We start from the raw sequence: 110,972 nt of genomic DNA, 5'->3' as shown, positions 1-110,972 counted from the left end.
TATGCCTTAGCCTCCTGGTGTGGCCCCTCACAGTATGTGGTGTACTTCTTCCAGAACCTGTAACAAACTTCTCTCTCAATTCCTTCTGGTCTTTTGTTGATCAGAGATTCCTCACCCAACACCCTCAGGGCTCCACTTAACAAATGTTAATTTAACAACGTCACAACAGCATTTTTATAGTTTCAGCTCTTACATTTAGGTCTTTGGTCAATTTTGAGTTAATTTTTGTATGTCATGTGAGGTAGGGGTCCAACTTCATTTATTTATTTGCATGAGGATACCCTGTTGTTCCAGACTGTTCTTTGCCCCATTGAGTCATTTTGGCACTCTTGTCAAAAATCGACTGGCCATCAGGAGAATAAGAAGACAAGCCACAGACTAGGAGAAAATATTTGCAAAAGACATGTCTGATAAACGACTTACCCAAAATATACAAAGAACACTTAAAACTCAACAATAAGAAAACCAGGGCTTCCTTGGTGGCACAGTGGTTAAGAATCCGCCTGCCAATGCAGGGGAGATGGGTTCAAGCCCTGGTCTGGGAAGATCCCACATTCCACGGAGCAACTAAGCCCGTGCGCCGAGACTACTGAGCCTGCACCCTAGAGCCCATGTGCCACAACTACTGAAGCCCCCGCGCCTAGAGCCTGTGCTCCGCAACAAGAGAAGCCACCGCAATGAGAAGACTGTGCACCACAACGAAGAGTAGCCCCCGTTCGCCGCAACCAGAGAAAAGCCCATGCGCAGCAACGAAGACCCAACACAGCCAAAAATAAAATAAATAAGTGAAAAAAAAAAAGAAAACCAAAAACCCAATTAAAAATGGGCAAAAGATCTGAACAGATACCTCACCAAAGAAGATATACAAATGGCAAATAAGAATATCAAAAGATGTTCAACATCATATGCCCTTAGAGAATTGCAAATTAAAACAACAGTGAGATACCACAACACACCTATTAGAATGGCCAAAATCCAATACATTGACAACAACAAATGCTGGTGAGGATGTGGAGCAACAGGAACTCTCAGTCAGTGCTGTTGGGAACACAGAACATTCTGGTGGGCTACTTTGGAAGACAGTTTGGTGATTTTTCACAAAACTAAACATAGTCTTATCATATGATTCAGTAATCACACTCCTTGGTATTCACCCAAAAGAGTTGAAAACTTACTTCCACATGAAAACCTGCACATGGATGTTTATAGCAGCTTTATTCATACTTACCAAACTTGGAAGCAACCAAAATGTCCTTCAGGGGAATTCCCTGGTGGTCCAGTGGTTAGGACTCCACACTCTCACTGCCGAGGGCCTCAGTTCAATCCCTGGTTTGGGGAACTAAAATCCCACAAGCCACTCAGCACAGCCAAAAAAAAAAAATGTCCTTCAGTAGGTGAATGGGTAAATAAACTGTTGTACATCCAGATAAGGAATATTACTCAGCACTAAAAAGAAATGAGCTATCAAGCCATGAAAAGACATATGACCAAAAAAAAAAAAAAGGACATAAGACAACCTTAAACTCATAAACTCATATTACTAAGTGAAAAAAGCCAATCTGAAAAGGTTACATACTGTATGATTCCAACTTCATGACATTCTGGAAAAGGCAAAACTGTGGAGCCAATAAAAAGATCAGTGGTTGCCAGAGGTTAGTGGGGAAGGAGGGATGGATAGGTGATGCACAAAGGATTTTTACAGTGCTGAAACAATTCTGCACGATACTGTAATGGTGTATATGTGTCATTATACATTCTTAAAAACCCATAGCATGTATATGACCGAGAGTGAACCCTTATGTAAACTGTGGACTGGAGGTGATAATAATGTGTCAATGTAGGTTCATCAATTACACCCAGTTTACCAATCTGGCGGAGGATGTTGATAGTGGAGAAGGCTGTGCATGTGTAGGGGTGGGGGTATGTGGGAACTCCACCTTTTGTTTAATTTTCCTGCAAACTTAAAACTGCTCTAAAAAATAAAGTTTATTTTTTTAAATCAAAAGGCCATAAGCTGGCCATAAATTTAAATTGGCTATAAATTTTTAAAAGTTAACTGGACAGGGCTTCCCTGGTGGCTTAGTGGTTAAGAATCCACCTGCCAGGGCTTCCCTGGTGGCGCAGTGGTTGAGAGTCCACCTGCCGATGCAGGGGACACGGGTTCGTGCCCCGGTCTGGGAAGATCCCACATGCCGCGGAGCGGCTGGGCCCGTGAGCCATGGCCACTGAACCTGCGCGTCCAGAGCCTGTGCTCCGCAACGGGAGAGGCCACAACAGTGAGAGGCCCGCGTACTGCAAAAAAAAAAAATCCACCTGCCAATGCAGGGGACACGGGTTCGAGCCCTGGTCCGGGAAGATCCCACATGCCACAGAGCAACTAAGTCCGTGAGCCACAACTACTGAGCCTGCGCTCTAGAGCCCACAAGCCACAACTACTGAGCCCAGGAGCCAAAATTACTGAAGCCTGTGTGCCTAGAGCCTGTGCTCTGCAATGAGAAGCCCGTGCACCGCAATGAAGACCCAATGCAGCCAAAAATAAATAAATAAAATAAATAAATTTATTAAAAAAAGTTAACTGGACATATTTTTGGGCTCTCAATTCTATTTCACTGATCTATATGTCTATCCTTATTTCAATAACACACTTTTTTTTGTTTTAATATTTATTTATTTGGCTGCACTGGGTCTTAGTTGCTGCACCAGGTCTTAGTTGCAACACACAGGATCTCCATTGCCACGTGCAGGATCTTCGTTGTGGCATGCGGGATCTTTTGGTCCCGGCATGCAGAATCTTTAGTTGCGGCATGTGGGATCTAGTTCCGTGACCAGGGATCAAACCCAGGCCCCCTGCATTGGGAGTGCGGAGTCTTAGCCATTGGGCCACAAGGGGAGTCCCTGTAACACACTGTCCTGATGACTGTAGCTTTGTAGTCAGTTTAGAAATAAGGAAGTGTGAGTCCTCCAACTTTGTTCATTTTCAAAATTGTTTTGGCTATTCTGAGTCCCTTGCGTCTCCATATCATCTTTAGGATCAGCTTGATAATTTCTGCAAAATAGGCAGTTGGGATCTTGATAGGGATTGCACTGAATATGCAGACCAATCTGGGGAATATACTGCCATCTTGACCATATGAAGTCTTCTAGTCCACGAACATGGGTTGTGTTTCCACTTGTTTAGGTCTTAATTTTTTTCAATGATGTTTAGTACATTTCCATGTACAAGTCTTGCATTTCTTTTGTTAAATTTATTCTAAGTATGTTTAAAAATAAATTTATTCTTTTTGATGCTATGTAAGCAGAATTGTTTTCTTAATTTCATTTCTGAATAGTTCATTGCTAGTGTATAGAAATGTAATTGATTTTTATTTATTTATTTATGGCTGTGTTGGGTCTTTGTTGCTGCTCATGGGCTTTCTCTAGTTGAGGCAAGCAGGGGCTACTCTTCGTGTGGTGCGCGGGCTTCTCATTGTCATGGCTTCTCTTGTTGCAGAACATGGGCTCTAGAGCACACGCTCAGTAGTTACGGCGCACGGGCTTATCTGCTCCGCGGCATGTGGAATCTTCCCAGGCCAGGGATCAAACCCATGTCCCCTGCATTGGCAGGCGGATTCTTAACCACCGTGCCACCAGGGAAGTCCCCCATCTATATTCTTAAGGGATATTGATCTGTACTTTTCTTGTGATGTCTTTGTTGGGTTTGGTGTCAGGATAATCCTGGCCTTGTAGAATGAGTTGGGAAGTGTTCCCTCCTTCTTCTTCCTTTATTTTTTGGTGCTTTATGTTCACTGCATCCTCCTGGTGCTCCTCTGTGTAACTGCCTTGCTCACAGGGGTCCCAGCCATACCCTTGGAAGTTTACAGTTCACTGCGTCAATTGTGCTTGGCCTCAAATATCCATTGGGTGTTAGTGCCTATGGTAGGAGTGTTTCTCTGGGTAAATACAAAGTCAGTGCCATGAAGCACTGCACACCACCTCTCAAGGGGTCATCGGTAAGGCCTCTCAGGACCTCCTGTTACCAAACTGCCCAACCCTCTTGGTTTGAAATGCAGTTTTCTGGATTTTTGTGGAGGCATTTCAGAACAAGGAACACCTGCTCGGTTCTGTTGAGGCCACATGGGAGAAAAGCAAGGGGGACATCTTCTCTGCAGGAAGTGGGACCCCATCTGAGAAGCTCCTCAAGACATTATCAGCCAAGTAACAGAAGGAAGCAAGGGGGCTGGCTAAGGCAGAGTGCTCCAAGTGGCACCATCTTACCAGGGAGTCCACCATCCTGTCACAAGCCCACTGAACCAGACAGGTGGCAGGTGCCCTTAAAATCCTATTCCACAAACCACATATAAACCTGAAAACACGTACAAAGTTCTGGGAGAAAAGGCTATCCATTTTGGTTTCGGTTTGCTTGGATGGGTTGTCATCATTCTGCTGTGAACAAGTGAACACCCTGTCACACCCACCTTTTCATTTTCAAAGAAGTGGCAAGAGTAGGACAAAGACCCCTCAGTCCCAGGAATAAACATGCCTTGTCAAGTGATGGGACGCGGGGACTGTCCATGACGTAGGGCTAGGCATGGGGTAGGTGCTCGGTACACCGTGCCTCTCACTGACATCCGTGAGTGGGGGGCTACTGTGGGGTCCCCCAGGGTCCTCCTGGCCTGACGCAGGTGCTCCTTGGCTAGGAGGGGCCTGAGGGGCATCCTGGGCTAGAGGGCTGTGCATTGTCTCCAGGAGACTGCTTCCTCCTTTGGGGACATTGTAACAAGAAGCTCAGAACAGCCAGTGTGCATTCTGCCAATTCACAGGACATTCCTGAAGCCAGGCACTCCTTCGTCAATGTGTGAGGTGGCTTCCTGCCATCCCACTGTGCGGGGGAGGTCAGGACTGTCCAGGGCCACTCAGCCAGACCTCTACCCTCAGCTTACCAGGGCCTGCCTGACTTCTGCGCCCCCACACCCCCAGAGTTGGGGGTGGCTGGATGGTGCCCAGCGGGGTGGAGTGCACATGTGGGGAGGAGGGATCAAGGAGGGTGTCTGCCCCAGTGGAACGCGGGTGGGCTCCAGACCCCCACCCCCAGACCTGGACCTTAACCTGCACCTGGCTGCGAGGCCACTCTGGTGGCCTGGGCTTCCTTATCTGTGAAGCAGACACAATGATAGGGTATCCCTAGGACCTGGTGAGTTAAGAGGGGGTGGGCTACCTGGGTGTTTGTGACAGAGAGGTGGGGCCCGGTGCTGGGTCTGGCGCCCTGGGGGTTGGGGCGGGCTTTGCGCACGGACCTCACCCGCAGGCGGGGCAGGCTCAGCGTGCAGAGCGGCAGCGGAGGCGGCGACAGTAGGTGGGTTGCAGAGTCCTGCGGAAACAGATTCAGGCCCAGGAGGAGGCGAAGGCTCAGGTACCTGGGGACAGGGTGAGGCGAAACTGGCTCCAGGGGCGGCGGCGGCATGTTGGGGCCGGCAGTGCAGCGCCAAGCCCGGGGATCCGGCGCCACGCCCAGGGTGCCCCGGCTCGCGTCAGGTGCACTGTTCCTCCAGTCCGGCGAGGCGGGGAAGGGGGGAACCGCGATGTCTGGGGCCAGGTGGCCGCCTGGGCTACGCCCAGGGCTGCAGCTCCGCTCCTGTTCCACGTCCTGGAGGCCTGGCCCAGCTCCCGGGAAGCCTCGGGTTTCCACCTCACTCTGGGATCCCAGATCACAGAGGCTTGGTTCCCAGCCATGCTCCCTGGGGCTGCCCCCTTCTCACCCTCAGGGTCCACCCCCACCCCCACCAACAGGCCCAGATTCTGCTCCACCATGGAGCCCCTGAGGCAGAGAGGGCCTCCCACCCACCCCTGTCCCAGCCCTGCCCTCTGGCAGGCCAGTGTTAAAAGCGCTCACTACCCCTGGGTGGGATCAGAGGGAGGAAGGCTGGGCAGCCTGTCACTCCCCTCTGGCCCTGGTAGGTGCCAGCAGCTGGCTTGGTGCTCCTCTCAGCTGCCTGCAATGGCTTCAGGACTGCCCAGCACTGCCGGCCTGGCGCGCTTCTGCCAGAAGCTGAAACGGCTGAAGCCACTGGAGGAGGCCACCATGGAGACATCGCTGCAGCGCTGCCTGTCCGCGCTGGACCTGACCCTGCTGGGAGTGGGGTCCATGGTGGGCTCGGGCCTCTATGTGCTCACTGGTACCGTGGCCAAGGAGATAACCGGCCCGGCCGTGATCGTGTCCTTCATTGTGGCTGCCGTGGCCTCCCTGCTGGCGGCCCTGTGTTACGCAGAGTTTGGGGCACGCGTGCCCCGCACAGGCTCTGCCTACCTGTTCACCTACGTGTCCATGGGTGAGCTGTGGGCCTTCCTCATCGGCTGGAACCTGGTGCTTGAGTACGTCATAGCTGGTGCTGCTGTGTCCCGCGCCTGGAGTGGCTACCTGGACGCCATGTTCGACCACCACATCCGCAACTTCACCGAAGCCCATGTGGGCATCTGGCAGGTGCCCCTCCTGGCCAGATATCCTGACTTCCTGGCTGCTGGCATCCTACTTTTGGCCTCCACCTTCATCTCCTGCGGAGCCCGTGTCTCCTCCTGGCTCAACCACACCTTGTCTGCCATCAGCATGGTCGTCATCCTCTTCATCATCATCCTGGGGTTCGTCCTCGCCCGTTCACACAACTGGGGCGAGGAGGAGGGCGGCTTTGCACCCTTCGGCTTCTCCGGTATCATGGCTGGCACCGCGACCTGCTTCTACGCCTTCGTGGGTTTTGATGTCATTGCCGCCTCTAGTGAGGAGGCCCGGAACCCGAAGCGAGCCGTGCCCCTGGCCATTGCCATCTCGCTTGGCCTCGCAGCCAGCGCCTACATCCTGGTCTCCACTGTGCTCACCCTCATGGTGCCCTGGCACAGCCTGGACCCTAATTCAGCGCTCGCTGACGCCTTCTACCAGCGGGGCTACAGCTGGGCTGGTTACCTCGTGGCGACTGGCTCCATCTGTGGTAAGTGGGGTCCTGCCCTGGCCTCCCGGGGAACACATCTCCAGCTGGGCCTCAGTTTTACCAGTTTTATAATGGACCCGGGAAGGGGCTAATTATTAGACTCCACCCAGGCTTATTGGCAGAGACCTACTCAACCCGCTCCTCATTGTACATGGTATGTCGGTCTGGGCATGTGCTTCCGTGTCCTTTCCTGGACAGAGGTACTCAGCCTTCACCAGATTCCCCAGCGGCCTGTGACCTAAACTGAGGTGTCCCACTCCTGGGTTGGGGGAGTGACAATCCTGCACCCCACAGGCACTCAGGCTCACTCTGAGAACCCAGACAGACTCGTGCGCATGCTCCCGAGGTGCCCCAGCCGTGGCCCGTGGGGTGCCTATGTGCTGTGCTGACAAGCCCCCGCCCTCTGCTGCAGCCATGACCACTGTCCTGCTCAACGGTCTCTTCTGCCTTCCCCGCATCATCTACGCCATGGCCGCCGACGGGCTCTTCTTCCAGGCGTTTGCCTACGTGCACCCCCAGACACAGGTGCCTCTGGTAGGCATCGTGGTGTTCGGGGTTCTCACGGCTTTGGTGGCGCTGCTGCTGGACCTCGAGGCATTGGTCCAGTTCCTGTCCATTGGCACACTGCTGGCCTACACCTTCGTGGCCATCAGCATTATCGTGCTGCGATTCCAGAAGGCCCCTCTGTCCAGTTCCCCAAGCCCAGCCAGCCCCCGCCCTGCGGCCAAGGAGTACAACTCCTTCTCAGACCACATAGAGCTGGTGGGCACCGAGCAGGTCCCAGCCCCCGAGCCTGGGCAGCTGCGGCCAGCCCTGAGGCCCTACTTGGGCTTCCTGGATAGGTGCAGCCCTGGAGTGGCCGTGGCTTCAGCGACCTGCGTCCTGGTGGCCTCAGCCAGCATCCTGGGCTGCGTGCTGATCTTCGGGGACTCAGCCCTGCACCTCCCTCGCTGGGGCTACATCCTGCTGCTTCTGCTCTGCAGCATCATCTTTCTGCTCAGTCTCCTCGTCCTGGGGGCCCACCAGCAGCAACGCCAGCAGGACACCTTCCAGGTACCTCTCTCCACTCCCAACACCCACTTGCTGTCAGCCCACCAGCTCCCTCCTCCCCCGCATCCTCCGCTGCAGCAGGATGACCACGGCTCACAGGCTGGGGAGGCAGCATGCACATCCACCTGTGTCTGCGAGCGGGCCCTGGTCTCCAGAATCTCCAGAGGCAGAGAAAGGCTCTGAGGCCTCTAGAGCAGTTGGGCCCTGGGCCAGCAGCCTCCCCTGCAGCCCAGCCCAGCCCTACCCTTGCCCCTTCAGATCCCCATGGTGCCCCTGATTCCAGCCCTGAGCATTCTCCTCAACATCTGCCTCATGCTGAAGCTGAGCTACCTGACCTGGGTGCGCTTCTCCATCTGGCTGCTGATCGGTGAGTGGGGGGCCAGGCTGGTGTCCTGGGCCGGCTGCAGGAGGAGGGTGAGGAGGGCGAGCAGGGCTGGGACCTGCCATTCATGCTCGCGCCACCCCTGCAGGACTCTTGGTATATTTCGGCTACGGCATCTGGCACAGCAAGGAGAACCAGCGGGAGCTGCCGGGGGTGACCATCACACGCTATGTGGTTTTCCCTAGCGGCAGCCTGGAGGAGACAGTGCAGGTCGTGCAGCCCCCCAGCCAGGCGCCAGCACAGGAGCCCAGCAGTCCATGAGAGCTGCCTACCCTCCATCCAAGGCAGCTCTGGTTTGCGGGCCTGCCCACGCTAGGGGGTCCTTCGGACTGTAGTTCAGGAGCCGGTGTGGCCAGCGCTGGTGTGGTGGACTCTGCGCAGTGCCTTCCAGTTTATGACCAACTCCAGCAACCTGGGCAGGTGGGGTAGGGTGGGTGGGGAAGAAGCCCCAGCCTCAGGGATCCATGACAATAACTGCTTAGCCAGCCACGTGGCCTGTGTCGTGTCCATTGTTTTTTGTGGCACTGAGTCCTCACCTGCCCCCAGGAACCATGCGATTGTCCCGGTGCAAAGCAAAGGTGCAGAAGTTCTGCAAGGGGGAGATGCCAGCCCTCGGACAGCCCTGAGTCAAGGACACTCAGGCCAGTGCCCTCTGCCCTTCTCAGAAGGCACTATACATACACCCATATGCACCAGGTACAGAGGGGCAGTGTCAGGCTCCCCTCCTCTGGGGGATGGGTCCAGACAGAAGTGCCCGGGCCCCAAGGAGGCCACCTAGAAAGGTCAGCAGAGTTTGGGGTCCCCTTGGTTTCTCCAGAGCATGGCATGTGCCTGAGGCCTGCCTGCGGAGGCAGAGGCACACGCACACAGGCACACACACAGCTTCAAGCACATATCCACGTGCCCGCGCGGCTACGCTGGTGTGCGCGCTGTGTGCAGACTGAGGCAGCAGCTGTTTCCAAGCTCAGACCCTGGTGCTGCTCTCCGGCTGCCCCAGGGGGTGGGTGCGCAAGAGCCTGAACCTGCCCCAAGTGCCTTCCAGCCCCTCTGGTCCTTGGGGTGGGGTCCCCAGGCCCACCCTGCACTGCCCACTGGTCTCCCAGGTGGTGCTGTGCCCACCACAGGCACCACTAGCTCCCGTCTCTGCCTGTAAGGAGCACACAGGAAGCTGCTGTCGACAGGCTTTACTCCCGGACCCTGAAGCCATACATCAGCTTTCTTTGGGCCCCGTACATGGGACCCCGCCCCGGTAAAGACTTCAGGGCCATGTTCTCTCACCCTGACCTTTGTGGCCTGCCTCCCCAGGGACACTGCTCTGGGGATTGAGAGGCAGCAGGGACCCCAAGGCTTTGCTGAGGCTCCAGATGCCAGATGGTTCCAGATGCCAGCTCAGCCTGAACCCCAACCCTGCCCTCCCCAGCTGGCCCATGTCACTGCCCCGGCAAGCGGCCAGCATGCCTAGTCACCGGGCCCCGTGAGAAAGCAGCCCCTCGCCTCTCAGGTGGGCACTCCCAAACCCCTGCTGCTGCCCTGGGGCCAAGACAGGGTCAGACCCCTGCAGCCAGTCCCTCCCTCCCAGCTGTAGGCTCCCTGCCGCCTGGGGAGTTCTCCAGCGGGCAGGACTCACACCCTGTGAGGACGTCACAGCCAGATCCAGGCCAGCCTGCTGGGGGCCTCTGGAATTTGTTTGGGGCATTCCTTCTAGCCACTGGGCTCCACCCGAAGCGAAGGACAAGGCCTCCTTCGAGCAGTTGCCTCGGGCTGGTTCTTAGGTGTGTGACCTTGGGTAGCAGTGAATTCCAGATATACATTCTCCCCACCCCCACAAGTTCCAGGAGGTTGGGCTGGGTGTCACCAAGGAGCACACAGATGGTCCCAAAGGACCCAATGACCACCAACTCAGCTTCTCCATCCTCTTCTCCCAATCCCAGCCCTCCACAGTCTGAGGGCTGCCACTGGGAAGGGCTGGTGCATGTGCCATTGCCGGGTCCTAGTGGGTTGGGTCATCTGCCTGCCCCAGTCTGAATTCCATGGATGAGCCCCCCATACTGGGTGGGGACGAGCCCCAGGTACCCAGCACCAGAGCAGCAGAGACAGCCCTCTTGTCAGACCTCTTTCTACCCTGCCCTAGACTACGGCAGCACAGACCCTGGAACAGCGCTGAGAGGGTGGGGGCTCTACCTACAATGGGGGTGCTGCCGGGGAACAGGGCTAGAGTCTGCACAGCCAGTGGAGGGTCTGTGCTGACCACTGGTGAGTGAGCTGCTGCTGGAAGCCCTGGTGACAGAGCTGGGAGAGAGTTCTCCAGACACAGCTGGAGCCCTTGTGACCAGCGCCCTGGGACATGTTCTGCTGCAGGTCTCTGTGCAATAGCGGCTTCTGCTGCTCCCTGGGCAGTACCCTGCCGAGGCCAGAGTCAGGGTAGGGACAGTGTGCCTGGGAGTTGAAGGATGGAATTCTCCACTCCCTGCCCTGGTCCTGCTGGGGCTCCATCCATGAAGTTCCCAAGGCGAGGCCCCTCCCTTCCCAGCCCCGACCCCCGACAGCAGGGAACAGGCCTCAGGAATGGGCCAGCAAGCGGGCACCAGGGCCAAGGCTTTGGTGTCCAGCTCCTGGTAGCAGCCCTGGACGTTGGGACAGGCGCTGGGCCCCCTCTAAGGAGCCTGGGCAGCCAGGTGCAGGGGTGCAGATGCCGGTTTTGTCTCCTCAGGGCTGGTGGTCACCTTTGGAGCTTTTGCCTGCAGATGAGGACAGCAGGTCAGGGCTCAGGCCGACGTTCCCCAGAAGTGTAGCAGAGCCCAGGGCCCAGGCAGGCCAGCAGCTTACCTCCTCATACTTGGTCCTCCAGTAGAAATGAGCTTCTCCATCCACGTACAACAGCAGCATGTCACAGAGGAAGGTGATCTGGGAGAGGCAGGACTGACCTGTGTCCCGGCCCCCAACCCGCCCTCCCGCCACCTCCCCAGACCTCCCCCCAACTAGACCTAACATCAGGGGGCTCGGCTGTGCCATCGGATGGGCCTGGGCCCACATTCACCGAAGCCAGAGGGAGCTCACTTTAGCCAGACTCACCACGCCCAGCCAAGCTGCTCCTGTGCCCAGAGTGATGAGTGTGGGGATGAGCCCGAACTTCCCTGCCTGAGAGACCTGGGTGAGCCTCTAAGCCGTGCCTGTCACCCCCCACCCACCCGCCCCTGCCCACCTACCTGCCCAGTGACGAGGATGTCAAAACGGATCCCGTAGAGCTTTAGCAGACTCCGGGCCTCCACACCCGAGGACTCCCACCAATGAGTGGCCATCCTGGGGGCAGGAGAGAGTCCGGTGGCCTGTTCTGCCCGCTTCCCGGCCAGGCTGGCCCTCCCAGGCCTCCACCTTACTCACCCACTGACTCCACAAATCCCCAGCCCTACCCTGAGTACTGGGTTGTTTGTTGATGATACAGGGCAAGAGCAAGCAGGACCCGCCTCTCAGGAGCTCCCTGCCTGCTGAGGGGAAGGGGCAGAGGGGTCTCTAAATAGACACCTGCAGTGGGGGTGGGGGGAGCTGGGGGGCAGGCCCAGGGCTGTGAGGGTCCAGAGGGGCTAGCTCACTCTCCCCTAGGAACCAGGGAAGGTTTTCTGCAGTGGGGGACACACAGGTTGGTTTTCCAGGGATCAGGAAGGAGGTCTAGACAAATCAGCACCAGCGAGAGCACAGAGCTGAGGGGAGCAGAGCATGGGTGGGGGCCAGCTCCACACAGCTGCAAAGGGCAGGGGAGGTCAGTGAAACCAGTCCAGGCAAGGTCCGCTCGTGTGTGTTTGTGCGCGAGCGCACACGCGTGTGTGCTCGCGTGTGTGTGCACGCAAGTGACGAGTTGACATGAGGTGATAGAAAGATAGGATCCCACTGGGCAGCAGCAGGGGAAGGTCTGCTTGGGAGACTCAAAGGCATGAGAATAAATGCAATGCAAGTTCCTTGAGTACACCCTGGATTGGAAAATAAAAAGATTTTGGGGGCTTCCCTGGTGGCTCAGTGGTTGAGAGTCCACCTGTCGATGCAGGGGACATGGGTTCGTGCCCCGGTCCAGGAAGATGCCACATGTCGTGGAGCGGCTGGGCCCGTGAGCCATGGCTGCTGAGCCTGCGTGTCTGGAGCCTGTGCTCCGCAACGGGAGAGGCCCCAACAGTGAGAGGCCCGCGTACCGCAAAAAAAAAAAAAAGATTTTGGACTATTATTGGCACAATTGGGGAAATTTAAATATTAGATTCATTCTGCCAATGTTAAATTTCTTGAATGTGACAACAGGACAGCGGTCACTTGGGAAAGGTCCTTATTCTCAGGACAGCCTGGGGAGGGGTGAGTGTCTGCCGGACATCTGCTCGTTACTTTCAAACCGTTTGGTTTGAAATCTATCTAAATATATCCATCTCAGTCTAAAGAGGAGAGAGAAAGCAAACGGGTCAAAATGGTAAAAACAAAAAACAAAAAAAACCCTGGTGAACCCAGATGACAGCTATATGGGTGTTCACGGTACTAATCTTTGAACTTTTCTATAGATTTTTGTAAATTTTTTGATAAAACCTTAAGGGAAAAGTAAAAAAGAAAGACCCCTGTGCAGTGGAGGGAGGTGCTAGAGGCAGGATGGGGGAGGAGGGGCTGGGAGAGGGGTCCCAGCAGCAGCAGGGGTGTGGGGTGGAGGGGGTAGGGCTCAGGAGGGAGGCTGGATGGAGCCTGTGTTGGGGATCGTGGAGCTGAGACCACCTCCTCCTTCCCCTGGGCCCCCCTCCCACACACAGCGGGCATCCAGAGTTCTGGGAGGGGTGGTCTGTCCCAGCCGCCACAGGAGGACAGGCAGACGAGAACCTGGCTCGGAGCAGGTGGGCAGTGGGGGCCGCACCTGAAGTTGTAGCTCCTCTCCTGCAGCTGGAAGGAGTAGTGGGGCCAGCAGTCAGAGCCCCTGGCGTCCAGGTCGCAGTTCCAGTGGACGTGGACGCCCATGGCACCGCCCTGCACACAGAACAGCACTGCTCCACCGGCTTGGGGCCCGGGGCCCTCTCCCAGCCCTCCCGGAACCCTGCCCCCTCCACAGACCCACCAGCAACGCCAGGTCCTCAAAGACCCCTCCAGCTGCCGCCATAAGGTCCCCGATGCGGAACACAGGGCAGGAGGGGCTGGAGCGCGGGTCGTAGCGGCAGCGCTTGAAATATGTTGGGTCCTGGGTGTCCAAGGCATTGGACCTGAAAGGGGTGGGCGGGGGTCAGGCCAGGCAGGGGACACAGAGGGTCTTCGACCAGCCAGGACCCCCCCACCTTACTTGGAGAAGTTAAACTTGCTGAAGGTGATGGTGTTTTTGATGAACAGCGTGAAGTTCTCGGCCTGGACCAGCAGGGGCTTCCTGCGGGGCAGGGTGGGGCGGTGAGTGGCAGGCTCTGTGGTCCTGGGGCAGGGGTGGAGGATGTGGGGGAGACTTACACAGGCACAGCACCACTCTCCACTGGGCACCAGCCCCGGATCTCACAGGTCCTGTGGGTCCCGTTGAACACTACGCACTGGCCCGTTTTTACGCCTTGAAAACGCAAGACAAACTCCAGGCCCTCAAATCTCCATGGGGCCTGGGTAGGGGTGGGGAGGGGGCCGCTGACAGAGAGACGCAGAGGCACCATGTGCACTGGTGAGCCACCCAGGGTCCCACCAGGCCCCCCGGAGGCCCCACTCCAGTGGAAGCACTGCAAGGTGGGGGTTGGGGGGCCGCTTACCGTGGCTGTGGGTCCCTGTCTCCCCTTCAGGACAGTCCTGGTTGGCCCAGCAGCTAGCCAGCGGGATGGAGGGGTGCTAGGGGTGAGAGAGCAGACTTGCCAAGGGCCAAGGGATGCCTCCTCCTTGACCTGCCCTGCAGTCCACAGGGACACGCCCCTCCCTGCCTTAGCCCCTCAGGGATCCCTGAGTTTGGGGGCACAAGAGAAAGCTGGAGGGTGCAAATGAAAGGGGGTGGCGAACAGCCCTGGCTGGGTAGGGGTGCAATTGCTGTATTCCAAGGCCGAGCAAGACTCCTGCCCTGCTACTTCTGCAGGGGCAGAAGTGGTTCATCCAGGGGGACTTCCCTGGTGGCGCAGAGGATAAGACTTTGCGCTCCCAATGCAGGGGGCCCAGGTTCGATCCCTGGTCAGGGAACTAGATCCCACATGCCACAACTAAGAGTTGGAATGCCACAACTAAGGAGCTGGCGAGCCGCAACTAAGGAGACCGGCTGCAGCAACTAAGACCTCACACAACCAAATAAATAAATAAATATTTTTAAAAAAGAAGTGGTTCATCCAGGCCCAACTCCTCTGGTCCAATTCAGAGGACAGAACAGGGAAGATGGCAGGACCGTGGGGAAGGTGAGTTCATGCCGGGGCAGAGGTGCTGGGGGCCGACCAAGGGGGCGGCCCTGGTGGGAGGGGCCTGGGAAGTACACAGGCTCCTCCCTTCCCTGCTGGTTCTTCTGTAAAACAGGGACATAGGTGCCTGCACACAGTGACAGTTCTGGGGATCAGCCAAGAGGGGAAGGTGGTGGGCTTTCCGGGGGTCCCAGGCCCCAAAAGGAAGGCACAGCCTCATGGAGGCAGTTCTGTAGTTCTGTCCCGGGTGAGGCTTGACGCTGCTGCCCAGGGCACCCAGTTCAGGGGCAGCAGGGGGGACACAGCATCCGGTGGTAAGAAGGGCTCAGGGGCTCTGAGCCAAATGTGATTAGAGGGCAGAGGATGGTGTGGAGCCACCTGCTCTGCTTGCTGTCCCCACCTGTGTCCTGAATCTGCCCCTCTTCTCCACCCCGGCTGGGCCACCATCTCCTTTGTCCAGACCCCATGGTGACCAACATGGGTCCCCATCTCAGCCTCATCCTCCTCCATCCAGCAGCCCGAATCATCCCTCCCAAAGCACAGAAGATGAAGCGCCCCTCCTCTGAGCCCCTCTGTGCCCCCCATGCTCCTGTGATCAAGCTCAGCTCCACAGCAGGACTCTTGGGGCCCTGATATCCTGGGCTCCACCCTTCCCACTCCAGTCCAAATAGAGGCTCCAACCCCACTGAGCAGCAGGTGACCCCAGAGATGCCTCACCCCATACAGCAGGGGCCTTTGCCCACGCAGCCCCCTCTGCCTGGACAGCATCAAGATCCTGAGTCTCTGAGTCCAGTGGGAAACACTTCCTGAGGCCCTGGGCTGGCAGAGGAGGCACCTCCCTGGGGCTCCCAGCTGCAGCCTCTGCCCCTGTCGCAGGACCTGGCATCGTGGCTGGGCCGTCTGTGCAGAAGCTCCTTGGCGTATGCGGGCTGGACTTCTGCAGCCCCGGGGGAGGCTCAGCAGGTTTTCTGAAGCTCTAACACTACAGGGAACACAGTGGGTGTGCTGGGAGGGACCAGACGACCAGAACCCTCAGAGGAGCTGCTCTCAGGAAGCCAGGTGGTCAGATCTGGTGGTCAGTTTCATGGGACAAGCCGGAAGCCAGGACACAGGGCAAAGAGGAATCCCATGGATTCCAGAAAATGCAGAACCATGGCCCCAGAAAAATTTCAGGACAGTCCACACACTGAACAATAAATAGGCGTCGTCTGAGCATCTGGAAAGGGAAGAACATCGTGCGTTTGCCCAGTGCACACACATCACCTCCTCTGAGGATGGGGCTGAACAGGGACATGTGACATCCCCAGCAACTGTGGTGGGACCAACGACCAGGACTTAGGGGCAGGGACCACACAGTTACTCTCCAGTCCAGCAAGCGATTAACTTTTAGCCTCGATTAAAGAAAGATGTCACCAGGGAGGTAGGCTTCCAAGGCTATGTCGTGGTTCCTGACTGTTCAAACAAAATCCGCAGCTAGGAAACTGTACACTTAAAAATGATGAAGATGGTAAATTTTATGTTACATGTATGTTATCACAATTTTAAAAATTGGAAAAAAATCCACAGCTGGAGAGAAGAGTCAGTGGGCTCTGTGACAGAGGCTGGATCCCTGGGACATCCCTAGGCAAGGGGAAAAGGTGAGATTTCAGGGGGAGGATCTGCATTTCTGGATAAGAAATGGATCTGAAGATGGCAGGAGATGGACTTGACCACAGTTGTAGTGAAAAGTACCCAGAGACCATAAGGGACCCTGAGCACAGCATAAGCAGGAGTGTGCTGTTTGCGCACAAAAATGGAAGCTGCCCCAGCACACATTAATAGAGGCTGTGCGTAGAAAAGGGCTTGCCTGGTTTGTTTTGTTTTTTTTTTTTGGCTGCACTGGGTCTTCATTGCTGCGTGCAGGCTTTCTCTAGTTGTGTCGCGCGGGGGCTACTCTTCATTGTGGGGCACGGGCTTCCCATTGTGGTGGCTTCTCTTGTTGCAGAGCATGGGCTATAAGCATGTGGGCTTCAGCAGTTGTGGCGCGTGGGCTCAGTAGTTGTGGCGCAGGGACTTAGTTGCTCCGCAGCATGTGGGACCAGGGATCGAACCCGTGTCCGCTGCATTGGCAGGCGGATACTTAACCACTGCACCACCAGGGAGGTCCCCCAGCTTGCCTCTTGCTATTATAATAGCCCACCTGAGCACTGTGCCCCGTTCTGGGTGTTACCCTGACAACCTCCAGAGTGCCCAGAAGTGGGACCAGGATGCGGAGGGACCTGGACACCTCATGGGGGACAGCAGCAGGAGATTCTGGAACTAGGAACCTGCTGGGAAGCCCTCAGGCAGCCTTACCTCTGGGCATCTGCCCTGAACTTGTTCTGGCGTCACAAGGAAATTGGTCACCAAGAAGAACACGTTCTCTCCCTAGAAGACAAGTGTCAGGGTTGGTCTCTGCTCCCTGCTCCCATCGGGAGATGCCAGAAGCCGGCAGCTTGGCTTGTGGGGAAGGGGCCCTGGCCCCATCGGGTCATCAGTCCTGAGCCCCAGGAAAACGCTCTGCAGTGAGGCAAGGGAGGCAGAGACGGGAGGTTGGCTGGGCTGCTGGCCATTTCTGAGCCCATGTGTGCCTCTCACATTCATTTAGTTGCTCAACCAGAATTTTCCAAGAGCCTCCTGCTTCCAGGCACTGAAGATCCAGGCTCGTGCGGAGGTGTGCCCCTCACTGCAGGCATGGCCAGGGGCCAGGGGAGCCGGAGGTAAGTTCTGTCTGGACAAAAGATGACTGGTGCCTGTGTGCTGCACACGAGAGCTCAGCTGGTGTGGGGGATGCACGCCCAGGAAGGGGAGGCGAGGGCTGGGCAGGGGCAGAGGCAGCGGGCATGGTGGTGGTCAGGATCTAGAGGGGCTTGGTGGCCACCATCATGAAAGGAAGCTTCCTAAGGGTCAAAGGTAAGGGCTGGGAGGCTCAGCCTGGCTGCCGCATGGGAACCCACCAGAAGACCTCAGCCATCCAGGGATGGCGTGAGCAGTTGTGAAAGCTGTTAGGAAATGGAATGAACAGGAGGGAGGGGTGGTAAGGCATCCAGCAGGTCCAGCCTTGGCACTGGTGGATGTCATTGGATGACAAAAGGCCACACTGGGAGAGGGAGATGATTTCTCTTTGGATGCGGTGGGTGTGCACCCAGGAGGCAGCTGTGCTCAGGGCAGGTGGTCACTGGGGTTAGAATTTGGGCATCAGCAGGACAGAGGAGGAAACTAAGGTTGTGGACAATCGGGTGGAGGGAGAAGTTGCCGGAAATGCAGCATGGGAGGGGCAGACGAGGAGCACTCGACAGCAGTGTTCCAGGTCAGAGAGGAGGCGTCCAGGAAGCTCCAGGTCCTGGCACCCTGCACCCCTCTCACCCCACCCTCAAGCTCAAACCTTGAGCTCCTAGACACTCCTATCCTTTCCAGATGCAGACTTTTATTTTTCTTTTCCATTATGGTTTATTATAGGATACTGAATATAGTTCCCTGTGCTATACAGTAGGACCTTGTTGTTTATCCACCCTGTATATAATAGTTTGCATCTGCTAATTCCAAACTCCCAATCCATCCCTCCCCCACTACCCTCCCCTTGGCAACCACGTCTGTTCTCTATGTCGGTGAGTCTTGTTTCTGTTTCATAGATAAGTTCATCTGTGTCATATTTTAGATTCCATACATAAGTGGTATCCTATGGTATTTGTCTGTCTCTGCCTGACTTAGTTCACTTAGTATGATCCTCTTTAGGTCCATCCATGTACCTGCAAATGGCATTATTTCATTCTTTTTTATGGCTGAGAAATATCCCATTGTATACATGTACCACATCTTCTTTATCTACTCCAGACGCAGACTTTGTAAATGCATCCCTCTGGCCTGGCTTCCCAACACATTACCTCCTCCACACGGAAACCTCTTACACATCCCTGAAAGCCCTGTCCAGACACCACTCTTCTGTAAGGCCCTTTCCGAGCGTGGCCCTGTGACAGCACCAGCACCCCCTGTGGCATCACATCCCTCTCTTGCACACACTCGGTGCAGGGGTGGTATCAGAGGTGCCAGTACCTGGCAGTAGCACCAAGTCACCCACCTGTGGCGGCTTCACGAAGTCAGCCACATCCCACAGCCGGTTCCCCAGCTCCTTGATCTGGGTTACGGAAACCCCTTTGAGTTTGGTGATGACAGAAATCTGGGGGTCCAGGTCCTGCTCCTGGTAGCCTTTTTTGGCAAGGAGGGCCCACCTGAGGAGGAGGCAACAGGTGGTATGGTATGTCCCCGGCACACGGCAGATCTGGGACCATCTGCTCAGTCTCTCCCCCTATACTCTCCTGGCTCCCAGGCCAGCATTCAGGGGCCCCACCTCCTCCTGACCTCATTTCCCACACCAAACACCCTGCACAGGCCAGAGGCTCTGGCCATGCATAGGAGAGCCAGTACCCTCACCAGGCACCCATGGGCTTGGAGATGCCCACCACCACCTCCTTCACCAGCCAATCCCCTCCCCCTGCCCCGCCTAGATCCAGCTTCCTCTTTAAAGACTACCCCGACCCAGCTTAAACTGGTGGTCTCTACTGGGGGCCTTAGTGCTTCAGCTCTCACAAGTGTCAGGGACTACCTCCTGCCGGCCGGGGGCCTCCTGTGCAGGGATGGGGGCCCATCCTGCTCTGTGCCCAAGGCCAACATGGGGCTGGGAACAAGGCACAGGAAAGAATGCAGGTGGGCACCCAAGCACACAGCCTGCTCTTACACCCCACTGGCCTCTAGACAGACGGAGAGCCTTCCTTCTGCACACCTCCTGCCCTGCTCCACGACCACCAGCCCAGCCCCTGAAGAGTCAGACCCTCACCCCTCAGCCCAGCAGGATGAGCCGTGATCCCTCCGGCTAGCACGCCCAGGAGCCGTTCTCTTACCCCACCACGTAGACCATGACCCCCAGCTGCAGCAACCTCTGCAAGGCGCCCACCCGCCAGTTCCGGGTCCTCACATACTTTTCCGTTTTGTAATCCAGAAGCCCCCAGCCCACCACGGCCCCTGGGGAGCCCATGCTCCCAGATCCTGCCGGCGGCTGGGGCGCGTGAGTCAGCACAGCAGCTGCAGCCACAGCTGAACGGGAGGTAAAGCAGGCGCCAAGCCGGGCCAGGCCAGCAGCTTTTAAAGGGACACTCAGGATGGGATTCAGCCTCCACCTCCCAGGCCCAACCCCCAGTTGCCCTGGGCCTCCCATCCGCTTCAGGCTCCCTCTGCTGGGCCCCGGACACACAGAGAGGAGCAGTCTCTGTCCACTGCCCTCTGGCCTCACCTCCTTGGGGTGATGACAGGTGGGATAGGTATTGTGAGAGGGTGGCATGGGCCAGCAGGAGCCCAGAGGAGGACAAGGAAAGCTTGAGGAAGAAGCAGCCTCTGAACTGACACTTGCAGATCTTAAGTTCAACAAGCAGCATTGGGGAGGAATGTTCCCGGTGGAGGGAGCAACATATGCAACGCTAGAGCGTGTGAGAGCTGGGACCCACAGAATGGGAGCATGACCCTGGCTCCAGAGAGGAGGTGGCCAGGCCCTGCAAGGTCCCCCAGCCTCCTCTGCGACGCCCCCGAGGAGCTGCCCCACCCCCAGGCTCTGGAGTGGAAAGGGGGCGATGCTGGAGCCGCCTAGGGCGACGGGAAGACAAGCCCGCCACGCGCCAATCGGTCCTGGCTGCAAGCGGGTCAAGGTCAGCCCGGGCCCGCAGCGCTGTTCGCAGCAACCAACAACTCGGGGTCGCCTGGGCAACTGCCAGCCGGGAGGCTCTCTATTGGCTGCAGCAGGGGCATGTTCGCCATGCATCGCATTCGATAGGTCGATGCACCGGAGGGTCCACCCACATCCCCTGGCTGCGTTCCCGATGCAGCCCTCGCAGTCCCGGCCTCGGTGTCCGCGAGTGCAGAGTGGAAGTAACCATGAGGGGTCCCTGCGAGGGGCCTGGAGAGAAGGAAGAGATGGAGGAAGGGGCGGCGGCCGCCGCTGGGCGTCCTGCAGGGGTCCCGGAGGCCCAGAAGGGTTCGGACGCGGATTCGAACTCCGACCAGGAGAAAGAAGGTGCCTACGGGCCGAGGGGCAGGCTGGGGCCAAGTAGGCAGGGGACCCCGTTCAGCAGGAGCGCATCCCTCCGTGGACACCTTCGGGGCAGCTGGCGGCCGCTCCAGCCCTGTGCCATCTCCGTAATGTTCCTGGAGGCATCAGGAGTTCCACGATTAGAACAGGCTTCCAAAATGATGTTAAGATGCAAAAATCCTGCCAGTGTAAGAAGGGCTGTCCCACCCTGACATGGGATCAGGGCTGGGTTTTCCCAACCCTCAGGAGAAACTAAAGTAATGGATGTATAGAACTTAGAATTGCTTCAGCTTCCTTTCCCATAAAATGTTCATAAAGCGTATGTGGTCTGCAATCCAGCGGAAGAGACAGCATGCACTTTGGTGTCAGACAGGCAGGGTAGGACCAGGATCAGCTGCTACAAGCTGCATGACTTTGGGGAAAGGATTTGCATTCTCTGAGCCTCAATGTCCTCGTCTGTATGTGGGGGCAACAGCCCCTACTAGCAGGAGGAAATTCCTCTAGAAGGAAAACAAGGCTGCATAGTGATGGAGGCAGGGGAGGGGTCCACATCTATCCCTGTCTCCTATCAGGCACCCACAAGCTTGGAGAACTGGGCAAGGACACCCTCTACCTGAGGTCTTGCTGGGCCCACAGCGTCGTGCCTGCTTCCTGCTTTCTGCGCCAAGGGAGCACCCCAGAGCTCAACCTGCAGCACTGTGGCCTGGGGCCCCAGCTAGCCCTGGAGGGATCCTGGGGCCAGGCTTGGAGGGCAAGGACCTGGGAGCAGCAGCCATGGGAGTGGTCCCTTCCTGAGCCCATCCACACACTCCCCTGCCTTGCTCTGTACCAGGCATGTCCCATCCCCCACAATGGGTGACAGGTGGGATCGGGGCTATGACAAAGTTCAGTACAAGGGCTGGGGAGCCTGCAAGGGGCTCATAACTTGCTGGAGAGTCAGCAAAGCTCCTGGGTGGAGCCTATAAGGAGAAGCAGGTGTCCCTGGGTCTGTGGGAAAGGGAGGTCCTTCCAGCTGGAGGGCACTGAGTGGGCTGAGCCCTGCAAACAGAGCCTGGGTACTGGCTAGCTATCTGGGGCCCTCAGCTCTGGGAAGGGCCAGGCCCCTCAGGCCCCTCTCTGCCCCAGGATGCCCAGGCTCTGGCTTCTGTGTTGACCTCCAATCCCTACATCAAGCAGCTGGAACTTCGGGACAGCGGGCTCTGTGGGGCTGGCACGGAGGCCCTGGCAGGTGCTCTGAGCAAAAGCAGTATCTGTGGTAGGTGCCGTGCCTGGGACAGGGGGGCAGGCTACCCCCACACCGGGCCTTGTCACCCCCCGGCCTGCCGGTGTTGCTGGGGGCGGGGCCTCATCACAGGGTGGGGAGGGTGGGGTGGAGTTAGACCCTCTGTGGTGCACCCAGTGCTGGACCCCTCCTCTACCCTCTTCTGCTAGCCAGCACCCCTGCATATGTCGTCCTCCCAGTGCCTGAATGCAGGTGGGAGAGTGCGGCACAGAGGGTCAGGGGCTGGGCAGCGCGGGGGGCGGGGTGCTGGAGCTTGTCAGGGCTGGATTCAAATGCTGCCTCTGTGGCAGGGTGACCCTGGGCAAGAAGCCAACCTTGCTGAGCCTCAGTTTCCAATCTGTGAAGTGGGCCCAACAATGCCACTTAGACCTTGGGTATGTGGGAAACATATGCTCAGCGGAGCGTCTGCTCACATATGAGCTCCACGCACAGCCACCTGGGCTGTCACTGCCAGTCCCCAGAAATGTGGCAGTAGGGGCTTATGTGGGTGGGCTGTGTTATGCCAGGCACGAATCATCAGTGGGGTGGCTGCATCTACATCGCAGGAGTCCTCCACAGCCCCACAAAGTAGGTGGTTTTAGCCTCTTGACAAAACTCGTGGAGACATGGAGTGGGGGTTGAGGTCTGGGGAGCTGCCTGGGGCCGGAGGGGACCCAGCTGATGGGTGGCAGACTCACCATCCACCCCTGGACAGTCTGACTGCAAGGCCCCTCCTGCTGTGTCAGTCCTGGAAGGTGTGCGGGAGGGAGGAGGGTGATGCCTGGCTTTGGATCCCACCACTAAGGAGTGGTGCCGGCCCCCAGATGTGGACCTGTCGGAGAACCAGCTGGAAGCGGTGGGAGCCCGGGCTGTCTGTGCCACCCTGGCGGTGAACCCGGCTGTGCAGAAGGCACAGCTGGCAGGGAATGGCCTGGAGGAGCAGGTGGCCCAGTACCTTGCTGAACTCCTGCTGGCCCACACAGGCCTGAAACCCCTGGACCTGAGCTATAACCAGCTGAATGACCAAGCAGGTAACATCCAGCCACTGGCCAGGGCGACCATGGTGGCACTCATGTCCATCTTCCTGGGGCAGGGTGGGTGGAGTAGGCAGGACCACTCTGAGCATCCATGCTGTGGATCCTGCTCACCCCCCATTCCTGTACAGAACTCTCGGCCCATTCCCCGAATGTCTTACTGCCCACCACTGCATGTGCTGGGTGCTGACAGCCACTAGGGATCCAGCCATGAAGTATACTAAGTCCCTGCCCTCAAGGAACACATATTAACAAGATAACTCTCCATAGTTATTGTGTTACAAAAGAAACAAACAGGGCTTGATTCTAGAGACGAATGTGGAGCCCCTCCCCGCTTTAGAGAGGTGACCACTGGGGAGGACTCTGTGAGGAGGAGATGTTTAAGCTGAAATGTGCAATGGGGGAGGAATCAGACATGGCAAGACCAGAGGGAGAGCATTTCAAGCAGAGGAACTATTTCCCAGGCACATAGACACCAGTGTGACTGGGCTACTAAGCCAGGAGAGAGGGTCCAGCTGTGGGATGGAGAGCCAGCAGGGCCGCAGAACTACACATCATGGCAAAAGGCATGAGGATTTCATTCCAAGTGCTGTGGAAGACATCAGTGGGATTCCTTGATCTTACCACTTTCTCTCATGCCCCAGGGCCTTTGCATGGGCCGGCTGCTTTGCCAGGAACATGCAGTTCTACCTGCCTGTGCTCAACCACCCCAATCGATTTTAAGAATCATCTGGGACCCTGGGTTAGGAATACAGATTCCGTGGCCCTGGGCCTCCTGAACCTCTGTATCCTCTTGGGGGAGATGCGGGTGCATCTGCATTTTAACAGGTGCCCCAGGAGATTTGTCTGATCCAGAAAGTTTGGGGATCACTGTTCTGACTGCTTAGTGTGAGTGGGGGTGGCGTCAGCCTTGGCTTGGGCAAATCAGCCCTAGAGTTTAACCGCCAGAGAGACAGTCTGCCTTCTAAGAAAACTACTGTGAAATCAGTGAAATTAAAAGAGAAACTCTCCCTGGTGGTTCAGTGGTTAAGAATCTGCCTGCCAATGCAGGGAACACGGGCTCAAGCCCCGGTCCGGGAAGATCCCACGTGCTGCGGAGCAACTAAGCCCGTGTGCCACAACTACTGAGCCTGCGCTCTAGAGCCTGTGAGCCACAACTACTGAGCCCACGTGTCACAACTACTGAAGCCCACGTACCTAGAGCCCGTGCTCTGCAAAAAGAGAAGCCACCGCAATGAGAAGCCTGCGCACTGCAAGGAAGGGTAGCCCGCACTCACAACTACAGAAAGCCTGCGCGCAGCAACGAAGACCCAACACAGCCACACACACACACAAAAAAAGGTAACTATAAAAACATTAGTTCAAAAAAAAAAAAAAAAAAGAGAAGCTCATTTAAGACTTTCAACAAACTAAGGGTAGGCGTCCCTCGGGGCCTGCACGGTCAGAGCGTTAGCACAGGAGAGGCAGTGAGCATGGAGGGGCTGGAAGGCAAGGCCCCACGAAGGCTGCACGGCAGGGATGGGCTGTTTCCCCAAGTGGGAATCTGTGGGTGGGACAGACTCCCTTAGGGGTCTCAGTATCCCCACCTGACCCAAGGCAAGGGTGGCACCTACCTCATGGGTTGGCTGCAGGGGTCATGAAGAACAAGCATTGGAACTACAGGAGGCCAATTCATGGGTATAGAACTTTCTCACCCTCCAGCTGTTCAGCAAAGTGGCGAACCACCACCCTCCTCTCCCAGCCCTGGAGTGTCTGAGGAAGAGCAACGTACACGTCTGAGAACCTGCGGGTGTCAGATCCAGGGCTGGATGCGGGGTGTGAGCCCCCCTCTCTGGGAGGTTCCCTGGGAGGCAGCCCAGGGAGTCCTCACTGTCCTGCAGGGAGCTCTCCTAGGTGCTAACACTTCTGTGGAACTGGCGGCTGAGCCCTCTGCTCTGGGCATTTCTTCAAACCAGCCTGTGCTGGGTGCCGGCACCATGGACAGGGGTCAGATTCAGATCCCCCGAGGGCCTCCCAGGTGTGTGGGAGAGACGGGCCAGGCAGAGAGGTCTAACAGCCAGAGCCTGGAAGGATGGAAGCACAGTGGACGTGGGGTCCACAGTGGCCCAGCCCAGCCTGGTGGAACAGGCAAGGCTTCCTGGGTGAGGATGAGGAACTCTTATCCAGGTGAAGAAAGGGATCAGCAGGTCCACAAGAGGGGCAGCTGGAGGCTGAGAACTGGGAGCAGGTCAGACCAGCTGAGTGTTGACAGAGTGGAAAGCAGGTTGGGTGGGTAGGGCTTCTGCCCATTTTATGTGTAAAATACCTCTCAGCTTTCTTACCCACCCAGCCCTGCTCTTTCCTTTTCTACACCACTGCCTCCTCGCTGCCACAGCTGTGCTGGCCCTGTCACCTCTTGCGTAGACCATGGCACAAGCCATCCAACTGGTCCCCCGGCCTCTTGTCTCCGCCCCCTCCCACCCACCTTCTCTCTTCTTAACGCATCTCTCGAGTGCCCGTCACTCCCACCTTCTTCCACTGGCTTGCCTGGCCGGCCCAGCGCCAGGCCTGCGTGTATTTCCACAAGCACATCCGCTCTTCCCCGGGTCCACTCTCCACGGTGCCTGCCCACATGCACAGTGCGTCCCTCAATCTTCAAGGTTCTCTCTGCTTTCTTGACCCCCTAGGCAGGGTTGGCCCCCCCTCTGTCCCCACACCTCCCTGTTGTGGTCTGTAATAGCTAACATCCCATTAATTTATATTTATAGCTTCTCCAATAAATGTGAATTCCTTGAGGGCAGGGCAGGCCCATGTGGGGTTCAATGCCCTGACGCTGGTGCGCAGCAGAGACCCCAGCCCACAGCGGGCATCGATATCACTTTTTGAAGGAATGAACAGAGTGAATAAAAAGTCTGTCTTGGTGTTTCTGAAGGGGAGATGCTTGGACCAGCCCTGGCAGAAAACACAGGACTCACTGAGCTTAACATAAGCTGGAATCACCTGCGAGGCCCAGGAACTGTAGGCTTCGCCAGGGGACTGGAGGTATGAGGCCTCGCCCAGTAAGCCCCTCCGGCCTGTCCTTTGGGGCCAGGTCTCCCAGGCACCAGCCCCCCATCTTTCGCAGCTCTTCAGAAATGAGTCTTGGATCTTTTCAGCAGAACTCAAAGAATGTTTTTTCAGGTGATTTTCATTTTCCTGGCTCTACTTAAGGACGACAACATGTGGTCTCCATGTGCCCACTCTCATGTCACTAAGTGAGGGGTCCACAGCTGAATGTCACACACCTTCTGAGACATCACAGACAGGTGGCCAGTGGGGACACTGTGCAGTCCAGTGACACACGCTCACCGCTGGGCAGATGCAGATGCTTCCCTGAGATGACAGCCTTGCGCCCTGGGATCCCAGCACGCACTCTCAAACACCCTGCCTGCTCCCTTGGGTCTTGTGGTTCGTAGGCCTTGGGAGTGGGTAGCACAGGTGCCTGTGATGCTGCCGGTGGCAGCTGCCTCTGTGGGATCCTCCTCAGGGGAACAGCAGCCGCTGCCTTGCCCTCTGAGAGGGCTGACCTGGGGTCCTGCCCCACAAGGTGACAGATCAGGCTGTGTGTCCCCAGGGCACCCACGAGCTCCCACCCTCCTCCCCATCACATTTCCCTGGGTATGTTTCATCCAATAGCCCTTCACTGGGGTGCCCTCTGGGCCCTGGGCTGCACTGTGCCTTGGGGGCCCTGCCCTTGAGAGGTCCCCACTCGGGATGGGGGAGCTTGATCACTATGTCTCTGGGGCCTGCTGCCCGAGGAAGATGGCCCAGTCCTGAGGCTCATTTGCATCCACACCCACCCTCTGTGCTTGCTTCTGGTCTTTCCACTCTGCCAGTCACCATCGTCCAAGCCCCAGGGCTCTCTTCTGGAGCCTCTGTGGTCTTCTGCTCTCTGTCCACGCTCTTTGCTCCTCGGGCCTCCGGGGCTCAGAGGCTGGGGACTGGCTTCCTCCACCTTCACATGTGGTCCCATAGGGTTGCTGCTTTGCGTCCCAGGCAAACATCTTCCTGAAGGTCTTGGACATCTCGTATAACGGCTGTGGGGATCTGGGAGCCTCCGCACTGGGGGAGGGGCTCAAGACCAACAACATGTTGGAGGAGGTCTACATGAGGTGAGAGCACGGGGTGCCCCGCCCCTGCCTCCAGGCCCACAGCCACCCAGGGACTGGGGCTCATCTTGCTGCTGTTTACCACTTCGTGCCCAAACCTGCCACACACACTCATGGTGGGGCTGCAGCCACAGCCCAGCTCCGTCCTTCTCACTCAGGTTCCTCCTTTGTAAGTTGGGACTCGTAATGCCTACTGCGAGGCCAGGGGCTGGGAAGTGCAAACGTGTAAGGCAACTTCAGCAGAGCCTGGTGCGGGGGTGGGTGGGGTGTGTGCTCCACACAAGTTTTCCCCGTTTCAGGAGGAGTGGTCAGCACATGGCTGCTGAGGGGGCCTACCATGGGTGGGCTGCTCCTCCAGGCCCTGGCAGGGTCCCAGGCCTCCTGGGAAAACCAGAGCGGGAGCCACAGCCCAGAGGGAAGGGAAGAGGCAGAGGCCAGACAGGTCATGGGCAACTGCGGCTGAGCCTCACACCAGGGCTGCCAGAATGAGCTGGGCCTGCCTGCCATTGGCAGGGACATGTGCTCCATCCTGCCCACTTTTCCTCCTTATGGAAGGAGCCATGGCCAGAGGAGAGATGCTGAAATTCAAGGCCAAGCTGGGGTCTAAGTTAGAGGGACATGGGGCTGACTGTGGAGACAGAGTAGCCGAGAGCAGTGCTGAGGCCTGGAGTTTGTGCCCATCAGGAGTAGGAAGAGGTGGGGAGGGAGCTGGGTGGCTGTCATGGGGATAGGTACGGGGTGCCAGGTGGGGCAGGATGCGTGGGAACACCTGCTGAGTGCTGAGGGCCAGGGAGCAGCAGCTGGTGCAGGAGGTGGGGGGAATAACACTCTAGGTGTGTTTGCTGGGCAATCTCCCTGAACACTGGAGCCTCCGATGAAGCTTTTACACACTGACCTGCCCAGGGCCCCCGGCGTGTGCGTGAAGCTGGACCTGGGGTCTGCACCAGCAGCTCCAGCCAAGACCCTGGGGGCAACCTGGCTCTGCGCAGTTGTTTGCAAGGCAGTACCATGCACATGCCTTTCTGTTGCAGCAACAACCACATCTCTGCAGTGGGAGCCCTGAGCCTGGGCCTGCAGGTCAACCAGACACTGAGGATTCCTGCTGTGAGTGCTAGCCTGATGGGGAAGGCCCTGGCACAGACCTGCCTGTGCCTGTCCACACAGACCCCTCCCCCACTACATCTCCTCACCCCAGTGGCAGTGGGTACATGGGTCCCAGAGCCAAGGTGGGGTAGGGGGCCCCCTGATTCCTCATGTGACCACTTCTTCCCCTTGTCATTCACTCACCCATCTCTGGCCTGACCCAAGAACTTCTTCAGAGTCCTCCCCCTCCATCCTTCCCTCCCAGATGCCCCTCCCCCTCAGCCCACTGGAGTTGTGCGCTGCTGAAGATGGCCAGGGCCACCTGGCTTCCCCTCACCTTACCCTGCTCTTCCCCTCACCTTACCCTGCTCTTCCCCTGGCCTTGCTGGAACCCAGGGGCCACCCAGGCGTTCTGTCTCCAGTGGGGAGGGTGTGGCTGATCACTGAGAGCAGAGAACAGAGGAGGGAGGGAGGAGTAGGCCCACAAAGACCACTGTACCAGCAGCTCTGGGGGCATCCAGCCCTGCGTGGCCCTCAGCTGGCACAGGAGCCCCCAGTAGCACCCCCTTCCCCAGCCTGAGGCTCACTCCTCTCCTAGCCCAGGCTGAAACCCAGACCTCTCTCTATGCTCTGGGTCCCCATTTCCAGCCACCTGCCGGACCATCCCCCAGATGGGAATCGGCACGTTGGATTCTGGGAGTCGAACCTGAACGTGTTGTCCCCCTGAAGGGCTGCCTCTAGGTGGGGGCTCCTTCCCACTGAGTCAGAAGCTGGGGCCTCGGCACAGACCTGCCTGGGCTGAACCCTCCCTTTCCACATCTTCCCTCCATCTCACCTCCTGCAGAACAGTGTGGGGAGGAGGGGGGAACGGGGCTGCCGACTCCTCCTTCTCACCTCCTCCTGTTCACCGTCTTGGCCCTTCCTTCCCACCTGCTTCCAGGTGATCTTTCTACACCAGAAACATGCCCCTGCTTTAAATCTGTTGGACACTCCCCTCTGGACAAATCCAAGCTTAGTGTGTCATTCACAGCACGTGGGCTCTGGGCTCTGCCAGCAGACCCCCCCACCCCCCACCTTGAGGCACATCATTCTCAGCCCAAGCTGCTTGCAATTCTCCTACCACACAGTGCAATTTCTCAGCCCAGCTTTGATTCTGCGGCTCTTCTTACTGAAATGCCCAGCTCCACCCACCTCACCTGTAAAGCTCAGCTCGGGGGTTTTATCCCCTGCCCACCCTTTACCTCCCAGGGAGGGTTGGTGCACCCGGTCTCATGACACTCTTCACATTATACTTTTATGTTTCCTTTCCTCTCCTCCCTGCACCGGTGAGCTCTTTAAGGGCAGGGTGTGTCTTGTGTGTCTATGTCTTTGGCTCCCAGCACAGAGTGGGCGAAGGGTGGGGGCTCAGTCACTGTCCACTCCCTTCCTTCCTTCCCCGACTCCAGCCTCACCAAGGGCATCATGTCTGAGGGAGGTGTCTTCTGAGCTGAGGGAGCGGAGCCGCCCAGAGCCACATCAACAAAGATGAGGGATCCCTCCCGCCTCCCTGGGTTCATCGTCTCTCACCTGTATGTGTGTTTCTCAGGTATCCAGGAATCCTATGTGAAGTGAAGGCTCCTTTGGTGTTCTCAGGTCTGTCCGGGCGAATCCACTGTCTACCCTAGAGCTGCTGGAGTTTTCTGTAAGAACTTCTCATAAACCTCAACTCTGATCCTCCCAACAGCCCTAGGAGGTATAATTTTCCCCATTTTAGAGGGAAAAAAGTGGGGATTAGAGAAAGAGTGCCCAGCGCAGATACACGGCGTGGCCACATCCAAGTTCAACCTGGGTCATGATGCCACTCAGACTTGCCTCCCACCCCCGTGTGGGGTATCACGGTGGTCTCACCTCAGACCCCTGCCTGGGTTCTTCACTGGCCGAGAGAGAATAGGTGGCTTAGGGGGCACAATGCTCACTGCTCACCAGTGTTTGGGTTTGCAGGTTCAGCTCTTGCAAGGCGGCCCCTCTCCCTGTCCAGTACTGGCTGCAGGTGGATCCTAGTGCTGGAAGATTCACTTGGGGAACTGCACAGGAGATGAGAACCCGTTTTCACTCAATTTTGCCTTTTTAATATAGAAAAAATGTCACTCTTTTCTAAGGTGGTTAAACATTAAGGAGAGGATCCCCAAATACAAATTATGAAAAGAGTCTAGTCACAAATCACTGCTTATTCTACCTCTGATTTTCTTCAACCCAGGCCTGAGTCAAAGCCTTTCCAGAGATGTGTTTACAGCTTCAATCCTTCAGGCTTGGGACAACTAATGCCCTAATAAGCTTCTTTTGATACCTTGGGTACATAATACTAACAGTCAAGTTCTCAGAAAGTGATAACGCACAGCCTTGTAATGGGTTTCTCCTCAGGATATCCATGTGAACAGAGAGTTTGATGACCTCACCAGCTCAGTGAAGGTCATTCTTCCAGGGCTTTGCATAAAGATGGCTGACCACAGAGTAGAGTACAAAAAAGAATTCCTGCCCGTCTTCAGACCGTCTGAATGACTATGTTGTATGGTTTCCTCATCTCTCCCACCTGCCACTTCAACTTTGAGATGCCTTTCAACACATGAGTCTGCACCGAGTCCCTATGTCAACTGGGTGGTAAGTCCTACGGAGCCAGGCTTCATAGTGACTCAGACACCGGTACTAATCGGGGCCTTCCTTTGCTCTCACTCATTCGTGTAACACGAACTTGTATTATATGTTGCACACTGAGCTGGGCATGGGTCAAAGATGCCCAAACAAGACCCTGCCCTGGAGACCTTTGGACACAATTAAAATATAAGGTGGTCTGCAACTGGCATTATCAAAGTCAACTTGGGAGAAGGCAAATGGACACAGCTTTTTTGGAAGGCAATTCACCATCATGCACCAAGAGGCTTAAAACTGCCTGTCCTGCGATCCAAAGTTCTGACTAATCTGCTCCACAGAAATCACCAGAGATGCATGGGAAACCAGATGCCCAAAGATGCACATGCAAATGCTGTTTATAATATGAAAATTGGAAAAAATCTAAATGCCCAATAACAGGGGATTGGTTAACTACAATTTGGAATTCTGTAAACATTAAAAGTCAAGTGTTCAAAGAACATTTAACAATTTGTGAAAATGCACATGATTGATATTAAGTGAGAAAATCAGGATAAGAAAATCACATAAAAAAAAAAACAACCCACATGGTTTGTCTGGCAGCTCCTCAAAAGGTTAAACATGGAGTTGACCATATGACCCAGCAATTCCCCTCCTAGAGAAATGAAAACATATGTACACACAAAACATCTGAACCATCTGAAACAGATGTTCATAGAAGCATTGTTCATAATATCCACAAAATGCAAATACCCACCAACTGATGAGTGGATAAACAAAATGTGGTATACCTATACAATGGAATATTATTTGGCAATAAAAAGGGATGAAATCTGGGGTGATGGAAATGTTCTAAAATTGATTAAGGTAATGTTTGCACAACTCCATTGACATACTAAAAGTTTTTGAATTGTATACTTTAAACAAGTGAATGGTATGGTATATGAACTGTGTCTCATAAAGTTGTTTAAGAGAAAAAGGAATGAGGAACTTCCCTGGCAGTCCAGTAGTTAAGACTCCGAGCTCCCAATGTAGGGGGCCCGGGTTCGATCCCTGGTTGGGGAACTAAGATCCTACATGCCGCATGGCGCGACCTGAAAAACAAAAAAAAAAAAAAAAAAAAAAGAAGAGAGAAAAAGTAATGAAGTACTGACACATGTGACAACATGGATGAACCTTGGAAACATTATGCTAAGTGAAAGAAGTTAATCATAAAAGACCACATACTGTACGACTCCATTCATGTGAAACGTCCAGAATAGGCAAATATACAGAGACAGAAAGAAGATGATAGGTGGCCTAGGGCTGGGAGAGGGGAGGAATTGGGGATTGACAGCTAAAGGGTATGGGTTTCTTTGGGGGATAAAAATGTTCTAAAACTGATAGTGGTGGTGGTTGCACAACTCTGTGAATATACAAAAAAACCATTGAATTGTGCACCACTTTAAATGGGTGATGTCTGATATGTGGATTATATCTCAGGAAAGCTATTAATAAATAAATAAAATCATGTTGTTTGGCCCAACTTGTATGGATAACAAATGTATACATGTATATACTAGCAGGAAAAACAAACAAAACAACCCTGGCATATTAACAATGTTTGTCTCTAGGTTGTGGCTTTATAGATTTTATTTCCTTTCTGTTTTTCTGCAGGTTCCACACTTTCTACTCTATAAATATGTTACTTTTACAATCAGAAAAATTAATTGTACTTAAGAAATGGCCGGTGGCACAAGCTACAAGTCAACTGCGCGCGCTACGGCCTGAAGGAGGGCACCCCCATCCCCAGGACGAGGCCCTAACGCCCTGAGACCGTGTTCGGAGCCGGGAGGTGACTGAAGGTAAAGGCCCCCGATCCTGCGGGATAAGCACCCCTGAAGCCTGCTCTCCCCGCCCCACGCGGGGCCGCTCCGGACGGCGACCCTCCGGCCTCCAGAGCGGTGAGACGACCTCTCGGTTTGAGCGCGGGGCCGGACCAGGGGTGGCGGGACCGGACCAGGGGCGGCGGCACCCTCTCCTGCTTCCCCGGGAGACCCTGCCTTACTCCAGCCTGTCGTTACGCGACTGCCCGCGCCCTCAAGATAGGACACCGAGCGCAGCCCAGCCCGGCATCTCCTTCCCCGCCCCGCCCTGCGGGCTCCCTGCGGCGGCCCGCCCTGCGGACAACAGGCAGCTTCCGCTGCGTTGACAAGGTCAGGCCTCCTGGAAGCCGCCTACCTGGCGTAGACAGAACAGGAAACCGGAGCGCCGCTCCCACCTGAAGGCCAAGGTCTCGCGGGAACACCCACCTGCGCTCTTCCTTCGGCGACCCCGCAGCCTTCCCGCCAAACCCACGTCCAATCAGAACGCGCCACACTCTGGGGGTCGCGTACTGGCCAATCGGGAGCGGGATTCCAGACCTTGGCCCGCCCCATGGTGCTCCAGACCAATGGGTGTTGGCGGCGGCGCGTCCTAGGAGCGCGCGGCGCGGCAGCAGCAGTTGGGCGGCTGCAGCCGTTGAGGTCGGGGTGCTGTGGTGGCTCTCACCATGGTACAGCCGGGCGGGCGGGAGGGCTGGAGGCCGTGTCCCGGGCAGAGGGGTGGGGGCCGGGTCTGAAAGGATGCCCGAGGAGCCTCGTGTGGGCGTCCGCCCCACGATCGCGCGGCCATAGCAGAGGCTGAAAAGGAAAAACTGCGAAGGTGGCGTTCTCGGCCGTGGAGCCACAGTTCCCATGAGTAACAACGTCCGAGTTCGAGAGCCGCGGCAGTCAGCTCGCCTCTGCACGTGGTCTCTGGGCTTAGGGGAGGCGGGCAGTCCTGGCTGCAGTGGACGGGCTGCCCGGCACGTGGACAGCAGGCACAGCGGGCAGGGCTGGCCTCCGGGGGTGGGTGGGGCCGTGCTGGGGAGGGAGGTCATCTGCTGAGAAGGGCACACAGGACTTGGTCTGGAGGAACTTTCAGAGAGGAAATGGAGCCGAGTACAGAAATGTAAACAAACTTCAGCAATCCAGGTGAGGTCGGCAGTGCGCTCGCTTTCTGTTGACAGCGAGAAATGACATCCCCGAGCACTGCAATTCCTTTCACTGTTAGACAGTCAGATGGACGTGGCCTTACAAACTACGGAGCTCCCCAGCCGCATTTTGTAAATGAAGACATTGGGGTATTTCTTCGGATCACAGAGCTGGCTCTGATCACACTGGGGCTGAGCGAGTAGAATGACACAACAGGCATCCTGTGAAATACAGTGGATCTGGATTCAAAGCGAATAGTGTGCATTTGAAAATGGTGCGGTTGGGTGGATTTCAAAGGACTTCCCGGGGTGCTGGAGTCCTCCTCTGGGGGAGTGATTTCGTTGTCATTGGAGATCTTTCCCGAACCGAATGCTTCCCTCTGGGATGATGTTGGGGGATTGCTGCATCAACCTGGTCTCTCCTGCTCTGAGATTTGGTGCTTGTATAATAGAAAACAAAACTTCAAGTTCTGAGGACTGTATGTAAGTCAGAATTTAGTGTGGGTGGCACACCTCAAATTTCATGTGATCGCCTCTGTGTATTTGTAAGGATGATGTGTCTAAAATCACACAGGTGATTAGGGACTGTAGAGTTACATTCCCGGCAAGAAAGAAATGGTACATTCAAAATAGATACTCACAGGACAATCTTTAAGAAGAGACTATTTATAAAGATACAGGCAGGGTTTAAGGAAACCACCAAAGGACAGTGCAGTATCCCAGCACTTGTGCCATCTGGGAGCCATTAACTCCTAGGCTGGAAGAGGCGAGGGGATGGAGTGCTTATGAGAAGTTCAGAGGGTAGGTTTATGACAAGCGCTGACTGCTGACACTCTGTGCCCTTGTAAAGGAACTCAAGCGACCCAAGGCAGCCTGGCAGGGAGGGAGCCAGGGTTAAGCACCCTGACCACACCTTCCTCTAACCTCCAGCTCTTGCTGGTGCCTGACATTGGCTAAAGCAACCAGAAGACAGGGGGCACAGTCCACATGGGTCAGCCTCCTTGAGCACAGAGCTGGACAGAGAACAGAGGCTAGACCTAGAGGGGCAGATGAAACACAGCAAGTGACCACCCATGCTTGGGCCACGGTGGGCTCTGTCCCAGTCCACTTTTCCTTTCCCAACTCAATTACCACTTATCATTTGGTCAGAACACAATAAAAACTGCTATGTTCTTCAGAGAATTACTGTGACTAGGCGTAACATGGAGTTTATTATTCACATTATATGGCTTGCAAAATTTTAAATAACCGAATTTTTGTATACTAGCAAACACTTAGGTTCTGGGGCTAATTCTGGCATTCACTATCAGCTAGAGTGGTGTAGAGCAAGCCAGTTTTCACAGGGATAAAAGGGTTACATAATCCTCCTGGAAAAGAAAATAAGGTATGAGAAAGTCCCAGACACTCTGAAGCACGTACAAGCATTAAATTATATTTTGCCTGCCATACAGTAACAGCTGCCTTCAAGACAAGGGGCCTCACATGTATATTCTGGTTCCCAGCGCGAGTGCATTTCTATCCACGTGGGGCAGGCGGAGGTCCAGATTGGCAATGCCTGCTAGGAGCTGTACTGCCTTGAACATGGAATTCAGCCCGACGGCCAGATGCCAAGTGATGAAACCATCGGCGGTGGGGATGACTCGTTCAACACGTTCTTCAGTGAGACCGGGGCTGGCAAGCATGTGCTCAGAGCCGTGTTCGTGGACCTGGAGCCCACCGTGGTCGGTAGGTACCCTTAGACTCAGAAGGGGAAGCACAGAACCTTTGCTGGGTTCCTCCAGATCAGAAGCCCGAGGTAGTTTCCAAGGGGAGCTGCCAGGAGAGAGCACCTTTCAGTGGCGGCCACCCAGGAGACAACAGAATGTCACCCTAGAGCCCGTTAGACCCAGGCCACAGAGAGCGCCCGGCAAAAGTCACGCTGATGTCTAGTACATCAGGGCCATTTCAGCAACGCCCTGGGGGTAGCTGTGGGTGTGAACGAAACATGCACACGCAGAACCGCCTGTGCGGTGTGAGCACTCCCCCGCCTTTGGGAACTGGCCACACTGGCATTTGTTCCCCGGGTTGACTGGACCTTCCCGGGGCCATAAACGGCAGATGAGGCATGTGTATCACACGGAGACCTTTTCTGTGAGATGCTGACGCTGCTGGCCTGCGAGGCCCAGCACGTGCCTGTAGAATTGAAGGTTTCCCCGGACCTGGCCATCCCGGTGAGTCAGCGACCGTCCTTAGAGTCTCGGGCACGCTGTCCTCTCTGCAGATGAAGTGCGCACGGGGACCTACAGGCAGCTCTGCCACCCGGAGCAGCTGATCACCGGGAAGGAGGACGCGGCCAATAACTACGCCAGAGGCCATTACACCATCGGCAAGGAGATCGTCGATCTGGTCCTGGACCGGATCTGCAAACTGGTGAGAAGCGCCCTGGGAAGGCCTCCTGGACAGGAGGGGAGGCCCGGGATCTCCCCGGGACATCACTTTGGCAAAACCCAGCAGAACCATGAGTGCAGGGTCTTCCTTTCCGGTGTGGCCGCAGTGCGTCCACGTCTGTAACTGCTAAGTGTGATGCGTGTTCCCTGTGGATGGGTTGAACCCGTATAGTGAACCTGCAGAGGAAGAGTGTGCCATGACCGGGGCCCGTGGGGGCCCGTGGGGGTGGTGGCACGGCTCGTGCGGGCATGGCCTCACGGCCTCTGCTCTCCCGCAGGCGGACCTGTGCACGGGCCTGCAGGGCTTCCTCATCTTCCACAGCTTCGGGGGCGGCACCGGCTCGGGCTTTGCGTCTCTGCTCATGGAGCGACTCTCGGTGGACTACGGCAAGAAGTCCAAGCTGGAGTTTGCCATCTACCCGGCCCCCCAGGTGTCCACAGCTGTGGTGGAGCCCTACAACTCCATCCTGACCACGCACACGACCCTGGAGCACTCGGACTGTGCCTTCATGGTGGACAACGAGGCCATCTACGACATCTGCCGGCGCAACCTGGACATCGAGCGGCCCACGTACACCAACCTTAACCGTCTGATCGGGCAGATCGTGTCCTCCATTACAGCCTCCCTGCGCTTTGACGGCGCCCTCAACGTGGACCTGACGGAGTTCCAGACCAACCTGGTGCCCTACCCCCGCATCCACTTCCCCCTGGCCACGTACGCCCCGGTCATCTCGGCCGAGAAGGCCTACCATGAGCAGCTGTCCGTGGCCGAGATCACCAACGCCTGCTTCGAGCCGGCCAACCAGATGGTCAAGTGTGACCCTCGCCACGGCAAGTACATGGCCTGCTGCATGCTGTACAGGGGGGACGTGGTCCCCAAAGACGTCAATGCGGCCATCGCCACCATCAAGACCAAGCGCACCATCCAGTTTGTGGACTGGTGCCCGACTGGGTTCAAGGTAGGCTGGGCGGTAAGACGTGTTCACCTTTCCGCCCGCGGCAGATCCTGGGACGGGGTGCTGCCCCTTTGTGCAGGGTACCCTGTTCCAGGGCAGCTGCACTGCAGGGGAACAAGTTTAGTAATTAATTTGCTAGTTGCCTTGATTTTTTTTTTTTTTTTTTTTTGTGGTACGCGGGCCTCTCACTGTTGTGGCCTCCCCTGCTGCGGAGCACAGGCTCCGGACACGCAGGCTCAGCGGCCATGGCCCACGGGCCCAGCCGCTCCGCGGCATGTGGGATCCTCCCGGACCGGGCACGAACCCGTGTCCCCTGCATCGACAGGCGGACTCTCAACAACTGCGCCACCAGGGAAGCCCGGTGCCTTGATCTTTAGCAAGGACTTTATGTACCCTTATTTCTTACAACCAACCTGTAACACTCATGGGCTACTACTACTATCTTACAGTTTAGAGACTGAGGCTGAGACAGCTTTTAGTATCTAACAGCCTCAGGGGCAGCGAGCGATGGAGGGAGCTTTCAGGGACATCTGACAGCAGCATGTCTGTCCTCCACATTTCCCACTCTTGCTCAAGAAGCTTGTCAGGGTCTATGGTATAATTTTGTGTTAGAAATCATGGTTTTTAGATTTCATATTACTTCAGTCACCAGTTGTCACTGCGTTTTAAGTAACATTTATGTTTTTGTAGACAGAATTTTAAATTCATTATGCAGTGTTTTCTGTGGGGCCAAGGGTGGTTCACTGCTGTTACTCCAAACCAGACTCCGAACACTGCCTCGCACACAAAATCACACTGATAATTAGGTGGCTCCTTCAACCATATTTAGTGTCACGATGAAACGTCTACCCAGAGAAAAGCAACATGTATCTGGAAGCCAAGTAACATGTTAGACCTACTGTGACCACCAAGCTAAGTGCCTTGCCATGCCTGGGACCGTTAACTCTGCCCCCTCTTCTTCATTAAAAGTCCTTGTTCACAATTGATCTTCCACGTTAGAAAAAGTGCTAGATCCTGCACTCGTGAGCCCTGATGAGTTCCTGAGATGTTTGGGGAGTTGCACGTTCCAGGGTCATTGCAGATTGAAAATGAAGAGAAGTAGCAGCAATATGTGTGTCATCCTATTCCCATTTGGAAAGGCCAGAGCTTGCCTCTGACTACAATTTGTTGCACCCACCTGGCCTCTGTCAGCCCCACTTCAAGACACCCTGGCACAGACCATCTCTGAGGGTGTAAGACCGACAGATGCAAAGTGACTCACAGAAAAGAGTAAAGTCTGTAACAGGTTTCACCAATCTGGAAATATTCATTACACCTTCCGTAAGAGGTTTGCAGACCTCAGAGGTTATACGTGGGGGTTGAAACCTTCCATTCTTGACTTCTCCTTTCAGTCACCTCACCATGACCTTCGGAAGGCAAGGACATCCAAGGCAGCCGCAGCTGGGTGGCACTTTGGGGGTGCTGTGCCCTGTGCCCAGGCTTTCCCTCCTGGCTGAGTCTCTGTGAGCCAGTGGGGAGGCCGGTCTTGTGGGGAAGTACAGGAAGTCACAGCTTCTGTCCCCACAGAGGATAGTTCTCCCTCAGATGGAGCACATTGAATTCTCATTGCTCTAAGTTCCTTTTTGTCAGTCTGAGTGTGATTTCACCATATGTTCTTTAATAACCATTTGCTCAGGGGTGCACTATTGTCAAGGAGTCTTTCCCATGTTTATGTTTAGTTTTTTCACTATAAAAGTGTGTATGTGGCAAAATATTAAAATGACGCAGAAGGCTGAAAAGCTGAAGTCCTCTTCCCCTTCCAGAGCTTTGTTTGTCCCTCAAGAGATAGTCTGTGCATATTCACATTACACCTCTTGCTATACGGGTGACGTTGACAGAAATAGGCCAGAGACATGGGCAAAGAACATTCTTTAAAGGTAGGTGACAGACTCCACTCGTTGCACAGATGGCCAAAGAGAAACAGAAGCTGGCAGCACTCCCACTTGGAGGGGCTGGCTGGCCTGACCTTAGCGCTGTGTGAGAGCACCCCTCTATCAAGTCAGAACCCCCTGTGCCCTTCCCCCTGCTCATCCCAGCTCTTCTGGAGCCTGGCAGTGTCCAGCTGCTGCTGACTGCTAGCTGCTCACTAGGGCAGGGAGGGGTCACAGCGTCAGCTCTCTCCCCGTTGTTTGTCCTCCTCCAGCATGATGTTCCCTGAGCTGTCAAAGACTCTAGCTGGTGTTTATTACTCTACAGGTATTTTTAAGCATAAATAGAATTCAAGTTGCTTTTCTTTTTACCAAGTATACAGTATACCTTGGACATATTTACATGCCAGGACAGATTTCTCATTCTTTTCTATGATCATACAGTGTTCTACTTAGGGAGTATATGATAATTTAACTAGTTTCCACAAAGGACATTTGTTTCCAGTTTTGCCATTTCAGATGGCGCTTCACAAAGTGAAAATATAAAGTCAAAGGATATTAAATGTTGGCATATATTGGTACAAAACAAAGTACCAATTCCTACAGGGCATAATTTAAACTGGGTCCACGACCCCCGTTTTTAAAAACAACCTACAGGGCTTCCCTGGTCGCGCAGTGGTTGAGAGTCCGCCTGCCGATGCAGGGGACACAGGTTCGTGTCCCGGTCTGGGAAGATCCCACATGCCGCGGAGTGGCTGGGTCCGTGAGCCATGGCCGCTGAGGCTTGCGCGTCCGGAGCCTGTGCTCCGCAACGGGAGAGGCCACAACAGTGAGAGGCCCGCATACCACAAAAAAATAAATAAATAGGGCCTCCCTGGTGGCGCAGTGGTTGAGAGTCCGCCTGCCGATGCAGGGGATACGGGTTCGTGCCCCGGTCTGGGAGGATCCCATATGCCGCGGAGCGGCTGGGCCCGTGAGCCATGGCCGCTGGGCCTGCGCGTCCGGAGCCTGTGCTCCGCAACGGGAGAGGTCACAACAGTGAGAGGCCCGCATACCTCAATCAATCAATCAATCAATCAATCAATAAAATAAAATAAAATAAATCAACCTACAGTTTCTGAGGCCACAGTATAAACTTCGTCCCCCGACTGTCACGTTACAGATGTGTTTACCTATTAAAGTTTCTGTATTGAGCATAGTGTGTCCTGTGCTGCACTTCGACCAAATTCCCACGCCAGATACCTTCCTTTTACAAGTGAATTTCTAGGGAAACTATGTTCCTCCCGGACAGACAAGATGCAGCAGGTCCGTACGTCTGTCTCGCTACACAGAGCAGTCAGCTGCCGCGTTACCCCCCGAAAAAGGCTTCAGAGTGAGGGGCGGGGAGCCGGGAAGCGCTCTCCACCTAAACACCTGGAGTCCTTCGCGCCGGCCAAAGCGCTCCTCGGGGGCCGGAAGTGGGCCGGTTCTGGTCGTCGGAGTCGCGGGCCCGCCGCGTTTGCCCCGCCGCGCACGAACCCACTCCCGCGCCCCACCCCCGAAGGAGCTGCCCGGGAACCTCCCGCCCGGCCCAGAAGAGGAACCTCTCCTGCAGGAAGCGTGCGCGCCGGTTCCGCCGGGCTCGTTCTCGTCGTAGGCGTTTCCCAACCCGGGCGGCGTGGGGGATCCCCGCGGCCGCTCCCCGGGCTCGCGCGCAGTTTCCGGGACCCGCCCCAGGGCGAACGCCGCGCGCTTCCGCGTTTCTATGGTACTGACTTCCGCCGCGAGCCAAACCTCGCGATACTTCGGCGGCGCAGCAATGGCGAGACCGTGAGTGCCGCAAGCGGGAGTCGGAAGAACAGGCTGGGACGGGGTTCGGGCGAGATCGGGCCGGGGGAGACCCGCCACGCCGGGGCCGCTTGCAGCGGGGTGGCAGCCTGGGGCGCGAAGCCCCTCCGGGCCCCGAAGGCCGCCCGCGACCGAGCTCCCGCCTCTTCCCCAGATGCCGCGTCACTGCTCCGCCGCCGGCTGCTGCACACGGGACACGCGCGAGACGCGCAACCGCGGCATCTCTTTCCACAGGTCAGCGCGCGTGCGCGCCGGCGCGCGGAGGGTCCCCTACGCATGCGCCCGTCCTGCCGCCTCGCGGAGCCACTGCGCACGCGCCTCCGTGGTCGGGGCGGGGCTTGAGTGGGAGGCTGCGGGGGAAAGGGGCGGTCCGCCTGCCCGGGCCAGCTGCTTCGAGTCTCACCTACGTGATGATGTTCAGCGAGTCTCTTTTCCTCTGGAAGCCTCAGCTTCCTTGTCTGTGCGCAGGCAGTGTCAGCGCGAGGTCTGGGGGCGGCATGAGTGGGGCCGGCCTTTCCCGTCGGGCTCACGGGCTTGTGGCCCCGCAGGCTCCCCAAGAAAGACAATCCGAGGCGGGGCTTGTGGCTGGCCAACTGCCAGCGGCTGGACCCTAGCGGCCAGGGCCTGTGGGACCCTGCGTCGGAGTACATCTACTTCTGCTCCAAGCACTTCGAGGAGAACTGCTTTGAACTGGTGGGAATCAGGTGAGCCTCCTGGCAGCTGGCAGTGGGCAGGGCCTGGGCAGTGGGGTAGCAGCCGGCCGGTGGGGAGGTCCCCAGAGCAGCAGCCCTGGTTTCTCCAGCTGGGAACCTAAGCTTCCTCTCCCAACAGACCTGGGCAATGAGACCCACCCGCTAGGGATCACTGTGCCAGAGCGCGCTCCCTGCAACCCCAGCCCTCCCTACAAGTGCACAAACGGAATCAGTTCTTTTGGCTGGGCCACCCCGTTCTGGTGGAGCCTTTCCACACTCTTTAATTCTGAGGAGTCTTGCAGGGAAGAGATTGGTGGGGGCCTTAACTTGGCATTCCCCAGACTCATTGTTGGCAGGGTGCCTCCCACCTCCCATAGAGCTAACCCGACAGCCTGCTGGAGTGCTGGAGGGCCTGCTGGCTCCACGCCCTGCGGGTCGGCTGGGGCGGCAGGGCTTTGTTCCACCTCATCCAGTCGCTTTCCCCCCGCAGTGGGTATCACAGGCTGAAGGAGGGAGCAGTTCCGACGATATTTGAGTCTTTTTCCAAGTTGCGTCGAACAACCAAGACCAAGGGGCACAGTTACCCCCCTGACGTCAGCCGGCTCCGGCGATGCAGGAAGCGGTACGTGCTGCAACGGAGGGGGAGGTGCCCCACTGCACCCCAGGTCTGAGGGACTGGGCTTTAGGGTGCCTGACAGCAGCCTTGCTGGACAGGGTTCTGAGCCCGTGGAGTGGGTTCAGGGATGGGAGTTAGATGAGCTGGTGAAGTGGGGTCGGCGAGCCCTGAGCCTGGCCTGTCAGTCTCTCTCTCTTCCCCCAGCTGTTCTGAGGGCCGAGGGCCCACAACTCCATTTTGCCCACCTCCACCTGCTGACCTCACCTGCTTTCCTGTGGAAGAGGCCTCAGCACCTGCTGCCTTGCCTGCCTCCCCCACCGGGAGGCTGGAGCCTGGCCTCAGCAGCCCCTTCTCAGACCTCCTGGGGCCCCTGGGTGCCCAGGCAGATGAAGCAGGCTGTAGCACCCAGCCTTCACCTGAGCGGGAGCCAGAGCGACAGCCGTCTCCGCTGGAGCCGAGGCCCGTCTCACCCTCGGCCTACATGCTGCGCCTCCCGCCGCCCGCCGGAGCCTACATCCAGAATGAGCACAGCTACCAGGTGGGCAGCGCCCTGCTCTGGAAGCGGCGGGCTGAGGCTGCACTCGATGCCCTGGACAAGGCCCAGCGCCAGCTGCAGGCCTGCAAGCGGCGGGAGCAGCGGCTGCGGCTGCGGCTGACCAAGCTGCAGCAGGAGCGGGCACGGGAAAAGCGGGCACAGGCCGATGCCCGCCAGACTCTGAAGGAGCACGTGCAGGACTTTGCCATGCAGCTGAGCAGCAGCATGGCCTGAGTGAGGGCTGCCCGGCAGGGCTTCAGCCTCTTTCTCCCTCAGTATCCTCCTTGAGAGGATCTGATCTGAGCTGCGTCCACCAGCCCTGCCAGATGCCATAATAAAGTGGATTCTAGAAAGAAGCCCTGCTCTCTGGCTCAGCTGGGGGCTGGGGCCCTTCCCCTGGGTACCAGGCCCGTTTCCCCAGATTGGCTGTAGCGCCCGGAGGACTCAGGCCCTGCAGTCCAAGCCCTTGGCTGTGGAAAGCAGAAAGCCCTCACTGTACAGCTCTGTGTCCGTGTACTGTACAGGGCTCTCTGAGGGGTCGTGTGAGTAGAGGTTCGGGGGCAATACTGGGCACCCTTTCCTTGGTACCTGAAACAGCCTTGACTTAGCCAGCTGGTCTCTGAAGACACCCATGAAACCCAGGCCAGGCTCAGTTTTCACGGAAACAACAGGCTTCCATCCCCAGAGCCAGTCTGCCCAGCAGTCAGACCTGGCATGAGCTCCAGCTGCTGGTCAGCCCCCCACTCACCACCAGGCCTGTCCCATCTGAAAAACGGACAAGAAAGGCAATTACTGACCTGGGGTTGCTATGCTTGGCAAGTAGTGAGGGCCCCACAGTGACCATTCTGATCCCCAGAGGTCTGGGATGAGGCGTGTGGGGAGCAGAGGGCCAGGCACTTGGGCAGCAGTCCTGGCGTCGCCTGTGTCCTCATTTTCCTTCAGTTCACCTGGAACGTGCCAGGCCTCCCTGCACCTGTGATCAGCAGCTCCGTGTGTGAGGCACTTAACCACACACTTGACCTCCCTGCTGGGCCTCAGCCACAGCGGCCCCAAGAGCACCACTGAATTCCTTCTAGTCCTGGAAAAGGCCACACTGTGTTGTGTGGTTTGCTTTTTGGGGCCCTTGGAGTGAAACTTTTATTCATGTTACGCACAGAGTCAAATGGCCATTACAGGAGGCGGACACGGAGCAGAATCACAGGTGGTTCCCAAGCCTGCGGGCCAGCCGAGGTGCACCTTGCACGGGCCATTTCCTAGCTTGCTGGGCCTACAGGTGAGCACCCCTTGCCTAAGAATGTCCACCTGGGGCTTCTCAGCAAGGCCTGAGGAGTGGCAGATGCTACGTTTACATGGGGGCACAACTAGAGGCAGGAAATGAGCTCTAAGGCTCAGAAGAGAGAGACTGTTTCCCCCAAAGTGGCTTCCTGGCAGCCAGGGCAGAAGGGTTCTTGTTCCCAGAAGAGAGACAGAATGGTCCCTTCCCCACTGGGGTGGACTCGGCACCTTCTGTCGGGACAGGGAAGGACTCAGTGGCCTGTCCTCAGTTTCCCAGCCCAGGCAGGAGCCTACAGGGCAGCCCAGGAGCCAGGAGAGCCAGCTTCGGGCCCCCAGGGCTCCCCTCAGGTGGGGAGAGGCCAGAGGCTGGCCTGCATTCCTCCCACCAGCCCTCCCACTACATGACTGGGGCACCCTGGGTGGGGGTGGAGAGCTGCTGGCATGAACAGAACCAGGCAAGACTGGCTTATCCTGAGCCATCGGGCCACATGGCCCAACTTCAGCTCCAGGATGACGGAGGCCTGGAGCCACCAGTGGGGACTGCACAGTGAGGTTTGGGTGCAGGTAGGACTGCTGTGGCTTTAATGGAGGCAAGCCTATGACAATAAATACTTAGGGACAGATGTGAGCCTGGGGCATCTCTGACCCTCTGGAGCAGCCCAGGGCCCCCCCCCACACACACCGGTGGGTGGGATCCCACAGCCCCTCTGAATGCCTGGCCCAGTCCACAGTGGCTGACCTTGCAGGCTGGAAGCTGACCTTAGGGCCCTTCACACCTCAAAATTCACCTGGAGTTGGACTCCATCTACACAAGTTCTGAGTGGCAGGAGGAAACCCTTAAATCAACCTTGATGAGGGTCTGGGAATGCTGTGCGGCCCCCACATTGAGGGGTCTTGGCAACATGACCCAGTGGCTGGATGCACAAGCCATGCTGGGTCCCTGCTGCGTAGGGAGCCCAAAGCCAGCTCCCTGGTGGGCTCATCTCCCTCACTGGGCCCTGGCCAGGACCCCTGCCTCCTCCTGCAGTGTCCTCACCACTGAGCCCTGGCTTCCCACCCACACCTCCACCCCGGGAGAGGGTGCCAGCCAGGATCCCGCTTCACCGTCTGCTTCCTGTGGGACCTGTGTCCTCAGCAGTGAGATGGGGCATTTGGAGTCCCCCACTCAGCTCCCTTCGGAGGCCCTGGGCACACGACCCCTCGGCCGCAGGCCCAAGCGTGGCCAGCAGTCTTTGCAGTGGGCGAGGCAGGGCGGGGCGGCACCACGTAGGTCCTCATATGTCGGCACCCAGCTCTGCGCACTGCTTGTCTGAGATGTGGGAGGCCAGGGAGTCGATGATGTCCAGCAGTAGCTGCTGGCTCAGCAAGCGCAGTGTGGGCAGCTTGGAGACCTGCGGAGGCAACCAAAGGCCAGAAGCATGGAGCCGTATTCTCGCCAGGGCCAGGTGGCCGAGGAGTCTTCTGGGGGCTTGACCAACGAGTACGGGGTGAGGATCAGCCAGTGGGTGGACAGCTCTGCCCGGTTATCCCCAGAACCCACTGCTGCACAAGGCAGCCAGGGCCCCTCCCACCTGGCCCAGGCCACCGCCAAGGGGAGTATGTCCTGCAGACGGGGCAGGCAGCGCACTGGGTGGGAGGGCCCTGACCTTGGTGAACTGGTGCACGATGATGTGGAGGCAGTGCCGCTTCATGTCCAGCGCCTGCGTCTTGTCTGCTGCCTCCAGAATCTGGAACGGCAGGTTCCCTGAGGCGCTGCCCCTGCCCCGCACACCGCGCAGGCACAGAGGCCCAGGGCCAGGGCAGCTACCTGCAGCACGTTCTGCACCGTCACATTCATCTCTAGGTTCTGCTTGCAGTACGCCTGCAGCCGGTTGTTGTAAAAGCCGTAGTAGTAGGGCGCCGCAAACAGGTAGCTGAGGGCTGGTTAAGGAGCTGTGGGCCAAGAGAGCCTTCCTCCCGCCCAGCTGCCCTCTTCCCCCTGAGGGGGCCACCAGGGATGGAGAAGCCCTGAACCAGGGCTGCTACCTCTTGCTCAGGTCAGGGGGGCCCACCCACCACAACAGCCAGGCTCCCATCCAGGCAGAGCCTCTACATGGGCTTTGAACCACTCAGGGGTCCAAAGCTCCATTCAGGATCCAAAGAAAACCACAGGTTCCTCTCCCCAGGAAAGTACCCACATGCCCATCTGCTGAAACATCCACGGCCTCACAGAGCCCTGAAGGGCATCCTGGCCTCCCATGTTCAAACCCCCACAGACATGACCTGGCCTGGCATCACCCCACACGGAGCCATGACCCCTTCCTCTGAACCCACCCGTCTCTCCTGGCTGCAAACCTCTCTGAGCCAGCCAACCGACTGTTCCAGAGAACCCGGAAGAGACTGGGCACTAAGAAGTCCTCAGGAAATCGCTTGGCCAGGCCAAGCCAGCAGGGCCCAAAGCTGTCCTGGGAATGACCCAGGAGCCCCAGAGGTGAGGATGCAGCGAGTCCTCGGGCGGCATGTTGACCTCGCCGTAGTAGATGTAGCGCAGCATGGACTCGAAGGCCTGCCTGCTGGGCACCATCTCCCCAATGGAGATGTTCACCTGGCCGTCCTCGGGCATAAAAGACCGGAACATGGCCTCAAAGTAGCTGCAGACGGTGGGCCGGCCCTTAGCAAGTCGGCCAGTGCCCAGCTGCCCACCCACCCGCCCACCCGCCTGTGAGCCACACCCCACCCACCTGGAGCGGGCGGCCAGAATGGCCTTGTGGGCTGGCCGCGGGTGCCCATCCAGCAGCAGCGTGATGTCACAGAACTCCGCGCCTGCCCCCTCCAGGTATGCCTTCATGTCCTGGATCAGAGACGTGCCTGGGGGTGTAGAAGGGGCCTGAGCCAGAGGGCGGCTTCTGACTCAGGATGCGGGACCCCAGGGCACCGCCTCCTGTGCATCTCCCTGTGTTGCCCCCCTGAACGAAACCCCCAGGTCAGAGGCCTTACTCTGGCCCTTGAGGCTCTGTCCCCCCAGAGTCTGACCTTCTCCCGGACTCGGCCCACTGAGCCCTCTCCTGCCCCAGTGCTGGCGCCCCCTCGGCTGTGTCACCTGGAGCCCATGGCCGAGGCAGCACAGGCCCCAGGGACGGGGGTGAAGAAGTCTGTGAGGTCCCTTCCTGGCTGGGTGGGGATGGGACAGGGAGGCGCCAAGCATCTGAGGGCTGTGCCCACCCCTCACCAGGCCCAGATGTGGGCCCACCTAGAAGAGAAGCTGGGCAACTAATCGTGGGACCCTCAGCTCGTTGCTTGCTGCAGACCCTCATGCCTGGCGTCCCAGTCAGGGCAGCACTCGCTGGACAGGGCTCGTGTTCCCCCAGGAATGGGCCTGGGAGATGCCGCCCTGGCACCCAGCCCGCTGAGCAGGTCTCTGCCTTGCCCGAGCCTGAGCCACCTGCGGTAGGACCCTGTGCCCAAGGTGGCTGCGCCCTGTCCACCGCTCTCGGGGACCAGGCGGGTCCCTACCGATGTCCACGGGCTGGTCCGAGGGGGCGCGGGGAGGCGGCTGCTGCTTCCGCCGCACAATCTCCACGATCAGAGGAGATGAGAGGCGCTCGAACTCCTTCATCATGATCACCTGGTTGAAGTGGGACTCCTTCACCACGAAGTTCAGGCAGTGCTCCTGGACAGACAGGCCGCAGGCCACTGAGTCAGGCCTCACCGGGCCTGCCACAGCGGGCGGGGAGGGGGCACAGGCTGCCACGGACCCCGCCCCACACCTTGAGCTGGCCCAGCTGCAGCCGGGCAGCGCTCTCACACACGACCAGCACGTTCTGCAGGTCCACGGAGGCCTCGATGTACTGACGACACAACTGCTCTAGGCGGCACAGCTGGAAGCCCAGTGCCAGCTTGTACACGTCCATGATGAGCAGCACGTCCTCCACGTGGCCTGCGCCCAAGAACCCCTGAGCCTCCGGTGGGGCGTTGGAGTGGGGGGGGCCCGGGCTCCCTCTGCAACGAGGTGGCTCAGCCACAGGAGGGGTGAAGCCTCGGAGACCCCAGCCGCCCCCTGTCAGGCAGGGCTGTCCACACCCCATCCCGTTCCCTCCCGCCCGCGGCGCAGGCCGACCTTTCCGTGGGTACTTGATCTTGTCTGTGTAGAGGAACTGCATGAGCACCTCGAAGGGCCGTGCCTCGGCCTCGCGGATAGCCACGCGCAGCAGGGGCGGCCGGGCCCCACCCGCGGCCCCAGCGGGGCCGTCCCTGAGTGCCGGGGCCGCCTCCTCCTCCAGCTTCTGTGGGCAGAGGAAGGGGCGCTCAAAAACACCCCACCGGGGGCTTCCCTGGTGGCGCAGTGGTTGAGAGTCTGCCTGCTGATGCAGGGGACACGGGTTCATGCCCCGGTCTGGGAAGATCCCACATGCCGCGGACCGGCTGGGCCTGAGATCCCACATGCCGCGGAGCAGCTGGGCCCGTGAGCCATGGCCGCTGAGCCTGCGCGTCCGGAGCCTGTGCTCCGCAACGGGAGAGGCCACAACAGTGAGAGGCCCGCGTACCGCCAAAAAAAAAAAAAAAAAAAGAACACCCCACGGAAGCCTCTGCCCAGGCGGCAGCCAGCCCTCACCTGGGTCAGCCGCTCCCGCGCCTGCACAATCTTCCTGCGGAGCCAGCGGCTGCGTGCCGTGACGATGGCCACGTGGCCCTGCACGCACTCTTCCTTCTGCTGGAAGAGGGACACCTTGGTGGAGGGCGGGGGACCCTCACCCTGGGGACGGGGGCCGCCAGCGGGCACAGGAGGGGAACCCACCTCGCCCAGCACGAACTCCACGTCGCAGAACTGGCGGCTCTCCCACAGCCGCCCGTAGTCCTCGTGCAGTGTGCACTTGGGGTAACAGGAGAACTGTAGGCAGAGACCACGCTGCTGGACGGGTCCGCCCAGCCAGCCCCCCACAGGCTCTGCGGGGGGCCTCCCGGCCACCCCCCGGCCCCGCCCGCACTCAGGTTCCAGAGTACCCCGGCCCAACCGCCCGACCCCTCAGAAGGGCTGCCGGCCCACCAGGTGCAGCCTCGGCTCTGGCGTCAGACAAGCCCCGCTCCCGCAAAGCCCCGCCCCCCAGGGGGTCGGTTTCCAGTTTCCGCCTCAGGCCGGCAGCGCGGGCTGCCCCACCTGGAACCTGTACATCTCCCCGCTGCGGATATTGTTGTCCACGGTGCCCCCGAAAATGTACATGGCGTCGGAGATCACGGCGGCCGCATGGAAGAGCCTTCCGCTGGGCAGCTGGAGGGGAAGGGACAGGGCGGGGTCTCGAGCGGCCAGGCTCTAAGCAAGGAGGGCACCGGTGGCCTGGAAGGAGGAGCCACAGGGCAGGACACCCCCCCACACCGCACAACCATGCGGGGCGGGGCCTGTGTGGGCCCGCAGACAGGACAGGCCCTGTGGCTCCACCAGGTGGCAGAGGGCGCTGGGTGTCATGTGCTGCACCCATGTGGCCAGTCCAGCAGGGCATGGGCTCCTGGCCTCACCTCACGTGCTGTGTAAGCCCTGAGCCTTGGCCTCTTCATCACAGGACCAGCTTCAGGGCATGAGGGGTGGGCACGAGGGTGCTGGCCCTCACCTCTGAGGCTGGCAGGGTGGGCTGCCTGGTGGTGGTGCTGCCAAAGTCCAGGCCGAACACATCCCGGGACTTCTTGCAGCCGCCCCGCTCCTCGGAGCCCAGGGCAGGTGCCTCCTCGGAAGCGGACGCTCGCTCGGGCATTTCGGCTCCGCTGACCTGGGGGAGGCAGGCGGGTGCACGGCCCCTCAGCAAGGGCCGGGCAGGCGGCAAGAGACCACTGCTGTCCCCACCTGGGGTGGGGATGGGTGCTGTGGGGACAGTGTGGGGGGAAAGTGACAGGATGAGGGTGCTCCCAGCACGGCCCAGCTGGGAGCCTGGCTGCAGTCAAGGCATGCATCTCGGGAGAACATCCCCAGCACAGCACAAATGCTGGGCCATGAAGTGTTAGCCCATAGGTGGTAAGATGGAGAACAGGCCAGAGGGGCCCAGGCTGGGGTAGGGCCAGGGCAATGTCCAGGGCTGAGGGCCCCTGGTGTCCCAGCCTTGCTCCTGCTGGCTGTCTGAAGCCCCTGGCCCTGGCCCCGCCCACCTGTTGACCAGCAGCACTCACCTCGCTGTCCGAGCTGGGCTGAATGACCTCCCAGGTCTGGAAGTCCACGTCGTAGCAGTGCAGCTCGTTGGGGAGTGTGTTGTCAGCTGCGCCCCCAAACACGTACAGGTGGCGGTCAAAGGCCACCATGGTGTGCCCGTAGCGCCGCTGCGGGGGCGGCGGAGAGCCCCGGAGCAGGTGCTCGGTGGGGATGCGTGTCCACCTGTGATGTGTGTTCACGCTGCATGTGAACCAGCGATGGGGTGGGGGTTCATGCTCCCCTGCAGCCTCTACCTGGGCTCTGAGCCCCCCATCCTATTTCATCCTGGCACCAGCCCTGCCTGGCTCCTCGCAGCCCATCATGGGGTCCTGTCTCGCCCTCATCCCCCAGCATGGAGCAGGCAGCAGGGGCAGGGCAGGAGGGTGGCACCTGCCTGGCGAGGCAGCTGCTGGAAGGGGTGGCTGGCTGTCTTCACACTGGGACAAAGAGGGAGGCCGCCTAGGCCCCAGGATGCTGGGCTGCAGCCACCCCCTGAGGGGCCTGCGGGGTCTCAGGTCCAGGCTGCGTAAGGGCCCTCATGGCCCCGTTCCCAAGGTGCTGGCTGTGTGTGGAGCCCACACAGGCAGCCCCGGGCACTGGTATGGTGTGCTAACGGGGGCCCCACCAGCAGGGCACTCACGTCTTGTTCTTGAACTCGAACTGGAAGAGATTGTTGGTTATCTTAGCCCCGCTCTGGCCTGAGAAGACAAACATCCTGTCCCGGCACACAGCCGCCGGGAAGTTGCAGCAGGAGGGCGGGATCTCGCCGCTCTGGGCCACCTGCGTGGTTGGGGAAGCCATGAGCCCTTCTCCTGGTCTGGGGCCAACCCACTGAGCTAGGGCTACATTCACTCCTGAACCTTCTGTGAGTGAGGGGTCATGGGTCCATTTTTGTGGAACAGCTTAAAGCCCTCATCTGAATGGGCCCAGTTTTGAACAGTTGGGGCTGAAGTCTTCACTACAGGTGAGACAGGGCAGTGGTTAGACACACTGCCCAGGACCCCGACGGTAGCCACCCCCACTGTGTTCAAAGAAGGGTGGATCAGCCCCAAACTGCACCAGTCACAGGCTTGGAGCCCGTAGTCACTGGGTAACCACCGCGGGGACTGTGAGAGGGCTGGGCCGGATGTCAGGAGGGCCCGGCGAGGCCAGGAACAAAGCGGCCTCCCCGGCCCCGTGCCCCTCACCTCCTCCCAGCACGTTAGCTCCCGGTCCTGGAGGCCGATGGTCCACATGTCGTTCAACCTGCATTAGGACAGAGGGGTCGGGACCCCACAGCTGGGCTGGCGGTCAGGGTGGGCCTGGGCCCAGCCAGGAGGGAAGGCTCCAGGAGGACAACGCACCAAGGGGGATTCTGACCAGGGGACTATGGAACGGCCTCGGGGTGGGGGCTTCGGCTGGGGGCTGCACTGAATCCCTGCTGCGCCGGGCCCCTGGAGCCAGGAGAGGCCCTCACAGAAGCCACCACTAACTCTGCAGCACTTGGGGCTTCTGTAACGCTGAATTCCCGGGGAATGAGTGTGTGCTGTTTTTGTAATCAGAAAAATACAGCAAAGCCAATGTTCTACAACAAGGAGGAAAGGGCCCATGACACAGGCAGGCGCCTCTGTTGCCCTCCACTGGGAGGCGGGCCGGGTCTGAGCCCTGCCGCTGCCACCCTCCTGCTCACTCAGGTCACTGCTCACCGTGGGCCCGAGTATCCTCACCCCAGCCATTCGAGGGGCCACCACCCGACCCCTGGCTCTGATGACACCCAGCTATGGCCCCGGGGCTGTGGAGCCAGCACATCCTCAGCCAGCTGCACAGACATGGGTGGGCTTGCCACCCCCTCAGTCACCCCAGGGGACTTCAGGGGTGCCAGAACTTCTGTCCACTGTGAGGGTTGGGCAGGGGCTCCACTCAGTGGCCCTCGTCCTGCCCATCTTCCTGTTCTCCCAGCCCTGTCTACACACCCACCCTTCTGAGAAACCCGCAGCTCGAGTCCCCCCTCCCCAGCGCAGGAAGGCTGCTCCGTGCCTCGGTGCACTTGCGGGCTGCCACCTACCTGGCGTTGCCGTCATAGCCGGCAAATATCCACAGCTTGTCACTGTACACTGTGGCGCCATGGGCTGACCTAGCGACTGGCAACCTGGGGCAGGAGGAGGGGGTGAGCAGGGAGTCCGCCTCGTGCAGATCTGAGCCTCATGGCCCCATGAGGCCAGGGCCACAGCCTACGAGTGCTGCCGGGCCCTGGGGCTGCCGTGCCCACACCTGCTGACCCGAGCTCTGAGGACTCCAGCTGGGCCACTGGGAATAAGGGACAGTGGCAGAGGCTGAACTCATGAGGCCAGGGCAGCTGGACAAGGATTCACATGTCCAAGGGCACAGAGCCCCTTCCCAGCTCCCAGTCAATATCAAGGGGGTGCTTGCAAAACAGGGCCAGAGAAGTGCCATCCACAGAACACTTGTCCCTTCTACCCTCTGGAAGGAGGGTATTTAAGAGCCAGGGGAGGCACAGACAAGAGCGACTGGCAGTTAACGCCCACTCCCAGCTCTGGCTGCCATGGGCCCAGGCCTCTCTTCCAGGTCTCAGGCTCTTCATCTGTAATTCTACAGAGCTGATCCAGGCCCGCTGCCCCACCGAGACCCAGCACGGCAGCCTGCACAACCCCGAAGGTCTCAGCAAAGTCTCTCACCGTCCTTCAATTTTCCACTCCGTCCACTGGCCAGTTGCAAACTTGTACTCAAAGAGGTCATTTTTATTCTTCAAGTTGGAATTGGAATAAATGTCCCCAGTGTAGCCCCCTGTAAAGAGAGCGAGAAGCCGTCACATCCAAAGGCAGCAACTCAGTCATCAAACCCTGGGGGTGGGGGCAGGATCTGGCCTCAGTTAAAATGTACTCTGGGACCCCTCTGACCCTGGGGGGCACCTCCTGCCTGCCTGCCCCTGCTCGAGGCTCTGGTGACAGATGAGCAGAACCCTGTGTCCTGCCCCTGGTTGGGGGACACCAGCCTGGCCACAGAGGCAGACGGTTCCACCCCCAGGAGATCAGGACGGTCAGGGAAAGGGGCCCATGAGAGGGCCTCAACCCAGCCCAGGAACTCAGAGGACAGTACACAGAGAGGCTGGCCAAGCACAGCACATGGTCGAGGCTTGATGGGAGGAGGGCCGCTCACCAAAGACAAACATGCTGCTGCCATAGACGACGGCCGAGTGGTGGTAGCGGGGAGCAGGAGGGGTCCCAGTGGTGAAGGCCCTGGCGCAGGGAGAAGGGGCAGTGGGTGTCAGCAGGGGGCAGCCCCCCTCACCCCAAAACTTCTTTTTGCTTTTGTATTTTGAGGGTAATACCTGTCTCGTTATAGAAACCTTAAAAATTTGCCAATAAAGAAAAACCCAAAAAACAGCGCTGAAACATATGTATAATTCCTTTGCCAGAAACCACCATTCACACCTTAAGCGCGCCTCCCCACCACCTTTCCCAGGCATATTTACGCGTCTGAGTAATTGTTTTAAATGGAATCAGGTGGTAGATGTCCTTGCTACTCTGGAACCATCCACACCTGCATCCCCATAGCTGCACCATATTCTGCAGCATGGGTGGTCCACACATCTTATTTATTGAATTAAAAACCGGTTTATACTGCTTTCCCGGGGCTGCTCCTTTTCAGAGTTTTATACTTAAGCAATTTTTAACAAAGAATTATAAAGTCTTGAGAGTGGTTTTTAAATTAATCTGTAACTCTTGGACACATTTTACAATCAAGTGTGAGAGAAACAACACACAAACTTCCAAAGCAATCCAGCACCACCCAGGTGTCTGGGCAAGGGGTGATGCCACCTGTTGGGCCACATTCAGCAACTGTGAGTACTGGGCCTGGACATCCTCCTCTGTCGAAGGGGGGCAGTGAGACCCCACCCCAGAGAGCAGTGCCCAGAGCTGCTGCAGAGCCTGGTGCCGAGGGGCTCCTGCACAAGGAGCTGGCACAGCTCAGGAGGAAGCCCAGCACCTCCTAATCCTGGGATCTTTTTCTCTCCTCAGCTGTGAGCTGCTCCCAGCGGGGGCTGGACTGGAGCAGATGGGCACCAATGTGCAGTGCTCAGAGATGGCAGGTGTCATGCCCAAGGCCACACAGCTGGGAAGGGAAGCCAGGACCTACAGGCTGCCCACTGCCTGTGTGGGGTCTCCTGCCAGAGGGTGGGCCCCACAGGGCAGAGAGGGCAGGGGAGCCGCTGCTGCCAGCCCCTGGGTGGCACCCTGCAGCAGCAGAGACCATCCTGGAATGCCCCATCAGCCCATGGTCCCCCTGTCAGCTTCAGGAGACAGGCCTGGTGACTGAAGAGCTCTCCTGAGGCAGAATCGAAGGACCCACAGCTGGATCAAATAGAGCCCCTTAAATAACAGGATCCAGAAAAACCAATCTCAGCCACAGACCGGAAAAGAAAGCCAGGAAATAGAGGGTATCACTAAGAGCAGTCCTGGGCACTGTCTTCTCCTCCTCGAAGCTTCTCTAGCTCTCCACGAGCGGGACCTGGCTGGCAGTCAGGCCCCAGTGGTGCTCCGTGTCTGGAGAAAAACAGGGCTGGAACCAGGGACACCCACCTGCACCAGGAGCAGTCCTTCACGTCGAAACGAAGGAGGTCGTTGAGCATCGTCTTCCTGAAAGACAGCCAGGGACCCGGGAGATGGACACTGTGCCCGGGGGAGGGGGAAGCTGTTTGGGGGACTCGGCCAAGGCCAGGCAACCAGCTGATGCCAGAGGGACCAGAGAGGTGACCCCAAAGGAAGCTCCCCAGCTGGTGCGGGACCAGCCTGCCTGGGCTCAGGACTCAAGCATGATCCCAGGCTCCTCACGCCTCACCCCCCCTTCCAGAATCCCCACCCACACGCCCCCTCGTGGGCTGCAGCGTCCCTTCTCCGAGGCTGCACCATACGACGCAGACGCTGGCTCACATGTCAGAGGAGGCCCCTTGCCTTCTCTCTCTTCCTGCCACCCCTTTATTGCAAAGCTAATGTAATAACTACATTAAAGATACAATAAAGCAGGGCTTCCCTGGTGGCACAGTGGGTAGAATCCGCCTGTCAACGCAGGGGACACGGATTCAAGCCCTGGTCCGGGAAGATCCCACATGCCGCGAAGCAACAAAGCCCGTGCGCCACAACTACTGAGCCTGCGCTCTAGAGCCCATAAGCCACAACTACTGAGCCCAACTGCCACAACTACTGAAGCCCGTGCGCCTAAAGCCCATGCTCTGCAACAAGAGAAGCCACCCAATGAGAAGCCCGCGCACTGCAATGAAGAGTAGCCTCCGCTCGCCCCAACTAGAGAAAAGCCCGCGCACAGCAACCAAGACCCAACGCAGCCAAAAATAAAAATAAATAAAAATTTTTAAAAAAGGATACAATAAAGCAGAAAGCAAATCCACTGGCCATCCCACCACCTAACAAGACGCGCACGTTGGGGCGTCCCTGGTGGCGCAGTGGTTAAGAATCCGCCTGCCAATGCAGGGGGCATAGGTTCGAGCCCTGGGCCAAGAAGATCTCACATGCTGCGGAGCAACTAAGCCCGTGCACCACAACTACTGAGCCCACGCGCCTTCAGTCCGTGCTCCACCACAAGAGAAGCCACTGCAATGAGAAGCCCGTGCACCACAACGAAGAGTAGCCCCGGCTAGCCACAATTAGAGAAAATCCACACGCAGCAACGAAGACCCAATGCAGCCAAAAATAAATAAATTAAAAAAAAAAAAAGACCCGCACGTTACCACCCAGCCCTTATCAGTAAGAGGGAGAAGGGCGTCCACCCAACAGGAGCCCAGCACCCCAGCCGCCTCATTTAGCCTCCGCCTCCAGGAAACAACCTGGGAGACCAAAGGGCCTGCCTGAGGCCACGGAGCCAGGGGGCTGGGGCTGGGAAGCAGAGGCATGACTGTAGCCCCTCCCCTTTCTCATTTGTACTGCGCCCCCCAGCTACATAGGCACCTTTGGAGCCAGTCAGTCTGCACAAAGTTGCAACTAGAATGAGACAAATTCCTATCCTGTTTCTTAGTGTCACATTGTAGAGAAAATGTTTCTGCTTCTAGCTACACAGTTGTCACTCAAACTCCACCTGCTACAGAACACTCCAGGGGGATGTCTCCACCCGCTGCCCTGTGCTGGACACCAGGCCTTTTCTGGTTCAGGGGATTCTCATTAAGGCTGCAGTAAACATCTGTGGGCAGATGTCTCTTCCTCATTTAATTCCTTCAAGTGACAAACATTTATTGGATTGTCTGGGTGCTGGAATACAGGTCCAGCCCTGGCTGAGGAGACAGACAAGAAACATCTGTGTGCCCTGGGGGCCAATGGAGCCAGTAAGAGGTGCAGAAGGGGAAGGTGGGCTGCTGGCTGGTCCGGTTAGTCCAAGGGGTGGGGGAATGCCTGACTCACAGGAGATTTAGAGGAGGGGCAGGAAGGGTGGGAAGCAGGGAACAGCCAGCAAGAGGGGCTGACCAGGAGGATGCTTGGTGCAATCAGAACACCACAAGGCAGAGGTGTCACCCAGTGCAGCACAGACAAAGGCAGGGGAGCCGTGGGTGCAGACGCAGGCAGGGCCTCACGAACTGCCAGGAGGGCTTGCATTTTTACTCAGAGGGAACCATCCCAGGGTTATGACTCAAGAAGGAACACACTCTAGCTGGCTGCACATGGGAGAGAGACTGAGGAAGACAGGCTGGAAGCGAGGGGCCGCGCCCAAGAGACCCTTCTACCCAGTCTGAAGGTCCCCACGGGGGCTTGCCCACTGTCAGCCCCAGGTCAGCTCCTCCAGGGAATCCTGCAGGACCATGGCTGCAGCACCAATCAGAGGCCAGCCCTGTCTGGGCTACAGGCCAGAGCCTATGGTTGAGAGGCAGGGACAGGACTCAAGGGCAGGATGAGTTGTGTGCCAACACCACACCCTCAGCACAGGGACACCTCTGTCCTCAGCCTCTCACAGCCCTATGCTCACTGACCCTCAGGAGCACCCTGCAAAAGCAGGGCAGAGGCCCACCCCCTTCTACAGAGGAGACCAGGGTGCAGTTGGTGGCTTTAAGCCACCTGCCCAAAACCACAAAGCTGTAACCTGAACTGAGCCCTGTCTGTCCAGGAGTCCAACTTCAGCCCCACATCCAGCAGGCTCCCAACCCTCCAGAGCCCTGGTGGGCATCCCTAGCCTCTCCTGAGCACATGAAGGGGTGGACGAGGGATGGAAGCCCAGTGGATGCCGGGCAGCACAGTTCTGCACTCTCCCACCGCTGGGTGGTTGCCCACACTGACCCCTCTGCTCGGGACACTCTTCCTCTTTTGCCTGGCTCACTCCTACTCATCTTTCAGGTCATCAACCCCTCCAAGAAGGCTTCCCTGACCAGACCGGACCAGACCGGACCCCGCCACCTGGTGCAGAACAAGCCTGCCTGCTGTGCCCGCACCCTGCACTTGATGTGGTCCCGCCCTTGATAAGACAGCTCTTTCCCTCTGGGGTGGTCCAGCTCCTGGGAAAAACACGCCAGGAGAAGGATGTGGCTGCACAAACCAAGGGTTCACCTCGGCCATTATTTCACCAAAGGAAACCAGCCACAACCTAACTGGGAACTGTTCGTGGGATGGAGATATGCTGTCAGGAAAAGCTGTTTGCTGGGAATGTACAATAAAATGTGGGAAAACCCCTACAAAAGTGAAAAATGGGGGAAGGAAATAAATCTGTATCCTCCAAACCTTCTCAACTGCCATGTGAGCATGTGGATGAGGCCCAGAGGGAGGCGCAGGGAACGAGAAGTGCCTGGCAGGGGTGGCAGCCATGGCAGATGTGTTTCTTTCAAGGCTGTGTCCACTCACTCAGAACAAGAGGGACATTTCCGTGTCCTGAGTGTGCCACCCACTGGATGCAGTGCTGAGGGAGCCTCACTGATTTGGAAGCTGAGGCCGAGTGCTTAGCTAACATCTGGAGAGATGGCAGTGGAGCTGCAGAGACCCAGTCCCCACCACTGTGCTTCTCCCTCCTCAATCTAGACTCACCCGTTGTCTCCACCAAATACATAGATGGCATCTTTATAGGCCACCACTGTGTGCTTGCTGCGCCTGGAAAGAGAGGGGTGGGTGGCGGTCAGGCCAGGACCCTTCTGGGGGAACCCAAGGAATGAGACTTGGCACTGAGGCTGCCACAGAAGTCGGATAACACCTCTCAACTGCCAAGATCGATGGAGACTCCTGAATTCCACCAGTACCCCCAAAGAACTCTGCATGTGGGGACCCCTGACACTCCCACCCCCCTGCCGAGCACCTGGGGCCCCAGCTCGAGACCCGCAAACACAACTTAACTCTAGTACCCTGCCCGGGGTCACCCGGCTCCAGGACTCCCTCGGAAGCCCCTCCCCTGCCGTGGACAACCCCCCGCCATTACCAGGTCCCGCTCCGGGACACGGCGGCCCGGCCTCGCCCCAGCGCCCCGCCTGGGACCTCCTCAGACACCCCCTCCCCAGAACCCCCACGCCCCGCCGTACCGGGCCCCCACGAACTCGTCGCAAGGCGGGAGGCGCCGCCACCGATGCACTGTCTCAAAGGGCCCGAAGTTGAGCGTCAGGTACTCGACACTGTCCGAGCAGCTGTGGTCAAAGTCCACGCTCGGGGCCACCTTGGACCGCGCACCACCCGCCAGGGCCCCGGCCCCGATCGGGCCGCCCGAGCCACCCGGCCCCGCCATGCCGGGTCCACGCCCGATGGGCCACCGGGTCCGCGGGACGTGCGGCCACCGCCCCGGGCCACCCCCGAGGGACTACATTTCCCGGCGAGCCCTGCACCGACGGCGCCGCACTTCCGGACGGTGGCGCATTCCGGGGCGCCCTCACTTCTGGGCGAGCCTTGGAGTCCTAGTGACTCTGAGGTCCCGACTGTGCAGCGAGCTCTTAGTCTTTCGAGTAGCATTTCCCGCGAAGTGCGAGCGCGCTGTACCCGCTCCAGCGCGCGCGGGCCCCCGGCCGCAGCCCCTCCCGGCCCGCACTTCCCCGGCGCGGCTCCCGGCATGCCCTGTGCGCGTGGCTCGTCCTCGATCGTCCGCCGCGCCCGGGATCCCGGACGGAGCGTTCCGGCCTCGCAGCGACCTCTCTGCGGGCCGCCCCACTATCCCCATCCTGCTGTGTCCCCGACCCGGTCCCTCCGTCTCCCCTCGGCGTTCCTTTTGGCTGGGAGGCAGCGTGGCGCAGAGGCTCTGGATTCTCAGTCCTACTCTAGCAGAGCCTCAGCTACTTCACCTGCGAAATGGGCATTCCGGAAGCTCAGGCTGCCATGAGAAGCGTGGGTCTGTCTTGGGACCTGCTCCTCAGTACTGATTGGGCCAACGCCGCCAAACTGCCAAACCCGAGCTACCTCTGACCTCTGAAGAAGTACTTCGTACCTCAAAACCTTTGCATGTGCTGTCCCCTCTAACTGGAGTGCCCTTCCTTCAAAATCCAGATCCAAGACAGTGGTCTAAGGGGCCTTCCCTAACCCCGGGGGCAGCAAAGGGGTTGCTCCCTCCTCTGGGCGCTCACAGACCAAACTTCCTTGGTGGGACACTGAGCGTTCTGTGGTCTGTGGTCGTGCCTGTCTCATCATCTTTCTCCCTCATGAGAGTTTGCCCAATTACAGTGGAAGTCACAAAGAACTGCAATATGTGTGAGTTTTAATTTTAAGATAATGTCTAATATGTTGCAGGGTCCTACAGGGGACCAGTCCCAATAGAGGAAGAAGAGGCAGGGTCTGTCCCACCTCCACTGCCAGCCATCAGTGGCACTGGACGTCTTGGAGGCTGAGCATCTCCTGGAGGCCGCTGAGGCCTCTCGGGAGGTGAGCCAGGCAGCCGAAGGCAAGCACTGAGAGGGCTCAGGTTCTGCCCTGGGGGCTCCTGGGGAACTGGAGGTTGGCACCTGCCCCCCAGGCTTGGCCTCTGTCCCTGTCGCCCCAACATGCCTGCCCGAGTCCGCTGCATGCAAGCTCAGGATCCTTTCCCTGTGAGCCAGGACATGTCGCCAGTCCTGTAGGAATGAGGGAGGAGGAGTGAGGGCAGAAGGGAGCAGGTACCCCTCTGGGCACCGAGAGCAGCTAGCCCTTGAAGACAGCAGGGAGCTGTGCGAGGCCCTGGTGCCCAGCAGGGATGTGCACTTGGGCAGAGGGGGGAGACCACCAGGCATAGGCTCTGGGCTGAGGTGGGAAAGGCTCGGAAGAAGGAGAGAACACACGTACTTGCTGTGCAGCACAAACAGCCTTTGCGAAGGCAAGAGGGAGAGACAGAGAAGGCCGGGGAGAGAGCGTGTCATTCCTGTCCCCCCTTGGTTCTCCGTTTCCAGTCTGAGCCCCACCCCACCCCGTCCTGTGGCCCTCCAGGCTTTCCTCAGCCCTTGGTGGTGGTGGGGAGGGTTCTGTAGGCCACTGAGTCCACAGGGTGACTCCCAGTGGCACCATGCCAGGATGAGGGTAATGGCTGGTGTCCGGTGTTCTTCAGACCCCAAACAACACCCCACGACTCTGTCAGGGTGTCCCCAGGGGCAACACTAGCTGCATTTCCCCATGGTTGTGTTCAACCGTGTGCAGTGGGGTGTCCCGGGCTCAGTGACTGCCCAAGCAGTGGGTCTTAATCCTTCCCCGCAGCACTGGTCCTGCCCTGGACATGGCCTCTTTCCCTTCTACCCACCAAGAGCACAAATAACCAGCCCTCTCCCAAACCACAACCCTTGCCCCACACCACACCATAGCCCTGGGAGCCTCAGGCTGATTGATGGGGGTGGGGGGTGGCGGGGGGCGGGGAGAACACTGGAGGACTGTGGGGGCAGCTAGAGGCAGCACCTCGGGGGTCTTCTCCCCCCTCCCCAAGGCACCCAGTGCCCACACTCACTCCACCTCCCGCTTCCGGATGGTGCGGCCGGAGGCCAGCACCTCCGCCACCTTAGACACGATGGGATCGTAGTTCATGCTGGCCACGGAGATCACCTCGTCGCCTCTGCAGGGAGAGGTGGCCGAGCCTGAGGACTGCCCAGCAGTAGCCCCTGTCCTTGGAGACCCGAGTCCAGCTGGGGCCCAGGGAGACTCTCGCTCAGGAATGTCCTGAGAGCCCAGCACGGCTTCTGCTCCTGCAGGACCCCATAGAGGCTCCTGCCCAGTGGGGTTCAGGGCTGGAACCTGTTCTGAGATCCCCACTCTCTACTTGTGTCACTTTCCTCGGTGTAAAAGTAGGGTATCAACACCCCCCTCCAAGAGCTGTCCCCACCTCCTCCCCTTTCCTGGCCGTCCCCTGCCTAGCTGCCCCCCGTGTCACTCTGCCCACCATCCAGGGAAGCCCCCTCCTCCGGAGCAGAGCTTCTCCGGGACGAGCCCCCTTCACCACTGAGTACCCGCTGCTTCGCGCCCCCGCCCCACCCCGCTGCTCTCACTTGGTGTAAAAAGCCACGAACTTCAGCTCGTCCAGATCCCCCTGGATAATGACGTCGTCGAAGCCTTCTCCGTACCCTGCGAGCCGGGAGGAGGGGACTGGGTTTCACGGGGTCCGCGCCCGGTGCCCTTCCAACTCTGCCCTGGACCCCAGGCCGCGGCCCCGCGGTCCTTTTAGGGGGTCCTGGCCCCGCCCGCAGGGAGTTCCCTGCTTCCACCTGCGGCCGTCATGGCCCCGCCCCCTGGATGCTTCTAGCCCCGCCCTGACGTCCAAGCCCCCCCTCCGCACTCTGCCACACCTGGGCCCTGCCCGCGTCCGGGGCCCCTTGTTACCCGCGTAGCGCAGGCTCTTGCTGAACATGGCGGTCCACAGGTAGGGTACCGTGCTGATCTCCGCCTCCTGCGCCAGCATGTTCTGGGCCGCCACGCGCCCTGCGGGTCCCGGGGTCGTGAGAACCCCGCCCCGAGCCCTCACCACCCCTCCACTGCCTGCCCCAGCTCTCTGGGGACGCCTGACAGGTGGGGATATTCCCCCCCACCCCAGAGGTAAATCACTGCCCAACCCACTGTTCACCGCTGCTTGCAGATAATGGGTGCAGAGAGGGACACCAGGCCCAAAGCTGGCCACTAAGATGAAGTGCCTGGACTGGGTCTGGAAGGGCTTGGCTTCCCGGGACCATTTCAGGTGTGACACAGGCAACTAACCGGACAGGTCAGGTCTGAGGAGGGAGGCGGGCGAATGGGGCATCAGTGTCCAGGGAAGCAGGGATGACAGCCTCACTCAGAGCCCAAGACAGAATAGAGTGGGTGGCTCCCCAGTTTGGACAAGAACCCACTGGACCCCTGTATTTGGATGTCTGTGACAGTCCTTGGACCCTCCCAATTAAACCTTAATTATACTCAGCTGATGAGTAGCTTTTGGTTCCTTCAAACCTAGCACCAACTTTACACCTTGGACCCGAGCAGAAATTGGTACCAGGAGTGGGGTTTCAGCACAGATGCTCAGATAACGTGAAGGCCGAGAGAAGGGAGGAGGGTGCAGGGGGTCTGACCGTCCTCCCTCCGAGGCAGCTAACTGGCTGTACCTGCAGCTGGGGGTCCCAGACCAGGTGTGCACAGGGACTGCCCAAGGGGAGGGGGAAGGTTGTTCCTCAGAGAGCACAGCAGGTCCCCACTGAGCCCAGGTTTCCAGGCCCAGACGGCCACCTCCCAGGGGCCTGCACGAGGCAGCTGGGTTCACAGAGCCAGTCAAGTGGCCCAAAGGGGAGAGTGGGGAGCTGGCCCGGGTACTACTAAACCCCTCTCTCCCTCCCTGGGTGACTGCACAGGTTGGTGAGGAATTCTGCAGAACATGTGTCTCTGAGGACAAAAGGAAAGGAGAGGCTGGCTGGTGGAGGGACCAGCGAGGTGGGATGCTGTGGCTGGTGAAATGGGATGTCAAGAGGGCACTGGACGGAGGTCTGAGATGGGAGGTCTCTGTGAGCCGCCTTGGCTACCTGCATGGGGCTGGCTGGACAGGCCACCACAGAGCCTTGAATGGCTGACCCAGTGAGCAGGACCCAAGGCCAGCAACTGAGTGGGTGGGCCTGGGGAAGGCTGAGACCCTGGGACAGCCTCCCACCCAAAGCTGCCGCGGGGCTGGCGGTACCCTGGGCGTGAGCCATCTGCCAGTGTGGGATGTTCACTTTCCGATTGTTCCTCCAGGCCAGGGGGAAGGTCACAGCGTCGCCAGCTGCAAACACGCCCGGGACATTGGTCTGCATCATCTGTGGGGAGGGGACCGGGGCTTGTAGGTAGGACTGGCGCCCTGAGCGGGACCTCCCACCACCTACGGCCCGGCACGCTGCCTGCCCTCCCCACCCAGCCCCACCTTGTTGACAGGGATGAAGCCTCGGGAATCCAGACCTATGCCGCTCTGCCTCAGGAAGCCCGTGGCGGGCACAGCACCTGGCAGGACAGGGGCCACTGTGTCCACTCCCCGGCCCCTCCCTCCCTCCTCCTGCCTCACGGCTCTGCACCACCACGCCCTTCACTCCCACAGTCCAGCCCAGACCGATCACCCAGCAGGTGGCACACCCTGTGCCTTCATGTCCTGTCTCCTCTGCCTGGAGCCCCACAGACCTTGGGGCATCAGGCATCAGGTATCACCTCCTCCGAGAAGCTCTCCACGAAGCCCTTGGTGGGGGTTGGCATGCCGAGCCTCCCCAGCCCATGCTGCCACCTCCCAGCTTTGTCCCTCCCCGGACTGGCACCTCAGCTGGAGCAGGGACCAATTAGAGGCTTTTCTGTGTCCTGCGGCTGCACAGGGTTACTGGACAGGGGTCATTGGGAGCGTCCTCCATGCCAGGCCAGGCTAAGCTGGTACCATCACCCCGCCAACAACCCTGCCAAGGGGGTATGGTTGGGGTCCCCATTTTACAGAAGTGCAAACAGGCTGGGGGAGGAGAAGGGACTGGCCCAAGTTCACTGTCGAGAGTGTGCGGGTGACTATGCTCACTGCCACCGCCTGCCCCCCACTCACCAATGCCCACCACGCAGACATCAGCCCGCAAGACCTTGCTGCTCTTCAGCACGACCTCCTTCAGCTGTGGAGAGCAGGAGTGAGCAGCTCCCGGGCACAGGGAAAGGGACAGAAAGCGGCGGGGGTGGAGAAGGGCCCACCTTTCCCTCCTGGGCCCGCAGCTCCGACACCTCCGTCTGCATGTAGAACTTGACCCGGTTGCTCTCAAACGTCTGCCAGGTGGATGGGTGGGTAGGCAGGGGTGAGAGCCAGGCGGGGGCAGGGCGGGTGCCCGGGGCAGTGGGTTCTGATTAGGGGGCTCACCTTCATGAGGGCACGACCGACGCGCTCCCCCAGGAATCTCCTGAAGGGCGTCTCCTCCAGCTCCACCACGGACACTGAGTGGGCCTTCTCAGTCAGGTAGGCGGCCACCTCCATCCCTGGGGCCAAGCGGGGAGGGCTGGCACCCTGCACTTCCCAGGGCCATTGCTGCCCCGGGCCCAGCCCGCACCCCCAGCTGCTCACCCAGGAAGCCGGCTCCCACGATCACAGCGTTGCGGCCCCGGGCCAGCCTCACCACGCGGTTGGCGTCCTCGGGCGTCCGGATAGTGAACACATTCTCCACGTCTTTGCCTTTGCAGCTCAGGGTCTTAGGGCTGAGACACGGCAAGAGTCGGGGAGGCGCTCCCGGCACCCCGAGCCCTCCGCATACCGGCAGGGGCGTGGGGACCCCTCCCACCTGCTCCCAGGTGCCAGCAGCAGCTTGCTGTACTCCAGCTTGAAGCCATCCTTGAACACGGCCTTCTTGTTCCTCACGTCCACCGTGACCACCTGTGACCCCGCCAGGCAGAGCGAGGCCTCCGGGTCCCGCCCCACGCCCAGTGCCCACGAGGCCATCTGTGAGGCTCTGCCACCTGGATGAACCTTCCTCCCTTTCCTAGCAACCCCTCCTGACCCTTTAAGTTTCAGGCACCACCTCCCCCTCAAAGCCCTCCTAATGCTCCCAAGTCCCAGCCCTGAGCAGATGGTCCGTGGCCCCACACACTGGGGCCCATGACCCCCCAGGCCTGGAACGCCCCTAGTGCCTGGGCAGCGGGGCCAGGAGGGCAGAGCACACCCATACTTCCAGGGGCCTCACGCCCTTCACGGTGCCCATGAAGCCTTCCCCAGGCCTGTTCCCCAGAGTTGTCCGTACCTGGGCCTCAGTGAGCACCTCGATGCCATGGGCTCGGAAGAACTCCTTGGGCCTCAGGGCCAGCTGCTCTGGCTGTGCATCCAGAGACTGCAGGAGACGCCGGCTTGAGACAGGACCCTGCACCCCCAGGCTCCCACCCCTCTGCAGGCCCAGCCCCACCTGGCCAGTGACCAGGTGGCCACTGACCCATTTTATAACCGAGGACCAGGGCCTCGGGGTCTATGGGGGCTGGCAGCCTCGGTCACACAGGAGCTACAGGACAGAGCTCAACAAACCAGATCTTTCAGGGGCACTGCAGATGGGCCTGGCATGAACAGAGAGGGCAGCTGGCCAGACCCCCAAGGGGCGGCAAGCAAGGGTCCCAGTGGACCTTACTGTGCCCAGTGGGACATGGGTCTGGCCCTGCCTGGCCCTGCTCACGCTCACCCACCTTGCTAATCTTGGGTCGGTCGTAGGGAAGGTGCCGGTCCAGAGTGCACAGGACGATCCTGTCTGAGAAGCCCTCCTGCCGCAGCGTCTCTGCACACACCAGGCCAGCTGCGCCTGAGAGGAGGGGACAGTGGGTCAGGAGCCCCCTCTCCCCCACCCCACCCTGCCCCTCACAACCCACCACCAACCTGCACCCACGATGAGCACATTGGTGCTGCTGCTGTGGCCAGCGCTTGGAGAGATGCACGTGGCCATCACCTTGGTCCTTCGCTGTAGCTGCAGGGCCTGAGGGTGGCCAGCGAGTTGGGGGCAGCTGGAAGCTGGGGTCGTTGCCAGGCTCCCTGTGCCCATCCCAGCAGGCCAGGTCCTGCTGCTCCAGTGCCACCTCATCCCCACCACACAGCCCTTCACTCTGCTCCCCATCCACACCGGCTAGGCTCCCTCCCACCACAGGGCCTATGCACATGCTGTTTTCTGGGCCCAGAGGCCCTTCTCACCTCTCTCTTTTGCCTGAGCCCCAAGCCCCCTCCTCACCTGCTTGCTGGCCCGGACGTACACCTTCTCCTTCTCAATCTTCACCTGCAAGGGCCATGTTGCTCAGGGCTGGGCTTTGGGGTGCTCCAGTCCCTGCACCCCAAGGCTCCCACCCCATTGTATGCCTGGCCCCACCTGGAACTTGTGCAGACTGTCCAGGCCAGGGAAGTCCTCCAGGTCTCCGGTGCTGATGTTGAAGCAGGCACCATGCCAGGGGCAGCGCACCCGTCCACGGGACAGCACTCCTGGGAGGGGGCAGTGCTGGGCTGGGCCACCAGCAAGAGCTCCTCTCCAAGGACCCCTGTATCCAGCACCACTGGCCCTTTCCCATGGCCCAGGACACTCCACTAATAGACGGGGGCCTGGGGCCCAGTGGAGCGGGGGCTGAGCGTCCCTTGTGATGGGGGAGCCTCCAAGCCCCTGTCGGGGAGGTCCCGCCCTGCCCCCGTGGGCACCGACAGCTCACCTTTCACCAAGGGCGCACCATAGTGCGGACACTTGTGGCCCAGGGCATGGAACTCCCCGTTGTCTTTCACCAGCAACACCTTCCCCCAGCCCAGCTCCACTTCCCGCATCCTGGGAGGGGAGGGGCTGCCCTCAGAGGTCAGAGGTCGGAGAGCAGCCCCAGACCAGCAGGAGCCACAGAGGCGGTGGCCCCGATGGAGCCGGTCATGGGTCCCTTCCAGGCCTCCCAGCTATCCTCCCACCTCAGCCTCCCACCCCCTCCCAGGCCCAGCACCCACTGGCCGTTCTCCAGGTCTTTGATGTGGCAGACAGCGGCCTCCAGGCAGTCCTGGGCGCCAGGGTAGGGGTGGGGGGCGGGCAGGCGTTCCTCTGCATGGAAATGGCGGGCTGTGCCGTTGCCCTGGTAGGCCCGGGGGCTGCCCTTCCCGCTGGCAGACAGCTCCTCCTTGCCCCGGTCCTTCTCGGGCAGCACCACCTCGATCTTGAGCTCCACTGCGGGCGGGCAGGGGGGTGGCGGTGAGCCCCCAGCCCGGCCCACCCCATGGGCTCTGAGTGCCGGTTCTCCCCGGGCCTCCAGAAAGCCATCTGCACCACCAGCAAAAGGCAGAGCCAGGATGTGGGGGGTGGGGGGTGAGGGGGGCCCTGGGCGAGCTTAAATTGATTTCTGCATGTTCTCTTTTCCCCTAACAGAATTAGTGAGGGGGCACAACAAAGCTCATTCAACCCTGAAGCTGCCCTTTCTCCAGGAATCCACGTGGAGGTGAGAACTCAGTGCTGGAGCCTTGCTGACCTTGAGGGAGTGGCCCCCATGGAGGACTGCGTCATCCCTGAGGACTCAGGGGCACGTTTGGGGCCTGAGAAACAGCGCGTCCAAAGCTGGACGCAGCCCAGTTCATGGCCTGTGAATCTGGGTAACTGGGGAATCGAGGGTTCTAGAGATTTGAAATTTTTTCAAAATTAAAAAAAAAAAAGTGTATGCACCATAATTTCAACTTTAGATAGCTGCTCTCGCCAGTTTGAGAATTCTTCATTATTTACCAGGCGCTGGGTGCAGGGGCCTTGGGGGTGAGCCCCAACTGGGTGGTGCATGCAGAGGGCACAGCGCCACCTCCACCAGTGGGGCCTCCTCTGGGGGGAGTTAGTGAGATTATCATTTTCTTCTTTATACTTCTCCACATTTTCCAAATTCCCTACCATGTGCCTGGGGTATTTTTCTAATTAGAAGGGAACAATAAACAGAATTTTTAGCAGTGATAATCCGGCCTCCCGGGCTGCTGCTGCAAGGAGCGAGGAAGCTGAGCCCGGGGCACAGCGTGGGCCAGGGCCAGAGGCCTGGGCAGGAGGCCCCCTCCCAACTCCCGAGGCCCCTGAGCCTCCAGGCCCCTCCCCCGCAGACCTGACCCTCCAGAAACAAAGAACCCGGCTCACACCTCCGGGCCCTAGCCCCTGCAGTTCCCTTGGCCTGGGCTGCTGTCCTGCCCTTCCGGGCTGGGGCTGGGCTCACGCCCACCCATCCTCTCCCTCAGCCTGGTCTGGCCCCTCATTCTTCCTGTCCTAGTCCCCCACCCCCCACCGCCACCTCCCCTAAGGCTCAGGCACAAAAGATACAGAGCTGAAGGTGGCTCCCTGATTCCAGCTGGGCAGGAAGGGCCCACGAACACATCACGCTGAGGCTGTTGTCTCAGGTGGGGGGTTATGGGTGGGGTGGGTTTTTTCCTTCATTTTCCACACTTTATGTAATGGTGTTAGAATGTTTTCAGAAGAATTAGAGAGACAGCTCACAGGAGCAGCCTGGCAGGGGTCCAGAGGACAGCCAAGCCAGGCTGTTTTCATCCTCTACCTCCTTCCAGAAGGCCCCGAGGTGCTCGCTGGTGTAGTCTAACGGGGGAAGACGTCAGGTCAGGAGCCTCAGGAGCTGTGGTGGGTCCCTTAGACCCTTTCGGCAGATGCCTTCATTATAAAATGGAGAGAACAGTGCCTACCTCTTCTGGGACAGTGGATACTGAAGGAAATCATAAATGTAACTCAGAGTAGAAGCTCAATAGGTGAAGTTGGGTAGCTGTGTTTTATTGGTTAGCTCCGAGCCTCCTGGCTGCCATGACAAAGAGGGAAAGCCTTTAGGTAGCACCAGTGGCCTAATAAAAGGCAGGTGACCAGATGTCAAGAGACCTGTACTACCTCCTAGTTCTGAGCTTACAAAGGACTGGCCTGGAACACTTCCTGAGGAACATGGGGCCCCTGGAGCACAGGGCACACAGAGGGGGCTCAGGAAGACTGTTCTAACATGCTCTGAGCCACAGGAGCCAGTGAGGTGGAAAGTGAGGAATTTGCAGAAGCTTCTTCTGCTCGTTCTGGTCTCCCTGTGGCCCCTCCTGACCCTCACTGAACTCTCATGGCCAGAACGCTCTCACTCCCACACCCTGAAATTCCCCAAGCCTCACCCCAGACCTGCCACCATGGGCACCGGGGGCCCAAGCTCCTGCCCTCCTGCCACAGCCCACAGCGAGCCCAGCCCCCCAGAGAGGGGATAACACCCTGTAAGTGCCTCCTACGTGCCAGGCCCGTGCCAAGCACACTAGCCCACACAGGGGCACAACTATTAGTCCCATTTCACACATGAGTACACAGAGGCTCAGAGAAGTGAAGTCACCTGCCCAAGGCCCAATAGCCAGGAACAGGCAGGGCTGGATTTGGGCTCAAGAGCCCAAATTCTTAACACTGCCCCTGGTGTGGTAGGAGTGACCAGCCCTATACCAGGGGTCCTGGGGCCGGGGGTCCTGGGGCTTGGGGTCTGAGGCAGACCAGCCCTTTGGGGTCCTTTAAAGGAACCTACAGGTGGCATCTTCTGCCAGGGCCTCCTGTCAGCTCTGCAGTCCTACAGGAGCCTGATATGGGGCAGCCAGCATCCTCCTGCCTGCTTTTGACGGGAGAGAGTTGGGGTCAAGACAAGGGACATCATTTGCCCGAGGGCTGGGTGTCCGCAGCATGGGAGTCATGGGGCAGGTGCAGGTGGGTCCCTCTGCCTGGCAGGGCATCGCAGGTCTCCTCTTGCCCGCAAGTTCTCCCTCAGACCCAGGAAAAGGAGAAAAGGCTCATGGGCTCCAAGGTAATGGAGCTGATGAGTATCAGGTAAGGGGAGCTGGGGCAAGCTGGCCGGCGATCCCTGGGTGCACTACAGAGGCCTCTCTCAGCCTTGGTTTCTTCATCTGGGTCAGGCCTGCACACCCCTGCCTTTCAGGTGTTGTGAGGAGGGAAGAGGGAAAGTGGGGGCTGGAGGGAGAGCCGGCACACAAGGGTCTCCGTGGAGAGCAGACCTAGGCATCCCCCAGCACCCTGCCCGCCCCCAGCCCTGGGCTGGGACTGCTTGGGCCAGGCAGGGTGGGGATTTCCTCTACAAATGGGGAAGTGTGTCCAGAGAGGCCCAGGAGGCAGCCCAAGGTCACACGGGGTCAGAAGAGGTGAAAAGGGCTAGGACATGTCCACTCCACCTCATAGCAATTTTGAGAGGTCAGGCTTATTTTTTAGGGGGAGGAGGTGAGGCTCAGAGGGGTATCTTGCATGCCCTGGGTCATGCAGTGGCTGAGGATGTCCCCGGAGCCCCCTTCCCCAGCGCTGAGGGAGATGCTTCTCTCTCCGACCCAGCAGCAGGAGGAACCCTCCCTTCCCCTTTCCGAGAAAGATTCCACTGTTATTCCACCACCATCACTCTAAGCCCCAAATAAAGAGGGCTTCAGCCCCCCCACTCCTGCCCAGTGTTAACATTCGGCTGCAGCCCAGCCTGACCTACTTCGGAGGCAGGGGGAGGGGCAGGAGGAAGGTGGCAGGAAGAGGGAGGGAGGGAGGGAGCAAGCGACAGAGGGAGGGGGAAGGGAGAGGGTGAGAAGAGAGGAGGTACCTGGCTTGGGCTTGGAGAAGCAGCCACCCATGGTGAGTGGCCCGCGGATGGGTGGGGGGCAGTCACACCGGCGGCTGGCTGTGGGAGGCCTAGGGTGCCCCCTGGGGGGCTGGACCCCCCGAGGCCCTTAGAGATGCTGGAGCTGCCATCCCAGCTGGAGCTGCCTGCAGGGAGACAGGAGCATCTATGGGGACCAGGGCTTTGATGAGGGCTGTGGGTAGAGACACAGAACGACAGAGTGGGGGTGCTTCTCAAAGAGGCTGCGTTGGAGCTGGGAACCCTCATGCATAGGGGAGCCGGGTCCCAGAGGAATGGCACCTGGCACTGTGGACGGCACCTCCCTTCCAGGCCCCCAGGCTCAGCACCCTCACTCTCCTCCCCCTTTGCCTGGGCCCCTCTGCCCCAACCTCAGCCACCTTTTAGGCCCAGGAAATCCTCCCTGATTTCTGCTGTCCCCTCAAAATCCTGCAGCCTGGAGCCCTGGGACCCTCCATTCTCCAGGGAGGCCACCATGCCTGGGGTCAAACCCAGGTCACCTTGGCAGACCAGAGCCTTCCTGGTACTCTGGGTTTCTCCCTCCTCAATGGGGCAACATTTAATTCTCCCCCCGCTCCCACCCTGGTGGGCAGCCCTGGTTACCCACCTCTCCAAGGGCAGCCACTGCTTCTTGCTCCCAGCCCAACAGTGGACAGAGGCTGCCTGGCCCTGGAAGGCAGGACAAGGGGGCAGGGGTCCAGGAGGCGGCCCAGCCTCCACCCCTCCCCCAAGTGTGAGCTGTGGCCAGGAGGGGATGGGGGCGGGGCTGGGCCAGTCCACTGGTCCCCAGGGAAACCCAGCTCCATGTGAACAGAAGTGGGCGGCTAGCCTGGGCCTGGTGGGGTTGGAGGAAAGGGAGGCCAGGCACACAGCTCTGGCTCCTACCCCCTCTCCTGCTCTTCCCCAAAGCCCCTGATGTTGAGGTCATGCTCAACAGTAGATGGAGAAACTGAGGGGCCAAGGGCTTGCCAAGATCAAGCAGCAGGTAGGGGCAACCAGGTGGTGTCCCACCTCCCTCCCACCTTAGTTACTTCCAAGATGGACAGGGACTCAGGAAGCCCCCGTATCACCCTGCAAGCCATGGGGCTGGGGGAGGGGTCACCCCATCAACAAAGAGGTCCCTGCAGCCAAGGAGCCCTCAAGGCCACAGCATGAGCCTTCCTTAACATGCAGCTTACAGACTGGACTTTGGAAGGCCCAGGACAAAGGTGTAGCTGCCTTGTTTACACTGACCTCCCCACAGTCCACCCCACTGTTATCCCTGCGGCTTCCCCCAGAAGTTCTTCCTGGAGTTTAAGTGGATGAGGCCCACTCGGTTTTGCCCAGATCCCAGCAAGGGCCCTGGGTGGGTGCTTAAGAGCAAGGGGGCTGAGAACCAGATGAAAAGGTTGGGGAGGGACTGTCTACTGCCCAGCACCTTGTCTCGCCTGCCTTAGAGGGCCGTCACAGGTGAGGAGGCAGTGGCACCTGAAGGCCACCTGGGTATACCCATGCCCTTTCCCCCACTCATTGCCAAGGCAGGTCCATAAAACTGGGCCACCACCTGCCCACCTGCCCCCTACCTGGGCACAAGACCCCTCCACAGATCCTGGCTTTCCCTATGGCTCAGCCCTGCCCACCTCCTTCCTGCCTGGCCTCAGGCCTCACCTACTGGGCCACAGATCCCAGAAAAGGTGGGACCTCAACTTGCCACCAGGTGCCTGTTGAGGCTGTTCCCTCCCTTCCCAGGTGCCCAGGTGTTCGGACTTTCCAGGGCCTTGGGCATGGAAAGAGATTTGCTGGGGATGGAACCTTCTCCAGGTCTACTGTGTGCCAGGCTGGCATGTAGCCCTCCTACCTCCTGTAGGCCCAGACGCCACCACTCAAGGCAAAGGTCCTCGCCAGGGGCATGGCAAGAGGGCACCCCAAGTTTTGGCAGAGTGCTGTCCCTTGTCCACAAACTGCCCAATGCAAAAAGTTGTAACAGTCCCCGAGTGCTGACCACCTACAGGAGCCTGCGTCCTGTCCCCCGGGACCAGCCCTAGGGCCCCTTCTGGTGCAGGCTCCCCACTCCTCCGGGGCCCACGCTTCACCAGGGATCCCGTGGACCCTTCCCACACCCACCCGAGGGGCTCCTGCTCAGCTCAGCCCCCAGTGGCTTCCAGTTTCCTGGGACAGCATCTGAGATCCACAGCCGGCCCTCAAGTTCGGGGGCGGGGGGGCTGTGGCCCGCACCTCCTCCCCCACGGGGCTAGAGGCAAACCTCCTCCTTTGCATGTGCAGCCCGTCTCCCTGGGAAGTCCTTCCAGCTGCCTTCCCGCTCCCTCGGGCCGGGTCCCCCCACCGGACCAGCAGCCCAGGAAGGGGATCCGCACACAGCGGGGCCCCGAGGCGGCGAGAGAGAGAGAGAGAGCCAGAGCCAGAGCGCCTGGCCTGCCCCCTCCCCGGTGAGGCCCCCAGTCCCCGACGAGTCGGCCCGGACCCGCGGGCTCACCTGCGCTCGGCGCGGACCTCCGCTCTGGAGCCGCCGGGGCTGCGGCGGGGCGGGCGGGGCAGGCGGGGCGGGGCCGGCGCTGCGGCGACAATGCGGCCGGAGCCCGAGGTCCCAGCACCGCCCGGCGGCCGCGCAGGTGGGAGCGGCCCGGGTCGGGATGCGAGGTTGTGGGAGGCAGCGGGGCCCTCTGGCCCTGGACGCCGGGCGGAGTCTGGGTCCCCAGCATCCTCGCGACCCCCGCGGGGTGCCAGGCTGGGCCGCGCGCCGGATCTCAGTGTTTTTCCTTTTCTTTCTTTCCTAAGTCTTGGAACCAGGGGCAGGCGGGCAGCGAGCGTGGGGGCAGGTGAATCACCCACAGAAACCTCCCAAACCGCGCCTGACTGCCTGACACCTTGATTGCTTTGAGGGTTCAGCTCCGTCCTTCCGTCCACTCTCCCCACATCAAAACGTTCTACTTTATATTTTATGACATTTTCTCTTTCCCACATGTCATTATACCGGGAGAACTTCCTGGGTCCCCATAAATCATGGTCCACCCCGGTGGGTGTTGTATCCCCTCCTCCACGAAGCCCTCCCTGAGCCGCCTCCCCAGACTGGATCTGGCCCTGCTGTTCCAGCTCCCGGCCCCTCCCAGGGTTTCGCTGTGTTGACTCTCCAGACTCGGCCTTGTGGTCAGGCAGGGCTTGTCCGTCCAGCAGACTGGGACTCATGACTGTGTGAGAAATGAATGAAGGGCACGTTCCAGGGAAGTGGTGTCTCATCTGTCACTAAGCACATGGGGCCATTGGGCCCGACATCAGCCACTAACTGCTGTCTCCTTCAGTGGCTGGTGTCGTGCCCTCTTTTTTGCCATCTCCCCCCTTTCTGGGCCTCTCTCCCTTCTGGTTACGACGCCAGGCTGACCAGCCTCTGAGGCAGTCCCTCTTTATGCCCCAGGCTGCCCAGGGGGGCAAGCACATCTCCCCTCATTTTACAGATGGGGAAGCTCGGGGAGGCTGCGTGGCACCCAGGGGCAGGAGCAGGGCCTGAATGGGTCACACTTGTCCACCCCTCAGTCCACCCCTCAGGGTGGCCAACTGCCACAGGAGAGGCCCCGTCACTGGGCAGAAGGTGTTGCTTGGCCTTGTGCCCTTGGCCTCCAGTCAGCCTGCCCCTACTCCACACTCTGCTGACCTTGCAGCCCTGCCCCTCACCCCACAGCCCCCAGCCAGGAAGATACTGTGTCCTGTAAAGAAACGTGGCTGTGGCTTTATGTGCATTTACTCCTTTGCTCTTCACAACAGCCTGAGGTGGAAGGTCCTCTGTGTCATCTCCATTTTACAGATGTGGAAGCTGAGGTTCAGAGAGGTTAGGGACTCCCCAAGGCCACGCTGCTGGTGAGTGGCAGAGACGTGGGTCCTGGCTGGCTGGCTGTGCTGGGCTTACAAACGGAGCTTGGAAGAGGGAGGGGGGAGGCCTGTCAGGCTCGGCCAAGGCTGCCACATCTTCAGTGCAGATTTCGAGTCCTGATCTGTGACCTTTTTGAGTCAATGAGCCCCTTCTGCCCCGGATTCCCCAAGAATCTGGGGGTAACTGCAATGCCTCCAGCTGGGGATCCTCCAGGACACCAGGACAGGTTCAGAGGCAGCACAGGACACAGCAGGTGCGCAGGATGTGGGGTGGGGGCTGCTGAGCATGGGATGCCAGAGATGACATTGAGGGGACAGGTCAGTGTGGGGGGCTGTGAGGAGGCCAACGACCTGGGTAGATGCCCTGCATGGGGCGAGTCCATTGTGGCCACCTCCACCCTGCGGATGGACTCGAGGCTCTGGCTGCCCCATGGTGGGGCATAAATGACCAGATCCTCATGGAGCAAAAGCTGAAACAGAAGGTAGGTGGGTGGGTGGCCTCACCAAAGCCCTGGGCTCGGAGGTGGTGCATGTGGACACCGGGACCCGGCAAGACTTAGGATGCCTCCAAGCCTTGGGCAGCCTGAGGTCCTGATCTTGCCCCGAGGATGATTCTGGCAACATGGTAGCGTTCATCCTAGTGGCCTTGACAATACACAGACCCAGCAGACACCTCAAAGGCCAAGGTGTGAGAAGCAGGTGAAGGGGTGATCCCTGGGCCCCCCAGCATGCAAGCCTGTCCCTGTCCTCCTCACACCCACCCCTGTTCCCCACTCCTCTCAGCCTAGGGTTTCCAAGCTCTGCCGTGCAGGGCTGTCCTTTTTTAGGCCACAAAGCGAGAGAACGGCAACGTCTAACATTGGGATTGACTCTGGCGCCCCCTGGAGGCCAACCTGAGAGTCTACAGGGCCCACCCTGAGCCTTGGGGTTCAGAGGGCAGAGAGTGGACTCTTCCCTGGGGACTTAGGTGGATTTCCAGATGGGGAGACCTCGATTTGACTAACTGGTCCCCAGGAAATGCTGGGGGGTGGAGCTGATACAGCACAGCCAGCATCCTAGCTGAGGCTGGCTGTGTTGAGGGGCAAGATGAGCAGGAATGGTGGTGCCCTCAGCTAACCCACGACTTATTCTTATGGAGGCAGACACTGGGGGATCCCCAGGCTGGTGAGCCTGGGCTAAGCCCGTCCCCACCCCTCCACTCCCGGCCTCACCCTTGACTCCATGGCTTGCTCTGGTTGTTGCAGCCCAGCCTCCCTGCCCACATCCCAGGTCGGTCTACACAGCCTGACTGCTATGTCTCAGCACCCCCAGGGTCCTCGGGGGCTCTCTGACCCCGTGGAGCCGGCTCCCACCAGCCTGTTTCAGCCCAGCCTCGACCCTACCCAAGTTGCTGGTTTGTCGTGAGTCCTGTCCTGTCTCCAGGCTCAGGGGTGACCAGTTCTAGTTCCAGTCCCCATGGAGGGAGGGAAGGTCAGAGGGCTTTCCTAGGAGGTGGCAGGAGCCAAGGACAGATGAGCCCTTAGAAGTTCAGCAGAGAGAAGGGTGTCCCCGCAGGAGACGTGTGTGGCAAAGACAAGGAGGTAAGATGGCCAGTTCTGGGGACTCAGAATGTGTCAGTCCAGTCTGGCTCAAGTGCTAGGCTCTGGGCAGCAGTCTGGCATGGAGGCATCTCATAGGCCAGGGAGGAGCGGGCTAGGGGTTTCATCACATGTCTTTGGGGAAAAAATACCAGCAACTAGGACTGGCACTGGACAGGGGGCAGGGGGGCCGGGAGGCACCTGGGGCAAGGACTGGACCAGAGTCAGCCCAGGAGCTGGAAGGTGGGCCCTATCCCTGCAGCCCTTACTTAGACCTGAGGATTTCCTATCATCAAAACATTGGGGGAACTCCCTGGCAGTCCAGTGATTATTAGGACTTGGCACTTTCACTGCCAGGGCCCGGTTCAATCCCTGGTCAGGGAACTAAGATCCCGCAAGCCACTTGGTACAGCCAAACACAACAAAAAAAACCCCACTAGCAAAAACTTCCACACACCAGGACAGACAGATGGGCTAGTATAAACTGCCTCAGCCACATAGTAGAATACTGTTTAGCCATAAGCAAGGTATCTACAGAGTGTTTGTAAAAATGTTATATTTTCATATATTATACATCGCTGGTGAAAGTGTAAATTGAGGCAATCCCTATAAGAGGGCAATTTAGCGACAGCTCTGAAAACTGCCAGTGCCCAGAGCCTTTGACCCAGCAATTCCAGGGGAACTCACTTTAATGCATCTGCCCACCTGAGATTGGAAAGGACCTACATGCCCACCAATAACAGGTGGTTACCCGAGTGACAGCACATCCACCTCGAGGAACACGACACAGTGATGGAAGAGAACAGAGGCTCAGCTTCTGATTCACAACAACCTCTAAACGGACTGGGGGAATAAAGCAGGGCGCAGAACAGTAAGTGATCTATGTTGCCTTTCTGTAGAGAAAACATTAAAAAAGAGTATTTACAGATGTATTTACTTGTACGTTGTAGAATAACTCTGGAAAATACAATAACAAACAGGCAACAGGGAGACTGGGATGTGGAGTCGACAGGGTGGGTGGCCTTTCTCCAGACACAGGGCTTCTGAATGCTGTGCCCTATGGGTGTTTTCCCTCTAACCTCAATGCCAAAGCCTAACTCTCCCAACTCCTTGGAGGGCCGGCAGGGGCTTGGTCCCCCTGCTCCTGGCCCTGCCCTCCACACAGCTACTGGGTGGACCACCCCCTCCACTGGCTAGCCTTGGCTACTGGGCAGCTCTGGGTGCCCACCCTAAGGGCTCCCCTTCCCGACCCCTCCCTCGGACCTCTGAGCTTGAACAGTGGGAGCCCTGGGGCTGTCTCCGGCATGTGGGCCTGGAGGGTGTAGCTGAGTCCCCTCCCCCTGCCCCCGTTTCAGTGCCAGGCTGCAAGGCACAGGCTACCTTGGGCTACAAGCCCGGGAGCCTGGGGATTGAATGCGATGGTGTCCCCAGGGCAGCAGGCGTGGGCAGGGGATGCCCCCCAATCTCTGCAGCCCCCCGTTGGACACAGGCCTCAACCTCTTGCCAGGGAGCCATGAGCAGGGCCAGGGCTCGAAGGGTGGGTCACTCCAGGCCAGGATGTAAAGACGCTGTTGGGTGTCAAGACCTGGGCCCTGACACTCACCCAGTGGGGAGGCAGCTTCACTTCCCAGGGGTTCCCACCACGGAGGAATCCAGCCCAGCGTTGCTGAGCAAAATTTAACTTTCCAAGCAGAAAGTACTCCTCAAAGCCGTCTCTGAGGCCTTCCTTCTTCCAGGACAAGTGGACCGTTTGGAATCTCCCAAGCTTTCCAGCAACACAGCTCAAGATGATCCAGGTTGCACCTTCCTGGAGGTTTTACGACACTTGGACCTCTCTCGGCACACAAACAGGTGCGGGACAGCTCTGGCTGGGGGGCGGCAGGGAAATCAGTGGGCCCCCTAACACCTCCAGCTGAAAGTCCCGGAGCCTGTCAGGAGGGCCACAGACAGGGGCAGAGGATTTAAGAAAGGCAGGTGAGTCTCATGCCCTGACCAGGGACAAGGCTGCTCCGAAACTTATGCTTCAGACAAGGCACCCATTAGAGGGAGGACACCCAAGTTCCCTGGAGGATGCCGGGCCTGGAACTGCCACCCCACCCCCCGGAGGCCAGGGTGTGAGTGGTGCTGGTGCCAAGCCCCACCCCTCCACTCAGTCCACAGCAGCAGGCCTGGGCAGGGCAACTCGCAGAAGCACCAGGTGGCCAATGCTTCACAGGTGTCCCAGCAGGTGCTTAACTGCTGGGGGGGCTGGGGGGGAGGGCCTCCAAGGCAGCACTGAGGAGACACCAAAACACGAAAGCCGCTGCCACCGCCAGCTGATGCAAGTTTTATTGAGACAATGTACAAACAGGCCATGGAAACAAGGGTCTGATGCCGGGACCAGTAACGTAAAATGGAATACAAAAATAAAAAGGCACTGATCTGTTAAGAAAAGACACTCCATGTATTCTAAGAATATAAGTCATTTAATACTGTTAATTTTATAGCACAAAATAAAACAAGCTATGATCCCCAAAAATAATTTTAAAAGCTTACACATAAAATATTATTGCCTGAAGTTTATGATCTTTAAGTTACAGGTCAAAAGAGTTTTGTGTTGTGTTGTTGTCATTTTAAAACACACAGTGAAGACCATCAAGAAGCAAGGCCACTGTTCCTCCCGCAGAGACCATGACCCTGTCTCAGAGGACTGTCCTTCCACTCCATGAGAGCACACGCCCAGCTCGGGGCCACTGGCTGCAGCCACAGGGACACAGGCCTCCGGTCCCAGAGGGTGGAGGCTGAGGGCAAGCTCGGTGGTGTCTCGGGTTCGGTGTGAAAACAATCAGGATTCACTCATTTTAAGAGGTTAATGAACATAATATTATTAAAGGATTAAATTATAAACACCTGGCACAAAAACACCATCCCTTTTCAAAAATAAAATGTTCATATTCCTCTGAGCAAACTTTACAAGAGCAGTGGCCGCCGGTCCCGGCCCGCCTTGTGTGTAAACAGCTGGAGAAGGGAGTCAGCACAGGCCAGATGCTCAGGCTCAGGAGGGAGCAGCTGGCCCTCTCTCCTCAGGTTCCGACCGTGAGCACAGAAGGGGTCCTATCTGGGTGACAAAGTCGTCGAAGGGCAGTCCGTCCACATGTCCTCCTCTTCATTAGCTGTGTCCCCGGGCAGCAACACCGGGCAGAGGTGACAGGGACAACTCCCTTTCCAGGATAAGTACATTTTTAATCAAACTGTCAATTCCTTTAGCATATAATTTGTTCTCTTCCCCAGTGAGCTACTTTAACATCCACATATTTTCTTAAGTGACACACAGTAGAGCAGAGCAAGTAGCAATAACGGACAGTCCTAAGAGGAAGCCTGCCCAGGAGGGAAGCCCACGTCTCTGGAAGATTTGAGTCGCTTTCTGAAGCAGAGTCTTCCCAGACCCCTGGGGAGCCCAGGCCCAAAGCCAAGGTAGTGGGCTGTTTCTTGTATATTTAGTGTGAAAAAAAAAGAATTATCCTGGCTGATTAAAAAACTAAAAAGGTTCTAAGTCAAAAAGGTACTACTTTCGGCACACATCTCCAGTTCAGAGCTCAAGGCTCACCTTATTTGGGGCTCCGAATTTCTGGGGCAGCCCTGGAGACATGCACCTGGGCTGACGGACTGAACAGATGCCTTCTGAAGTAAACCTAGGTTTGCAGGGTGCTCCGATTCTGAAGTGATCCCCATGAGGTGGGTCACACTGTTTACTGGTCAGCAGACATGGCTGGAAGGAAACCTTACTTTCCAAAAGGCCATATACTTCTTGTACTTGAGCCAACTACTTCCATCCAAAGGTGCCCAGCCTCTTGGCTAAATGTGGTTTAACAAGGCCTTAGGGTGTGTGCTCTCTGTGGACAAGGCACACGTCCCCCCCTTCTGTGACAGACCCCTTCGGGTACTGGATTACAGGCCACAGGGAAGGCATCATCCCCAGGTAGAGGGCAGGGGCCCAGCCACACACGTGCCACTTGCCGTGGGGCTAGGCTGGGCCTGGACCCAGAACAAGAGGTGACAGCAACACGGGCACCTTGGGAGGAAGAGGTGGCCACAGCTCTCAATGATCAGGAAGAGCCCACAAAGAAGCCTTTTCCAGGAAAACCACAGAGAGACAGTGCTATGTGAGCACCCTCAAGAGTCTTTAATATGATAGTTACCTACCTGATGGAACATTTGATTAAAGAGAAATTGAAACACGGTGGCCTTGCTGGTTCTGACCAGAATAACTGCTCGAAACCTCAAAACCCAAGACCCCTGGGAGCCAGGGCCGAGGCTACAGCAGATGCTCAGGGAAGACAGTTACTTATTAGGCTGAGACCACACCCCCAGGGCTGCTGGACGCATTCTCAGCTGAGGCCTGTCTTCAGCAGGGTCCAGAAGGGCGGGCACACCGAACTGCACAAAGGTTCCAGAATTCTAGTCAGCCATGTGCTATAGACGTGGGATCGGTCACATACTGGTACCAGCTGACTCGTATGAACAGGCCTCTCTTAGCCAACAGGGAAACCTTAACGTCAAATCAGTAATGGTTAACGATGCATTTCATTAGACATCAGATGCATCAACCAAGGCCCAGAGCTTACACTTTCTTGCTGGAGAGCAGTGTGGACACAAGAACCATGGAACCAGCATTAGCAGCACCATCTCTCTTGGGCAGCCTGGGGAGCTTGCTGGGGCAGGGAGAACTGGGACTCAGTGAGTGGAATTTTAACGATTCCTTAGTGAATTCAACGACTTTTTAAGGAAACTTGGGTCCTATACTTTCAAGGGGTGCATTCACTGCAAGCCTGGACAGGAAGCCAGCAAACAAGGTGAATCACACCACCACCCCGTCCCCTGGCTCTGATGCCTGCGGGGACAACGTCGTCCAAGAGGCTGTGCACACAGCTTGGAAGCCCACAACTGCTGGGTGGTGGTGGTTGTTTGCTATCTGGCAACACAAGGTACCACCAGCAACCAAGACAGTACAGGCCTCTGCCTCAGGGCTCTTTTTCTTGTGCTCCTGCGGTGACAGCGGCTTCAGAGGCACGTGCCATCCCTCGTCTCATCACAAAAGCTAACCTGCTACTTAAAAACCTGTTCAGAACACACCAGTCTAATTAATTAAGTCTTCTAAAACCAAACCAAACAACAAGAGGGAAAAAAAAAGAAAAGCCTGACGCGGGGAGTTTAGGGCAGAATTCCCTCTCCTGAAGGGTCCACTTCCTCTGCTCTTCACGGAAAACCACGCCGGCGATGGCACCACCCATGGCTCCCAGCGGCAAGGCCTTGCTGTGGGCCCGAGCTCCTCTGGGACCCTGGGGCAGCCCAGGGACAGGCGGGGCGCTGGCCGGAAGGGAGCCCTGTCCTCGGCACCTCCTCTCACCTGTGTGCCTCCACCAGTGTTTCCAGTTTATGATCCAAAGAACTCTAAAATCAGCTACTCTTTGACAACACGACTATGATACAAATGCCGGGGCAGCCACTGTGAGCATTCCAATGTGTGGGAGGCTGCCCGCTGCAGAAGCTGGACGTTGGCAGCGCGTGTGACCTGCCCGAGAGGACGCTTCCCGCTTGAAGGAGGCGTGTGGGGCAGGACGATGAAGCAGCAGGCACAGGGCAGCAGCATCACTCGTTTTCTTCCGGGTTCTGAGGGTCGATGATTTTGACGTGCGTGAAGGGGAAGAGCCCTTTGCGCCCGTTCACCTCGCCTTCCCACTGGCCGTTTATGTTCATCCTTGTGACTTTCACGATGTCACCCACCTGTAAGGGGGAGAAAGAAGACGAAGTCAGCGTTTTCTCTGAAAACTAAATCACACATGCTATTCCACTGAAAGGAACCAACACATTTTGTTCTTAGGGCTCTCATTTTTCTCAGTGCTTAGACCTAAAATCAGGCTGTGGGCTTCCCTGGTGGTGCAGTGGTTAAGAATCTGCCTGCCAATGCAGGGGACACTGGTTCGATCCCCGGTCCAGGAAGATCCCACACGCTGCAGAGCAACTAAGCCCGTGCGCCACAACTACTGAGCCTGTGCTCTAAAGCCCATGAGCCACAACTACTGAAGCCCACGCGCCTAGAGCCCGTGCTCTGCAACAAGAGAAGCCACCACGATAAGAAGCCCGCACACCGCAAGGAAGACCCAACGCAGCCAAAAATAAATAAAATAAATTTATTAAAAAAAAAAAAAAAAGCATCTGCCTGCCAATGCAGGGGACATGGGTTCCAGCCATGGTCCAGGAAGATCCCAAATACCACGGAGCAGCTAAGCCCACGTGTCACAACTACTGAGCCTGAGCTCTGTAGCCCGCGAGCCACAACTACTGAGCCCGCACACTGCAACTACTGAAGCCCGTGTGCCTAGAGCCCGTGCTCTGCAACAAGAGAAGCCACCACAACCAGAAGCCCGTGAACCACAATGAAAAATAGCCCCTGCTCGCCGCAACTAGAGAAAGCCTGCGCACAGCAACGAAGAGCCAATGCAGACAAAAATAAAATAAATAAAATCAGGCCGTGCCGAAGACACGAGGTGCTACCAACAAGCCCAGGGTGCTTCTGCTCAGCCGTGAGAACGTGCTCTGAGGCAGCCTTTTCCCCCCAGATTGGCTACTAACTCCAACGGCACAGAATGAACACCCGACTCAAAACAGTTCAACTCACGCAAAAAGTGCATTAAAAGAAACAAAGCCATCGCCACCCTATCTCACAAGAAGGAGCTGCTGCTGCCAAGAACACCCTGTCCGCTGCCTCCCCTGCAGCAGCATCTCCCAGTGGCCAGTCTCGGGGGGAAGGAAGCCCACCTCAGAGAACCTTTTCAGACCAACCTTCAGCTTCAGGGTGGTAGGAATCCTACCTATGGCCAGAGGACAGGCACCAGCCAGGGGCTGCTTTGCTCATCAAGGGGAGGCAGCAATTTTGACTTGGATGTGGTTTTCAAATTGTCTGCAGACCCTGAGCTCTGAGGAGGTGCTTTAAACTCCAACAGATGTCAGATTGGGACTTCAATCTCGTAAACGTGTGTTTTATAAAAGTTATAATCAGAAGCAGTCAAGCGCGTTCCTGCCCCATTACTCCGTGCTGCCCTGCTGGCTGCTGCTCACGTGCTTTCCTTGGAACGAAGCTTCTGTCCCACGTGTCTGATGGAAGGCCCCCGAGAATAGCAAGGTAAAGGGCAAAACACACCTCTCACCGCACGCAACAAAGTACACTCAGAAGTGAGCTGGTTGAGGGGGGTTAACACAAGATGGTATCTACCATTCACGTTATTTCCAATGTTTTCTGCCCATTGTAAAAGTTGACCACCCCCCCAACCACCTTAATTCTTGTAAATCTCATTTTACAAAACACCTTTATATTAAAAAACTTTTAATCTGACATCTATGGGGTTCCATGCAGTATTTCATTTGGGAAAAGGCATCTTCTGCTAAATCTGCTGGGCTAGAGAGCTGACTGCTGGCCTGGAGTGACCAAGGGCCCCGGAGGTCCCCCGGGGCCCCAGGCAGAGCCACACCTGCCCTTCCTGGCTCCCAGGCGTTCAGGTTACAGGGCCAGCTACTGCACTCTTAAAACCAAACTCCAGGCTCTAAGATGGCTCCTGGTCCACACAAGACGAGCCATTTGTATGGAAGCACCAGGACATCACTCGGCTCACGGGGGTGGGAGACGTGGTGCTTACTAGGTGACGCCGGTGCGAAACAGAGGACTGAACACTGTGCCCGTGCCCACCCAGTCTGTCCAGGTGGTGATTTCATCCTGACTTGTGCATGAAATCGAAGGCTCAGGCTGGGGAAGGGCTGGGGATGGAGAAGGAAACGCACCGCCAGCAGCTGCTGCGGGGGCCAGAGTTCGATTCAGCAGATGCTGCAGGTCAGCAGCTTGGCTGTGTGGCCGCCTTTTCAGAGGGTTCTTGCTGCAGGGCTCACCCTTGATCCTCCACACACTCCACCCTCCTGTAAGGTAGGCTGGAGCAGGGGGGCCAGGGCAGCACAGCCCAGCTGCACGAAGACCCCTTGGCTCCCCAGCCACTCTCTGCCCTAACGTCGCATTCCTGCCCTGAGGTCTCCCCCACACCCTGCACTGCTGATTTCATCAACCCACTTGCTCACCGGGATGCTCGAACCAGCACACCAACTGCTTAATTCCCCAAACCTACTGTGGTCACAACACTTACATGGACAACAGCGCTATTACCAAATGGAACCTCTTGCCTTGTGGAGACCGGCTTACTCGGGAGTACTTGCCAAAATGACAACGGAAAAGTGTGTTATCCCCTGAGGCTCCCTGGTTAGAACACAGTATAACTTCAGTTTAAACTAAAAAAAAATGGGGGGGGGAGGGTCCCTAAGTTCCCAGTCTGAATTCTGACTCAAACTCCTCTTATTTAGGAAAACTACAAATTCAACTTTACTGTAAGACGGCTTGTAGAGTTAGTCCAGTAATTAAGAATTAGATTTTATATAATGACAAGTTGCAAGACAAAAATAAATGCACTATAGTATTCAGATTTTTGTAGCCAAGTACTAGATATGTATATGAGAAAAACAAGGCATAAAAAGCTAACTACACATATTTATAAATTAAATTATTATATTTATTTTCAAACTTATGTCATCACTCAACTTTAACACCTAAGTTGGTGGAACAATTAAAAATTGAAGGTTAACAACTGGTAATTCTATTTTAAGACTTGTATTAAAAATTAAGTTGTAAAATACTTCAGTGGAAAAAAAAATTACAACTGAAAAGACATGTTTTCTCTTGTTTTGCCTTAAAAGGAAATAAAAATTTTGGGGAAAGAATAAACTAATTTAATATAAGAGTTAAATTTTAAAATGTCTTTAGTAGACTTCTAAAATACAGATTGTTTTAAGATTAGTGCTTAGAGTTCAAGTATTGCTCCCTTTCTCCAAGTAACAATGTTTTTATTCATAGGTGGCAGAAAGAGAAATGTCTTTCTTATTCCTAACTAGGATATCACACCAATGTTCCTGATAATTAAGAATAAATTCATATTCTTTGAAGTGTACCAAAGATTTAGCTCTGTAATTTGTATATTCTTTTCCTACCACACAGAAGTCATAAAAGAGGAAAACTCTGATTATGACCACATTGCTATCTCTAGTGAAGATATTTGTCAGATCGGAGCCAAGGAAAGCTCTACTGCAGATGGAACCTTGAGCTGCAGGGCAGACTGTGCAGAAATCACAAAGCTGAAGATCCAAGGGAGCTGAAGTCAATGGGGATCTGCAGTCATGACTTGTGTCCAATCTGTCTTATTCCATTAAAAAAAATATTTAAGCACAAACTTAAGACATGAGATGAAACTCATCTAACACAAAAATTAAGATGGGGCCTAGGTGAGCAGAGAGAATCCTCTGCAGGCAGGAGCTGCTGGGATACTACAAACCCAGGCCCTGCAGCCACCCCCACCCCTACCTCCCCCAGACCCTTGGCCTCCTCAAGTCTTCACTGCAGGAAACAGCTGTCTCATGTCTGGAGCAAAACAAGGCCACCGATGTGGGGAGCCTCACTGGCACATTTTCTCTCCAACATATGAGAGCATGTTCTTTCCTTATTTCCTTTTCAGCTAAGAAAATGATTACCTGTCTTTATTTTTAAAATAATGAAATAGGAAAGAAATGAAAATTCATGGATATAAAACTACTGACACCATTACAAAATGACTTATGGAAAATACAATATAATCAATGTACTGAAATAAGTATAAGAAAAGGCAAGGACATGAGACTTCCCTGGTGGCACAGTGGTTAAGAATCCACCTGCCAATGCAGGCGACACAGGTTCCAGTCCTAGTCCGGGAAGATCCCACATGCTGCAGAGCAACTAAGCCCGCGTGCCACAACTACTGAGCCTGCACTCTAGAGCCCACGAGCCACAACTACTGAAGCCGTGCGCCTAGAGCCTGTGCTCCGCCACAAGAGAAGCCACCGCAATGAGAAGCCCGCGCACCGCAATGAAGGGTAGCCCCCTCTCGCCACAACTAGAGAAAGCCCGCGCGCAGCAACGAAGATCTGATGCAGCCAAAAATAAATTAATTAATTTAAAAAATTTCCGAAAAAAGCAAGAAAGAAAAGGCAAGGACAAATAAGAGGGTGTGTGCGTGCGTGCCTGTAAAGATGTGGTGAGCAAACGGGAGAGGGACCAGGTGAGCTAACGCCCAGGTGGACGCTGTGATGCAAAGGGATGATGGCCTGGGGGTCCCTGGGCAGTCTGTAGGTAGGCCTGCACTCAGAGCCAGATCAGACTCTGACAACGATGTTTTTTTTTAAAAAAAAGACTAAGGCCAGAATAGCTGAGACTAAAAAGAAACAAATATAATGCAGTTTTGGCTGATAGGTGCTGTTGGCAGATGTCAGGATCAACGGCTTCTCCCCAAGACTGAAGTTTTTGTTTGCTCCACTCATTTGACATCCTACAAAAAATACTTTGGGAATTCTGTCTTTTATCTATGCTTTTCTATCTTCACCTGGACTCTGGATGCCCAGAGTGCATATATTTTGCCTCAAGTTTGTAATCTTAGCCTGCCTTAGCTGATGTTTGATAAATGTGCCAGAAAAAATCTCACCTTCCTGAAAACCTGGCCCCAGCAGCCCTCTCCCAGATTCTGGTTGAGCTTATTCCTCCAGTCCGGGGGCCAGGAACATGCTGAGACCTCTTGCTAATGCCCCCTCCTCCAGGTGCCCCCCCCAACTGCCTGGCTCTACCAGCCCAGCCACCTTCCATCCCCTGCCACCCTCGCCATTCAGCCCAGCTCCCAACCCCTCCTCTCCCCCAGCCTGGCCCCCACCTACCACCAAGGAACTCCTGGGGCCCGGGTCAATGGGCCCAGGTCAATGGCCCCGGGCGAGTCCCCTCCCGCTGATGCCCTGAGGCACCTGAAGCAGGAGACTTCACCTCCCTCTTGCTCCGCTGCCCCTCTGCTCCATGGGGGCTCCATTCTGCTCCCCCTCGTCCCCCACCCCCACACAGCACTCTCAGAAGGAGGAGGCTGGTTTCGCTCATTTTGCATTCCATGTCGCAGGGCTCTTGTAAACTTTCCAGGGAAGTCTGCAAAATCAGGGAAAAGAGAAAAAACAACAGGCTGCTGTCCGTACGTGCTAGAGACAGATGACCAAGTAAGCAGCAAGGTTCTGAGGACAGAAGTGACAGGCACAAGGGCCTAAGGACAGTAGAAGACAGACCTTTTGAAAACATAAAGATAATTAGGTCACTGCTCTGCCTTTGAACCCCCAACACCATTTATTTGCACAAGAGCAACATCCAAATTCCTGTCTCCAAGGCTCTGCCTCCTCTGGTCCCTGACTCTTCCTATCTCTGACCCTCACCCCAATCACAGTGGCTTCCTTTCAGTTTCTCAAGCCTGCCAAGGTCTTCCCCAGAGATGGGCTGTATGACAGATGCAGGGACGTGATGTACTGGAAGTGCGACCACAGGACTACACAGCGTAAGATGTTAAAAACCATGTTCCAGGCTACTGCCCAGCACCGCCAAGCTGGTCCTAAGAAACCCTGGATCTCTGCTCTGCTTCCACAACTGAAGGAACATAAGCAACCCTGACCAAAGTCAAACACACCTTAAGGACAATCCCAGCTCCCATAAACGGCCTTATAAAGCTGCACACACCGCCACTGAGAGCAGGAAGGGCTCTGGGCGGCCGCCACTGGAGATGGGCTGGATTCTGTACTGTGTACTCAGGACACACCTGAAACTAAGATCTAAGATCTACAACAGCGGGAGGTAAGCAGTCTCTGCTTAAAGCAGGTTTAGGGTGGCACCATGCGGTGACTCACGCTATGACCTTTGGAGTGGGGCAGGGCTGGACTGATGTCCTGGTTCTGCCACTTTTAGGGCTACATTACTGTGACAAACTGTTCAAGTTGTCCAAGTCTCCGTTTCCTTTTGACTTCGGAAGGTTCTTGCAATAATTAAAGGAAGCACTAAATGGAAGTGTTAACCATAACACCCAGCGAAGTAAACAGTAGCTGCTATTGGCGTAGAGATTCCTGAGTAGACCCAGTCCCCACCCCACGATCATGCCCCCGACCAGCTGTCACTGTCCTCTGGCTGGTTCCGGGGAGAACTGGAACCAGCAATGGAGAAGCACTGTACTAAAGTGGGTTTTCAACCCTGTCAGTAACAAGGGTCCTCTCAAAACCGACGGGGGATGGGAAGGATGCCTGTTAGAGAGAGGAGACGAGGGGAAGGCCTGGAGACTCGAAGTCTGATACGTCACTGTGAAGGGTCCCAAGCAACGAGGAAGACCACGGGAGGATGCAGAGGAAGGTGCCAGAACATCCCACCCGCACCCCTGCCAATTCACTCCTGACTCTGATGGTCTTCACAGGATACCTTCTGCTAATTCTGCCTAATCAGTTCAGTGAGATGTGCTGCACATTGATTGCAGTTCTACCCTCTTCACTGTGAGACAGACAATAAATAACCCACTGTCTAGACGTGGCAGACACTCAGCAAATGTCTGTTAAATGATAAAAACAGTGCAAAAAGCGAGTGGCTGAAAAGCAGTATTGAGTCCACGTTGCAGAGCACAGGGGCGAGGACGAGGCCTTAGCCTGAGGGACCCTGAGTAGCAGAGCCCGGCTGGGTGCAGCCCAGGAGGGTAGAAGGGCTGGGAGACTTCTGATGGCCACCTGACCATTAATGCCACACTCTGGCCTTGCAGGAGCCCTCACATGTCAAAACACAGCCCGTCACTCCTCGTGCTGTTTTCTACCTCAGTTGAAGGCCCCCTTCCACAGGGCCGAGCCCGAGAACACCACACATGGGACGGGCCTGGCTGTGGACTGGCTTCTTCCACGGCTTGACAACACAGCCCCTCGGGTCCAGGGCCCAGCACGGTTGGGAGCTCTCAGTGCTGGTCCGGTGCCCTTCCTTGGGCTTCATGGTAGAAGGGCTGAGCCCAAAGCAGCACTCACTTTGGAAGGCAGATAAATCTTGAAGTGGTTGGGTACCAACTCAGCGCAAGGACCACTGTGAGCCTGGAAGGTGTGGCCAACCCAATCAACAGATCGAGAAAACATTCCTTACGTCCTTATGTCCTTTACTGTCACCCTGTGACAGTCCTCCTCATGATAAGAACTGCCAGCACACTGGGGAGGGTTTGCTTCAACCCTAAGATGGAGCACACACTAGCAAGCTCCGTTCTGTGAGGCTGACACGAGGGGTAGGAAGAGGGAGATGCCAAGAGGATACTTCCTGATGTGGCCATGGTCTCCTGGAGCCCTACCTGTCCCGAGTGGGAAAAGGAGCTCTGGAAATTACTCTGCCGCCTGTCTTCTGGCACCTGATTCAAAGAGCAGTCCTCCTTGCAGGAGGCCCCAGCACTGGCTGCCACAGCAGCTTTCTGCTTCCCCAGTCAGGCTCCATAAAAACAAGATCAGGAGCGCAATGGGTTACACTGGAGTCAGAAGTCCTAACTTCGGTGACAGGAATGGGTCTCAGATATTAAACATCCTCAAAATATATGCAGAACTATATGTAAATATATTAATATATGTTGTTTTTCTGGAGAAAGAGTCCACAGCTTTCACCAGATTCTCAAAGGGGTCCATAACCCAAAAAAGATATAAAACAAAGCAAAAACCCACGTGCTAAAATCACCAGGCAGCTTTCATCCTGCCGTTTGTGGCTTTCATTCGTTCACTCATTTAACGCATGCTGAACATCCATGTGCCAGGCCTGGAAGGACACAAAACAGAAAGAAGCCCTCATGGAGCTGCCTGGGCCCTTTGCCTGCTCTAACACCGCCCCGTGTGCTCTGGGCACCCGCACCTGAATCAAACCTTCCGTGTCCATGTGCCCTGAGCAGCCATCAAATGGCCTCATGTACCCTCACCTACAACCGGATGCTACTGACTGGTGTTTTTTTTTTTAATTGATTGATTGATTGATTGATTGATTGAATTTATTTTTGGCTGCGTTGAGTCTTGGTTGCTGCGTGCGGGCTTTCCCTAGTTGCGGTGAGCGGGGGCTACTCTTCGTTGTGGTGCACGGCCTTCTCATTGCAGTGGCTTCTATTGTTGCGGAACACGGGCTTCAGTAGTTGTGGCTCATGGGCTCTATAGTGCAGGCTCAGTAGTTGTGGCGCACAGGCTTCGTTGCTCTGTGGCATGTGGGATCTTCCCGGACCAGGGCTCAAGCCCGTGTCCCCTGCATTGGCAGGCGGATTCTTAACCACTGCGTCATGAGGGAAGCCCTACTGACTGGTTTTTAATATTGAAGACTCAGTCTCTTTAAAATTGCCATTATCCTTCAGGGTAGTAACTTGGTTCAAGAGGGCTACTTACTGGTTAACACTTCTTATGAAAACACAGGGGTTTTATTTTAGGATGAGTCAGGGGTTAAAGGTATGCCATGGTGCAAGAGAAGGTGGGCTATGGAAAGGAAGAAGTAAAACCATTCACAGATGACCTGATCCTATATGTAGAAAGATTCCAGAAGAAAGCTATTAGAGCTAATAAAACTCAGCCAATTTGCAGGGTACAAGATCAACACACAGTATCAGTTGTGTTTCTATACACCAGCAGTGAGCAAATAAGAATGTAATTCCAGGGAACTCCCTGGTGGTCCAGTGGTTAGGACTCGGCGCTTTCACTGTCGTGCCAGGTTCAATCCCTGTTGGGGAACTGAGATCCCGCAAGCTGCACGGTGCAGCCAAAAAAAGAAAAAAAAGAATGCAATTCCATTTATGATAGCATCTAAAAGAATAAAGTAACGGAATATATTTAACCAAGGTGATAGACTTGTACACCAAAAATTACAAAACACTGCTAAAAGAAATTAAAGACTTAAATAAATGGAAAGATATCCAGTGTTCGTGGATAGGAAGACAATATTTTCAAGATGTCAACACTACCCAAAGTCATCTACAAATTCAACACAATTTCTACCAAAATTCTAACAGCTATTTCCGCCCCCCAGAAATGGAAAGGCTGATCCTCAAATTCATATAGAACTGCAAGGCATGCTGAATAGCCAAAACAATCTTGAAAAAGAAGAACAAAGTTGGAGGACTCATACTTCCTGACTTCAAACCCACTACACAAAGCTATGGAAATCAAAACAGTGTGGTCTTGGCACACAGACAGACATATGGATCGATGGAATAGAATTGAAAGTTCATAAATAAACTCATACATCTCTGGCCAACTGATGATTATTATTTTTTGCCACATCTTGCGGCTTGTGGGATCTTACTTCTCCAACCAGGGATGGAATCCATGCCCCCTGTAATGGAAGCACAAAGTCCTAACCACTGGACCACCAGGGAATTCCCTGGCCAACTGATTTTTGAAAAGGGTGCCAAGTCCATTCAATGGGGAAAGAACAATTTCTTTAACAAATGGTATGGTACGACTGGACTTTCTACTGCAAAGAAAGAATTTGGACGCCCATGTCAATCCATATACAAAAATTAACTCAAAATGGATACACAACCTGAACGTAAAAGCTAAAACCATAAAACTCTTAGAAGAAAACATGGGGGTAAATCTTCATGACCCTGAATTTGGCAATGGATTCTTAGGTATGACATCAAAAGCACAAGCAGCAAAAGATAAAATAGATAAGATGGACTTCATCAAAATCAACAACGTGCATTAAAGTACACTGACAAGAAAGTACAAAGACAACCTACGGAACGGGAAAAAAGTATTTAAAAATCATACCTCTGATAAGAGTTTAATATCCAAAATATATGAAAAACTCCTAAAACTCAACAACAAAAACCAAACAGCCCAATTTAAAAATGGGCAAAAAAAGTAAAATAAAATAAAAATAAAAATGGGCAAAACTCTTGAACATTTTCCTAAAGAAGATATAAAAATGGCCAAGAGGCACAGAAAAGACACTTTAACATAATTAGTAATTACAGAAGTGCAAATCAAAACCACAAGATGCCACTTTATAGAGAGTAAGATGGCTATAAATTTTAAAAAGAAGGAAAATAACAGGTGTTGATGAGGATGTGGAGAACTGTGGATTGCTTGTGGGATTGTAAAATGGTGCAGCCACTGTGGAAACAGTTTAGTTGGCCTCAAAAGTTAAACAAAGAGCTACCCAGCAATTCCACTGTTAGGCATATACCCTAGAGAACTGAAAACAGGTATTCAAACAAAAACTTGTAGATAAATGTTCGTAACACTATCCTCAATAACCAAAAGGTGGAAATAACTCTAACAACCATTACCTAATGAATGGATAAACAAAATATGGTCTCTATCCATACAATAGAATTTTACTTAGCTATAAAAAGAATGAAGATACTTGCTATAACATGGATGAACCTTAAAACATTATGCTCTGTGAAATAAGCCCAATCCAAAGGACAAATACTTTATGTATTTGTATACTTTATTATATGAGGTATCTAGAATAGGCAAATTCATACAGATAGAAGGTAGACTAGAGGTTACCAGGGCCTCAGGAGAGGAGGGTGGGGAGTTATTGCTTAATGGTTATAGTTTGGGGTGAGGAAAAAGTTCTGGAAACAGTGATGACTGCACAACACTGTGAATACAATTAATACCACTGAATTGTACACTTAAAAAGGGTAAATTCTGTTATGCACATTTCATCACAATTTAAAAAAAATGAATAATTTAACATGCCAAAGACCACTGAGTTGTACACTTTAAATGGGTAAATTGTATGATATGTGAATTTTATCTCAATAAAGCTGTCTAAAGAAAGACTGTGTGGGCTGAGTCCTAGCTCTATCACATACCAACTATGAAACTGTCAACAAATTAAACAAACCTCAAGTTCTAAGTGCATAAAATGGGGCAGCTATGAGGATCAACTAAAATATTCTCTGTGAAGCCCCTAGCTGATGGTTCTCCTTACACAGTAGCTATTACCACGTATGGAAAACTGAGGTTAGCTTAATGACCAGGCTGGGACTGGCCTTGTCTGAACCACACTAGGGCCCCAATTTCACAGTATTCTTACTCAATTTATATAGTAAGAAAGAGAAACAAAACCCTTTTAAGAATATTCTCTAATTCACAATCCAATGAGAATATGATATGCTAAAAAAAAAAATGTTACCTTAGGTACAGAATTCCTAAAACTGGATGCTGTTAAGGACAAGTGACATGTCAACGACAGAAGGATGGAGAAGGAGCCCAGCAGCCCTGATGAAAGTCCTTAAGAAGGTGGGTGTGTAGGGCTTCCCTGGTGGCGCAGTGGTTGAGTCTGCCTGCCGATGCAGGGGACACGGGTTCGTGCCCTGGTCTGGGAAGATCCCACATGCCGCGGAGCGGCTGGGCCCGTGAGCCATGGCTGCTGAGCCTGCGCGTTCGGAGCCTGTGCTCCGCAACGGGAGAGGCCGCAACAGTGAGAGACCCGTGTACCGCAAAAAAAAAAAAAAAAAAAAAAAAAGAAGGTGGGTGTGAGCTTGTGGGCATCTCTGACAAGCCTTGGTGAGGAGGGGAATCGCTGAGACAGAGCAGCCCCCTCACACTGGGAGGCTACGCCTCTGACCCTTACAGACCTCCACAATGCAGACCCGACATCACTGTGGGCATAGAGTTCCAGCCACAGGAACTCACAGCTGATCCCGGAGAGCAGAAAAACACAATCAGCACTGAGGAAACCTACATCTGCTTTGTAGATAACTTCCTCTCAGTAAATAGAAGCAGCAATGAAGAAACTGCTAACGCGAACACTTAATTCTAACCAATGAAGCAAAACCAACTGGTGGAAGCAGAAATCTGGGAATTCTAGGCCAGTCAGTGAAGGAAGTAGTACCATGGGTCTTAGGAAGGTCAATTCAAAAGATTGAGACCAGATGCAGCTCAATGTCTAGGGGTTTTCAAAATGGGGAGTAGACAACCCAAGAAATGTAAACAACACAATCACAGATGACCCCAATGGGAGTGAAGAGCAGGTTTCTTGAGCATGCTGGTGAGCTCACAGAAAAAACATGCACCACAGATGAAAGGATGGCCTCATGCTGATAAGGACAGATATCCAAGTGCTGACCAAACACACTGGCAAACAGGACCAGTCCAGTGCTGGTCATCTGCCACAGAGAATTACATCACAGAACACTCACAGGCTTATGAAGGGTCAAGTCTCTTGGTTTTTGTTCTAACAGGGATGATGGCAAATTCTATGAAACACAAAAGGTGAGCTTGAGATCAAACCTGGACAAAATTCTGGATGCAATTAGCAGACAGATGGCTTATGAGCATTTAGAATGGGAAAAAGGGTCTCCGGAAGGCAGCATGGGCTCAGTCAGGAACCAGTCACACCAGACCAACCTCACTGTCCTTTTTTAGATATCAGACATGGATCAGGAGAGGCTGCAGAGAAGGATCTGGATCGTGCATTTATGAAATTTGCAGATAACAAGAAACCGAGGGGGTGATCAATATGCTACCTGATGTAATCAGGATTTTAAAAGACCAGAAGCATACAGGTGGGTAAGACCGAAAAACCAAAACCAACAAAAACCTCAAGAGGGACAACTGCAGGGGCCCACACTGAGCGAGGCAGGTACAGGACAGGGATGAAGTGGCTGGTTTCTCCCTGGTGGGAGCAGAGACCATGTCATGAGACCGTGTCCCAGGCTCCACAAAGACGGGTCCTCTGCGTTGCTCCCCGCTGCACTCCCCACTCCTGAAGCCACATCCAGGCACTTCAGGAAACCTCTGCTGAAGAAGGGAATGTTTTTGGAGGTGTCCATGATGAGGCTGAGGTAGGAGCTGAGGCATCATGAAGACAGAGCTAAAGACCACCCCACTTGCCCTCCTTGACTCCATCGATCCATCCCCACTCCCTCCACACCTCACCTGCAGCCCCTACCCCACTTCACCGCTGTTCCCTTAGCCCACACCACGGGGCACTGCTCCATGAGGCTCCATTCAGACTCCTGGCTGTGTGTGCCCAGAGCTAAGTACAACTCTGAAGGTGCTAACAAATTTCTGCCCTTTTCTAGTCAGGGAAGTATACTGGAACATGAGTATGGGAGACTGATATTATAGGGAGACTCAAGCATTTGCTCTAAATTACTTAAAAATCAATCAATAAAAAGGTAAACTGCCCACCTGCAAACTTCAGAACCTCTAACAGTTGTGAGAAACCAGCGATTTCATGCCTCAATGAAGGCCACAAGAAAATTGTTCACCTCCTCAGCTTAGCTCTCTGCTGATATGGTCACAGCTCACGTCCAAGCTTTTGTCTTTTGCCCAACACACCCAACACTCTCAATGACCTGCAGCTACACAGCGGTGTCCTCGTTCCTGCAAGCTCTTCCTTCTGCCGGGAACGCCTCCTCCCACTTCACCCAGCTAACTTCTAGTCATCCTTCAAAACTCAGTTCAAGGGTCACCTCCTGCAGGAAGCCTTCCCAGACCAACACCCACCCACATTCCCATCTCCTACCTCCATCTCTGCTCCCACCTATTCTGTGCTATCAGATCACTTACCACACTGCTGGTTTCTGCCTCTCATCTTTCATTAGGTGGCAAGCTCTTTGGTGGCAGGACCCTACAAGGCACCCCGCACAGGTTGGATGCATGAATGGATGATTAACAAACATACATCAACTCTCAGAGCCAGGGTGACTTTTAGGCTTAGAGAATTTGAGAAACGTGCCCAAGATCACACCAGGAACAGCTGGGACTCGAATGCGGGCCGCTGTGTCAGAGGACACAACTTGGACTGCAGGTTATTTTGTAATGACCACAGCATCCTTGCTCCAAACATTCTCTTCTGCCAACGATCTACCTTTGGAAAGGCCTTCGCCACTCCCCACCACCTGAGAACACCCCTGCTTCCCAGGAGCCCTTCCAGCCCTGCTCCACCAAGGGCACGGGAGGCTCCCCTTTCAAACCAAATCCCAAGGATAAAGTCGCTTCCTGAAAAGAGGTAAGCAAGAGAGCAAAGTGTCTAAACAAAGACCTCTCTTAAAATATCTCTTCACGTGCAGGAATGTTCTTTCAAAACTCAAGTTTTATGAAAAAACCTTGTGAACTAACTCAGGAAGTAAAGTTCACCTGAACCATCCTCACTTTGTAACACCATCTCAAGGGGAATAATGAAGCTTCAATTACTGGCACATTTTGTCCTACTTGTCTCACCTTTCTTATTTTAATTTTAATACTTTTCCTGGTAACCTAGTTGCAACAGTCCCAAGAGGGGACTGTTTTTAACAAGATCCGACAGGCATCAGTTTTAGAAGATAACATAATTCACAGACATACTTATTTATGGCATAGCTGAAAGTCTCATTTAAACACACAGCACAGGAAATACCATGAAGTGGAATTTGGCAAAGGTCTACTTCTTGGGTCCACTAATACTCTAATCACCTAAGGCAGCCTTTCACAAGGCTGACACAGCTGGGCTGGTGTCACGAGGCGGCTCGGGTGTGGAGATCCGTCTCTGGGGCCTGAGGCTAGAAGAGCAGTGTTAACGGCGGAGAAGATGGGTTATCTTCAAATATGCTTCACGAACCAGGCTCCTTCTCCTCACCCTGGCCTCCCTAAGCCACCCACCTATGTATCCACTCCCCAGGCTCTGAGTGATCCCCTCTACAACCCCCTGTGCACACTCCAAAGAACACACATGGGAGACAGGGGTTTCTAAACCGCACATCTTAGAGCTAGAAGTCAACACACAGGCGTCCTAAAGGGAGTGAGGCTTTAAATCCTGGCTCAGGTAAGAACCCACGTCCTGACTTCCTTTACGGGGCTTGGAATTCTGACTGGGAGCCTGGACCCCCAGGATCTCACCCTGGTGTGCCAACCGTCAGCTGCATAACACAAGTCTAAATCCTAGCTCCCCACTCCCATGAGGAGACCAGAGATGTGGAAGTGCTCCCAGAGCCTGAAACCACTAAGCAAACTGGAAGGTATTTAGAGCCCAGAACACCCCAAATTATTTTAGGGTGCTGAGGTGTGTACCATGCAAGGGCAGGTCTGTGTGGGGATGAGAAGGCCAGCAGGCCTACTCAGCCAGGCCTCCATCTGTGGAGAGAGCCTCTCTGGTTCCCTTCCTGTTCTTCCACTGCCAAGTATAAAAGCACCAGGTCCCCCCCAGCCCCATTCCCTGCCTCAGATGCTCTTTCCTTAGAGCCAACATGAGAGGAAGAAGTAATCTCAGACTCTGAACCAAACCTCCAGGTGTAGTTCACTTGGGTATTACTCTTGGTCCAAAAAAACCTGAGGATAACCAGTGAAAAAAACACACACAAAAATCACAGCTCCCTTTGAATCTGAGGGCAGGCTGCTCTGAAGCAACAGGCCCCATGACTTCATCCTCCTGCCATGCACCTGGGCTGCCTCCCAGCTCTGCCCTGCTGTGACCTCGGGGTGAACACACACGGAACAAGCAATAACTTAATCTCAGTTTCTCTAACACACGTGATGTAATGATACGAAAGAAGAGTATAAAACTGTACTCATATTATAATGATACTTACATTGCAATGTGTGATTCACAAACCATTTTCATAAGTTATCAATAAATGAAAGAGCTGGAAACTGTGGTACCAAATCCCATATTCTAATACAATAATATTTAGGGCCCACCTCACTTATGTAATTTATATAAATTTATACATCAGTAAAAAAATAACACACAAAAATATATGGGACCATTCTTCTAAAAATATGTATTTTTAGAGAATTCCCTGGCAGTCCAGTGCTTAGGACTCCGTGCTTCCACTGCCTAGGGCACGGGTTCAATTCCTGGTCGAGGAACTGAGATTCCCGCAAGCCATGGCCAAAGAGAACAAAAACTGAGTGTCAAAGGACCCAAAGAACCAGCCTTAGTAGATTTTACCTCTAATGCCAGGGCGGTCTTGTCATAAGCACAGGGCACTCTTTTCTGAATTGCTTTTGCAAAGACAGGTCCATTCTGTGTGGATGGCAAAGGGCTGACCGCTGCCCCAGGAGTGCTGGAAACTGCAGGCAGAGGAGCCGTGGTCTGAGGCTGAGCATACGCGTGAGCAGGTTCTGGGATCCCGTAACTGTTGGAATTCCTATTCCCATGCTTTCCATGTGGCGAGGACCTCACAAGCTTTTCCACATAAGGGACGGGAATCATCCCCACCCGGCCATCCTTGTTCCGGGCACTCCACCACTGTTCTTCCGGCTTCTCTATTATCACCAGGATCTCACCCTTTTTAAAGGGCAGGTCTTCGGCATCATTCCCAGGAAAATCATAGAGAGTTCGTACATATTCCAGATTTTCTTCTGCTGTAGGCAGGCTGGGTGCTGATACAGATCCCATTGGTGGGCTCGGATACCTTCAGAGAGAGAGAAAATTAAGAGAAAAATCTTACTCTATATCAGTGTTTGCCAAACTTTTAAAATAAACCAATTAACTCAATAACAAATTATTTCCCTCTCCATATTCTCAGTCATTAAGAAGGTCCTGTCACACTGTTTTACCCTCTGTAGTTTGTAATGCAATCGAAGTTAATATCTTGAATATTAAAGTTAGGTGCATAGCACCCCTCCCACATATCTCTGTTTCATAGGAAGCTTTTGTTTACACATACAGATACCTGGTCTGAATTTTTAAAATTATTTTTAAATCCCCAGTAAGTTCAGCTGCCTCCTTCCTTAGGCCCATCACAACCACCACACACTCTTCCTTCTGGTCCTAATCTAGGACGTGCACCCTGCACACTTCCCCGGGCACCCAGAGAGATGACAAAGGCCTCTGTGCCCCTCAAAATATAAAAACCAGAAAAGGGAGTATATACTTGCATTATAATTTTTAAAAAAAACAACAACCCATACTGCATCTTGTACAGGAATCATCATCTGAGCCTCCAAATGAAAACGTGAAAAATTTCATGGAAAAGCTCAGACTCAAGAGCTCTCACCTAAGCATCACACCCCCGGCCACCCGCTCTCGGAGCTCCCCTGTGAGTCTGCCCTGCACACCCGGAACCACCTAGAGTCGGTTAGAAAAGCACCATCCCAGGCTTCCCTGGTGGCACAGTGGTTAAGAATCCGCCTGCCAATGCAGGAGACACAGGTTCGAGCCCTGGTCCAGGAAGATCCCACGTGCTGTGGAGCAACTAAGCCCATGCGCCACAGCTACTGAGCCTGCGCGCCTGCAGCCCGTGCTCTGTGAAGCCACCGCAATGAGAAGCCTGTGCACCTCAAGGAAGAGTAGCCCCCGCTCTCTGCTACTAGCCCATGTGCACAGCAACAAAGACCCAACACAGCCATACATACATAAATAAATAAATAATTTTTTTTTAAAGGGAAAAAAAGAAAAGCACTGTCCCCCTTCTCTTCAGCAACACCCCATCTGGAATGCCCCTCTGCAAGAGAAGTACAGAGGTCTCTCTTCACCTAAGAAGTGTTCTGGAAAGTTGCTAATACATGAAGTTTTGGGAAAACCTATTTTGCTGTTAGCATTTCCTCCCCTTAACTTTTTTGAAGCACAGAATCTACACCAGAGTAACTTCACCCAGAGTCTCCACCTTTTTTAGGGGGTGACGCCTGCAGAGTCATCACCAAGGCTGGTTCTGGAGCAGCCCGAGGGAGAACGCTGGGATAGGGCCTATGCCTGCCTAACCACTGACTACAGTTGTTTTGTCTTCCAGTAGATGACGGCCATTCCCTCCTTTTCCCCCAATTAATGACCTAAAAAGTTGTTTCACATAACAACATGATCTCCTAAGTTGAAGCACTTTAATTTAAAAAAAAAGTTTCTTTTTAAAAAAGTGTTACCATGTTACAACATTCAGCAAAAAAAAGGAAAACAAAAGAGAAAAAAATCCCACAGTTCCTGCCCCAAGGTAGCTACAGTTCTCTTTCCCTCCTCCCTCCCTGCCTCCCATCCGCCCACTTTACGGCTTGCTTTCTTTTTTTTTTTTAACATCTTTATTGGAGTATAATTGCTTTACCATGGTGTGTTAGTTTCTGCTTTATAACAAGGTGAATCAGTTATACATATACATATGTTCCCACATCTCTTCCTTCTTGCGTCTCCCTCCCTCCCACCCTCCCTATCCCACCCCTCTAGGTGGTCACAAACCACCTAGCTGATCTCCCTGTGCTATGCGGCTGCTTCCCACTAGCTATCTATTTTACGTTTGGTAGTGTATGTATGTCCATGCCACTCTCTCACTTTGTCACAGCTTATCCTTCCCCCTCCCCATATCCTCAAGTCCATTCTCTAGTAGGTCTGTGTCTTTATTCCCATCTTACCCCTAGGTACTTCATGACCCTTTTTTTTCCCCTTAGATTCGATATATATGTGTTAGCATATGGTATTTGTTTCATTCTCTTTATGACTTACTTCACTCTGTATGACAGACTCTAGGTCCATCCACCTCACTACAAATAACTCAATTTCGTTTCTTTTTATGGCTGAGTAATATTCCATTGTATATATTATGTGCCACATCTTCTTTATCCATTCATCTGTTGACGGAAACTTAAATGCTTCCATGTACGGCTTTCTTTCTTAAGAGTCCCACGTACAGGACTTCCCTGGTGGCGCAGTGGTTAAGAATCTGCCTGCCAATGCAGGGGACACGGGTTCGAGCCCTGGTCCGGGAAGATGCCGCATGCCACGAAGCAACTAAGCTCGTGAGCCACAACTACTGAGCCCGTGTGCCACTACTGAAGTCTGCGCCTAGAGCCTGTGCTCCACAACAAGAGAAGCCACCGCAATGAGAATCCCGCTTGCCGCAACTAGAGAAAGCCCACGCACAGCAACGAAGACCCAATGCAGACAAAAACCAACCAACAAACAAACAAATAAATTTATTTTAAAAAAAAAGTCCCATGTACGCATGCCAGGGGCAGTTTTTCTGCGTCTCCCCACTATACTGCTCTTGCTTCATTCGGTGAGCCTGCTGCAAACAAGCATCCCTGTGTTTCTGAATGCTTCTTATTTCTCTCTATTACCATCTTCACACACTCTTTTGAATTTAATTTCCCTGCACTGTATTTCTTGTAAAGCCTAGAATCCTGGATTAAAGAACAGGAACGTTTTCACGGCCCTTGGTACATTTTGCCACACTACTCTCCAAAAGTCTTTCTTTGTAAGTTGGCAAAACTTACATCTTTTTAATGTAAGTGACTAGCTTCACAGTAGTCAGGATACCTTGGTGGTTGGAGTGATTTAAAACCTCAAAGGCCTTATTACTTATTAACAACCTGACAACAAAGGGGCAAACTGCTTACTATCAGTATATCTAAAAAAGAGTGAGCAGGAACAGCAAAACAAAGAAAAGGCTGACACTTATACCTCCATCGGGGACTGCCTGCAGTCTTGGCAGACAGTAAATTACTGAAATCCCCATAGCAATCCTGGGAGGTACAATGCTTTCCACTTGGATTTGCACAAGGCAGTGTCCTCACTCACAGCCTCTCAGCTTGTCAGCCACAGGGACAACCCGTGGGTCTCTCAGGTGTCTGAGAATTAACGCTGTGTGTGAAACACCCACAATAGTTCCTGACCAGCACTAAGCACCCCATCAGCTCCTCACCCCCCACCCCTGAAAGTACACCCCTGATCCTAATTCAAGGGCCACGGAGATTCTGTGAGAGTTTGGGTCACACTATACAAATCTCAGATACTTCACCAAGAGCACACTTGGTTCCACTGCAGATGCCTCCAAGGGTTATTTTACTGTTTATACAGTTAAAAGTTAAAAGCAGTTCCACAGATCGTGAGAACACTAGTACAGCTCCAGTAGGGATTAACACTAATGACATCCATTTACCCATGTACTCACTGGCCTTATTATGTACTAAGAACTTGGGGGACAAACAATGAATTAAAACCAAGTTCCTGCTCTCAAAAGGCTGCAAACTTAGTAGCGACAGAGACTGGAAGGCAAATGAGAGCACCAAGTGTCATTCATGTGTCCCACAGAAGCTGACGGGGTCAAGTTCTGCTAAGGGTCAGAACAGGCAAGGGGATGGTGCAGAAAAAGCCAAAGACTAGCCCCCTTTAAAGCTGAAAGATTTCGTGGGAGACAGGCTTATGCATTCTGATTCTACATCAGAAGACTCAGAGGCCCAAGGGTTCAAACGTTCCCTTCCCAGCTTCCCCACAGCTCGCGGGGCTGGCTGGTTCCCACAAGCAAGGCCAGGAGCAGGCTGGCCGGCACACATTTGAGGCTTGCTGGCTACATATGGCCTTTGTCAGATAGTCTTCTTTTCATATAACCCTTAAAAAAGTAATGACCATTCTCGGCTCCAGTACACTATACAAAAATTATCTGTGAGTCTGGCCAAGGGGTCCACAAACTATGGCCTGCAGGCCACCGGCCTACCAGCTGGTTTTACAAATAAGGTTTGAGTAGAACCCAGACAGGCCCGTGCGCTCATGGGCTGTCTGTGGCTGCTTCCGCAGTACGAGGGCAGAGCTGAGTAGCTGGGATGGGGACAACAGGGCCCACAAAGCTTAAAGTGCCGACCAGCTAGCCCTTCACTGTGAGTTCGCTGAGGCCTGGTCTAGATAGCAGAGGCAGAGCTGGGGAGGGTGCTCGTGCAGACCTGACAAGAGGGAGGACAGCTTACACTTTCTCCACTTCACTGCTACAGTGACCTGGGGCTCCTTTCCTGATTCGGCACACGCACAGACATCCCTAAATATGACAGGAACTCAACCTCCCAGCCACACCCCTAACAAATTCAAAGCCCTCCACTCCCCATTTTCTCAAACTCGTGTATTCATCAAAATCCCCTGCAAATTACACATTAGTCCCACTGCAGAGATGAAAGCATGATGATGCCAGGTCAGAAATACTTAACATATTAGACCCCACTGCCCAAAGAAGTAGGAAACATAAAACTGGAACAACTCATTGTTTCTCAATTGTTTCGCAATTTGTTCCTTCATCAGGACTGTAAATAGCATCCAGCATACACACAGTTTCCCAAGCCCATCAAGCACACCAGACCCATGCTGCTGCTTCTCCCTCTCCCTCTCTCGCCAGCTCTGGAAGAGAAGACGCTCCTCAACGAATGACAATGAATCTCCCTCCTCCTCTGGTTAAAAGCATTCTCAGTTGCGTGTATAAATCACAGATAAAACATTTTCTTTAAACTTCAGCTTTAATGCCTTCTATGCTTACAATCACCTTATTCCTGTTAAGGAAGCAATACAATCAACTTCTGGCAGGAGAGAGTTTCAAAGGTCCTGTTCTAGTTTTTAAAGGGGGTAACATGGATATGGAAGATTTTCCTTATTATGTTCATGTATACACATACTCTTGTGTATGTATGAAAGATTTCACAATAAAAAGTCGGAAAACAAAACAGATGGTAAAAGAATCAATTCCAAGAAGACTAGCTAAGTACCCATCTGCTCAAAGTGCTTCCGGCGGAACTTGGTTTTAATTCATTGTTTGTCCCCCAAGTTCTTAGTACATAATAAGGCCAGTGAGTACATGGGTAAATGGATGTCATTATCCCTTGGTGGCCCTGAGCACGGAGGACTCTCCCTCCATCCCTGGCTTCGCACCTTCACCAATGGCTCTCTGTCGGTGCCTGCTTCTGCACCTCCATCCACAGCTTCTCTACCTCTGCTCATTCTGCGGATTCCACCAAAGCTTAGACCCAAATCTGTACATTTGGCCCCCAACCCTCTTCTCGTTAACAAACTCATCAGATTGCTGAACCCCGCCTGGCTTCCCTGTTGAAAACCATCAACCCCTCCCCCCCATCCCTCCTCTCCATTCTCTCAGAGGCACCATTCAATCATCCCTGAAGGGCTTCCCTGGTGGCGCAGTGGTTGGGAGTCCGCCTGCTGATGCAGGGGACACGGGTTCGTGCCCCGGTCCGGGAGGATCCCACGTGCCACGGAGTGGCTGGGCCTGTGGGCCATGGCCGCTGAGCCTGCGCGTCCGGAGCCTGTGCTCCGCAATGGGAGAGGCCGCAGCGGTGAGAGGCCCACGTACCGCAGGGAAAAAAAAAAATCATCCCTGAAGCCACAGCTCTCCACTCACCTACAGGCAACCGCCCAGCGATGGCTGTCGTCGGCTTCCACCTTATATTTCCAACACAAGAGATCTCAGTTCAGCTTCTCACAATCCTTTCCCCTGTAACAGCCCTTAATTAACCCCACACTCCAGACTCTCACCACCCCGCCCACACCAGTTTCTAAAAAATAAAACTGACCATGACAGTTCTCTTCTTAAAAACGTTAGAGGGCTCCCACTACTAAACTCATGTACAAAGCAGAGGCCCTTCACAGTTCAGCATTTTTAACTTCCTAGCTTGCGGCCCCTCACTCACAGGAACCACACCTGTGCCTTTCCCAGCACCTCTTCTACCTCATACACTTGTTCTTACCCTTCAAGAACCAGTTCATGTGAAGTCTGAAAGAGAAAAACAAATACCGTATGCTAACACATATGTATGGAATCTAAAAAAAATAAATAAAAGGTTCTAATGAACCTAGGGGCAGAACAGGAATAAAGATGCAGATGTACAGAATGGACTTGAGGACATGGTGAGGGTGAAGGGTAAGCTGGGACGAAGTGAGAGAGTAGCATTGACATATATACACTACCAAATGTAAAATAGCTAGCTAGTGGGAAGCAACCGCATAGCACAGGGAGATCAGCTTGGTGCTTTGTGACCACCTAGAGTGGTGGGATAGGGAGAAACAAGAGGGAGGGGATATGGGGATATATGTATACATATAGCTGATTAACTCTGTTACACAGCAGAAAGTAACACAACATTGTAAAGCAATTATGCTCCAATAAAGATGTTTAAAAAAAAAAAAAAGAACCAGTTCACAGAGCACCTTCCCTTTCAGGCCCTGCCTGACCCTTTAGTTGACCATCCTTGCTTTTAAGCTCCCATGGTATTCTATTTTCATTTGTTCAGTATACTGAGCTTCTCAAAAGCTAGGGCCATGGTTTACTTCCATTATATGACTTGAGTCTAGCATTGGGCTTTGGGATACAGTAGGCCTCAATATATTGAAATTCCTGCTGAAATTAAAATGCCCAAGACACAGGGAAGCATTTCCCCTAAGCCTGGGTTAAATCTGTTCCACAGACCAGGAGATCCCGTGTGCCACCTGGTTTGCTGCTGTCCAAGCCTCTTCGCCTCACCACCGCAGAACTCACACTCGGCTGTCGTTCCCGACCAGCTGCACATGCCTGTTGGTCCCACCTTACTCCTTGTGATCTCAACTCCAACTCCAGGATAATCACCACTGCCCCCTTTCACTTATCAGAAAGAACTAAAATATTTTAGCCTGAAGGAACCTTAGCACCTTAGAACCTAGTCCAACTGTTCAGATCAAGAGCAGAATTCTTAGATAAAAAGTTCTCTGAATTTGAGTCTTAAACAAGAGAAAGGTCACAAAGCAAATGGCTATCAGCACTTTACGTGCTGTGCCATGGGAACACAATTCTCACCTGGGCGAGACTCCATTCCCAGCGTAATGACGTTTATGGATCCCATCTAAATTGAACTTAGGTGATTTAAACTATTGGTAAGAAGAAACTCAAAGGTTTATCCACAGTGTCCAATTCTATGCTAACCAAAATCACTGTTAATCCTTCTCCCCGACTCCTAATTATAAAAGTCCAAAAGTTCCCTTAAATATTCAGACAGGGGCCGTGGGGGGAGGCATGGCCATGCTACCTGGGGTACCCTCCGGTCCCCCACGGTGTGGCCTCTGTGGCACACGTGTGAGGGTCCCCTCGGGATGCTCAGGTTAGGCTGCACATCCTTCCTCCGCCCTCCCACAGCTACTGTCTGTATCAGATGACATGAATTTGGCCTTTTAAATAAAGTCTCAGTAACCAGGAAGCTCCTCAAGAGCATGACAGGGACTGCTGAGTCAATGTTAGTTCCATATTACCAGCACATGCAATGAGCAATGTCTGCTGAGTAAAAAACAGGGTTTTCTCTATGGGTCAACTTGCCTCAGTTTTTCAACTTTTACTTCTCATGATTTTTCTCCCAGCCATCATATAGCTACATAAGCTAGAACTGGAAAATTTTATAAGCAAAGCAAGCTACGCAAAACACACTTTCAATTTGCTAAACCGTAGGAAAATGTATTTCATAGCTAAACTAAATCCACTCAGAAACCTGAAACACTCTGTTGTTAAACTGGAAATAGCCTCTATTAAAACAGAAACAAAAAAACCAGTAGCGCCTACCTGAATACTAACTATAACCTAATAAACAGAATCTTAAAAGCGTTTATACTCAAGTAAAATGGAGGTGAAAACCACAAGGTTTCTGTTTATCAAATGATTTTTAATATAAAAATTACACCCATATGCAGATAAAGAATCTTTTAGGGTCATTCAAAAGTCAAAAGCCACTGACATACCTTTCGTGTTTAAATTTAAAATCTAAGACAGAAATGAATACCACAGACAAACTCAAAAGACAATAAGATAACCCAGAGAACAGACAGCTACAAATATACCAAGTCATCTTTGTCTCTTCCTTTCTCTTCCCCATCATCCCCCCTCCCACCAGCAACTTATTTTCAAACCACAGCCATCACTCAGTCTACATAATGTCTCTATGATGGATGGATGGGCGACTCATCAGTCACCATCATTCTGACCTGGATTGCAGTAACAGCCTCAGGTCACTTCCCGGCTTCAAACCCCTTCCATGGCACCCAATTTCCTGCCTTTGACCATTACCTGTCCAAACTCTTCTAGATCTGCATCTCAGAGCCACACTCACATCACATTGCTGTCTTTCCCAACCCAGGACTTCGCATAAGCTCTCCCCCTCCTCGCCCAAGCCTTGCTCCTCCTCCGTTCTGCAGTTTCTCTGACCTCTGCTTTCTCTGACCTCACCACCTCAGGTAAGTCCCTTCTACTAGATCCTTTCAGCCTAGATTGATTTCCTTCATAGCATTCACAAATCTTGTAGTATTTTATTTTTCTACTTTTCCGTCTGTCTCCTCCACTAAAATCTAAGTTCCATGATAGAGAAAGCATGTCTGTCACCCCTCTTTCCCAGTACCCATCACTAGAACATAATTCTCCTGTAATATTTGAATAAAAATATAAAATTAAGTTAACTCCGCAACAAGAGAGGCCGCGACAGTGAGAGGCCTGTGCACCGCGATGAAGAGTGGTCCCCACTTGCCACAACTAGAGAAAGCCCTCGCACAGAAACGAAGACCCAACACAGCTAAAAATTAAAAAAAAAAAAAAAAAAAAAAAAGTTAAGGAGCATTCCAATAAAAAAGATCAGACTAGCGCAAAACAAGCACCAGACCTTAAATTCTGAGGAAGTCATACAGTTGTGACCTTTCACTAAGTAAAACAGACTCCCAAAAAGAACTATTAGCCAAGGGGCATGAAACTCTGGCTTCAGGAGCTCAGTTTTGAGGCCTAAAAAAGTTAAACCACTTTATTTATCCTGTCTGGAGTGTGAAAATGCATCGTTCTGATTTCTGCATTTGGCCAAGGCTTGCCTGGCGTTGTCTCCTACAGTAGGTAATACATCAACCAAATCCTCAGGAGAGGCAATCCAGATTCTGTGTGACAAAGTAAATCCAGCCAGGATCTGATTCAACCAGCACTGTGACAGCCCTTGGAAACAGCAGGGAAAAGGAAAAACTAAACTACAGCAAAATGCCTGGGGCAGAGGGCACAGAAGAGAAACAATCAAGGCTGAACTCGAGGGGGTCAGGTAAAGGCCCCAGCACCACAGGGAGGATTTCCGCAGGTGAGAAACTGGTGGAGGGAGGCGCTCCACGGAGGGCCAGCAGTCGAACGAAGGCCCGCAGGTGTGCATGGGTGTGCAGGGCTGGCTCCCGGGAAGGAGGATGAGAGGTGTGAGGGCAGGCACCACACTCACAAAGTTACAAGGGCACCTGGGAAGACGCCTGAAGGGGAAGTTTGGGGTCGTTTCTGCGGGGAAGCCGCTGCGGCACAATCCTTTTTCTCCACCCAGAAGGGGATCTAGTTATTCACTCACAGCTGCATTATAGTACCTGTCACCTCCAAGTAAGCACAACACCTGGCACACAGCATGGTATGCTAAATGCCTGAAATTAATGATATAATTCACCTCCACAAGCTAGGAACTTAAACGTATTTAATATCTCATTACTGTGGGTTCTATGTGCTGAAAGTTGACTCCAGTCACCAGTATCTTCAGGGACCTGGAGGTTTCACCAATCAGATTCTTTTTGGTGTCTAGGTCTTCGTTATACACTATCTGATTTATAATCACGTTCTCACCAGTTTTTAAAACCCATTTACTTCTGCAGTTAACCTCAAAGTCATTCCACTGTCACGTTGTTCCTTCTCTATATTCCACAGAAGCAACGCTGAGGCGTCCAGTGGGTGCTCCTTAATTGATATAATAGCTTTTAGTGTTTAGAGCTCAGAGTAGCATCCTGTCAGAGAATCTGTAAAGTCAGAAACATCTCATCCTGAAAAATCTGTCCTTTTTAAACAAATGTTTAAGAAATCAACTGGGCAGTGAAATACCTTTTACTTTTAAAATTCTAGACAATCTCTTCAGCTCAAATTTGGCGTAATTTAAATAAAAGAAACCTCTAGCAAAATATTGATTAAGGCAAATAATCAAATGAAAAGAGGATGCCTAATGATCGGTGTCACTCCGGGTTAACTTTAAAACAGATACTAAGTCATTAAACTTAACACAAAAAGTACACCTGAAATTCAAGTAAGATAGAATTAAGATGAGTGTCATTCAAAAAATTCCCTTAGTAACATTCTAGCCTCATTCCTCCTTGGAATTTAACCAAATGGATTTCCAGTCTATGGACGGTCCAGCTTGGGGGGAAACTGTTAAAAAAAAAAAAAAGTCTTCTTTGAAGCCAACGCACCTTCTTTTACAATTTTTGTAATTAATGTATTATAAAATAGATGCCTAGGTTATTTCAAACTTGGCACCAGGGTATCAATATATACTTCTGATATTTCACACTTAAAGGTATTTGTTTCTAAACGCTAAAGCATTTTCATCTGCCCAGTGTTCCAAAAGCTGCAGTCCAGGTCTTAACCTGGAGTTCAAAAACCCTGAAAGGTGTGCAAACTCGTGTGTGCTTGCGGGGGTGGGGGGGTAGGCTAGCTTCAGAGTCTCAATCCGTGGCCCAAAAAAGGTTTAAAAAACAACAACAAAACTCTGCTTTAGCAGGATAATTAAACCAACAACGTAACGAAGGCAAAAAGCGTCCATTTTCAACTAGGCACCCGCAACTCAACACATTTAAGACGCACCCCTTCATCAACAATGACCCAGATCCTGACACTGCCTTCGGTTCGGAATGCCCTCCGGAAAGTAACCGGTTCCGAAAGGGGGGCCACGGGTCCAGCCCCGACCCCCGCCCGCACACGCCCTCCGCGCACCTGGGCGCCGGCTCGATGAGCGTGGTGGTGTCCAGGTAGTGGATCTTGTAGAACTCCAGCAGGGCCGGCAGGTGGTCGAACTCCTGGTCCCCGATCTTGAAGCGGCGGTTGGGCAGCGAGTTGATGATGTAGTGAGACACCCGCGAGTTCTCGGACACGGACAGTACGTAGTCCCCGGGGCAGGTGGACGAATCGCGGACAAGGAACACGCCGTGGCGCTGGCCCTGGAGCCGGGTCTGCGCCTCCTGGCGAGACACGGGCCCCATGTACCAGGCCGAGCGGTCCGAGGAGTCGAACCTGGCGGAGGACATGGCGGGCCGGGCGCTGGGCCGGGCGGGCCGGGGATGCTCTGCCTGCGCTGGACGCTCAACCCGAATCGTCTGCGGGCCGGGCCTCTAGCTCACCGCGCACCTACTGGGCCGAGCCGGCACCTTCCTCGCGGCCGCGGGCCCGCAGCATCCTCCGCACCGCCCGCCTGCTCCGGGGCCGCCTCACGGAACGAGCCGGCTCGGGGGTGCGGGCCCAGCCGGGTCGCGGCGGTGAAGCCAAGCGCGGCAGAGGCCACCCGGGACCCTCCGGTCACTCCTGGCCCGGCGCGCGCCGGCCCCGCGCCCCCGCCGCTCCGCACCGAGCCCCGCGGCCAAGCCAAGCACCAGACCCCCAGGAGCGCCGCGCCGCCAGGTTCGCTTCGCCCAGCCCGCTCCCAAGAGCCACAGCAACAAAATGGCGGACGCGGGAGAAGCGGCCAGCCACCTCCCCCTCCGCTCAGCGCCCTCCGTCTGCGCACGCGCGGGCGCCGGCTCCCAGCGGCCGCCGGGGCCTCCCGGTGACGTCACGCGGCGCGGCCAATCGGGAGCACGGGCATGCGGGACGGGCGTGCGCCGCTCGTGCGCGCCCCCGCGCTCCCTCCCGGGCAGCTGGGGGCGCTGCCTGGAAGCGGCTGGGGCTGGGCACGCGCGGCGCTTCCAGAACCCGCTCTGGGAACAAAGCGGGAAGTGCAGCCTGGGTTCGGCCGGCGGCGCGGCCCCTAGGTGAGCTGACGGGCGCGATGGGCCCCGCGGGGCCGGGGTGACCGCAGCGGGATGGCCAGGTTAAGGGGTCGCGGAGCCGACCGTTCCTCACGCTCAGGTGGTGCCGGGCAGGTGCGAACGCTGTCAGGCGTAGCCCCGCTGGGACCCCGGCCCCCGGCCGCCCCCACCCGCACGGGACAGTCAGTTTAAGGGAGCAGGGTCTGGTCTGCCTCGCCTCGTTCAGCTCTGGGCCTGGCGCACCGTCCACCCTGAGCTGATGCTCAAATCTTGGTGGAATGAATGACTGTTGAGGTAAACCTGCAGCCCGGAGCCGGACAGAGGAGAAACAGTGTCCGGAAAGGGAGACGGTGGCAGC

At 55.5% G+C, this 110,972-nt stretch overlaps 8 protein-coding genes across 17 annotated transcripts; 4 read left to right on the top strand and 4 right to left on the bottom strand.

Annotated features, from left to right (window-relative positions):
* The first annotated feature begins 5,334 nt into the window (after positions 1 to 5,334).
* SLC7A4 (solute carrier family 7 member 4) lies at positions 5,335 to 8,697 on the top strand. Its single transcript, XM_082641137.1, has 5 exons — positions 5,335 to 5,389; positions 5,935 to 6,956; positions 7,369 to 8,009; positions 8,265 to 8,373; positions 8,477 to 8,697. Exons 2-5 carry the CDS (start codon positions 5,975 to 5,977, stop codon positions 8,647 to 8,649), a joined length of 1,905 nt encoding a protein of 634 aa, XP_082497263.1. The 5' UTR covers positions 5,335 to 5,389; positions 5,935 to 5,974; the 3' UTR covers positions 8,650 to 8,697.
* Positions 8,698 to 10,977: 2,280 nt separating this feature from the next.
* P2RX6 (purinergic receptor P2X 6) lies at positions 10,978 to 33,277 on the bottom strand. Of its 5 annotated transcripts, XM_082640099.1 has the most exons (17): positions 33,192 to 33,277; positions 31,559 to 32,065; positions 30,234 to 30,409; positions 29,913 to 30,071; positions 28,711 to 28,789; positions 24,750 to 24,888; positions 18,844 to 18,994; positions 17,082 to 17,153; positions 14,124 to 14,199; positions 13,840 to 13,933; positions 13,682 to 13,762; positions 13,463 to 13,604; positions 13,265 to 13,374; positions 11,595 to 11,688; positions 11,461 to 11,526; positions 11,215 to 11,292; positions 10,978 to 11,126 (listed from the first exon to the last, which is right to left on the bottom strand). In XM_082640099.1, exons 6-17 carry the CDS (start codon positions 24,809 to 24,811, stop codon positions 11,043 to 11,045), a joined length of 1,110 nt encoding a protein of 369 aa, XP_082496225.1. In that variant the 5' UTR covers positions 24,812 to 24,888; positions 28,711 to 28,789; positions 29,913 to 30,071; positions 30,234 to 30,409; positions 31,559 to 32,065; positions 33,192 to 33,277; the 3' UTR covers positions 10,978 to 11,042. The 5 variants fall into 5 exon arrangements, 4 of the variants coding, with proteins under 4 accessions (XP_082496225.1, XP_082496226.1, XP_082496228.1 ...); XM_082640100.1 differs by lacking the exon at positions 11,461 to 11,526; XR_014295672.1 differs by lacking the exon at positions 11,461 to 11,526 and having other exon boundaries at positions 11,080 to 11,126; positions 13,231 to 13,374.
* Positions 19,923 to 31,345, top strand: LRRC74B (leucine rich repeat containing 74B). Its single transcript, XM_082640114.1, is given in 10 exon segments — positions 19,923 to 20,826; positions 21,414 to 21,539; positions 21,950 to 22,096; positions 22,927 to 23,133; positions 26,048 to 26,157; positions 27,151 to 27,266; positions 28,295 to 28,367; positions 29,932 to 29,949; positions 29,953 to 30,027; positions 30,747 to 31,345. Coding segments are annotated over 10 exon segments (1,149 nt in total). The 5' UTR covers positions 19,923 to 20,687; the 3' UTR covers positions 30,885 to 31,345.
* A 2,290-nt stretch (positions 33,278 to 35,567) lies between the features above and the next one.
* Positions 35,568 to 40,888, top strand: LOC309814594 (tubulin alpha-3 chain-like; the record flags this gene model as incomplete). The annotated part of the gene is given in 6 exon segments (XM_082640586.1): positions 35,568 to 35,688; positions 36,224 to 36,372; positions 36,668 to 37,078; positions 37,080 to 37,104; positions 37,272 to 37,348; positions 40,691 to 40,888. Coding segments are annotated over 6 exon segments (981 nt in total).
* A 117-nt stretch (positions 40,889 to 41,005) lies between these two features.
* Positions 41,006 to 43,278, top strand: THAP7 (THAP domain containing 7). Of its 2 annotated transcripts, none has more exons than XM_082640703.1 (5): positions 41,006 to 41,061; positions 41,234 to 41,313; positions 41,628 to 41,783; positions 42,262 to 42,393; positions 42,592 to 43,278. In XM_082640703.1, exons 2-5 carry the CDS (start codon positions 41,234 to 41,236, stop codon positions 43,154 to 43,156), a joined length of 933 nt encoding a protein of 310 aa, XP_082496829.1. In that variant the 5' UTR covers positions 41,006 to 41,061; the 3' UTR covers positions 43,157 to 43,278. The 2 variants fall into 2 exon arrangements, with proteins under 2 accessions (XP_082496829.1, XP_082496828.1); XM_082640702.1 differs by having other exon boundaries at positions 41,037 to 41,110.
* A 1,484-nt stretch (positions 43,279 to 44,762) lies between these two features.
* On the bottom strand, positions 44,763 to 59,270 carry LZTR1 (leucine zipper like post translational regulator 1). Of its 3 annotated transcripts, none has more exons than XM_082640693.1 (21): positions 58,846 to 59,270; positions 58,361 to 58,423; positions 54,929 to 54,985; positions 53,505 to 53,584; positions 53,024 to 53,132; positions 52,393 to 52,476; positions 51,536 to 51,593; positions 50,989 to 51,128; positions 50,330 to 50,531; positions 49,780 to 49,935; positions 49,332 to 49,442; positions 48,972 to 49,064; positions 48,789 to 48,902; positions 48,294 to 48,459; positions 47,944 to 48,113; positions 47,690 to 47,846; positions 46,918 to 47,044; positions 46,678 to 46,827; positions 46,005 to 46,110; positions 45,844 to 45,924; positions 44,763 to 45,588 (listed from the first exon to the last, which is right to left on the bottom strand). In XM_082640693.1, exons 1-21 carry the CDS (start codon positions 59,043 to 59,045, stop codon positions 45,472 to 45,474), a joined length of 2,541 nt encoding a protein of 846 aa, XP_082496819.1. In that variant the 5' UTR covers positions 59,046 to 59,270; the 3' UTR covers positions 44,763 to 45,471. The 3 variants fall into 3 exon arrangements, with proteins under 3 accessions (XP_082496819.1, XP_082496820.1, XP_082496821.1); XM_082640694.1 differs by having other exon boundaries at positions 48,789 to 48,887; positions 58,846 to 59,268; XM_082640695.1 differs by having other exon boundaries at positions 48,789 to 48,884; positions 58,846 to 59,267.
* Positions 59,271 to 60,314: 1,044 nt separating this feature from the next.
* AIFM3 (AIF family member 3) lies at positions 60,315 to 70,834 on the bottom strand (the record flags this gene model as incomplete). Of its 3 annotated transcripts, XM_082640771.1 has the most annotated exons (20): positions 60,315 to 60,354; positions 60,563 to 60,583; positions 61,212 to 61,316; positions 61,747 to 61,822; positions 62,078 to 62,176; positions 63,393 to 63,510; positions 63,615 to 63,691; positions 64,266 to 64,329; positions 64,406 to 64,477; positions 64,569 to 64,684; positions 64,770 to 64,900; positions 64,984 to 65,075; positions 65,440 to 65,526; positions 65,870 to 65,982; positions 66,057 to 66,153; positions 66,403 to 66,447; positions 66,538 to 66,647; positions 66,869 to 66,978; positions 67,146 to 67,359; positions 70,763 to 70,834. In XM_082640771.1, 20 exons carry the CDS (start codon positions 70,791 to 70,793, stop codon positions 60,315 to 60,317), a joined length of 1,818 nt encoding a protein of 605 aa, XP_082496897.1. The 3 variants fall into 3 exon arrangements, with proteins under 3 accessions (XP_082496897.1, XP_082496898.1, XP_082496899.1); XM_082640772.1 differs by lacking the exon at positions 60,563 to 60,583; XM_082640773.1 differs by lacking the exon at positions 60,563 to 60,583 and having other exon boundaries at positions 67,146 to 67,377; positions 70,763 to 70,793.
* Positions 70,835 to 78,542: 7,708 nt separating this feature from the next.
* Positions 78,543 to 110,351, bottom strand: CRKL (CRK like proto-oncogene, adaptor protein). The gene is made up of 3 exons (XM_082641682.1): positions 109,587 to 110,351; positions 98,063 to 98,528; positions 78,543 to 81,999 (listed from the first exon to the last, which is right to left on the bottom strand). Exons 1-3 carry the CDS (start codon positions 109,895 to 109,897, stop codon positions 81,865 to 81,867), a joined length of 912 nt encoding a protein of 303 aa, XP_082497808.1. The 5' UTR covers positions 109,898 to 110,351; the 3' UTR covers positions 78,543 to 81,864.
* Between the last annotated feature and the right edge of the window lie 621 nt (positions 110,352 to 110,972).

The sequence above is a fragment of the Mesoplodon mirus genome (assembly GCF_964341445.2).
Source record: "Mesoplodon mirus genome assembly, chromosome: 13".
In the NCBI taxonomy this organism is placed as follows: Eukaryota; Metazoa; Chordata; class Mammalia; order Artiodactyla; family Ziphiidae; genus Mesoplodon; species Mesoplodon mirus.
The sequence above is the reverse complement of the archived record's forward strand: the minus strand, read 5'-3'. Positions and strand labels throughout refer to the sequence as shown.

Excerpts from the sequence above, each read along its gene's own strand:
- SLC7A4 (XM_082641137.1), top strand. The coding sequence starts at position 5,975 with ATGGCTTCAGGACTGCCCAGCACTGCCGGCCTGGCGCGCTTCTGCCAG. Across the intron at positions 8,010-8,264 it reads GCCAGCAGGACACCTTCCAG|ATCCCCATGGTGCCCCTGAT; the intron begins GTACCTCTCTCC and ends TTGCCCCTTCAG. Across the intron at positions 8,374-8,476 it reads CTCCATCTGGCTGCTGATCG|GACTCTTGGTATATTTCGGC; the intron begins GTGAGTGGGGGG and ends CCACCCCTGCAG.
- P2RX6 (XM_082640102.1), bottom strand. The coding sequence starts at position 19,797 with ATGGGCTCCCCAGGGGCCGTGGTGGGCTGGGGGCTTCTGGATTACAAA. Across the intron at positions 14,200-17,081 it reads TTCAGGGCAGATGCCCAGAG|CACCCCTCCATCCCGCTGGC; the intron begins GTAAGGCTGCCT and ends TCTCACCCCTAG. Across the intron at positions 11,293-11,594 it reads ACATCCTCGTCACTGGGCAG|ATCACCTTCCTCTGTGACAT; the intron begins GTAGGTGGGCAG and ends TGCCTCTCCCAG.
- LZTR1 (XM_082640693.1), bottom strand. The coding sequence starts at position 59,045 with ATGGCGGGGCCGGGTGGCTCGGGCGGCCCGATCGGGGCCGGGGCCCTG. Across the intron at positions 53,133-53,504 it reads CAGCAGCATGTTTGTCTTTG|GGGGCTACACTGGGGACATT; the intron begins GTGAGCGGCCCT and ends CTCTCTTTACAG. Across the intron at positions 48,114-48,293 it reads GATCAAGTACCCACGGAAAG|GCCACGTGGAGGACGTGCTG; the intron begins GTCGGCCTGCGC and ends TCTTGGGCGCAG.
- THAP7 (XM_082640703.1), top strand. The coding sequence starts at position 41,234 with ATGCCGCGTCACTGCTCCGCCGCCGGCTGCTGCACACGGGACACGCGC. Across the intron at positions 41,314-41,627 it reads CGCGGCATCTCTTTCCACAG|GCTCCCCAAGAAAGACAATC; the intron begins GTCAGCGCGCGT and ends GTGGCCCCGCAG. Across the intron at positions 41,784-42,261 it reads TTTGAACTGGTGGGAATCAG|TGGGTATCACAGGCTGAAGG; the intron begins GTGAGCCTCCTG and ends TTCCCCCCGCAG.
- CRKL (XM_082641682.1), bottom strand. The coding sequence starts at position 109,897 with ATGTCCTCCGCCAGGTTCGACTCCTCGGACCGCTCGGCCTGGTACATG. Across the intron at positions 98,529-109,586 it reads CTCATCGAGCCGGCGCCCAG|GTATCCGAGCCCACCAATGG; the intron begins GTGCGCGGAGGG and ends CTCTCTCTGAAG. Across the intron at positions 82,000-98,062 it reads AGACCGCCCTGGCATTAGAG|GTGGGTGACATCGTGAAAGT; the intron begins GTAAAATCTACT and ends TCCCCCTTACAG.